Source organism: Caretta caretta, chromosome 13, assembly GCF_965140235.1.
Source record: "Caretta caretta isolate rCarCar2 chromosome 13, rCarCar1.hap1, whole genome shotgun sequence".
Taxonomy (NCBI): Eukaryota; Metazoa; Chordata; order Testudines; family Cheloniidae; genus Caretta; species Caretta caretta.
The window spans coordinates 28292644-28424018 of record NC_134218.1 but is presented as its reverse complement, the minus strand read 5'-3'; the positions used below and the strand labels follow the sequence as shown (position 1 = coordinate 28424018).

General features: G+C 46.9%; 4 protein-coding genes and 1 non-coding gene across 8 annotated transcripts; 3 read left to right on the top strand and 2 right to left on the bottom strand.

Moving 5' to 3' along the window:
* The first annotated feature begins 4786 nt into the window (after nucleotides 1-4786).
* TRNAW-CCA (transfer RNA tryptophan (anticodon CCA)) lies at nucleotides 4787-4858 on the top strand. The gene has a single exon. It is a non-coding gene; the product is annotated as a tRNA-Trp (tRNA).
* Nucleotides 4859-7749: 2891 nt separating this feature from the next.
* Nucleotides 7750-27728, bottom strand: E2F1 (E2F transcription factor 1). The gene is made up of 7 exons (XM_048820197.2): nucleotides 27055-27728; nucleotides 21116-21206; nucleotides 19710-19929; nucleotides 17410-17562; nucleotides 15418-15532; nucleotides 14750-14954; nucleotides 7750-11950 (listed from the first exon to the last, which is right to left on the bottom strand). The coding sequence occupies exons 1-7, from the start codon at nucleotides 27283-27285 to the stop codon at nucleotides 11700-11702; spliced, it is 1266 nt and encodes a 421-aa protein (XP_048676154.1). The 5' UTR covers nucleotides 27286-27728; the 3' UTR covers nucleotides 7750-11699.
* Nucleotides 27729-42542: 14814 nt separating this feature from the next.
* PXMP4 (peroxisomal membrane protein 4) lies at nucleotides 42543-52397 on the bottom strand. Its single transcript, XM_048820193.2, has 4 exons — nucleotides 52112-52397; nucleotides 49082-49144; nucleotides 48140-48338; nucleotides 42543-47275 (listed from the first exon to the last, which is right to left on the bottom strand). Exons 1-4 carry the CDS (start codon nucleotides 52348-52350, stop codon nucleotides 47012-47014), a joined length of 765 nt encoding a protein of 254 aa, XP_048676150.2. The 5' UTR covers nucleotides 52351-52397; the 3' UTR covers nucleotides 42543-47011.
* A 7007-nt stretch (nucleotides 52398-59404) lies between these two features.
* ZNF341 (zinc finger protein 341) lies at nucleotides 59405-87060 on the top strand. Of its 4 annotated transcripts, none has more exons than XR_012664733.1 (15): nucleotides 59405-59481; nucleotides 67511-67621; nucleotides 68413-68600; nucleotides 71999-72151; nucleotides 72937-73176; nucleotides 74314-74509; nucleotides 74800-74884; nucleotides 75766-75956; nucleotides 76869-77062; nucleotides 77901-78109; nucleotides 79166-79262; nucleotides 81260-81392; nucleotides 82809-82920; nucleotides 84201-84370; nucleotides 84469-84540. XR_012664733.1 is itself a non-coding variant. In XM_048820183.2 (15 exons), the coding sequence occupies exons 1-15, from the start codon at nucleotides 59451-59453 to the stop codon at nucleotides 86530-86532; spliced, it is 2523 nt and encodes an 840-aa protein (XP_048676140.1). In that variant the 5' UTR covers nucleotides 59405-59450; the 3' UTR covers nucleotides 86533-87060. The 4 variants fall into 4 exon arrangements, 2 of the variants coding, with proteins under 2 accessions (XP_048676140.1, XP_048676141.1); XR_012664732.1 differs by having other exon boundaries at nucleotides 84201-84396; nucleotides 84469-84537; XM_048820183.2 differs by lacking the exon at nucleotides 84201-84370 and adding an exon at nucleotides 86021-87060 and having other exon boundaries at nucleotides 84469-84539.
* Nucleotides 87061-93848: 6788 nt separating this feature from the next.
* Nucleotides 93849-129020, top strand: CHMP4B (charged multivesicular body protein 4B). The gene is made up of 5 exons (XM_048820194.2): nucleotides 93849-94263; nucleotides 119814-119991; nucleotides 122342-122456; nucleotides 122868-122994; nucleotides 128201-129020. Exons 1-5 carry the CDS (start codon nucleotides 94074-94076, stop codon nucleotides 128266-128268), a joined length of 678 nt encoding a protein of 225 aa, XP_048676151.1. The 5' UTR covers nucleotides 93849-94073; the 3' UTR covers nucleotides 128269-129020.
* Nucleotides 129021-131375: the final 2355 nt, after the last annotated feature.

Sequence of the window (131375 nt, the reverse complement as noted above, 5' to 3'; positions counted from 1 at the left end):
AAAGAAAAGGAGTACTTGTGGCACCTTAGAGACTAACCAATTTATTTGAGCATGAGCTTTCGTGAGCTACAGCTCACTTCATTGGATGCATACCGTGGAAACTGCAGCAGACTTTATATATACACAGAGAATATGAAACAATACCTCCTCCCACCCCACTGTCCTGCTGGTAATAGCTTATCTAAAGTGATCATCAAGTTGGGCCATTTCCAGCACAAATCCAGGTTTTCTCACCCTCCACCCCCCCACACAAATTCACTCTCCTGCTGGTGATAGCCCATCCAAAGTGACAACTCTTTACACAATGTGCATGATAATCAAGTTGGGCCATTTCCTGCACAAATCCAGGTTCTCTCACCCCCTCACCCCCCTCCCAAAAACCACACACACAAACTCACTCTCCTGCTGGTAATAGCTCATCCAAACTGACCACTCTCCAAGTTTAAATCCAAGTTAAACCAGAACAAAGCTGTTACTCTGAAACCAGAGGTTTGTTGATGTAGTCGTTCTTGTTATCAAACCGGGAACTATGCCGGCAATTACATCCCACGGTGACGGACACCTTACAAACGCCTAGCCAGATAGGAGCTCCTCTGAGGACTGCCATGCCATGGTGCCACCTCCAGCACCATGCCAAGCAGAGCTGATGGACTGGTTCAGTCTGTAACAAGGCATGTGCCAGTTGGGGCCAGGAATCCTCCAGCCACATGTTCCAAACACTGATGGCAAAGGGACTCTTTGGAATGCATCAAAGGGCTGTGTCTTATAGCCATTGTGCCACTTCTCTCTCCACACTCTCCATCAGATATGGTGGGGGAGAGGGGAAGTGGGCCTGACCTCTATCCACAAAGATCAGACGTCGGACCAGAAGGCTGTGTGCTCAGATCATGCTCGAGTCCTAGGCTGCTGCTTTGTTAATTTCCCTGCCTCCCAGCCCAGGAGGTTTGTGCTCCCTTCTCACAATGTGTGTGTGTGCGGGAGGGATGCTGGGGGCGAAGGAACCAATTTTCACACAGCTGGTCCATGCCAGGGTGACGTCATCCTCTTTCGTTGCTCCATTGAGCCAAAAGCGAGAGGGTTTGCTCCACTGGTGTCCCTTAGCGCTTGTATCAACTGGGTGGGAAACACACTGATGAATGAATAACTACATCTGTCAGTCAGTAGACAACAGGCTAACCCCAAAGGCAGGCTGAGAGGGCAGGAATGAGGGGAAAGAAAAATGGCCAGATAGGAATTGCACCTGCAGCATGGTCAGGTGCTTTACACACTGAGTCACTAGCCTACCACAAAACCAGCCTCTCCTCCACCAGATGGGCTCATAGGATAGGAAGCCAGACTTTCCTTGCTCTCCCTGAATACAGTTCTTCAGTCAGCTAGGGCATTAGCTGCTTTGTGCAGGGGGTTGGACTAGATGATCTCCTGAGGTCCCTTCCAACCCTGATATTCTATGATTCTATGATTAGGTGCCAAAAGCCAAGGTCTTCGTCACTGTTCCCTGCCGACAAGGTGACCACGGCTATTTTCCCAATCAAGAGATGGGACAGTTTTGTGGGGACAGCTTTAGGGCCTGAACTAGTTGCTGACCAGTAGGGTTACCAGATAGCAACTGTGAAAAAAAGGGACGGGGGTGGTGGGTAATAGGTGCCTATATAAGTCCCCAAAAATGGGACTGTCCCTTTAAAAACGGAACATCCGGTCACGCTACTGACCAGATAACATTACACTCAATTGAAGTGTGTGTCACTAGCAGGAATTCCAACTGCACAGGGAGTGGAAGAGTGGAAGCTGGTTTCCAGGAAAAAGTTTCTCCTGTCGCCCTCACCAGCGGTGGTTAGCGTTACTGGGGTCAACCAAGCACCTCTGCTAGCACGGTCTCAAGAGAATTTTTTAATTTTCTCCAAACACTGTTCAGCTGACTGAGCCCTCATTCCCCTGGACTGTTTGCTCCTGGTGAAGATGCAGCAAATGCAACTGGTTCCAGAATGTATGTAGGAGACCCATGTGAACAGCTGTGAAGGTTTGGATTACTGACATGACAACGCATCAGGCATCCCAAATTCAGCTGCTGTGTCAATGGGACATGATCTGACTAGCTGTGAGTTTCGGTGAAGAAGCAGGACTTATAGTGAGTTTGCCCTCATAAGGCATTGCAAACCCTTCCCAAAACACCCTGCACTAGACGGTGGCAAGTTGCACAGTGAGATAGCTACTCCTGGCGCGCTGCTCTCTGCATCGATGCAAGCGCTGCTAGTGAGGACGCACGCTGACGACACAAGGAGTGGAGGGTGGACAGGCAAAAGCAATTTAATTACCGTGGAGGCCGTACATCGACGTAACTTAGGTTGATTTAGTTTTGTAGTGTAGACTTGCCCCAAGTAGTCTGCCAAAAGGCTGTACTTTCCCGCCTGCATGTAGCTGGAGCTAAGAGTCTCCCTCAGGGGCTATTGATGGGGTGTTGTTGAACTGCAATGGTCTAGTTGTTTCTTCCTCCTCCCTTTGCCTGTGGGATGAAGGAGGCTGAGGCTGGGTAAAGGTTTAGTGCAGTTTGGATGCTGTATTAACTCCTTTCCCCACAGATCAGTGTGCAATGGGGGATTTGGTTGAAGGCGCCAGGAATCCTCTAGTCATGGGCACCAAGCATGACCCTCTTTGCAGTGGAGAAGTGGGTACAAAGGGCTGCTTCTAATGCAGTCAGTGACTCTTCACACCCTCTCATTTTCCTGTGATTGGGAAAGTGCTTTGCCTGACTTCTAGCCACAAAGGCTAATGGGGTCAGAGAGGGAGAGTACTTGTTGGAGATTCTCTCCAAGAGGCCAGAGGCAAACTGGCAACATCAATGACCTTGTGACACAATGTAACATGTCTCACTCCAGATCAGAAAGTTGTGTGTCCAAATCACACCAAGGTAGTGTGTTTTCTTCTGCTGCTTTGTTCTTTCGTTTTTAAAATTTCCCTGCCTCCCATGCCACCTTGGTGGTTGATACAGTCTCATAAGAATATAAGAATGGCCATACTGGCTCAGACCAAAGGTCCATCTAGCCCCGTATCCTGTCTTCCAACAGTGGCTAATGCCAGGTGCCCCAGAGGAAATGAACAAAACAGGTAATCATCAAGTGATCCATCCCCTGCCCCCCATTCCCAGCTTCTGGTAAATAGAGGCGAGGGACACCATCCCTGCTCACAGTGTTCATGAGGTGGGCAGGGGCACAAGGGGTGGGGTGAAGGTACCAGTCTTCCAGGCTGTGAGCTGGGAAGCGATGTCATCCTATCCATCACCCCACTGAGCCGAAAGCAAGCACTTGCTAACTGGGAAATAATTCATAAATGAATAACTGCATATGTCCATCAGTAAATCCTAGGCTAACTCAAAAGGTGGGCTGCTAGGGCAGGAGTGAAAGGGAAGGAAAGCCCTCACAGGCATTTGGGATTCCAACCAACACTCTTCAGAGCTAAGGAAGATCTCTGTGAAGCTCAAAACCTTCTCCCACCCACCAGTCGATGATGGCCCAATGAAAGAGACGTTGCCTCTCTCCACATTTACAGTCAGACAGCTTCCCAGGCAGGCTGTTCGCTCAGTTGCATTAGCACAAACGAAGAAACATATTGCAGATGTAAAAAGCCCTGAGAGCTTTAACTGCTGAAATGAAAGCACCTGAGCGTTCAGGGATCTTGACAGCAGTTCCTGGGTCACCAGAATGTGATCTGAGAGGCTGCGACTTTCCATTAAGAAGCAGCAAATGGTGCATTTAGCTTAAGACAGAAGCAGGAGAGCTTTTCCCTGGTCTCAAACCAGGAACCTTTGGCATGCAAGGTAAAAGTGATAGTCACAGCAGTACAACCACAGGGCAGCTGCTGTGGGCTCAGAGATGCACTCTGCTGGAGGGGAACACATGCTGTTGTTTTGGTCTATTCCACCCTCTCCTACCCCTAGATCCCCTTATGATTCCACTAACCCACCAGCCTCCCCTGCCAAACAAAGCTGGCAGTGTTAAGACCCAGCATTAACAGAAGCACCTCGTTATGTGCCCAGCCTGCACTGACAAGCAGCAGGAGTCGGGAATGAAGTTGGTGTGAGGAGCTGAAATTGTGTGAGGGAGGGACACTCACTCCTTGGCCTCCTTCAGGTGATGGCTGAAGGGTCCTGTGTAGAGCATTGGTGGCTCAGGGGTAGAAATCTCGCCCACCCAGCATCAGGCCAGCTCTGGTTCCTGGCCAGCACACTGGGCACTCCCAGCTCAGTGTTGATGCCTCCAGTTGTCTCCAAGCTGTGGTGGTCTGGAGAAGCGTTTGTATTCTCCTCTTTGCTTCTCCAGCTCTTCTCTCTCTGGACTGTGGCTTAGGCTTTGGGCAAAAAAAAGCTGTACTTCCCTGGCAGGCGGCCGGGGCAAATATTGTCATGCAGGGGCTGGTAGCTGTGGTGTCTGGCTGCTTCTTCCTCCCTTTGTCTGTGGAGTTCAGAATAGCCAGGGAGGCTTCAGGTGGATAAAAGTTTGTTGCAGTGTTAAGCTCCAGCCCACCCTGTTGTTCAGTGCGTAATATGGCATTTGCCAGCAGGGCCAGGAATCCTCTGGCCATGGGCACCCAGCGTCCATGGCAAAGACCAGCTTTGGAATGAAGAGGGCACAAAGGGCTGCCTCCCGTGGCTCTTGGGGCTGTGTCCCTCTTTGTATGCGCCATTGTATATGGTGATGGGGGAACAGGCTGTGCTTGATTCCAGTTACAAAAGCAAAGCGGGGAGGGAGAATAAGTTGCAGTAGTTTGCTCCAAGAAAGGCATGTTAATCAGTGACCTTGTGGCGCAATGGTAGCGCGTCTGACTCCAGATCAGAAGGTTGTGTGTTCAAATCACATCAGGGTCAGGTGTTTCCCTCTTTGATTTTTTTTTTTTAAATGTCTCCCCGCCCAATCTCTGGAGGTTTGCGATGCTTTCTTGCAGCCTGGGGGGGTGTAGTAGGAGCAGAAAGCTTGTGGTGAAGGAACAGCTTTAGTATCTCTCTCCACTAATTAAAGCTGCAATATTTGTATGTTTGACTTTCCTCCCCCAAAAGTTCTTCAGGAATTACCAAAATCCGTCTCCCTATTTTTGCATTTTAAGAGTAACTTTAATCTCCCCTTCATGTCTCTAAAGCATTGCCTATTTTAAATAAACATTCTTCACCCGTGTCATCTCCCACACTGACACCATGTCCTATTATTTAAACATTTTATTAAAACCAGTGTCTAAAAAATTATATAATACATGGGTTGGGAAAAGTGTTTCTGTACATCTGGGTATAGTGCTTAGATTATCCAAAGTTTGTTTTTAAAGTCATAGGATACATAGAGTACATAATCAGCAATAACCCAAATTTCGGTGAATAGATTTAACAATACAGTTTAGATATTAGAATCCGAATACTCGGGGTACATCACTCATGAAAAGTTATATAGAGATTTGATTGTGGAAAGCAAAATATATCAATGAGTGGAGATTGTCCCTCAGTACTTGAGCATTAGGTTGGTTGTCCATTTAGAAAATACCATCCATGAGGAAAGTATTTGTTACTTTTCTGATCGCACTTCTCACTGGCACTCCAGCTCATCCCTCCTGGTACTGCCGATGTCAAGTGATGTGTTCTATGTAGATGTCCCTCGACCACCTGATGGCATCCGACATCATGAGTTTCTGCATCAGCTGAGCGTAGCTTTGACTGATTCCACATTCTCTCAGCACTTGCTCGTTACTAGGGTCCCATACGCCTAAAGCTCCAACGATCAGTATGTGTGTCTGGACCTGGTAACCACCCTTAGCTCTCAAGGTTTCGGCCAGAAGGGCATGTTTCCCTACCTTTTGAGCTTGGGCATTGTGAAAGGCTGGGATCCTGTTCTCGAATGGCACTGTGACGTCCACCATGATTATCTTCTTCTGGTCCTCATTGGTGATGATGATGTCCGGTCGCAGTTGGTTGTAGGTTCCAGGGATGGTAGAGTTTACGGCAACCTTCCCCACGGGTGTCGGGGATGGCTCTGGCCAGGCAACCTTGGATGGCAGTGTGTTGCAGCTGCCAACCTCTTGAATGGGGCTTATAGCTACCCAGGACGTGGGGTAGCATCCTGTTTTTACACAGCATGGGCCTCTGATTGGGAAGACTTTTAGCTGGAAAAATAAAGAGGGTCTTGTTAGGGCAAGTATGCTTCCTCACTGTTCCCAAAACTCCCAGATTCCTACTTTTTTTTTTTTTTTGGGGGGGGGGGGGGGGCATTCACATTTATTTCTTCAGGCTTTTTCTGTTCTTTTGCCTGCTAAGTTACAGCTTATCTAAGATCAGGAAAAAAACAAAAACAAAAAACCCTACCTTATCTTGGGCTTTGATGATGCTCGGGAATCTTTAACTTCTTTGATGCCTCTTAGGGGAGTGTAGAGTTGAGCTACAGAGCAAAATACCCTAATTCCTTGTGAGCAGCATTTCAGGTGAGGCCTCATGTTGAATTATTTGGTTTGCTAACTAAAACTAAGTGAATGTTTGCAAAAAGAAAAGGAGTACTTGTGGCACCTTAGAGACTAACCAATTTATTTGAGCATGAGCTTTCGTGAGCTACAGCTCACTTCATGAAGTGAGCTGTAGCTCACGAAAGCTCATGCTCAAATAAATTGGTTAGTCTCTAAAGGTGCCACAAGTACTCCTTTTCTTTTTGCGAATACAGACTAACACGGCTGTTCCTCTGAAACCTGTCTTTAAGTGAATGTTTGTAACTCCATGACTGTGTGTGCCTGTGTGCAAACACAAAAACTTTTTTCTTTTACAATTCCCATGACACTTGGATTTTTGTTTATTTTGTTAAGGCTTAGCCCTAACGGTTAGAATTGTTTGCCTATAGTGAGTTCTGCATTTCAGGTCTCTGTATAAACCATTCACTGATGAATGCCTTTGAAAATAATCAGTAAGAGGAAAATCTTTTCAGCAATAGGTATTTGCCCAGAGTTAATGCAAAGAGCAGATCAGGGTGCCTGCCTGCAATGGACATAGTAGTGCTTAGGTTTCCTCATCATTGTACAGAACCTAGCATGAGGGGGTCCGGAGCAAGCACAGAATGAAGACTGTTCATCTCCAAAGCATCTATTTACTCATCCTTGCTACCCGACAGCACGTGTGCTGCAGAAGATCAGGTACAGGACAGGGCTTTAGGAGACCTGGTTCTGCTCCCGTGTGACTATGGGCTGGTCACCTCATCGGTGTACCTATAGTGTACGCAGCTATATGATGGAGATAATGAATCTGAATCTCCTTTGTAAAGCACTGGGAGGTCTACAGCTGAGAAGCACCAGGGTTACTGCAGAGGGGGCACGGCAGCATTCTAGAACAGTAGCCCAAGATCAAGTGCATGACTGCAGGCAAGGCATAGCCTAGCTGTGCTGAAGTCCCTGGGACTGAACGGAGCTGCCTGCATCCCCATATGTACAATAGTTTTTCAGCAGGAGACAGGATGCCTCAGGCTGGTAAGTGCAGAGAGCTTGAGGCTCTCACAAGACACAGCAAGAGTGCCAAAGGGCCATCCACCACTCCGTGTGGACTGCTGCTCCCCCGGCTCAGACCCACAGGGGCTGGGCACTAGAAGTGTAGAAGCTGGGAAGTGCTCAGAGAAATGCTACAGCACTTTGGTGAGCCAGCCCAGCCAGGGCCCTCTCCAGCCCTCTGGCTTCTCAGCAGATGAGGATTTAGTCCAGTGACCTGCCATGCCCCCCAACAGACGAACAGACACTGGCCAGGAGTTCAGAGACTCAGTAGAAATGTTTATTAAAACACAAAGCACAACAGTACACAAAGCTAGTTAAAAGGCAGTAGATGAAAATGCGTTTCCACCTGTGGATTCAATTGTTCAAAGACCAGGAACTGCAACATAGGAGTCCAGGGATGCAACAGGAAAATCAACTGCCCAAGCAGGAGAGGCAGTGCTGCCCAGGCACTTGAGACAGGAGGGGGGGGGGGGTGAGAACCCACTTCTGTCCTTTCTTCTCCCCACAAACATACATTTGGGTGTTTTCCCTCACCCTGGACCTCTTCTTCCCTGGTACCCCAACCTGCAACACTGAGATCTGTTCCAGCCCGATAATCCCCTTCAGCAGAGAGGCCTGTGCCACCTCCCCCTTTGGCTGGGCACTGGAGCTGGAGGAACCCTTGTTCTGTTGTGCTTTCAGTTTTATTTAACACCACAACAAACTGTTCCCTGGCTAAGCCTGGATAACTCCCTGATAAGAGGGCAGCCAGGGCACCAGCACAAGTCTCCAGACATTTAGGCCAAAACAACACCATAGATTCTATCCTCTTCCCCCCACCCACCCACACCCCAAAAAATCATCCTCTACAAGGTTTGGTCAGTTTCTGTTCCAGTGCATGTCAGGAATGTCAAAGCTAATTGCATTAGGTTTGCATTGGGATGGGGACCTGGCTGGTCCTCCAGCCCTCCACAACATCCAGGAAGGGGATAGGCTACTGGTGACAGTTCTGGCAGGATGAGATTTACCCAAGACCCACATGGAAGCAGCCTGGAGACGCCAGCGCACCCATTTTTCTGAGCCTCTGTTCGTGCTTTGGCCTTGATCCCCAGCTGGAATCCTGCGGGCGGCTCTGCTCACAGCACTCTAGGGAGCAGAAAGCACCTGGGAATCTCATGAGAGCCCCAAACCGTGCATGCTCATCTGACCCGCCAAGGATCACCCATCCCTACACTAAATAGCCAGCGAATCAGCGTTACCCTTCTGCCAACCCCATGAAAGCTTTGGTTCATGGCCTGTCCAACTCTGTCAGCAAAGGAGCTGCCCCAGAACAGCCTTTGCATTGGCCCTACCTGCTCTCAGAATCCACTCCATACACAGGATCCCACTTTTGAAGCAAGGGGGGGAAACCCCACCACAACAGTTACTTCAGCCAACAGAACGTGCTGCTCACTCGAGCTACTGGCAGGGTCAGCTGCAGCTCCCTGTGCTGGGAAGTAGATTATCTATCTTCCCGAGTCTGGAATGGCTCCGGGACTCATGCAGCCAGCAGGGGTCATACCCAACGGTTAGTTGCTTAAGCTTTGGTGCAGCAGCCTCACAGCCCTACTAGAGTTTATACCAGGAGAACCTATCTCCTCTGCTCTACTCAGCTGCAGCTGATAGCAGCGTAGTTAAGGTACAGGAGAGAACGGGTAGAATGCTCTACATGGTAGAACCAGGTACAGTTACAGCACTTCCAGCCTGCCTTCCTCATGCAGCTAGGCCTAGCGAGAGTTTTGGGTGCTCATGACCAGCCAACAAATCAACCACTCCCTCCAACTCTGCCAGGAGAGCAGGTGTGGGCCCTCCAATGGAAAGGGCCAGGTCTGTGCAGCTTCTCATCTGTATGAGATGTTAGGAGAACGAGCCCATGGCCTGGGTACGTTGACATCAGCACACAGTGTGAGGAAACTGAGGCAGATCAGAGCTCCCCCTACCCAAAGGATCCCTATTTCTTCATAAGTGAGAAAACCCCTGCCAGGCCAGGGCCTCATCTGCCAGATTTCTCTGGCAAGAGAAGCACAGAGCCACACAGGAGCTGCACTGGCTGCCATCCCGTCTATGCCCAATGGATGGCTGGGCGTGGAAGGGTCCGATTTGGTCACCACCACTCGACATGGAACACAAAACCCTCTAAGGTTTCCCTGGAGCCTGCTTCACTTTTCCTTTTTATTACTTCTTCGCCCACTTCCCTTCCGTGACTAAGCTGCTTCCGCTGCACATCCCTGGCATCTCCAGGCAGAGAGTCCCTCCTGCCTCAGATTCGCCTCCCCACCCTTCCCCTCTATCAGACACGTCTGCTACTCATTTCCTGTCTACAATAAATAGCCCATTCAGCCCACCAGCTTCCCTTCCCACCAGTTGCATATTCTACCTCACAGAGACACTACAGTGCCCCCTGTTCCAGTCCAGTACCCCAGCTAGTGAGCTCCCACACTGTCCCTTCACCTACCAGCCGGCTTTGCAAGTGGTTTGTATGAAAGGAGCTCTGCGACTCTGTATTTAACAGCTGGCACTCTCTAGCCTAACAGAACACAAAATGGCCTCCTTCCCTCCCACAGTTCCTACTTCTGGCAGTCGCCGCTTGGGGGGGACACACGCACACACACACACGCAAGCACACAGAGACCCCTTCCAGAAGCCTCACATGGACCTTCTAGACCATATAAATAATAAATAACAAACTGCACTTGCCATCTGGACATCCTGGAGCACTTTGCCACAGGCAGGGCAGTCTCCCAGGCTCTGTTTGGCAGGGGAGACAGAGGCACCGGGAGGTTAAGTGACATGCCCCAGCACATCTGTGGCAGAGCTGGGAATTGACTCCTAGCTTTGTGTCAGGATCTCTAGACCACAGCTGCCTCCCACTCCGAAACAAAATCCCCTCAGTACTAACAGCTCCGCCCTGGGAAAGCATCACCCTATTTAACTCCTACCAGAGCGCTAATTCCTACAGAACACAGCTCAGCCGCACACATTCCACCTGGGAAATCAGAGCTGTCCCCATGGGAACAAAACCACACAAAATAAATAAAGTCAATCTACACAGGACTCTCCTTAAAGCTCTAACAAGGAACCTTTTAGAACCAAGAACCAGTGTCATGCTGTATCTGGCCTTCGCACGCCCCTCCAGGAGCCCCCAAGGCCGATCTGGGAATTTCAGTTCTGCACGTTTCCCTTTTACATGGGGAGCCAGAAAGTGGGGCTCTGCCACAGCCAGCTGGCTGTTAAACAGACCCCACCCTTTTTTTCGAAGCATAAGCCAGAACCTGGTCACAGGCACTACCCAATGGGCAGACATACACACAGCGGTTCCCCTGTACTCCACACCAGACTGGCACTCCTCAGCAGGCCACCCTGTCACTACTATTTACATTCCTGAATGAGGGCACGCCTTGCCAGGAGAGGCCAAGAGACAGCTTACCACCATGGAGGCAGCTCTGGCCTACAGGGAATCGGCGCTATGTTGCAGCTAAGCCTGGAGACACGTCTCCTGCTGCCGATTCCACAGCCAAGTTAGGAGACTAGCAGAGCAAAGCCTCATTGACGCTGGTGCTCTAGAGGGGCTGCACCCGCAGGGCCAGGTAGTCGCTTCTCAGCGGAAAGATCAACGTCACTCACAATCGTTAAGGCGAGAGGGGGAAAAATGGCTCCTGCAGCAGGAGAGACGTATCTGGCTCTGCAGCTCGAGAGAGGGGCCTGCCCACAACAACAGAAGCTCCAAGGCAAGAGTCTGAGGTGGTTAGGGGAGAATAAGTTAAGCGGCCTTTGTTACTATGGCAGCGGCCGCCCAGACTATCCCCGCAGGGGCATGGACCACAAAGCAGAGCTCCCCGCAGGGGAACGGGCTTGTGGAGGAAAGGCACATGCGTGAGGTGGGAGGAGACGGTGACAGCACCTCACGTTCCCAGGAGGGCTTGGAGCACAGCAGGGAGAGGTGGTGAGGTTTCCCACACCTTCCCCCCTTCCAGCAAACCTCACCCATGCAGCCATTTACCATAACGTTCACTACCTACAAACCCCACTTGCTTCAGCCCATCTCCAGCGTGTCTGCTTCCGAGTCCCAAGCCTCCTCCAGCCACAGAGCCGGAGTCAGCTGCAGCATCACATTCAGGCATCAGCACCCAGGAGGAGTGGCCCCGCCCGGCTGTGCGCTCATGGCACAGCGGCTCCACGGGAGGCAGTCAGAAGTCCAAGGGCGCAAAGTCCACGAAGTCACAGTCGAAGAGCTCGCTGATGCCTTCGCCCTCCTCCAGGCCAAAGTGGTAATCCTGGGGCTGGGGCGGAGATAGGTTGATGAACTCGTCCGGGAGGAAGCTGGAGAAGTCGTCCTTGCTCTGCTCCAGCAGAGCATCCACGGAGGCCAGCGGCGAGAGACTCACCTCATCGGCCGCGCACTTCAGTGGCAGCACGCTCTCCCCAGGCAGGAGGGGCTCTGCAGAGACAGGCAATGGGTCACTGAGACGGGGTGTGCAGAGCTGAAGGACCTCACTTTAGGGTAGCCCACCAGGCTACCAACCCCTCTGCAGAGGGCTGCTGCATTGTCCCAACCCATGGGGGCTACAGCATCTTCCTACTGGACCATCAACCTCCCCATCAGCTCTGCCCAGAAAGGTCTGATCACTAGTTAGAGCCCCAGTGTGATCAGTGCTGTATGGACACACAGACAGCTCTGCCTCCAAGAGCTCACTACCTACAAGCAGGTCCAGAAGAGACACGATGGCAAGCAGCAGCCAGACCACCGGAGACTTGTGAGTTTGTTGGCTCCCTGCACATGAGACTGCAGCTTGTTCCTGGGGGAATAAGCTGGCCCAGGGGCCATGTTTGTGGGGTCTTCCAGGAACACAGGTTTGGTTTAAAATATATCAGGGAAGAACTAGTCTTCCACTGGCTGGAGTGAAAGGCTACGGTAGAAGTCTGGGGATCTTGACAGGTCCTATTCACTAGAAGGGTTAAAGAGTTGCATTCCTCAATTAATATGCAGACCTAACCCCAGCCAGGCGCCTGCTATGTAATTAATAGCAAGTGTCTAATATCAGCACCTGTCAATGCTCCAGCAGAGTCAGCAGTTCATTTGCACCAAGGTGATGGCTTTAATTAGAGAGGGGCCGGATGGGGCTTTGGGAGCTCAGCCATGAGTTATCATTCCACAGATAAGGCCCACTCCTAGTTTGAATTCTAGCAGCTCTGAAGCAGGACAGGTTACTGCTCTTCACATTGGATGTGCCAGTCCTCGCGAGGTAGCTTCCCTCTGCTGGGGGAAGGTTACAGAGAAACCTTTTGCACATGCTGCTTTGCCATTACCTGGAGCAGTAGGTGGAACTGCTTAAGCAGAGGTGCTGCCTCAGGGCTGGGCAGCTGCTCTTCTGCCCCTCAGCCGCCCTGGTGTGGGGTGTCACAAGGATCCTCCCCTGCTCCATGTGTGTGCAAAGCCCCAGGGGGTGGTCTGGGCTGTGGGTGGGGCAGTTCCTTGGCTCTCCTAATAACCAGCTGAGACTGGGGCCCAGGCAAGGCTCCATTGAGGTAAGATGGAGGAGCTGCCAGTGGCCTTGGGTGGCATCCGGAACAGACATCAGCTCTGGCATTTGCCCCACCGACGTAGGAGGTTTCCACACCTTTGGATGGGAAGGAGTTAAGTGTGGGGCCCATGACTACTTTGAGAATACTGGTTGAAAATGCCCTTTCCCGAAGCTGGCTGGGCAATCAGCAGCCTTCCTTTCTGCGTGCCAACCCCTGGCAGTGACCCGGCACAGCCATCTCCATGCTGGGCCATGGCCACCCACCCAGCAGAGAGCAGGCAGATGCTGCAGGGCCCTGCCCTTGGAACATGTTACAGCGCTGACTCCAGATCTGCACTGCCTGCTCCTGTTTGCGGGGACAGCTCGAGGTGTTCCTTCAGATCTCATGTCCTGAATGGTCCCCCTCCCCCCATCCCAAGCCACTGGGGATAATCAGAGCCCCCGTCATTGGAATGGGGAGTAAACATCCTCCCGCTGCACATGGTTAAACAGCTTCACTAACAGGGAGGAAGCACACCTACCACTCCGCAGAGGAGCAGCACAAGCGCTCAGCCAGGGTGGGGTGACAGCTGGACTAAGGAACCAAGCCTTCCCAGAGAGCAGTCTGGGGCCTTGCTCTCAGGGAGAAGCACACACGCTGCCTGCACCTTGAAACCCAGGGCAGCGGACAAAGTTAGGCTGGGGAGAGGGATGCTGAGGCAGGGAGAGGGAATCTCCCCATCCCTAAAATACCATCAGTGTTCTTAGCTAGTCTGGCTATGCTCCTCACTGCAGCCTGGCTCAGAGCACGGGGAGGCACGTACTCAGCAAGGCACGCCTCAGCCACGAGCACAGTTCTGGGGCCCAGCCCTCCACCAGTCTGTACCTGCGATAAGCATAGCTGTGATTTAGAGGGCAAGGCAGGTGAACCCCACCCAGGAGTGACTGTGGCCGAGGGCAAACCTGGCCAAACATACACACAAGGGGTTGCTCAGGCAGAGCCAAGCTGGGGAGCAGCTCCATCGCTACATACACAGGCCTTGGGAAAGAGCAGCATCCTCAAGGGGGCTGGGTTTCCCCTCTGGGATCCCAATGTGTGAGCCGTGCTACGGCTAAGGCGTCACTTCCATTCCCAGCCCCTAGCTTCCAGCCCAACGGGGAGTTTTCAGAGCGGACTTAGAAACCAGTCTCTTCCCAAGTCTCAGCTGAGCAGCCATGATTTATAGTCCTGACTAAACTTGTTTGTCCATTTGAGTCATCCAAGTGGGTGGCTGGGGGTCGGGCCACTTGCCAGGTCCTCTCCCTGAGCCGTCATCAGCTATGCTTTGGCCCGCCAGACACAGCCTACCAGTCATCAGAGTCAGTCAGACCCTCCCTGCCCCTGCAGCGTCACTACAGATACAGTACGCAATACCCATCTGCGGCTGTCACCCACGCTGTGCAACGGAGACAGTATTTCCCCCCCATCCCCATTAATTCCTTACATATTTACTACGCTGCGTTGCTGGTCTGAGACACACTCTGTGAAGCTGAGCATTGTTTTGCCTGGCTGGCAGAAGCGCAATTGGATTGTTCCAACCCTGCAGCTCCATCAGCACCCAGAACCCACTAACCACAGGTCCCTTTGAGCCGTGTCTAGTGCTGAACCTGCCAGACCCCTCCACGCTCACAATGTACTTCCCCAACTGCGAAGCAGGCTCTGAAAACCGGGGAAGATGCCCTGTGCCCATACACACCTTGCTCACCAGGCAGCAATGGCAAGTTCACATCCTGGGTGGGATGCAGGAGCGGGGATGCTGCTGCCTCAGAAGAGCCAGGGGATGATTCCTCAGCAGTCGCTTTGAAAGGACTCTTGACTGGGCTACAGACCCCAGAGCTGTCTTCTGGGCACAGGAACACGTCGATGGGGCCCTGGGTGCTTTTCAAGGAAACCTGGAAAGCCTGGAAGAGAAGAGCAAAAAGAACCACTAATAGCAAGGGCTTGCCAAGGGCAGAATGCTTATGTGGCCTGCATGCCCCACAGTCACGCCAGCTCACCGTAGATCCAGAGAGCAGGGCAAGGCATGCCAGGAAGCATAGACCTGCCAGCTGCCACCAGCCCCCCAAAGGGGGAGTGAGCCACCAAGCAACACCCGTGGATAATGGCCTGCTAAGCTCAGGAGACCAGGCCCTTGTAGGGGATTCGGGCCCCTGCCGGGAGTAGCAGCACAAACGCAGGCAGCGTGAAGTGACCCAGGCTGCCAAGGTTGAGGGGTTAGCGTCAGATGAGCAGTTCATGGGGCAGGAGGCATCTACAAACAGGGAGCCCTGCCCATAGCAATGCGACAAGGTAGGATAGCCAGTTGCAGAAGGACGGCTCCGGGCACTGCTGCAATGGGAAGGGGTGTGGGGGGGGAGGGGTTACCTCCGCTGGGTCTGAAACTTGCAGCTGGGTCTCTGGAGGGGCTTTTATCACCATCACCATTTGCTCAGAGGGGTCCGCGATGCTGCGGAGATCTTGGCAGGTCACGTAAGCAGAGGTGCACTCAGTCAAGGAGTATTCACTGGAAGGCTGTTTGGTGGCTGTTCCCTTCCATCCGGACCAGAGACAGCTTTACAAGTTGGATACAATAGCTAGTGGGACTCAGGAGCTGGGGAACTGTCAGACCCTAACCACAAGCAGCTGCCTAAGCATTCAACTCACCAACACGCAGGCAGTGACTTACGCCATGGCGTGCAGTGATTGGGACAGAGGTGCACTTCTGATGCTCAAAGCACTTTGCGTTTGACAGTGCACTCAAGGCAGGAACATACTAACCTCTCCAGTGTTAGAGGTGTTCATACATGTCTGTCCCACGCTCTACCTGATACCCTGGTAGTCATCACTGCTTACAGTGTAACTATAGCATCTCCACATACACACATACGCTCACACACACACGCTCACAAAGTATCTGAGCTATAAGGGAACCTAGCCCCATCCCCGTGACCACGTCCAAAGCCTACAACCCCTTTCCACAGCCCTGCAAGAGACAGAAGTTGTCTGAATTATTTGTGCTGCGTGACAGTGGCAGATGCCTGATGTACGTGGTTGAGAAGCCACTCAAATCCTGAGCCCCCAGCCCCAACTTAGGGCAGGAGATTAGTGATTTAAGAATACTGGCATCCGCAAAGGCCTAGATGCAGCATTCGTGCATTGCAATTCCCAGCTGCAGTCGTGAACTTCTGGCAGCAGCAGCACTTGGGTGGGCACAGTAGAGGAGAAATCAGGTAGCAGAAGGGGATGGGGAATTAATGCAGGTCTGCATGCTCACTGCTGGTTGCCTACAAAGGTTGAACTGAAGTGATCTTCCATGCGATGCTGAATAGCTGCTGCCTGCCAAGGACCTGGAGCAATGGCTTCTCCCTTCCTCCCACCCTTCACTAACAAGCATGACTCCACTGCGTAGAAAAGGCAGCCCACGGACCGCTTACGACAAAAAAGTCCTGTAGGACACGTAACAGTTGTGAGCCGTTAAAGAGAAGACCAGAAGTGATATGTGGTTTGCAAAGGAACATGCAAACACACCAGCGGAGCCACAAGCTTAAAGGAACGGCACCCTGGCTGCAGACCGGCCAGCACAGGGCAGGAATCCAGCCCCAGATGTTTTGGTTTACTACAAGTTTTACAAAACCTCAACATGAACAGAAACGTTTCCACGACACTAGAGATTCAGATATAATCAGTTCTGGCTTGAGCCAAACAACCTGCCTCCCCCACCAGCGTTCACAGCCCAGAGCTTGCTGAACCAGAAAGCAAAGCTGAAAGGATTTGCCCATGCTAAGCAAAATGCCCAAGAACGAATCAATGGAATGAACCATGAGGAGTCCAAATTCTAAAGCCCTTCTCCACGTTAGGCACCGGGGTGGGGTGTCACAGTTAACAGATGCAGACACAGACTTTTTAGCTTGCCCCCTTTAAGGATAGATAAAGTTACCCAATCCCCCCATTAGGTTGGGAACCGGCTGGTATCACCTGAACTGTGACAATAGGCAGCTCTCTATGGTTTGAACAAGATGGTCAGTGGAGACTATGCTACAGCCAAAGCAACCACCTCACTCGCACTAGGGTGCATGCTCCCAGCCACATGGAGCAAGGAACTCAACACTGCTGCTCCTTAAGGCGATGGGCCCTGAGCCCAGCCTGAGATCAACTGTCAAAACTATCTTCCAGGCACAGGGCTTTCCATCAGCTCAGAGGGGAGGAAGCACAGACAAGACACCACCCCTTGGCCAGGCATGTTTAGCTCCTTGAGGCTACCCTGTAGATTGGTCGCTGGGAAGCTATTAGAACAGAGCCACACAGAACAGGCATTGCAGCTCCCAGATCTCACTACACAGTAAAGCGGCTCCCGTAGCCCCACACAGACAAGGATATTGCTGATTCTCAGGGTCCTCAGTGAGGAGCTTGAGCTGGACAGTGCACATCTGGAGGAGGTCATCCAGCTGCTGCTCAGCCACCTGAAGGTCATGGATTTCCTTCTCCAGCACCTGGTACTTACTGGTGTTCCCCATAGCTGACTGGCTGCCCCTAGGAAACAGAACACTCGGGTCAGTCGTGTTCTGGTCCAGGTTGCCATTGTTCTGCAGAGTGACCGAAGGTGTGGGGATTACATTCATCCATAGCCCCCTTACCACACCCATGATGTGTCTGCTCTCACACATAGACACATGAGGCTGTGCTCTCTGGCAACAACCCCTTTGTCAGCTGGCAAGCCAGGAAATGAAGTCATGCAACAGGGAAAGGTGAGGCAGGGAATTCCACCTCCACCATGGCCATCTGGTGCCAGTCAGATAGGCCACAGCAGAGGACTGGGGAAGGGGCTCTAGCTAGTTTGACCCTAAGGGCCACGGCCACTATTTGTTTCCGGTAGCAACCAAGGTGCTAAACACCACTCAACACAAAGGGAAGTGCAGCCCTGCCCTAAAGCACAGGTCCACACCCCCTCCTGTATCAGTGCCCCCCCTCCATGCACCCAAGTGCAGGGTCTCCCACGCCCACCATTGCGAGCGCCTGCCTTCCCAAGGGGCAGCGGCTTTGCATACTGAGGGGCTGCACCACAGTCTCTTGGGTGATTTGCTCCTTTCCTGCCCAGCCCCATGGTGGGGCACTAGAGGCTATCCTCAATACAGCATTCACTCCTGGGGAGGGGGGAGAGAGAGCACAGGCGCAGCCTCCTCTCCTGCATGGCCAGCCACTAGGGGACGTTCACCATGAACACTACGCTGCCAGTCTTGTAGGCCTGACACCCGCCGACCACATTAGCCTGAGAGGGGACGGGCTGGAGCTATCCTTGAAACTCAGATGCTGCAGGTGCAAATACAACAGCCACACATGACGTAGGCCAGTCGGTGCTCAGAACTGGGAACGGCTCACAGAGCTTCACCCAGGGCATTATTCAGGCAGATGCTCGGACACAGGTTCAATAGAGCCATTCTCCAGTGTTCTGGACTGAGGGCTCAAGCCCCTGCACCCACTATTGTAAGCAACAGACTTGCCATTACTTTAAAATACAGACCAATGTGCTTCCCTGCAACATTTTTAGCAAGGTGGGGTAAGTTTATTTTGATTTTAGCCATTGGCTCATTGAGCTGATGCGGTTGAAGCGTGTCAGAGCCAATGGTACACAAGGGAGTAATGCGATGCGGCCAGCTTCATGTCTGACCCCCTTTGACTGCCCTAACCCGATGGATCAGGCTCCTGTTCAGCAGTTGGGTAAACCTCAGTGTGGGACTGAGCGAGCCTCGAACACAGGACCTTCACAATCATAATCAAGTGCCTTAACCACTCTGCCATTGCACTTGAATTTCTGATTTCATGCAAATTAGGATTCTTTTTTAAAGAGCATTTTATGTAGTAAACATTAGGGTTAAGGCACTGGACTAAAACTCAGAACTGGGTTTAATTCCAGGTCTGGTCACAGACTCCCTGTGTGACCCTAGACAACTCACTTCCCCATGCCTCGGTTTCCCCATCTGTAACATGGGAATGATGCTGGCTCAGCTCCCAAGGAAGTTGCAAGGCTTGTTTGTGAAGCTCTTTGAGACTTCAGGCAGAAGGCACCTGAGGACAGTAAAGGGTTGTTCATGGATCAACAAACTGTAGAGTTATGTACAAAACTGGCCCCTTCTGAAGTCCAAATCCCCAGGGGGGAGTTCCCAGAGAACTCACTGGAGGAAAGGGGAAAAACAGACACTTTAGTATCTTAGTGGAAGCACTTTAACCCAGTAAGGGCAATACACTTGGGGCATTTAAATGTACAGCCAAAAAATGCAGCTCTCTAGCCTCTGACTCAGCTCTGGAGGACTGCACCAGTTGAGCTCACATACTGACCAGTGCCTGGGAATATGGAGCATGAAGGGGAATCTAAGGATACGTCTACATGGCAAGCAGAATCCTGCGGCAACGAGCCTCAGAGCCCAGGACTATAGCGTGAGTCCAAGTCTGCAGTGCTAAAAATAGCTGTGTAGACGTTCGGGCTGGAGCTCGGGCTCTGAAGCCAAGCCCACCCTGCTCCGTAGGCTACAGAGTCTGAGCTCCAGCCCGAGCCCAAATATCTACACATTTTAGTGCCATAGCTGCCATTGGTTCTGCTTGCCATGTAGACATGCTCAGAAAGTCCCAACCAGTTACACCCACGCTGGCCACACAACAAAGAGCTTGGTGCTCATACATACAGCCACTGGATGTTGTTCTTGGATTTCTTGGTGATTAGCTGAATGCCCTCCAGGACATTGGTGATGTCATAGATCCGCCTCTTCTGCACTTTCAGGACCTCCGCTGCCCAGTTGAGATCCACCACCCCATCTGGTGACTGGCTGAGCAGCTCTAGGAAACGCTTGGTGGTCAGGTTCAGAGAGGTTTCATAGCGGGACTTCTCCCCAGGAGATTTCACACCTGCGAGCAATTGAAGTTGCTTGTTACAGATTTATACAGAAGCGACAACACAAAAACCTCAGTGAGTGGAGTCTTCCTTCAGCACACCTGCCTGGCCCCCACTGGAAAGGAGCTCAGCACCCAGCCTTCCCATGTTTACTCTAACATCAGGATCCACTGTGATCCGTTTACACAGCGTTTTGTTTTTTAGTTTTTTTTGCCAGCATCTGCAGGTTTAACCCCTTTACTCCCTTTCATCTAGATTAATGAGGATCATTTCCACTTGATATCTGGGCACTGACCCCACTTTACTGTAATCTCATTGCCATTGTAATCCTTCGCTTACAGTCCTTCAACTAGTTTTCAATCCTTGTGACAACGCCCACAGGCAAATCAGTTACTGCTTTAACAACCAAAGCCCAGACCTGTTCCATTCGCAACGTTCCCTTCACACCACTTAAGATGAAGCGTTGCATCTCTCCACGTGCTGCACATCCACTGCTGAAGTCCAGCCCCTCTGCAGGACAGCCTGGCACAGACCTGGGTAGTTTGTCTGTCCAGGCGAGACTTGAGATCCCAAGCTCTGCATACAGCGTGTTAATTCTGGTGCCAGTGGGATAACATGATGGCATGAAACAAATGCTCCCATGAGGTTCCCAAGTGCTCTAGCCTCAAGGGGCAGGCCAGAATGCATGAAACAGTCTGTCATCACCACCAGACACAACTCAAGAGCCCAAGCCCAATTCCAGAGATACGTGAAGTGCCACTAAAAACCTGCAGCTTGATTCCCAGATGGGTTACTGGAAAGCACAAGCCAGAACAGACTGCACAGGGACTCAGCTGCTGGGGGCATGCCTACTTATGCCCAAACCAGTGAGAACAGGGCAGGCAGAGCAGGACTTAACACCCAAGAGACTTGAGTTTACACCCACCACCCTTTAGTAGAGTTGGGCCAGCTGAGGCAGTCCCAGAGCTGGCTCTGCACAGAGTGACGGGGCAGGTGAGAGGCTGCAGTGGGTGACGGGGTAGGTGCTGCAACATTGAAGGACCTGATCTCCTCCAGAGGGCAATGGACTCCATGACCCCCAGTCCCAACCACCATAGCTCAGCTTGGCTGGGGTTCAGCCCCGTTAGGCCATTTGGAAAGAGATGCAGTGGCTGCTAAGGACTCTGAGCAAGTAGGGGCAGCAGAAAGTGGTACCTGTACCTTTGACAGGGTTTTTCGCTTTGCCCCGGGATGTCTGGATGCTCTCTGCTGTGTACTGGTGATCGGTTTCCAGATCTAACTTCCTCTTCACCTGCAAGAGAAGGAGGCTTGTGAAGGAACAGCATGCCACAGATCACCTCCCCTGCAGGTTACCCCTGGAGCAGAGATCCAACAGCTCCAGCCACATTACTTCCAACTGAAAGTCATGGCCACCGGTCAGCTATTGGGCCTATGCAATATGAGTTTGGTCTCAGCCTAGTTCCCAGCAAGCGTCTCCTGCAGAAGCCACCATCATGATCAGCAGCCGGACTGGTGGGCTCAGCCTAGACCAACACGGCTTTGCTGGTATTTAATGGTAAATGTTAACTGCAGAGTGTCACCAGACTTTGCATTATGGAGCCAAACCACCAACCCAGTAGCAGTTAAAACATAAGAAACATAAGAACAGCCATACTGAGTCAGACCAAAGGTCCATCCAGCCCAGTAAACGGTCTTCCGACAGTGGGCAATGCCAGGTGCCCCAGAGGGATAAACAGAACAGGTAATCATCAAGTGATCCATCCCCTGGAGCAGGACCAAAAGTTTTTAGATAAAGAACCTTGAACCGCAGGCATTTAACCTTTCAGACAGGCAAAGCCAATGGAAGGGAAATCCCACCAACTGGGCAAAAAAGAGTGGGGCAGGTGCAACACCTATGGGGGTAGGGAGAGTACTTGAATCAATGCGGCCTCGGGGCGTTAAGAGATTCTGCCCCCCCATGTAATGGTTTGTTAATACTGTATAGGTTTGTGCTGGAACAGTGTTCTAGCACTTCCGTTAGGAGCCAGAACGGCATTCCTGTACATCTACTGGTGCCGGGCTAGGCAGCTCCTTTCCCTCCCTGGCTGCAGAACGTCCTCCAAGCTAGCAGGAGCTAGGTCAGCACAGAGGGAGACACTGCAGGTGGGACTGGGGGGAGAAGCGGGGGAGCACGGGGCCAGAGACTCAGAGTCCAGAGCAGAGATGAAGCTGAGCAATACTGGGAGTCGGTCAGCGGGGCCGACTGAACAGCTGGGCTACCCCATGGGGAACCGAAGCCAAGCAAGTAAGGATGGGACGGATCCTGAGGGGATCATTCCCTGCTCCCTCAGGCCTCCCCTACTGCCCTCCCATCTACCTCCCAGATCCTCCCTTTCCCTCTCAGGGCCTCCCCCTGCCCAGGTTCCGGCACTCCTTTGGCAGGGAGCCAGCACTGTTTCTTAACTGTGTGGCGCAGGCCTCCTTGCTGTAAGCTTCCACAACTCACTCCACGCTCAAAAACTTAAGGCATCACGTACACACAGGGGCCACCTGACTCAGCAGCCTGTCTCTCTGGTGCTCAGTGCTGAGACGTGAAAACCCCACAGAGCGGCTGCAAGGATGTTTTTCTGACTCCATGTGATCACCATACGACTACTGATATCAGCCCTTAGAACTGCATGCTGGTTACGCACCTGGTAACAGGTATTTCTACAGCACCCATCACCACAGCATCCATATGCGAACTGGGCATTCAGCAAACCCTCACACCATCATCTCGACCATTCCTGGACTCTTTCCCCTTCGTCTGACACTTTGGTGATGGGCACTATTCAGTGCTTAATTTGTGCCAGGGCTTGCCAAGGCTGAGCCCTGGCACCTCTAGGCTTGGCAATTCATAGCCCCAGCATCTCTGGGCTCCCAGCCAGCAGCCTCCCAGCTTTGAAGGCGGCACCACTGTCAGCAGCAGGGCAGAAGTAAGTTGGCAATACCACACCATGCCACCCTTACTTCTGCACTGCTGGCAGCACTGCCTTCAGAGCCGGGTGCCTGGCCAGCAGCTGCTGCTGCTCTCCGGCTGCCCAGCTTGAGCCCCAGCAACTCTTTAATTACAAATTAAGCACTGGCACTATTAAAATGCTTCATCATAAATCCGTCCTCCAGGTCAGTCTCAGGTTGCCTCTGATGAAAGTTTGATGTGGAACTGACAGGGGGTTTGGGGTGAGGAGCTGCCCTTCTCCCTTGCCCTGGTTTTACATTTTCAGTGATGTGGGGGCAACAGCAAGCTAGAGACCAAAAGCATTTTCCATGTGCTAGAGTTCAGCGGGATCCAATTAGAGAAGACATGATGCTGTCTTCTAAGTGCATCTGAAGGTTGCACTATTCCTCCAATGCCTCAGGAAGCTGCTGAAGGATTCCTGCCATCAGCCATTTGGGAACACTTCAAAGCCAAGGAGTCCTTGCTAAGCAGATGTGCCCCAGAAGAGGAGAAACCAAAATAGGACTGGGAGACATTCACCCACTTGCTTCATGTGAACAGCATTTATAAGAGCAAGCTATCACGAGTGCTTGATGTTTTATAACTCATCATGCTGCAAACGCCCAGTCTGAGTCACCCACCTTGCAGCCGACACTTTCTGCTGTTCTCTCATAACACAATCCCTTTCCTTTCACACAATTCACAAAGGTACAGACGCAAGACAGCATTATCTATGGGCCCCATCTACAAGTATTTCATTGGGTGTCTTATTGGGACCCTGCACCCAGTTACTAATGGGATGGGATTTGTTAGCGTGATTAGGGAGCTTGGTTCTTTAACTGGTACCCAGCTCATGTGCCACACACAAGGATATAAGCTATAAACCAACTAGAGAAAAGGACCTGGGGATTACAGTGGTGAGAAGCTGGATATGAGACAATAGTGTGCCCTTGTTGCCAAGAAGGCTAACAGCATACTGGGCTGCATTAGTAATAGCATTGCCAGCAGATTGAGGGATGTGATTATTCCCCTCTATTCAGCACAGGTGAGGCCACATATGGAGCACTGCATCAAGTTTTGCGCCCCCCACTACAGAAAGGATGTGGACAAATTGGAAAGAGTCCAGCGGAGGGCAACAAAAACGATTAGGGGGCTGGGGCACACGATTTATGAGAAGAGGCTGAGGGAACTGGGTTTATTTAGTCTGCAGAAGAGAAGAGTGAGGGGGGATTTGATAGCAGCTTTCAACTATCTGAAGAGGAGTTCCAAAGAGGATAGAGCTCAGCTGTTCTTAGTGGTGGCAGATAACAGAACAAGGAGCAGCGGTCTCAAGTTGCAGTGGGGAAGGTCTAGGTTGAATATTAGGAAAAACTATTTCACTAGGAGTGTGATGAAGCACTGGAATAGGTTACCTAGGGAGGTGGTGGAATATTCATCCTTAGAGGTTTTTAAGGCCCAGCTTGACAAAGCCCGGGCTGGGATGATTTAGTTGGGGTTGGTCCTGCTTTGAGCAGGGGGTTGGACTAGATGACCTCCTGAGGTCTCTTCCATCCCTAATCTTCTATGATTCTATGAGATCAAAGCTTTCCAGGGTAACAAGAGGAGCACCTGACTTGATCATCCAATGGTGCCAACAGGCAAAGCTCCAGCTCAGACCAGCGCTCCAGCTAACTGCCTGGGACCACATGGGCGGTCAGGAGAAGTTGAAGGTTCAAGAGAACTTTAAGACTTTGTACATTGTGACTGTACCCCCCTCTAGCCTCATTTAGCGCAATATGATCTAGTTCACGAAGGACACATTTGGGAAGGAGGAGACTCGGTAATTGGGCCCTATTTTATTACTAGAGGGGACAGCCTGACAATACAGAAAGAGATAGATTAGACAACTCCCTCCTACTCAAAGCATCTCAACTTAAGCGATCAGGGAGTGAGTGAGCGGATACTCTCACTACCTTAGACATCTGATGGTCAGTTTAAGATACCTAGATCCCAGTGCACTACTGGGAAGCACCCAGGGGAGCAGAAAACAAGAGTTCTGCCCCCTTTGCTCATGCACACTAGGGTGTTTAGAGCTTCACCGCCCGCAGTCAGCAGCCCCGCCAGAGCTGTTGGTGCAGAACAGCCTATGGGCACTGGGCTGCTGATTGCTTATTAAAGAATCAGAGACAGATTGTTTCAGAGGAAGCTCCCATGCACTTTGCAAAGAGCTAGGAGAAAAGCAGCTCACTTTTGTGGCTTCACAAACAAGGATCTTCCTTGAAACGTCAGTCCAACTACACAAACCAGCAGCGCTTCCAGCGCAACAGCACCGAGGACAAATCACGCCTTTCCATCCCAACCACCCACCCACTTCCCACCACAAGCAGGGACACACCAGACAGGGAAAACTCATTATGGATTCCTGACCCAAACAGTTAAAAAAAACAAATGATCAGCTGTAAGGTCCCTCAAACTACAGTGAGAGGCCCCTGGAAGATAGCATGTTTAACTAGCAAAGCATGTTGTGGTCTTTTCCTCTTCCACTCCTCTGTGCCCTGCCCCCATCTCTACTGAACTAAAAGCGTGGGGATTTTATTCCGGGACAGATCCACTCACTGACCATCGCCAATGCCAGATGATGGCTTAAAACCCCATCTTAAAAGTGCACAAGTAAAGAAGGATCCCACACAATGATCTGCTTATGCCCTGATGGAGGAGAACTGCAAGCCCTTGTTGCTTTAGCCTCAGTCTAATTGCAGGTGCTAGTCTGAACCATTTAAGCGTCTAAATCAACCTTATGAAAACAATTCAGGAAACCAAAAGAAAGGAAAGGCTCTGCTGGTTCAGCCTTGCAGTTCTTGGTGCAAAATCAGGGTCTAACAAGGCAAGGGCAGACTTCTGCTTGGAGCCCATTGAAGACAATGGGTGTCTGCATGGGTGCAAGGGTCAGCCCTGCATATTTCACAGCACAGTCTGAATTTGTTACATTACAGTAGCATCCAGTGGCTCCAACAACAATGAAGACCCTCTTGTGCTGATACTGGAGAAGACAATGCCTGCTCACCATAGCTTATCCTAATGATTATTTAGAAGTTACATGCCTGACTGTGTATGCCTACACTCCCACACTAGACAAGCAGAATTTTTCAAGACTCTGGCTTTCATATCCTGAAGCATTTATAACACTGCAGACAGTGGTCATGGACATTAAAGGGTCATCACAACAAACAGAGCTCCGAGAACAATCTGAGAAGTGTGTAGAGATAGAATCCACTCAATGGATTTAGTTCTGAAGTGGAGCTTTAAGACATTTTGATGACTGGTGTATGTCCACTCTCAGAACACCCCCTCCCCGCCATTAATAATTTACATATTTTCAAAAGCAATCATCATTCCTCTCCACTGTACCACAGTATGTCACTCCTATATGTTGCCTAACAGCTATTTCAGAACCAGAATTTACATGTCCCATTTGAACCTGTTCCGCCTCACTACTTAGCCCTGTAAACGATTAACAGCAGAAATGCTGAATCAGGAACAGACTCAGAAAACTGTACAAGCAACCAATCTCATGTCAGGCCTCACTCACATAGTACTGCCTGTTCCTCCCTTACTCGGGAGCTTTATCACATGAAGCCCGAAGACCAAGAGCTGCAGCCACACCAAGGCCAGCTACTTGCCTTATCTAGCACCAGAGAGAACTGTATCTAGGACAGCTAAATGCAAGAAGCGCCCTCTCTTTCCATGATCTGTAAAAGTGAGGCCCTAGCCACAGGTGGCCCTTTAAAGATTCCAGAGCACTTTATTTTCATGAGGGTTGAGCCAATGACCACAGTATGGGGGAAATTGGGCTATTACATCTCCCTCCTTGGATTACCCTGCACTGACGCAAAGTTTCTCTCAATTTCCTTTCTTTGTTTTATTTCCGGGGCTCTGTAGAGCACCATCAGGGGATCCTCTGGCCATACAGCATTACCCCGTGCTGTGACAAAGCTGCCACGTTTCGCCCCACACAGTTTTAGCAGTGACAAGGGGGGAAAGGGGCGGGGGCAATACACGCGCAGAAAGAACCCGCGTGCTCTCCAGGTAGCAAAGGGCCTGATTTTCAGCCGGCCAAGCCCGCCCAGCTCCGGGCGCCTGGAGATCCCCTGGGGGAAGCCGTGCTGCTCCCGAGCTGCAAACCAGAGAGCTAACGTGGCGTTACCGGTGGGCGTCCCAGCGCCGGTCTCTGCGCCGCCGGGCCCGGCCGGGGGGCCTGCGGGGTGGCGAAGAGCAGCAGCTCGGCCTCGCTCTCCGCTTCAGGCGTGGGGAGCGCGTCCGGCGTGGAGATGATCACAATCTGCTGCTCCATCACGTGGAGGCCCCCGGCGCCCCCCAGCAGAGCCTCCAAGTCGGCCACGCAGGCGCTGCCGTCCGGGGCCACCCCCAGAGACATGGTCCGGGCGGCGGGCGCTCACATCCCCGGCGCTCGGGGGAGAGTGGAGGGACGCGCCCGGCCCTGCTCCCCTCCCCGCGCCGGCTCAGAGGGCCATGGCCCTGGGCCGCGGGGCGGCGGCGGCGGCCCGCGGCAGGAGACGGGGCTGGCCCCGGGACACGCGTCCCATGCTCAGGGAGGGCCGAGGCCCGAGGACGCGCCGCCACCACCCGGGGCGGCGGCGGCGGCGGGGCCCGGAGCGAAGGGCGCCGAGGCAGCACCCCGGAGCCTCAGCGCTGGGCTGGGGCCGCCGCAGGGCACAGAGCGGGGCTGGCCGCCGGGCCCGCTGCTCGCCCTGCTGGGGGTCCCTCGGCTGCCCGCGCGTCCCGGCCCGGCCCGGCCCCGGGTATTGTCCCCAGCTGGTCCAGCCCCGCACGCCTTTGCGCGCCAAATCCTTTTTGCCGCGAAAGCGACCGGAGCGGCGCATCCGCGCTCCCATTGGTTACGCTGGCGGGGAGCCGCCTCTCCATTGGCCACAGCTCCCGGATTGAGGCGCAGCGCCGCCTTCCCATTGGCTACGACCCGGAGGGCCGTGAGGCGGTGCGGTGACGAGCGAAACGTTCTGACAGCCGCCCAATCGCAGCGGCTGCGCGGACGGGAGGGGGCGGAGCGCGGCCAATCAGCGCGGAGCTGGGGGACGCCGCGCTGGGCGAGGAGCGCTGGCGGGGCACGGCCGGGCCCGGCTTGGAGCGGCGCCGCTGCGGGCTGGTGTCTCAACCCCGCTCCCCCGCGCCCGCTCCCAGCTCCTCGGGCCTGCTCCGCCCCGCCTCCCCCTCTGTTCCCGTGGCGCGGGCGGGGCAGGAGAGCGGGATCCAGCGGGGAGAGGCAGCCCCAGACGCGAAGTGCAGGCGTCCGCTCGGTACATTGGTCGGCACGTATTGACAGGGAGCTTTTCCCTTGCAAGAAGCTGAACAGTCTGGGCGGCCAAAGAACTTTTGTGAACCATAGTAAAAACTGAAAAATTTCATGACCATTGTATTAGATTTAACTCATGTTTTAAAATCATCACCCAAATTAAAGTTGGCTACTCAAGCCTGCTATGAAGCACTACATCTACATCCTTCTTGGTTTCTTGTTATAATTTTGCACAACTGTGTTAATGAACTTCTTGAATGCAGTGCGTCATCGTTGGTGGCTTCTCGTGTGTCTGGTACTTCCATTTCTTCAATTGATTTACTCATTAGTTCACATGATCAGGCAGATTTTCAGAACACAAAATTCTATTCAATGATGAAAAAGAACGCTCAACTGTAGCTGTTGTGACTGGGAGCAGCAAGAGATGAATTCCTACTTCTTTCATCCCAGGAAACAGAACACAAAGATCAGGTCGAGCCACTAGTGATGATAAAAAAGAAGTTGAAGTCAAATCTTTATTCATTCGTCGTGTGATATTCCACTCTGTGTTCAAATTCTCTATTCTGTCCTGATCAAATGGCAGCCCCATTGCTGATAGTGCCTCACTCCACTCAACTGTCGGTATTTTAAAGGACAGGGATCTGTAAAAGCTACGTAGAGGTTGAGTAGAATCTAGAAGTTGCTGTTGTAGATTTTTAAGAATCAAGTCTGTGTACTTTTTCAGTTGCCTTAACAAACACTTCTTGTCCTCTTCACTTAAGGATTCAATACAAATGCCTTCATTAGTCAACTTCTGGACTGAAGTCTTTGCTTCTTCCTGTACTTTTTCAATGGATAGCTCTCTGATTGATCCAAATGTAGCTTCTATTGCTGGACAAAGATCTACTATTGTAGCAGATGCCTGGATGGCATTGTTTAATGACCCAAGTGGTTTCAACAGTAGACTTACAAGAGAGAGAATGGCAATAGTCTTCTCTGAACATAGTAGCAAAAAGTAGTCCACCAACCTCACTGCTTGGATCCATCCCATCTTGGTAAATACTTTCCAAAGTCAGTAATAACGGCTGGAGTAATTTTAAGAGAACAGCCAAGGATCTCTCATGAGAAAGCCAGAGGGTTTCCCCAGGTTGGACTAATTTGAACTTCAGTCCCAGTGTATCTTCTATATTTTCCAAGATATTCAGTCTTTTTGGACTCTTGCTGAAAAATAATATCATGAAGACATTACATGTATAGCTTTTTAAAATGTCTTTTGAAGATTCTGCAGCTCGTTCTAATGCTAGTTGGAGTAGATGGCCTCTGTAGTGTGTATAGGAAAGATTAGGGTTACGCTTTTCTGTGAGCAGAGCTTGTACTCCACCATGTCTTCCAGAGAAGTTTGCAGCTCCATCAAATGCACAAGCAGCCATCTGTTTGGGGTCCAGCTGACAAGCATTTATCTCTTCTAAGATGTGGGTTGTCACAGATGCAGCCAATGTGTCTTCTATAACTTGAACATCTAGAATTGCATCTACTGGCCTACCCCTGACATCAAGATAACGTATACAATGACTTACTACTTGATGCCTATTTGCAGTGGTGCATTCATCAGCCATGTATGCACATTTTTTGATTGTGGTGAGAGAGTTCTTCACTTTTTCAACTGTTGAGTCTTTCACTGTTGCACCGCATGCTTCTAGCCAGTTGAGTTTCTTGCAGAAAGATAGTGAACATTTGCTGGTCGTGTTCGGAACCAGTGTTCAACTTCAGGATGAACAAGTGACAATGCACTTAACATTGGCCTCCAGTTTGTAGTGTGCGGTATCTCTTGCTTAAATAGCAAGTATGATGCCATGGCCATGTGTGTTTGCATGAACTGTGTTGTGTCCCCAGCATTCCTAACAGCCTCATTAAGTGCTTCTAAAATTGGTTTGAAAGTGGGTTTATAAGGTTTTCTGCATGTTGATGCACTCTAGAGGCCTGGTGTTTTGCAGCCTTTTCACGTAGTTTGTCAGCATTGGCTTTGCTGATCACAGTTTGACAAAACAAGCTCCTTCACTTTTACCAATTAGAGCATTGGGAAGCTTTCCTTCTTCGTAAGCTTTTTTGCAAGAGGTGCACCAGTAGCCATCTTTTGTAACTTCAATAAATGGGACACTTTGACTGACAAACATCAGGAAATGCCTTTAGGTTTTGGAGACACTCTTTCTTCACTAGGTGGCTGTATTTGCATTTCGGGCTGGTCGGATGTAGATACACCACTTGAATCTTCAGATGACATGTTGATATATTCTTGGTTCTTGATGTGTTCTTCACCTTGGTTAGTTTTTGAGGCCTTTGAGTGGAAAAATTGTTGTATTGGTTTTTGTCTTTTCATTTTCACTTTGACCTGCAACATATAAGAGAGATATGAATAAAGTAAATGTTTTGTTAGAATAATGCAAATTTAACATAAGGATAATGCAAATTACACCAAAACACATAACAGGTCTAGATTTCTAAAAAAATATAATTTTTAAAAAAATATATAATTTAAATTGACTTTTGAAAAGTAAGCCATCATGGGATAAGAGGGAAGTCCTCTCATGGATCAGTAACTGGTTAAAAGATGGGAAACAAAGGATAGGAATAAATTATCAGTTTTCAGAATGGAGAGAGATAAATAGTGGTATCCCTGAGGGTTCGGTACTGGGACCATTACTGTTCAACATATTCAGAAAGTGATCTGGAAAAGTGGGTAAACAGTGAGGTGGCAAAAGTTGCCGATGATACAAAACTATTCAAGATAGTTAAATCCCAGGCAGACTGCGAAGAGTTACAAAGGGATCTCACAAAACTGGGTGACTGGGCAACAAAATGGCAGATGAAATTCAATGTTGATAAATGCAAAGTAATGCACATTGGAAAACAATCTCAACTATACATACAAAATGATGGAGCTTTTAACACTCAAGAAAGAGATCTTGGAGTGATTGTGGATAGTTCTCTGAAAACATCTGCTCAATCTGCAGCGGTAGTCAAAAAAGCAAACAGAATGTTGGAAATCATTAAGACAGGGATAGATAATAAGACAGAAAATATCATATTGCCTCTATATAAATCCATGGTACATGCACACCTTGAATACTTGGTGCAGATCTGGTCACCCCATCCCAAAAAAAAAAGATATATTGGAATTGGAAAAGGTACAGAGATGGGCACCTAAAAGGATTAGGGATATGAAACAGGAGGAGAGATTAAAATGATGGGGAATTTTCAGCTTAGAAAAGAGGCGACTAAGGCAGGATATGATAAAGGTCTATAAAATCTTGACTGCTGTGAAGAAAGTGAATAAGGAAACATTATTTAATCCTTCACATAACACAAGAACTAGCAGTTACCCAATGAAATTAATAGGCAGCAGGTTTTAAAAAAACAAAAGGAAGTACTTCTTCACACAACATAAAGTCAACCCATGGAACTCTTTGCCAGGAGATGCTGTGAAGACCAAAACTATAACAGGATTAAAAAAAAGAACTAGATAAATTCCTGGAGAATAGGTCCATCAGTGGCTATTAGCCAGAATGGGGAGGGATGCAACACCATGTTCTGAGTGTCCTTAGCCTGTTTGCCAGAAGCTGGGAATGGGCAACAGGGGATGGATCACTTGATGATTACCTGTTCTGTTCATTTCCTTTGAAGCACCTGGCCTAGACCACTGTTGGAAGACAGGATACTGGGCTATATAGACCATTGGTCTGACCCAGTATGACTATTATTATAATTAATTTTTACATAAGAATGAAAATGTTTAGTACAGAAACTCCCCAACATAATGACTTCTCAAGATAGCAATAATGTGAGATAACAACCGTGGCAAATAATACATTTTAAAAATCTTGGCCTACTAGGAAACATATTTATATAAGTTTCCATTCCCAGTCACAAATCTAGCATTCTGGAGCAAATATAACTAAAATATAGTCCAACAAACAAATGTTTATTTAACGTGCCCCTCACTTTTCCCTCCACCGCACCCCACTCACTGGTATTGTCCTTGGTCAGTGGAGACTCAGAGTTCAGAGGCGCTTTCACATGAGTTCACCTCCCAGGTGGGGGGCAAGAAGGCACCTTGCTCGTTCCTCCAGCTGCTTATTGTTCGCTCTGGCCACTGTTGTTTGTTGTGCCGCCCTTCACTCCACCACTCTGTTGCCAATGGCCCTGCGCTGTCACCTTCTGCTGCCACCTGCCGCTGTGACCTCTGCGAGTTGGTCTCTTGAGGTTCCACCCAGCTCTCAGTGATTTCAGCTGTGCTCTCAGTGGGGGAACCTCGCTGCTAGTGCAGACTGGGCCGTCTCTTCCACAGAAACACTGTCCCCACAGCAGGACTAAACACTTAGACCTGATTATCAGTGATTTCAGCTGCAGTGGTCACTTAACAGAACAAAAGACTATCTATGGAGCCTAATCAGCTCTGTCTTTAAAAAGTGGAGAGGGACAGGTCCCCACCCTCTCGATGCCCTCAATCAGCACAGGCTAAGTACAGTTCTACTGCCCTTTACTCATACAATAAGAACAACATTTCATTCCCCCCCCCCCCCCCCGGCCCGCATTCAAGTGATTTGTAACCCAATCCCAGCCAAAATCTATCAAATCTATCACTTGGGCAACACGGCTCTGTTTGCTGGATACCTAGGTAGATTAGGTGTGAATGTAAATACAATCTGGTCATGAAGCCTTTCCCTGCAGCCCCAGCTCATCACTAGCTGTCAGGGAGAGCTCATTTAGACTTTGCTTACAAATCATCATTTGAAATTATTAGGTTGGCCCACATCACCGAAATAAATGCACTGATATTGTCATAAAAAACAACAGCTGTATAAGGAAGCTAATCTATTTTCATAATTTTCAAATCTATTATACTTTTTCAGATACACATATTTTATCATACACTATATATGCTTGTAAAGTGTGTATTAATGTTTCAATTTCAATTCAAATGTCCAAACAGTCACTAAATTGGCATGTAACTAGTTCACAAAACTGGGGGGTGAGGGTGTAGGGAACATTGTGTCTCCACTCTGTGCCCAACTCAGAGAGAACATGGGTCTTAGATAGCATTCAACTTCAGAGCGTGGCTCTTCAGCTCAAGCTTTCAGCACTGGCAGTCCCTGGCTTAATCCATGGTGTTGGCCGAGACAGAGCCTAGCACATAATCACGAGGCCACACTCTGGAATCTCCTTTCCCAAGGATTAAGTGGTAAGAAAATCAGAGATATGTTGACTATTCTGTGCTTGTGCCTCTATGAAATATGTATTATACAGCAGGTGACGTGCCAGAGTTGAAAAGGCAGAGTAGGAGAAAGATAACAGCAGACTCCTTTAATATCTGTAAATATGCACTGGGCTCTGGTAATACACCCACAAAACATGGCATAGATAGTAACTTTCCCTCCATGTGCATCCCAATGTGTAGGAAGCTGATAAGCTGTTTAGCGAGAAGGCTAAATTAGAAAAGAAATTAACTGGAAAGCATATTTATGAATTGTGGCTTCCCTGGAATTGTAATAACTTACAGAGATGTAAAGGCTTATACATGAAAGAATCCCAAAGTGTTTTATAAAATGCAGGCCAGACTCACTTTAACCACTACTGGAACACAGTTGCCTCTGGTATGGAACGTGGCAGCTGTTTGATAGTGCACTACATGAGAATTTAGGAGGAAAAGTGAAAAAATATTGTCTCTAACAGACTGCAAATGCGATTTTAAGGAGACAAAACGTGATAATCAGGATTGGAGTATGACTAAGATAGGAGGGTTCACCCCCACGCCTGAAAAAAGTGCCATGGGATCTTTACTGACCATCAGTGGTCAAAATCCCCATCTTCTCTCTCATCTGAAAGAGGGACCCACCCACCACCAGCGTAATGAGCCTCTATCATCAGCTATCACTGGTTCAGGAGGAGGAGGACAAAGGAAGCCATAAAACCAGCTTGCCTAGTAGACAGGGATCTTAACTACAGGCTGAGCAAGATTGTACTGGAAACCTTAGGAGTGCACTGAAGTGGGCTCTTGGCAGAGAGGCCTGTCCATTGCTGGAGGTCCGAGTGCATTACAGAGCCCTGACAGCACTTTGGGAGGGCAGTGCCCTAGTTAATACAGGTTTCAGAGTAGCAGCCGTGTTAGTCTGTATTCGCAAAAAGAAAAGGAGGACTTGTGGCACCTTAGAGACTAACAAGTGACACCTGCACTAAAGACCACTCAGGACCAAGAACATGGGGTTGAAAAATGCAGAGGTAAGCAGGTTTCTAAACTGCAGAACTCACAGGCTTGTAAGGGCTGTGCTGTCACACACAGCAAACAGTCAAGAGCACCTGCTGCCTGATTGCAAACAAGGAAGGGTTTTGATGCAAACACAGGAAAAGCCAGTTGGGTTAAAACAAAACCAGCCTTACTGCTGTGTGCTGGAACCGTGCCCCATCTGCACAGAGAAGGGAGCTGTGTTTGAAATCTGACTCCTAACAAATCAGCTGGCCAGGGTGGAGTCCAATCTAGGCTCAGACAGGCATGACAGCACTTCAAGCCATGTCACAATGTGCTTCAGGACTAGGAGCTGTATTTTAACGCTGCAGGCAGAGCGGCTTGCCACTTGCCCACTCACTGACTACCAAGAAGGGCTTCGGTCTTGGCCCTTCGCTCCTGCCTGAGCCCTTAGGCTGGAGCCCTGCCTCTTTAACTCCAACCTTTTCCATGGCTGGGATGTGGGAGGCAGGAGACTTCACCGGGAGATGAGTTAATTCCTGGACTGCTGGGTCTAGAATAGAGCCTGGTATGCAGTTTCACTGTACTTGCGTAACAGGCTTCATGCTTTAGGACTCTGTGCTCAGCACTTCTGTGGTGGGAATAATGCAACAGAAGGAGAGCTGGTGTGGTCTAGTGGACTGAGCACAGAGCTGGGTCCTAGAGGGATTCTTAACTTCTTAATCCAAGCCATATCAGTGACTTACTCTGTGGCCTTTGACAAGTCACTTAACCTCCCTTTGTCTCAATTTCCTCAGCAATAAAGGGGGCATAGCAACCCTTCCCTACCTCAAGGGGTGTGAGGCAGTTGAATTACAGTTTGCAATGAGCTATGTAAATGCTACAGGACAAATTCTCTGCAGATCTCAGCACAGGATTTGGCTACAGCAAAGAACAAGCAACGGTTAGACCAGATGTATGCACGTTAATTAATGTTTTTTTTCATATGGGAAAAACTAGGGCAAAGTGGAATGGCAAGAGTGCATCTCTTTTCCTGCAGGAGGCTCTGTAACTTTCTTACAGTGATCTGAACATGCAGTTTTGGGGAACAGCTGGTGCACCAGCTGTTGCTGCTAGTGCCCCAAAAGATGTCATTTTCCCAGCCAGGCAGATCCAGCAGCAGGAAGCTCAGAAACGCCAAGTGGAATTAAAAAGTTTATTTTCAAATCCATGTGGCAGTTTATTCAGGGTGAGCAGAGCCTCTTAACCTCTGAGACAGACAGAACGGCAGACCCAGGAAAATGGGGGCAGTGTCTTTTAAACTACGCACTGCCTTGTCGTTTCACAAGGAGACTATAATTGTACATGAGAGGCGGCTGGGCAAGTTATCTGGGATTTTTATGAATTATAACATTGCAAAGAAAATCCACACTAACGAGTGAATAGAAAAGGAGTATTGGTTAGTCTCTAAGGTGCCACAAGTACTCCTTTTCTTTTTGCGAATACAGACTAACACGGCTGTTACTCTGTAACAAGTGAATGAATCCCAAACTGCAACTGCAGAAAACTCAGGCATGAAAACAGGGAGGGAGGAAGGAATAATTGTATATTCCTGTCCTCAGTCTTTAAGATCACAGAGGGAAGATGAACCTGCCCCTTTCCTGTCTTCCTTGCACCATTTTGATGGATGGAAATTAATCCCATCCCTGCACCTCCTTTGTGTCTGTATCAAGGCAAAATGAACCTCCCTTTCCACACCATGGGGAGAAGATGAACTTGCCCCTTGATTCTGCAACATTCATAACATTTGTAGCTTTGCAGTGTAAAATAAAATGATTAAATCTCATCTGTGGGGCCACAGCAGATCAGGGCCAGGGCCAAGAAGGAATGTTCCCACCCCCTTTTGCACCACAATTAGCTTTATGCACTATCAGTTGTTGAGCTTTGTTTTGTTTGTCTGTGGGTTTTTTGTTTGCCTTTCCTTTGACGCATCTGGCATTGGCCACTACTGGAAGCAGACACTGGGCTAGATGCATGATCTGAAATGATACAGCTACTCTTGTGTTCCTAGATACTTAGCTGGAGGGATGCAAACCTACACACTCCAAAGAGCTCTGCTCACCGAAGCAATCCATGGTACTAACCTGGCCCCGTTACCCAGTACTGGAGCATCTCTCAATCTTTAATGCATTCATTTCCCCAGCACCCCTGCAAGATAGGGCGCAGCTATTATGCCCATTTTATACATGTGCAATTTGAGGCCCAGATCCACAAAGGGACTTCGGTGTCATTGGGGCAGAGAGGGAGAATGACTCTGTAGCCTGGGGATTAGGGTGCCCCCAGGAGGAAGGTGGGAGACCCAGGGCCCAGTCACTCTGCGCCTACCATTAGTTAATTCTTTATTCGAAGTGGAATAGCTTCAACAGGAGAGACTGAGGAAGCCCGAGCCCAGAGTCTCCCACAGCCCACTTGTCCAAGCACTCTCCTAAGAGGTGGGAAACCCCTGTTCAAATCCTTTCTCCCCATCAGACAGAGGGGGGATCGGACCAGCCTCCCCGTCCCAGCTCAGCACTCTAACCACTAGACTGAAAGCTATAAGGGAAACCCCATGACCACCTCCTCCTCTGTCCACATTTTGAGCTGGGCTTGATTCAGTTGGTGGGTATGGATCAGGCCCTGCAGACAAGATAGGCAGGGGAATGCCTGTCTTCCCCTGGCTTGTGGATCACACTGGGGCTTAGATGGGAGATGGACCTCTGGTTTCCTACAGTAAGGCAATGCGCATGCTCAGAGGCCAGAACATAAGCGCCAAGGGCACTTATAGACCACAAATGTAGGCACCGGGTGAGTTTAGCTGCCTGCAGGGTTAGACGGCAGCCGAGTGGGGATTTTGTGGATTGTTGTGGCACCTCAATCTGGGGTTTAGGTGCCTCAGGACCTTTGCTGATATTGACCAGAGACACTAAGTGACTTGATTTGCCAAAGGTCCTAGAGTCTAAGTGGGATGGGAAAATGCCCAGTACTGTTACCAACATTTCAGACATCTCCAATAAGAGCAGATTTCTAAACTACGCTGCCCTGGCTACCTGCCAGGAAATGCATCATCTTACAGGACCTCCCGTTAACACTCAAAACTCCTAATGGGCTGGGTCCCACAGCTGTTTCCAGGAGCTTTGAACCTTGCATACCATCAGCCAGCCCAGGGCTGTTAGGTTTGTAGATTTTAAGGCCAGAAGGGACCATTATGATCATCTCTGTGACTTCCTGGATAACACAGGCCAGAGGAGTTCACCCAGTTATGCCTGCATCAAGTTCAGTTACTAGGCATCAAAATGGAGCATAACTGTATTTTTTTAAGACATTCAAACTTGAATTAACTATTTCAAGAACTGGAGAATCCATCATATTCCTAGGTAAGTTGTTCCAATGGTTAATTATCCTCATTGTTCAAATGTGCACTTTGAAGAAAGACAGAATCCTGGTTTAGCAGGCTATTCTCAGTGCTCCCAGCTGAGCCCCCTTTAAACTGGGCTTTATAATGCTATTTACCAAAGCTCTTGCCACAACATCACTAATACAGGGAAAAAAAACCAAACAAAAAAACCCAAGCAGGTTCACTTATGTTCCAGGCTGGGGTTTCTTTGTGCGGAGTGTCTCAAAGGCATTGGAGTACAAAAGTCCTACAAACACAATTATTATTTAGGTTGCTGCTCTACGTTCTGGTTTCAGTGGCTTGTTAACATGATCTCTGGCTAACTGGATTATCCTATGGATTGTGCGGAGCTGTCACAGTCCTAGTTTGCTGGAACTACTAGATCAGTTTGGGAGGTTGCTTTCCCAGCTGCTTCCCCTGGCAGAACTTGTATTTACCACCTTCTATAGGAGATTGTCAGAGGCTGACCAATATTACACTCTGGGTCATTTAGGGCACATCTACACGGCAAAGACCCCAGTGAGTCTCAGTGCCTAGGTCAACTGACTCGGGCATGTGCTACAGGGTTAAAAATAGCAGTGGGGACGTTCCAGCTCAGGCTGGAGCCCCGCCTCTGAGAGCCACCCCTATCACCAGTTTTCAGAGCTCAGGCTCCAGCCCGCTATGTGGCTAGTTTTAGCCTTGTGAGCCAGAATCAGTTGACCCAGGCTCTGAGACTCACGGCCACAGGGTTTTTTGTAGCGTACAGATATTCTTGGACAACTTGCTGAGCTCTAAGAGAATGAGCCCGGAACTATGAGGCAGGCAGGCCCCTGCTCTAACCATACAACTGCCACCAACTCCCTGATTATGTTGGATCATATTAAAGAAGTTCTGTATTAAAATCACAAATGAGTTTGATTCCCCATAGTTTAAATTCCAGGGTATTACTAATTAAGAGGTCTCTTGGTTTTTGGTACTGTTTCTCTCCCTCTCTGTGTGAAACTTGCAAGCTGCTAATTGTGTTAGTACATTCTAAGACAGAGTCTGTTCTCAAAACAATTCTTTGTAACAACAACTACTCACACAGAGAGAGACTCAAAGCAATACTCTGTAACAAGAGAAACAGCACCCAGAGACTCCCCACCCTTTTGTTGTATTCATCTCGCTTTGTTAACAATTGTGATTAAAATAGAGATAGAAGATGTATGTGGATGGACGCTTGGTGTGGATAATAACTGAATGATCAGGGAGATGCCAGCCTAAGAATCCACTGTCCATCAGCTGAAGAAGGCATCAAGTAGAAATAACCAGAGGACCCCCGGAGGGCAGACTGGAATCCACCCAACAGCCTCAAGGATGGGAGAACCAAAGAACAAGATAACATCTGGCAGCACAGAGCCGTCAGGACTGTGCCATCTGCTGATTGATTCAGCAACAGCATGATGAAGCAATTCTCATAGACTGGCATAGGAAAAAATTCCTATACAAATGGACTCTAGAAAGTGAGAACTTTGGGGTCTGATTCTGCAAACCAACTTCCAGGAGCATCAGATGAGCATCTGACAAGGCCCTGCTCCCTCCTCATGTCCAGGCCACCTGGCCAGTGGCTTGGCATGAGCAACTCTAAGGCTGGTAACTATGATAACAACCTTGCAGAACCTCTGTGTGTGTGTGTGAATGAATGAATGTGTGAATAAATATGAAATTGAATGGAATGTTATAGCTATAACTAACTGCTTACTAGGATTCTTTCTGTATTCACAATAAATGTGGCATTTTGCCTTTTCCCCTTTAATAAGATCCTGCTGGTTTTTATTTTATTGGTATAACAGGTAGTCTTTGACTAGCCGTGTCTCTTCTTTGCCCCAACTGCAGCCCTTGTTTTAGGGAAGCAGATGAGATTTTTCTGGAGGCTAGAGTGGTTATGAGGATCAATTCAGGTTTGTATGGCACTTTGTCCAAAGAAAGCACTAGGCCAGGGGGTGGGCAAATTCCAGCCTGTCTAACATTTCTGTCTGGCCTCCTCTGCCCCCTTGCGATCTCCGAGTCCAGGCTGCTAAAAGTCCCATGGTGCAGTGGGTCGCTCAGGCAGGCTGCCTGCCTGCCATGGCCCCATGCTGCTCCCAGAAGTGGCCAGTTACTGCTGGCACATCTCTGCGTGCCCCTGGCATGGGGGGGGGGAAGCGGCTCCGCGTGCTGCCCCCGCCCCCAGGACCATCCTCACAGAAACCTGCCAATGGGTGCTGCGGGGAGAGTGCATGCGTGCATGCATGGGCAGCGCACGGAGACCCGCTGCCCCCTTTTCCCCAAGGGGCGCACAGAGATGTGCCAGCAGCAGCTGTCCGCAGGTGTTTCTGGGGGCAGCGTGGGGCCACAGCATGCAGGCAGCCTGCCTGAGCCCTGCTGCGCCGCCGGCTGGGAGCTGCCTGTGGTAAGTGCCTTCTGGTCGGAACCTGCACCTCGCACCCCCTCCCACACCCTAACCCCCTGCCCCAGGTCAGAACCGCCTCCTGCACTCAAACTTCCTCCCAGACCCTGCACCCCCATCCCCTGCCCCAGCCCGGAGCCACCTCCTACACCAAACTCCCTCCCAGACCCCACACCCCTTCCATTAATGTAGTAGAAATGTGCAGCCCATGACAATTTACCAAAATTCGTGGAGTGGCCCCCCTGCAAAAATTATTGCCGAACCTCGCACTAGCCCCATGCTAGCTCTCATCACTTCTAGATCCTGTTTTCCAGTGGGACTTTTACAGAGTCCCACTCCCTGCACTTCTTTGTGGATCAGCATAGAAAGGCCTATTTTTCTACAGACAAATGAGGGCCAGACCCTCACTCAAGTTCTCTAGGTGGTAAAACTGATGGCTGTACTGTGCCCTGTCCCACTGTATATTGCAGCATCTTTCATCTCTAGTGCTGGTGGATTCTGCCCAGCCCAGCCTCACTTTCAGAATATGGTCTTCCCTACATTTCTATTCATTATGGGCTTGTCTACACAAACCCCTCCAGTGGCCCAGGAGGGGGGGGTCTCCTGTTGGCACAGGTAATCCACCTCCCCAAGAGGCCGTAGCTAGAAATCTCCTGGCGACTGAGTGCTGTCTACATCGGGGATTAGGGCGGTTTAACTGTGTTGCTCAGGGGGGTGTATTTTTCACCCCCCCCGGGCAATGTAGTTATACTGACCTAATTTCCTAGTATAGACCAGGCCTAAGGGCTGGCCTACGCTGGGAACTTACATCAGCATAGCTCAAGGATGGATGAAAAATCCATAGCCGAGAGATGTAGCTATGCCATCCTAACTCTCCCTACAGACAGTGCTAGGCTGATGAAAGAATTCTTCTGTCAATCTAGCTACTGCCTCTTGGGGAGGTGGATTACCTGTGCCAAAGGGAGAACCCCTCCCATTGGCGTGGGTTGTGTCTACACTGAAGTGCAGCAGCTGTGCCACTGTAGCGTTTCAAATGTAGACAAGCCCTAAAACAATATCCACAATCTCTATCCTATCAGCTGGACAGCCTGCCATAGCAAAACAGAATATCACCTAATCAAAGCTTCAGGATCAGGTTGGTAACAGCCTTTGGTGTTTTAACCTGAGAAGGGAAAGAAGGCCCCGGAATGCTATGTGCAATTTCACAGGGAGATCACATTGAAATAGGACTGGAAACAACCCAAAAAGTAAAAATCCTTTATCTTGAACCCACTTTATGAAGTGGCACTGTTACAGTAGCAAACAAGTCTGGGTCTTATCCTTAGAGGTGCTATGCACCCACACCTCTTTGCCTTCCTTCCTTCTGAGATCAGGGCTTTAGTTTACTAGTAAGCATCACTTTTTTAAGTCAATTAGCGTCCTGCTAACAGCTGCAGTTGCTGAGATAGTTGGCATCTAAACAGCACTTCTCCACTGTAGATCTCAAGTTGAAATAGGCACCAAGATCGCTCTCTTACTTCTGGAGAAAATGAGTCACATGCTCAAGATCACACCGCAGGTCAGTGGCAGGAACAGAATCCAAGTCTCCAGTCTGGTGCCTTACCTACTGGACCATGCTACCTCCATACGTCTGCCGTTGCCAAGGGGAAATATTTGTGCGGGGACCGGGTATAGCACTCCAGGAAGGGACCAAGACTGAGAGACCCACTCCTCCCTCTATGTGCTTCTGTGGCAATTTTAGGTGAATGGCTCACTCCACGGGCAGGGCTGACTTAGGCCACAGCTGATCTCTGGCAATTGCTCCTGGCTGCAGCCTACTGAAGACCAGGCCTGGCCATCTTCAAGATGCAGTACAAGACTGATTGAAAGCAGGTCTTTCAGAGCTCCTCTTTGTTACTGTTTCCAAAGCTAAGATCTACTGGACAGTTACACTTCCAAGTCTGTACTGATCATATGTAGCCCAGGAGAGCTCACCTCCTTCCCTAATATTAGGCAGAGATGAATCACAGCAGCAGCTGGGCATGTTGCTGCCAGCATTCACAGCTGCTAAAACGTGAGAAGGTTCATGTTACCAAAGATACAGGTAAATTTTAACCCCAGCTCATCTCTGCAGCCAATGTCCTCCCCCACCCAGCCAACAATACCATTGTTATGAGTCAGGGAGGCTAACCTCTCTGACCATGTTGTCTAAGTGGCACTGACTACAGGACTGGGTAATGTGCAACACAAATGGCTCCAGGATTACACTTTTTTCGCACAGTATCTCTTTACATGGCATTAAGGATACTCAGTAATTAAACTTCAATCACTGAACACAAGAATTTAAAACAGATGGTCAATCATTTATTTATTAAAGAGTGCAAACCATTATACTATCCAAAGATGCATTATACAGAAACCGTGCTCAAAAGAGGCAAACGGGATATCTGCATAGGACTGACACATTGTCCATAGGATGGAAAAGATGTTTTATGGCTGTTGAGGCAGATACGTCCACTAGCTGCCATCTCTTTCTTTACCGCAATGTTGTTGTTTTACAAGCAAGCAAGACTTCCCCCTTACCACTCTAACCAGTATAATTACAATAAATCGCCTGAGATGATGTGTTTAATGCATTCTATATTACCAAAAAATTAGCTAGGGTTTCAATATGAGACAGTTTCCCATGCAGTAATTGTAAATAAAAATACACACAGCTAGACTGAAAAGCATAGAAACAATTCTCTAGTTATAGCATCTGTTGCACTTAGAGACCCCCCTTTGCCCATGTTACAAGTCAGCCATACAAATGTAGAAAATTGACAGCAAAAGGCCCTCAAGCTACAGAACACTCATTTTAATTATAAAACCCACATAATTGTGCGTACTGAAAATTCACAGCAAGTTCTGCTTTCTCCTGCTGGCTGTATTTCAAAGTCAATATTAGAAATAGCACAGACTCCACTGACATCAAGGTCAGCTTGACCCCGGAAAAGAGTTTTTCAGATGGCAAATAATATCAATCAGTAAACTGTTTCCTAAGAGACCACATTTGTATTGAGTCAGTACAAATGGGTTTGGAGAACAGACATTTCTTCTAACGGGCGGGAATTTCCACTAAGGGAGCTGACAGTATGTGGGCTTAACATGTGGGCTTAACAAACAAACAAAGCCATGAGGGTGGCTTACTTGGCCCAGAAGGATCACTTGAGCGTAGGGATGATTCTGAGGTAGTGTAGTGTTGATGGAGGGCTGTGGCCGGAGAAAAGGGAATATGGCTGATGATTCTGGGCTTGGTTTTTGGTCTCTTGTGGACACTGCAACAAGGCTCAAGTTTGTTAGAGCAGTTTGAGGTCTGCTCTAACACAGAGGGCTAGGGGATAGAAAGTCATACAGCACTACGATCAGGCCTCCTTTCCACACCAACCTCTGACCTGTGCGCTTTGGCCATTTCAGTAGATCCGGCCCCCATGTATATATTTAGTATTTGGATAGATATGCTGGTTAGTAGATCAACATGCTATGCACACAGCATGTTATAACAATTGCAATGTTTGTAAGCACTTCTCAGAATTCTCTCCTGCCTCTAAAGTGGCAAGCTCTAAAGTGACAACTGACAAGCATAGATCTTCCCCTTCAGAAAGGCCCTTCTGCCCTAGGCACTGTACTATCCAAGGACCAGATAAGTTGTCAGGGTATCAATATATCCTGAATCCATTTAGATTGCTCCCCTACTTGCATATACAACCCCTGAAGACATTCCTCTGCAATATTAAGGCCATGTCTACACTATGGGGCTATATTGGTACAACCCCAGGACTGTAATTATTCCGGTATAACCTTGTAGTGTAGACACAGCCTAAACTAATGTGGAAGGGTTTTTTCCCCCATCGGTGTAGGAACACTACCTCCCTCCGCAACAGTAACTAGGTCGATGGAAGCATTCTTCACAGAAAGCTTGGTCTGTGAAAACATTGTTAAATCATGTAATGTTAGGATATTTGGCTTTCCTGAGCATTTAAATGGTTCAGATGTTTAGTTTCCTTCACAGTTTGAATCAAGTTGGGGAAGAAGATTTGAGCCAACTTTGAAAAGTGGGCAAGTATCATATTTAAAGTGTTCTCTAGCTTCTGTCTCTTTGTTCTGCCCACTGATATCCCAGAGGTACACCGACCTGCTACTGCACAGCTTTGTTTACAAGGGAGTCCTGGCAAGCCAAGGTCTCATCCCACACAGTGCTGAACCTTCCCTGACATTGGGGTGAGTGAGGCGGTGTTAAGTTCCTCTCAGAATTTTTCCCCCTGGTTAGAAGCAACAATCCAACTTTGGGTTGTGATAAACGTGAATTGTTTAAATCATGTCTGTTTTGATTTACAGAGATCAGGACTGGAAAAACAGTGTCTCCCTTTCTCATTCTTGGGGGCTGGCTGTTTTGCAGATGGTTTCACAACTATCTCCTTATTTCTGTTTGGTTTTAATGCTAATAAAAGAAACAGAAGACTGAATTCCCCAGACAATACAGTGGGGGGTGGGGAGAGATGAATGTAACGTATGTATTCAGAAGTCTGCAACAGACAGAAATTACTTCTAGTTCACTTCCCTATTACACACTGGTATTGTTCTGTCACTTCAGGGGCATAAGGGCTTCATCGCCATCTATCTGGCTTTAGTAAGAGTGATGTGTGCTGGTACCAATGAAGAATTGTTCCAATTACTTCCTTGGAAAAGGGAGTAACTTGCAGCCTAACGTCCTACCCACACAGAGCAGGAAAACAACCATCTTTAAAAAGCACAGCTAATGGCCCCTGATATGTAGAACTTGCTACTGTGGTGAAATTCCAGTTTGGCTTCTGATGGCAGCAGCTGGCTCTGTGAATCAGAGCTGCAGATGGTTTGAGACTCATATTGATTTACCATGAAAGTGAAGCTAGCAATCGATTCCTAGAGAGAAGGGATTTTTGCAGGTACTGCTGAGATGATGCTAGAACTCTAGCAGACAGAAGTTTGGTTATACAGTCATGAAAGAGATGGAGATGATAATGCCAGAGCATAAAAATCACCAGGTGAACAGCAATAAGCAGTTCTCTGAACAGCCGAACACGCAATTACAAGTGTTTGGCAGGTAACTATAGAGCTTCAGATCTGATATAATTATCACCAACAGAAATTTTAGTTCACGTTTTTTAGGGGAAATAAGCATGGCTTTTACACTGAGAAGTTAGTGTCTTACACAATCAAGAAGTTATCGACTTCTAATGACACAGCTCACAGAGGTGGCGGTCTTCGTGTCTTGTTCTACAAGTGTATGTAATTAATGAGGCAACCCAATGGTAATTTATAAACCTGAGAATTTTTTTCTGAAGATTTTGGTCAATTATACCATAGCTGTCAGGTCATAGATTTGGAAGAGATTTTCTGAAATCTTGTCAAAAATATCATCACACAATGAGTCAGCAAAAGACGCAATCTTTTTTTCTACACTGAGAACTTTGAACATTATCAAAGACACTTTAATTCCAATTAAAGTGCAGCATTCAAAACATAAGCAATGCAAAGATATCAGCCAACTATGTAGATAAAGACAGTGATTTTAAAGAAGCAAGAATTTGCCTGTAATTTGAGAAATTTAAAAAAAAACCATGAAACTGTGATTTTTAATTGAGTGATAGATTTTATATAGTAACTAGTTCTGTTATTTTTCTAATTCTTGCAAACCAAGGATCATATGAAACACTGATCACTGGTCCAACTCAAGTATTCAGTATATGATCTAGTAGTTTGAACAATTAAAGGAGTGGTCTTAATTAGGTCCAGTGTAAAATATTAACCTTTTGGCTAAGATCCAAAGATAGCTTCAATTTACACAGATATATCCTCCTTCCAGGGGACAGAAGGGAAAAGTAACACCAGGGGCTCAACCTCTTTTTAATCCCTCGCTTGTAAAATCTTCTTACAATGGATTTGGTTAGTTCTCTCTACTGTATGGAATTCATAGTCCAGGCACAGAAATAAAAAGGGGCTGTAATTAAATAGGGGGAATAATTAGTGAAACATCCTGCACTAGATAATCCAAAGGAATGACAAAGACTGAGCATAAATGGTGATTCAAAGCACGAGGTACCATGTCTGTCCCAAAGAAGCCAAATGCTTTTAAATGCAAACATCCTATTATCTACATGGGGGCAAAATGCACAGAAAACTCACTGAAGAAACACAGCTTGTTTAGTCTGGATCTCCAATGCTTCACAGAAATCAGGACCTTCTGACATGACACAGCAGATGACAGATAAATATATCAGCTCAGAAAAGACCCAACATATAGAGAGGTATGGCTGGAAATCACTGCATTCCTTCCACTGCTAACACAGTGGTTGTGAGAGGCATTTCTAGCACGTGAGCATTCCATTAGTCCCCTACTGCATATTTTGTTTCAGTATCATATAAACTATAGTCACAGTTTACTTTCGAGCCGTCAAGGTTTAAAATCAGTGCATTCTTTAAAAGAATTAACTATTACAATGTGGGGAACATAATGTCTCTTGTAGAAAAGAATTTTTGAAATCAAATTAATCCAGGAACATTTTGCTCTTGTTGTGGCACTGGGACAGGTTTCTGTGGAGTCCCGGTGTGGCCAATAGAGAGCCAAGAAAAGATCATTAGGTTATTCACAACATTTTGGCCAAGACACAAGAGGGAAATTTGTTGGACAGATCCTAATAATAAAAAGTGCGTTAATCAAGGGCAGCAGAAAATCCTTTCCTCATTGTTGCTGGAATGTGCCATTATTCAAAGATCGCTGGGGATTAGCAAATTACTTTTGAGCGTTGCTTTTGTTATAAATAAGGAAGTCAGAAATGTCGTGCCATACGTTACTGTCGTCATACAGGTAAGTCATGGAAGATTGCAGAGAGGGTTGGAGAGTGTGCCGATGATATTCAAAGAGCCACAGAACAATCCCCCAAGTCACAGCAGCAAAGATCGGGAAAGGGTCCTGCTTGGGTTCTGGGATATAACCCTTCTCCACTGCCAGTCGGGACAAGCCAAACAGAATACGAGACAGCAGGTACATGTTTATCTACATAAAGAGAAAACCCAAGGAATATTAGCCTAGTTACATGGCTAGCAAATCTGACCAAATCAAGCAACTTGGAAATTAAAGACATAGAAAAAGTTAATATCTGACCATAGTTTACTATATAATTGCCTTCAACATTGTAGTGTGTGTTTGTATCCTCCTAACATGATTACTGTCCTGCTTTGTTCATTGGCACTCTAGTTCTGCTGAGCAATAGGTTTCATCTGGTACCACATGCTATCACTTGGAAGATCAGTTGTATTGGCAGTAGATGCTGCGTTGCCAATACACTTCACAAGGTGGAGTGAAATCAACTTTCCAAGAGCTCAGTCAATTGGCTCTGCATCTTCATTTTAAAATCCAATTTAGATAAACTGCATGGGCACACTTATATCAGTTTCATATCATTTATATTGGTATAACCTGAAACTGTACATTTTACTACGTCAGTTAAACAAATATAAGCCAAGTTTAAATCAAATTAAGTGTGTCCAAAGAGAGTTCTGTGGCAGTTCAACTATATCAGTTTCAAATCACAACTTCAGTTAAACCAGTGCAAGTCTATGCGTGGAACAGGCCGGCGTGGCTTTCCCAAGGCTATCCCACGAGTCAGTGGCAGAACTAGAAATACAAGGCAGGTCACAAGGCTCCCAATGCTGTGTGCACTACCCACTGATGCAAACTATTTTCCTCTAGGCTTTGACAGTAAACAAGCTAAATATGAAAGGTGGCCATATCACATTAGAGCATCACTTACAGCATCAGTCCTTTTTTGTTTTTTAAATCCTAGTCAAACCAGCTGGTACACAACATGTTTTTTGGGCAAGGTCAGAAAGATAAAACTCCACAAATACATTTGTTTACCTGGCTGTTGATATGATTGTTTTCACCAAACACTAACCAGCCTCCAACACAGGCTGCTACGAAGGAGTGCAACTGAAAGTTCTTTCCCTGTAGTCGGGATTGCAGCGCCATCAGCCCCTTGTAAGTGAACACAAAATACGCCAGGTTTCGGGAATGAGTATAAGTGGCCTGAGCAATCGCTTTCAGTTTCTCTCTTAAACTGAGCAAAGGAACAAACAAACGTTAGTAAAGCAATAACGTGGCCATCACACTGTTCACTCTGCTGGTACCTTGTCTACTTAGACTAAGGTTTTTGGGTCAAGAACATTCTACCTCTGTGCGTACAGCACCTGGCACAATGGGGCCTATTCTTGGTTAGGCCGTAGACACTACTGCAATACTTTTCTTTTCTGAATAGGCTCAACAAAAACAAAGCTGTGAGGATGGCTCATTTCACTGCTAGGTCACTGATCAGAATCCAGTCGAGGTCTGTGTGTACACTGATGATTTATCATCGTTCCAGAAATTGCCAGCCAGCCACTGGAGCAGCTGCATCAGCAAAACCACCCGGGGGCTTTCCTTGTCTACACAATTTGCACTGGTGCAGTTTAACCCTGCTTGAAACAAGGTAAGTCCCACTGGGACTAACGGCAGTTCTCCTTGTCTGCCCTAGTTGTACTGGTGGCTGGCCCTCTGGGAAAAATCCCCAATACTGTATAACCAAGGCCTAGCTCAGAGGTGAGATATCAGCTTCCTGAATCTCTGAAACAACAGGCTGCATTCTGCTTGTCATCTGCATTTTTAAAAAGTCACATTGTGAGATTTTCCCATTTAGTTAGGAAAACAAGCATTTGATCTGAACAGGTCTGGTGTTTTCAAAGAGTTCACTTTTAAAAAATGGATGACTGTAGCATGCTCTCATCCTTACAGAGAATGCCAGAAAGGAAGAGCTAATGTCTGTACCTTCCACTCTTGAAGAGAAAGGTCATCACCAGAGCATGGGGGGCACGGATCTTTGCTCCATAGCTGCAAGAGAAAAATTATTATATGCATACACACAATGTTTTCAGAGGGCTTTTTATTACTGTAAGCCAACTATTGATCTTTTAATCCTTATATTATAGTGGAAATAAACCACAAGTCATTGGTTGATCAGCTTAAGTCAATTTCAATACATGGCCTGATAATTCAATCAATGGGTTGGTAGCTTTATTTTTTATTTATATGGTATTTACAGCCAAATAGCCACAGGCTAATAGACTGTAACTTAAAAATAATGAAGGCAATTAAACCTAACACATTCCAAATGGGAATAAAACCAAACAACCTCAGCTGAAGTAAATAAAGAAATGCTAGCTCTGAGCACTTGAAAGGGCATTAGCACCTTTACAAAAAAAATAGGCCATGAATGCATCAATAGAGCCCTGCACAGATACAAAATTTGTATCTGATCTGCAAAAATGATCCACGGATATCTGCAGGGCTTGAGATGTAAACTCTGGATCCAAATCCATCAGCGATCCGCAAAAATGGTCCATGAATATCTGCAGATATAAAGCGGATATCCGTGGATTTTCAGGGCTCTGTTCATCATTCATAGTGCTAGTTATCTTTATTAAGTGCTCAGAGCTATACAGCTAAGTATTCAGTTTATCCTATTCCAAATGATGCAATTCAAAAGTGGATCAATGGGCCTTCTACACATCCATGTTTTAACCAAAATGTAACTTCATTTCACAATCCTACACAGCTCTCTGCTTGTTGATTTTGGAATACTAAACCTCAAACCTGCAGAGAGAAAACATTCATCAGGCCACAGAATTCATCTCATATTTTTCTTCTCCTCCTATTATTCTCGAGCTCCAAGTTTAAATCTTGGCAGATGATGGAGTTGGGCTTTATGGTCTAAGATTTGAACAATTTTAAATTATTGCAGCAAAAACATGAGTCACGAAATAAACTTCTTTCAGTCCTCTCTGCAGTTTCTTACAGCTTCTAGGATTGCACTGTTTTCCCCCTTAATTTGAATTTATTTCCCCCAGATTAAAAAATCCTCCAAAGTGTCTGCGTATGGGGGTGTGGACAAAGATTTTAAACTCTGCAGCCTAAAATTAACTACCTGAACATGTAGCCTGATTTTCAGAAACGATGATCACCCAGAGCGCCTTCTGAAACCAATGGGAGCTATGAGTGCTCAACACCTCAGAAACTCAGGTGCTTTAATATGGTTTTAATTGCCTAACTTTAGGCATTCATGTTTGAAAACATTGTTTTTTATTTAGATAGACTTAAAACAGGGAAAGTATCAGTAACTTAAAGGGAGAAAATTAAAAACAGTATGTTAGTATACGTTTAAATCTCCCCCACACCCACCTCCTCTTCACTGCTTTAATAACTAGCTTGCCATACTCTGACAAGTTTGGACTGAATCTCTGGCTACCTGACCATGACTCCCCCACCCACTCAGTTACTACAGACAAGTGGGAGCTGGCAACTAGGGCTTGCCTACATGGCCCGGCAAAACACACCAGGGTGGTGTGATTTGTAAAGTGCACCAACAGGTCATTAAAGCAACCAAAGTACTTTTTAGAGTGCACCAGCAGGTTCACACAGGGCCCTTAGAGCACAACACATTAGTGCACTTCACAAATCACAGCCTTTGGGTGCATTTTGCCAGCACCATGCCAACAAGACCAAAGTTTATGTTTTCTTCCCTCAATATAGATAAAAGGCCTAATTCTACTTCCACTGAAGTCAACAGAAGCAGGTACGACCCTGCTTTTAGAAATTAAGCCCTTCTTTGGAGTATTTTTTAAACATCTGTACAATGTATGGTCTTTATTCACAGCTCAAGTGAATGCAACTAGAACGCCTCTGAAAGGTATCAGCTAAGAAACAAACAGATTATAAATGCTTTTCCAAGGGGCAAAAAGAATTGCCCTACTGTTAGTCTGTATTCGCAAAAAGAAAAAGGAGTACTTGTGGCACCTTAGAGAGCTTATGCTCAAATAAATGTGTTGTGGCACCTTAGAGACTAACACATTTATTTGAACATAAGCTCTCTAAGGTGCCACAAGTACTCCTTTTCTTTTAACATATCAGAATACAGTTCTTAAAATTATCCAAAAAATGTGTGAGTGGGTCTGTCATAACCTGGGAGCAGCAATTTTGATAGGACTGTGCTTAAAGTGCACCCCACAAGGACAGCTTGACTTTATTTTATTTTTTGCTAGGTCTGTGACCCTTTGTAATCCACCTTTCTTGAAGCACTGCTGGAATAAGCTGTAAAGAGCTCCTCAAATTAAGTTACAGAAGCTGCTCCCTGAAATGCATGCTTCCTCCGAGGGAGGTCGCCTGTACCGCAGTGGACTCTGGTGGGGCAAGGGACAATCCTAGGGAACCCTGGGTATGGGCCTGGGGAGAAAACCCCCTCCCACCTCACAAGTACAGCGTGTGTGCGCACGCACACACATGTGCGCGGCCTGAGAAGACAGTCGAGGAGAGCCTGGAGGAGAGCCTCCTCCCCACCAGGCACAGCTGGGCACGGGTTAGCAAAGCCTGGAGAGGAGAGCCCCGCACAGGCACAGCCCAGGGGGGAGGGCCTGGAGAAAAGAAGGACCCCCACAGCACGGGGGGGGGGGAAGGGAAGAGACTGGAGGAGAGAGCCCCCCCGCCCCACAGGCACAGCCCGGGGGAGGGGAGCAGGGCCTGGAGGGGAGAGTCCCCCCCCCCCCCACACACAGGCGCAGCCCGGGGGAGGGGAGCAGGGCCTGGAGGGAAGAGTCCCCCCCACACATACACACGCACAGCCCGGGGGAGGGGAGCAGGGCCTGGATGGGAGAGTCCGTCCCCCCCCCCACACACACAGCCCGGGGGAGGGGAGCAGGGCCTGGAGGGGAGAGTCCCCCCCCCACACACACAGGCACAGCCGGGGGAGGGGAGCTGGGCCCCGCACCATGGGACGGCACTAGGTACAAGGGTGACCCCGCTTACACCGCTCCGTTCCGGAAGCCCTTGAGCACGGCCAGCGCCGCGCGGTATCTGCGCCGCTGCAGCAGGGAGTTGACGGTGTAAAGCAGGGTCTTGAGCATCGCCTGGGCCCCCATGGCCGCGACGCTCCGACCGGGGGAGGGGAGGGGAGGGGGCCCGCTTCGGCAGCGCACAGAGCCAATGGGAACGCTGCTAAACAGGTCCGGGCGGGCAGCAGACACCACGAAGATGAGGTTCCGCATCTGCGCGGAGCGAGCTCAGCCCATCACACGCGTATGAGCTCCCTCAACCACCCATCAAACCTCTGACAAATGGAAGACGCTGCCCTGCCCCTTTAAGGCGGGGATATCGAAAGTGATCTTGCTATTGGGGAAAGGTCCCAATACTGCAGCCAATCACAAACTTTCCCCATCTCCAGGTCTGTTGCAATTGGCCAGAACAGAAGCGACTCTCTTCCAATGAGGGTTGGCCCTCTGGCTGGCCGGTTGTGGGGCTGGAGGTGGGGGCTTGGAGCGCCATGCCTGGCCCCTAAGGCGTGTTACAGCCACTGCGGGTCCCCGGCCCATCCCACCAGCAGCCCGGGCGGGGCCACAGGCATGGCTGGGGAGGTTCGGGCTGCGGCGCCCGGGCTCGTGCCCTGCGTCTGACGGGCCACGTACCGGTCGCCCAGGGGAGGGCACAGAAACCCTGTGCTGGGCACGAAGGGAAATCTCTTCCTAACCTCTGCCACTTAGTGATGGGTTTAGTTTAGCAGCCTTCTAAAAGAAAAGTATTCTCTCCGCTATAACCACTGATGGTCTCATTACCTCTGGTCTTTTTTTGAATTCTGTGAAACACATTAGCTCAGTGTTGCCCAGTGACAGTGAGTTCCACAGGTTAATTGTGTATTGTGTGACACTCCCCTGGCCGACACCCTGAGAGCGAAGGGCTAGGAGGTGCAGATGGATGCCCTGATTGTCAGAGCCCTTGGCGCCTGGGACCCCTGCAACGAGCATGTGCTGTAGACCTGCAGGATTGGTCGACGCTATGCCCTGCTCATGTGGCGCCTCATGGTCTCTGACACCATATGATGGCCCAGGGACATCTACACCGCACACATCACCGGCCACCGACAGTACCAGGAGATGTGAGCCAGAGCGACGTCATGCATCGACTATGAGAAAGGGACTGAGAGACTTTGTTTGTTGGACCATATGAACTGGAACCGTAAACTCACTAAACATTAAATCTCACCAAATGAGGGTCAATCCAGTCTCATCATCGTATCCCCTTATTATACTCCACACCTGAACATAGCCATTATATGAACAACATACCCTCATATCTCAATGTCTGTACTTTGACCCTTTAAGCTTTTACCCCCAATCAGGGATATTGCAGATTATGTATTCCTTATGCCATCCAATCTTAAACTGAATTTCGCACCCCTTCATAATCTGTACTTTATTCCCTGATAACCAGACACTCCTACACTTAAACTCTGCACTGTTTACTTTTTTTTTTACACATCATCTTAATACAAATTTTTAAACCTGAAAAGGTCGTCTTTTTGCCAGGTTTAAATGTATTCTTTCTCTCTAGGCTTGGCAGAATCTGATTTTTATTTTAATTTTGACAGATAATATCAATGTTTATTTTTAAGCATATTTAAAGCATATTTTTAGATTAATTTTTTGTGTTGTGTAGAATTATTGGTTTTAAGCTTTTTTATTTTTATCTATTTACATTTTCACAGTTGTAGGAAATCATGGAAGGGGCAGACAATAATTAATGACAGTAAATGCTGAGATTCAAAAAGTTAAAAGTTTTATAAACTCTTAAAACAAATTGTCAATATCATATGGCAAAATGTAGAAAGTAAATATCTTTAAATGAGCCCTGATAACGTTGACATTAAAACATGTTTTATACACATGAAGGTCTGACTCTACTAAGTTCTCAAGCAGGATTTTTCTTATTTTGCCTAACTGTAAATTTCTATCATCGATAAGAATATTTTTTCATAAATTTATGTGTGTACAGTGAAATCAGTGTTTACCAACATTCACCAATAAAACTCTAATCCTAAAAGCGTAGTTTTATTGAATAACCCCTTATTCTTGTTTAGAGAAAAGTTTAATAGAAGCACTTCATTTACCTTCTTTATGCCCTTCGTTAGTGTGTATACTTTTTGTCATATTCCCTCTTATTCATCTCTTCTCTAAACAGTTCAGTCTTTTCAGTCTCTCTTCATATGGAAGTCTTTCCGTACATCTAATAATTTTTGTTGCTCATCTCTTTACCCCTTCAGGTAAATCTACTGACAAAGCCCTGTTTAGAATTAGCCAATTTCCTCATTACGACCCTTACCAGCTCTACCAATTTTAATGGCATAAGTCTGGGATCCGTCTATTCTACCAAGAAGCCCCTACGATTGGTCAGTTACTATGTTGTTGTTATGTGTATTACCATAGCACCCACTCATGGACCAGGACCATATTGTGCCAGGTGCTGTACAAACACAGAAGAAGAATAAAACAATAATACCTAACTAAGTATATGGTTTCAGAGGAACAGCCGTGTTAGTCTGTATTCGCAAAAAGAAAAGGAGTACTTGTGGCACCTTAGAGACTAACCAATTTATTTGAGCATGAGCTTTCGTGAGCCACAGCTCACTTCATCAGATGTGTACCGTGGAAACTGCAGCAGACTTTATATACACACAGAGAATATGAAACAATACCTCCTGTGTGTATATAAAGTCTGCTGCAGTTTCCACGGTACACATCTGATGAAGTGAGCTGTGGCTCACGAAAGCTCATGCTCAAATAAATTGGTTAGTCTCTAAGGTGCCACAAGTACTCCTTTTCTTTTTAAGTATATGGTGATAGTCAATTTCATCACTCTGGCTGTCTAGGTTTGGCTCGATTCTACCTCTAGCCAATTTCATGGTGGGATCAACTAATTTCATTATCATCCTGAACTGTGGAATCAGCCAGTTTCACTGTTGCAGCACTCAACAGGCTTAGTGGATTTCACCAGTGTGTTCCCTCTATTGTATGAGAAATTTTACATCATCATCTCATTGATTTATGTTGTGCTGTTACAACGTAATCAGTGGTGAGCTGGAGCCGGTTCACACCGGTTCACTAGAACCGGTTGTTAAATTTAGAAGCCCTTTTAGAACTAGTTGTTCTGCGAGGGAGAACCAAATCTAAAAGGGCTTCTAAATTTAACCAGCCAAAAATGGTGCCTTAGGCGCCAACTCCATGGGTGCTCTATGGTGCGGCAGCTCCCCGCCCCAGCCCCAGCTCACCTCCGCTCCGCCTCCTCCCCTTCTCTGCCCCACCCCCGGCATCCTGCAAATCAGTTGTTCGCGCGGGAAGGTGGGGCAGACTGAGAACCAGGCTGCAGCTTCGCACTCAGGCCCAGGGAGGTGGAGGTGAACTGGGGCACGGAGGGGGTCACGAGGAGGGCCGCCCGTGCCGCAGCCGGTAACCCAGGAGGCGCAAAGGGGAACCGCTCCCTGCCCCAGCTCACCTCCGCCACCCTCAGCCTGAGCGGGAAACCGCCACCTGCTTCTCAGCCCTCCCAGGCTTCCCGCTGAACAGCTGATTCGTGGGAAGCCGGGTGGGGGGGAGGACGTGGAGAAGCAGAGCGGGGCAGTGCATTCAGGGGCAGAGGCGGAGTGGAGGTGAGGTGAGCTGGGGCCAGGCACAGGGCAGGGAGCTGCCGGTGGGTGCTCTGCACCCACCAAATTTTCCCCATGGGTACTCCAGCCCCAGAGCACCCATGGAATCGGCGCCTAAGGCGCCACTTTTGATGTGATCAGTGGGGGGAGCAGCTGATCCCCCTGCTCCCCCCCAGTTATGCTCCCCTACCCCATGAGCCAGACGGACCTGCCGGATGCTTCCTGGGAGCTGCCGCAGGTGAGCACCACCAGGACTCCCCACCTTGTCCCCCGGCAGGGTCCCACGAGACCCTCCTGCCCGGTTCTGGGGGCAGTCAGGGGACAGGGGAGAGGGGTGGATGGGGCAGGGGTCCTGGGGGGGGCATCAAGAAATGTGGGGGGGGTTGGATGGGGCAGGAGTCCCGGGGTGTCGGGGCGGGCAACGACCCCCTCATGGGGTGAGGAGGGAACCCGTTGTTAAGATTTTGGCAGCTCATCACTGGACATAATGATCCCAGAACAACTATGTTTGGGAATGCAAACCCCCAAAAGGTGGCAAACCCAACAGCAGAGGTCATGACAGCACAAGCTTCCCTTCTCATTACAATGTGTCTCCCCTGGGTTAAGGAAAATAATCCAGCATCTCTCCCCGCATCAGGTACAGTAATGCTGCCAGCATTCCCCCACTGGTTTCAAGTTCCTTTTTTCTGAGAGAACTCAAAAGGTGATACTGGCCAACTGCTGTTCTGCCCTGAGGGCTCTCTCATGCAAGGCTCTGAAGCTTTCTGTCCTCTTATTACATGTGTGTATGAGGCAGTTAGGAGGGTTGGGAAAGAGTTATGGCCTGCAGTGTCTTTAGAAGGACTTTTCTGATGCTGCTGAGGGATGGAGATAAAGTTGATTGCAGCAGTTCACAGAGGAATACCAGCACCTGTCACAATGGGAGATCAGACAAAGGGCAGGGTTATAACTGATTATAACTTGTTTTGGTCTTATCAACACAGGCAAGATCAAAATGTGTTATAACATGGTCAGGGCAATACCACGTGTTTAGCAGTGATTAAAAGTGGTAATATCTACCATGTAAATGGGCCCTAAACCAGGAACACCCAAAGTGCAGCCAGAGGGCCAAATATAATCATTTCAAGATTCTTAAAGGGATCATATTTAGCTGTCAGTTTGAACATTTGTCATCCTCTCTCTGTAACTGCCGGTTTTTACTGCTTGAATTGAACCAACAAGAAATTTCTGTTCAACAGGGAAAATGCATGCATCAGCAAGTATTCTAGTCCTGGGTATCTATTTTTACTAACAGTAAATGTAGCTGATACTATTCTTGAGTTCCTTAGAAGCCGTCACTACATCACTTTTTGGTGCTTTGTTGGACATCCCTCCACTAAGGGCCAAATGCTGGTCCTATTGAGGCTGCTGGGACTTTTACCAGTGACTTCAACAGGACCAGCACTTGACTCTAAATGGTCAAGCTGTAGCCTGAAGGGTCCTTCCTGGTGGCCAGCACACTGAAATATTTTGAGAAAGAAACAGTGGGGGACAGGTGGTGGGAGGGAAGCTGGGTTTTTCACAAAGTGGTCTGCAAAATGAAGCAGTTTGAGATCTCCTATATCATTCACAGACAAAAAACTATGTTAAAATAGAATCAAGGTTGAGAATGTATCTATTAGTTAAGGGTAAATAACATTGCAGAGATGCTGTAATTATCCCAAAACCAAGCATTATAAATCTTAGCATTATTCACAATTAAGGTTAAACTTAAAAGAAACCCAAAAGTACTAAGATAAGAAATGCACAGTTAAGACACCCAAACAACCTTAGCTCTGCCCTGTAGTGATATGACGCAGTAACCACAATTATGATTAATGCTCTTTGGTGGTTGTAGTTCCCTTTGTGCTATCACTAGAGGGCACAGTAGTTATTATTTCAAGCACTGACACCCAAGCTAGTTTGCAGCCATAGAAGCTGAGTCTTAATCTACCAATGAGAACTTTTGATACACATGTCCAGTCTAACTCGACTGAGTCATTACAACCAATAGACTTGTTGAATGTCAACTGCCTGTAGAGGAGGGGAGGTTGAACTATATAGGCTATCACAGTGACTTCAATTAAAAATTACCTGAGTTATTGTCTCCAGCTTGTCTGTAGCCAATACAATTATAGTAATTAGATACAATTGCTAATCACTTAGGATGGGATCTCTAGAATGGGGCTGCAGTGGGCATGCTCAGAGGCTGAAACATCTGTATCTAGGGATTTTTACTGCAAAAACAGAGGCGCTGAGCAAATTTAAGTACCTACAGGGTTAGAGAATAATGAATGGGAGTTCGGTGGATTGTAGTGGTGCCTAAAAGCAGGACTCGGGCATTTAAATACATTTGTGGATCCCACCCTTAGCCTATTTATATCCTAATTTCCTCAAATATAGCCCATGCACAAGATCTGTTACGTTTAACCATATGGAACCTTTGAAGTCTGTTATTCCATTTTTAAGATCGTTCAAGACAAAGGGCCTTTTTTAAAAGGTATTTAGGTGCCTAAAGATGCAGATAGGCACCTAGTGGGATTTTCAAAGGTACCTAGGGGTCTAACTCCCATTGATTTTTGGGAGTTCGATCTCTGGGTGCTTTTGAAAAAATCCCACTAAATGCCTATCTGCATTTTTAGGCACCTAAATACCTTTAAAATTCTGACCCAAAGAAAATACTGATGAGATGTTAGATTTCTTAAAGGACCAAGTTTCTAATGAATTATAACTCAAACGAGTTCACAGACTCATATGTACATTCTCAGCAAATTCATTCTTAAAGAGTGCCGTGAGCCTGGGGAGGAGAGATTCTTTGTTTTTACACACACAACAAAGAATGTGAATCCCTTACTTTACTCAGCTTTAACTATGGAGTTGTAACCCGGGCCTCCACAGTTAGAACGGGACACCAGCTATTGGCAAGATGAATAAACCAATTTCAACGCGTCAGGTTAGGATTCAGGCCTGCGTTGCTGGCATCGTATACTTTGTCAAGAAATCTTAAACCAACTTTGGGGGATGAGGAAATGGCCACAAGGTTATTTGCACCCCTGTGGGTGTATCTGGCTCCAATTCCTACCAAGGTACCATTCTCAGCATGAACCACTGGGTTTTCATTCTGCCAAGCAACTGTCTTTTACAGGGCTACGATTCTGGAGCCTTTCAGCGCTCTGCTGCGGATGTTCCCTCTTGGAACCACCGCTGCGTGCTCGGCGGTCTGACTCAATGGTGCTGCAGGGTCCAGGCCGGTCACGTCTCGGGCAGTTCTGTGGCCGTCCTCAGGTGAAATGCCAACGCCTCGCCCTTGCACCTGGCCGGCTCAGCGGCCCTGTGGGCAGTGACTTCCCTCCACGGGGTGTTTACTCGCATACGGATACTCTCGTACCCCCACAAGGGCTTTATTCCCGACAGGCATCCCCCTCCCCGTAAGGCCTTTGCTCCACATCTAGGCACCCCATTCCCATAGGCGCTTCACCCCCGCACAGGGGCACCCCTGTTCCCCCGCAGGGGTTTTACCCCCCATTTCATGCTCCACCGCCCACCCCCAGCAGACCCCGGCGCGAGGCTCCCCCTGGCGGCCGGCCCGGCGCCTCCAATCCCTTCCCACAATGCCCGTTCAGGCGGCTCGGGCCCGGCCGCCGCGGCTCCAAGATGGCGCAGGCGATATTCGAGGCGCTGGAAGGTAGCGGGCTGCAAGGCCGGGTCGGGCGGGGCGCGGGGCCCATACGGCACCTCCCGGGGGCGCCGCAGCGTCAGGCAGGGCCGCGGCTCTTCCGCGCCGGGTGCCTCCCCTCCCTCCGCTGCACAGGGGCTCGGCGGCCGCGGGGCCGCCCCAGGCAGCCCGGCCGCCCGGGGGAGGGTTCCTGGAACAGCCGCGCACAGAAGCAGGAGGCTGCGCCACCCTCCCGCTGCAGCCGCCCGGAGCAGTGTCACCCTCATCCCCGGGGGAACCGCCCGGAGCAGTGCCCCCCCCCCCCGTGGGGACCCCCTCGCCATAGACCCGGCCAGCCGGGAGCAGTGCCCCCCCCATCTCCCCCGGGGGAGCCTCCCGGAGCAGTGCCCCCCCCATCTCCCCCGGGGGAGCCTCCCGGAGCAGTGGCCCCCCCACCTCTGTGGGGACCCCCTCGCCATAGACCCGGCCAGCCGGGAGCAGTGCGCCCCCCATCTCCCCCGGGGGAGCCTCCCGGAGCAGTGCGCCCCCCATCTCCCCCGGGGGAGCCTCCCGGAGCAGTGCGCCCCCCATCTCCCCCGGGGGAGCCTCCCGGAGCAGTGCCCCCCCATCTCCCCCGGGGGAGCCTCCCGGAGCAGTGCCCCCCCATCGCCCCCGGGGGAGCCTCCCGGAGCAGTGCCCCCCCATCGCCCCCGGGGGAGCCTCCCGGAGCAGTGCCCCCCCATCTCCCCCGGGGGAGCCTCCCGGAGCAGTGCCCCCCCACCTCTGTGGGGACCCCCTTGCCATAGATCCGGCCAGCCGGGAGCAGTGCCCCCCCCCATCTCCCCACGGGAGCCGTCCGGAGCAGTGCCCCCCCCATCTCCCCCGGGGGAGCCTCCCGGAGCAGTGCCTCCCCATCTCCCCGGGGGAGCCGTCCAGAACAGTGTCCCTGCCCCACTCCTGTGGAACTCCTCCATAGATCTGGCCTGCCTGGAGCAGTGCCCCCCCATCCTAGGGGAACCCCCCCAAGACCTGGGCCACCTGGGAGAACCCCCCCATCTCCTGCAAACCCCCCTAGAGATCTGGCTTTGTACAGTGCCCACACTCTGGGGAACCCCCTCCAGAGACCCAGACTGTGTGGTGCAATGCCCCCAGACCCTCTCAGGAGACCCAGCCTGCCTGGAGCAGTGCTCCCCAGGGAGCCCCCCACCCTGGGAAACCCCCCAAAGAGACCTCGCCCACCTGGGGCAATGCCCCTCTGGGTACCCGCACAGAGACCCGGCCCACCAAGAGCAGTGCCTCCCTGGGAACTCCCGCCCCCCATGTCCCTTCCTGGGAGACTCCAGGGCTAGGAATACCCTTTCCTCTCCTGGGATAGCCCAGCCCCAAGGGCCAGGGAGACCCTTTTCCCTTCTGGGAGACCCAGCCCCCAGAGAGATCCTGCTCCTGTATGTCCTAAGGAGATCCCCCACACACACCCCGAAGTCCCCCTTCCTGAGCCTGCAGGACCCAGGGGACTCCTCCTGCCCCTCTTACTGATTGACCCAGCCCCTTCCTCTGGGGAGTTGCTGTCTCCAATGAGACCTCACCCCACCCTCTCTTCCTAAGAGAACCCCCAGGGCTCAGAGAGCAGGCCTTACCCCCTGGAGATGCACTTCCCCTTTCCCTGTAGGGCTGGTAGCCAATTCCTTTTCAGCGCCTCAGTAATAAATGTGGATCTTTCAATAAGCACTCTGTGACATTGGTTCATTATGTGCTGTAAGTGGCAGTGTGGATCAGGTTGGTAACGGATGGATGCGGTAGTTAATAGATTCAAGGCCAGAAGGACCATTCTGATAATCTAGTCCAGTAGTTCTCAGCCAAGGGTACACGTAGCCCTGGGGGTACACAGCGGTCTTCCGCGGGTACATCAGCTTGTTTAGATATTTGCCTAGTTTTACAACAGGCTACATAAAAAGCACAAGAGCAGTGAGTACAAACTAAAATTTCATACGACTTGTTTTTACTGTTCCATGACCTATACACTGAAATGTAAGTACAGCCCAATATTTGTATTCCAATTGATTTATTTTTTAATTATCTGGTAAACATGAGAAAGTAAGCCTTTTTTCTGTAATAGCGTGCTGTGACACTTCTGCATGATGTCTGATTTTGTAAGCAAGTAGTTTTTAAAGTGAGGTAAAACTTGGGGTATGCAAGACAAATCAGACTCCTAAAAGGGGTACAGTAGTCTAGAACAGTGGCTTTCAACCTTGGGGCAAAGATGTACCTTCACAGCTGTTAGGAAAGCACTTAGCTCAGTGCTGGCATTACACACAAAATGAATAGTCCATGAGACTCAGAACGTGAAACTGGCAAGTCAAAAGAGAAATAGACCAGTCCTGTTTCAATGTCCAAGCCAAGAGAAATCCAAGAGGTAAACAAAAATCATAAATCAGTGGTCTCCCACTGGGCTCAGGATCCAATTCAGTTACTGCATTTATCTGGCCCTAATGACAGATTCAGATTCTGCAGAAAGCAAATTTTCATTAAAGAAAAAATGGGGCTTTTAGTGCTTATGATTGTGAAGAAAATCTTCCAAATCTGACTATCATTTATGCAAAATGGATGCAATGTTGTCTTCCTCAGTCAGCAGATAGCCTGAAACAACTCTGATATGTGAACTGCCCCAACCATCTCAAATGGGTATTAATTCTTAAGATTATTGATTAAATTTTCAGATAATTTAGGCAATTGTGTACCTAATTTGTGAAATTACAGCAATTATATTTGCGTAACTAGTAACTCCATGGGCAAAAGATCAGATTAATGAGGAGCAAAATGGTGGGGGTCCTAAAATTGTCTTGCATCACTTTTCCCACTGAATGATGCTAATTGCAACTTTAACATTATTGTAGTCAATATTCTACTCTTGATTTCTGCTCAAGCCTCCTCCTGTTTTCTCTGGGATCAAGGGTACTATGTGGCTGTAACCCAGAAGATCCGGCCACAGACTATCATTAAAAATTAGGTCTGTCAAGCAATTAAAAAAATTAATCACGCACACTGTTAAACAATAATAGAATACCATTTATTTAAATATATTTAAATATATTTTCAAATACGTTAATTTCAATTACAACACAATACAAAGTGATCAGTTTATATTTTTGTTACAAATATTTGCACGGTAAAAAACAAAAGAAATAATATTTTTCAATTCGCCTAGTACAAGTACGGTAGTGCAATCTCTTGATCATGAAAGTTGAACTTACAAATGTAGAATTATGTACAAAAAAACCTGCACTCAAAAATAAAACAGTGTAAAACTTTAGAATCTACAGGTCCACTCAGTCCTACTTCTTGTTCAGCCAATCGCTCGGACAAACAAATTTGTTCACATTTGCAGGAGAATAATGTTGCTCTCTTCTGATTGACGTCACCTGAAAGTAAGAACAGGTATTCGCATGGCACTGTTTTAGCCAGTGTTGCAAGATATTTACGTGCCAGATGCGCTAAAGATTCATATGTCCCTTCATGCTTCAATGCGTCTGTGCTGATGACAGGTTCTGGTTGATAACGATCCAAAGCAGTGCAGACTGATGCATGTTCATTTTCATCATCTGAGTCAGACGCCACCAGCAGAAGATTGATTCTCTTTTTGGTGGTTCGGGTTCTATAGTTTCCACATCAGAGTGTTGCTCTTTTAAGCTTTCTGAAAGCACGCTCCACACCTCATCCCTCTCAGATTTTGGAAGGCACTTCATATTCTTAAACCTTGGGTCGAGTGCTGTAGCTATCTTCAGAAATCTCACATTGGTACCTTTTTTGCATTTTGTCAAATCTGCAATGAAAATGTTCTTAAAATGAACAACATGTGCTGGGTCATCTCCGAGACTGCTATAACATGAAATATATGGCAGAATGCCAGTAAAACACAGAGGAGGAGACATACAATTCTCCCCCAAAGAATTGTCACACATTTAATTAACGCATTATTTATTTAATAAGCATCATCAGCATGGAAGCATGTCCTCTGGAACTGTGGCTGGAGCATGAAGGGGCATACAAATGTTTAGTATATCTGGCATGTAAATAACTAGCAATGCTGGCTACAGAACTGCCATGCGAACACCTGTTCTTGCTTTCAGGTGACGTAAATCAGGAGCGGGCAGCATTATCTCCTGTAAATGTAAACAAACTTGTTTGTCTTAGCGATTGGCTGAACAAGAAGTAGGACTGACTGGACTTGTAGGCTCTAAAGTTTTACACTGTTTTGTTTTTGAGTGCAGTTATGTAACAAAAAAAAATCTACATTTGTAAGTTGCACTTTCACAATAAAGAGATCGCACTACTGTACTTGCATGAGGTGAATTGAAAAATATTTTTATCATTTTTACAGTGCAAATAGTTGTAATAAAATAATATAAAGTGTGCAATGTACACTTTTATTCTGCCTTGTAATTGAAATTAATATAATTGAAAATGTAGAAAAACATCCACAAATATTTAATAAATTTCAATTGGTATTCTATTGTTTGACAGTGCGATTAAAACTGTGATTTATTTTTTAAATCACTATTAATTTTTTTGAGTTAATCGTGTGAGTTAACTGCGATTAATCGACAACCCTATTAAAAATGTAATCTGGCCCCCCTCACAGCCTGATCTTGGCATTTCTGGCATGAATATTAAGACAGGAATTAGGTTTTTAAAATTTTTGAGCTTCAGTAATTTAAGGTGTTTTAATTATCAACATAAACTATTAAAATAGAATTCTAGGTGTCCAATTCTCTTCTCACTATTCCTGCTGCTTGCTTATTTCCACTTGGACATTGCAATAGACTTGTAAGTTTCACACTCTGCTTCTGATGCACTAGCAGGAGTTTGCAGTGTTGCCCTTGCAAATGCTGCAGGGGAATAACTGTAAATGTATGCGTGTATTTTAAAATATTGGTTTCTCGTGAAATAAAACAAAACAAAACTTGCATTCTCCTGCAATATTCAGTTCCCTACAGTATGGAAAAGAACGCATGGTGGGTTTGTAAAGGAGCATGAATTGCATAACAGCTGCTCTCCCCTCCCTTCCCTGGAGTTGCAGAGCCATGCTGTTCTCATAGTCTTCCCTCCTATGTGAATCTGATAAGAGGAGGAGAGTATGCAGCATCTGCCACTGATGAGAAGAGGTGCAGCTGACAGATGACTTATAGATAAGGCTAAAATTTTGTCACAGATATTTTTAGTAAAAGTCACGGCCAGGTCACGGGCAAAAAAAGTCTGTGACTTTTACTAAAAATGTCTGGGACAATATTGGGATCTGCGGAGTTCCACACTGCCTGAAGCAGGGCAGCTGCAGGGAGGCTAGGAGCCGCCTGCAGCAGCTGCGGGCTGCGGGGTACCCCCACCACCTGCAGCTTGCAGCTCCAAGGGCCCATGGCGTCCATGCACCTCTTGGCCCCCTGGGTGGCGGGGAACCCTGCAGCTTCCCACTGCTGATGTCACGGATTCCGTGACTTCCGCTTCCTCTGTGACTAAATCATAGGCTTACTTACAGATATGCTTCTCAATTGAGGAGTGAGGGAGGGGAAGGCGCTGCACCCACCCTTCTCACCTTTATTCATAGGGGTACTTCTGAAGCAAATTGCCCGGCCTCCAGCTGTGCTGTCTGCCCAGCAGGTGTAGGAGATTCTTCACCCTACATTCCGCCTACCCACATACAGCAACAGTACTGGGATTCTGGGGTTGCCATGCTTCTCCCTACAAGCTGGCTTTTTAGAAGGGGAAATGAGGAAGAGAGACCGTATCTCATTACACATACAGAATGGTGGCAGAACTTCTGGGACTCCTATCTGCTTCCTGATGGGAATGTGATGAATAAAACAGACCATGCCTCAAAATCAGTTTCTGGGACAAGGGCTACAAAATGGATGATCTCATCTCCTATTTAACAGTTAAAATAATTGTTTAGAAAAAACACCCCCAAGCTTCCATTAGGGGTTGTTATTAGATATATTGTTATTTGTTGCAGAGCTATGAAGTGTGATGGGTACTTTACAGACACAAGTAAAGAAACAGCCCCTCCTCTGCAGAGCTTATGATATACGGTCCCAGTCCTGCACGTGTCACTGAGTGTAGTGCTTGGGACTGTGAGTGATCCCATTGATGTCAATGGAGCTACCCCCAAGAGTGAGTCCTATGCTTGGCAGTAAATGTGTGTAAGATGGAGCCATAGGTTCAAATGAGACACAACAAGGAAGGTTAATAAAAGGAAAGGAAGGGGAGAAATCGAATGGGTCACAGGCAGACTGATCAGGTTACTCAGTTAAGGCATCTTGAGGGTTCTGTTACTTGAGTATATTAACTAGGTCCATGTGGGTGATACAGGAGTAGTGAGTTCTTAGCTAATCTTTAAAGTGCTGTGTATGTGTGCAGTTGGTGAGAGTCCCTCTCTCTCCCTTGTGGAGGCCCCTTGGCACCTGGGATGTCACTGCGGCAGTCCTGGAGAAGTTATATCGTGCAGATCTAAATACTCCCCTTGCAGCTTCTGTTGCACATGATATTCTTCTCTTCCTGCCCTAAACCCTGGCGTGGAGAGGATCTGTAGGAGGAAAGCAGCGCAGCTTCTCTCTGATGATTCCTTATGTCTTTGCAATCAGTTGCAGGATTTTCAAGCCTCTCCTCATGCTATTTACTAATTGGCTTCTCATCAGGATCTTCCCGTTAGCTGTACTGCTTGAAAATGATTTTACCTTGTAAGATTATTTGCTCTTTTTTATTGTGGTGCAGCAGTAGCATCACCGTGGTTAAGACTGCGTTAGGATTCAGTATTAACAGGAGCTTTAAACCTTTAGTTTGTAAAAATCTCATGGAAATGGCAAAAAGCCAAAACACAGAATATAAACTGAGTACTGTTTGAATTTTTCATGGTTTGATGAAAAATGAATTGAATCACACCCTTTTGGGCAGTGACTTCACCCCTTTTACAAGAAATCTAAACCATTCTGGGAGCTGTCCTTTGGCTGCTTTTTGTTCCTAGAGTATCAGTTATACATCATTAGTGGTTATCTACAGAGTTTTTAGATAACATTATAGCTGCAATGGAAAAAAATATTTGTGCTAAGGTGAACCTGCCAATTTTTAATTGAATGGCAAATCTGCCTCAGTGTGAATGCCGTCACTGGCTTATGGGGAGCGCTAAAATGAGAAAGACCCTAACTGAGGGATTCTTTATAAATGTTGCTGTAGCTTAAGGGAAAGTTCCTTGAGCTGGCAAAGCAGAGACCACAAGTTCAAATCTTACCTCTTCTAAGTGCTGTTTCAATTCCCTACCCTTATTATTGACTCGAGCCATGAACCTTGACCCAGAAGACAGGGAAGAACTGCTGCACATTCCTTCCCTTTTTAAAAATTTGTTAGCAGAGTTTGGGGACAACAGTGAATGCAAGCTCACTGCAGGGCCAGAGCTCAGGTCTCTTAATAAAACAAACCCCAAGTCGCAGCCACTGCACCACATGGGCTTGTGAGTAACTGTACCAGCCTGAGTTACCCTCTGTGTGACATAGTGACCTTAAACTAGTCTGAGCTTAAAATCTATGAAATTCCAAATGTTCCTGCACCTCCAAGTGGCACGTGCCACTGATCAGACCCCCTTCTGCAGCTAAAACTCTTTGCCCTCCCTGGGAATAGCTTCCCCAAAAACCAGCTCTCTCCTTCAGCTGTCAGATCTTCTTTTGCCTCTTCTTACCCACTCCTCCCATGACCATATAAAGAAAGATGAACTGGCTTTCTGCTCTTAGGATCTGGTTTCTCTCTTAGGATAACTAGCACATAGAATAGGTGGCGGGGTAGGGGGGAGCGGGAGCTCACTGAAGGAAGAAGAGCTAAGCGGGAGACATGGGGCCCCTGAGAGGGAGCCACTTTTCAGTGTTACTCGTTTAAGTTGTGTTTACTGTAGGATACGTTCAGATGGTGCAGAGTGAGATTTCAGACTCAGTGAACCAGTTCTTGTCCCAGAGGGCCTGCTTGGATGTCCCAAGGTAGGGCTGTGCTTTCCTTCTAACGCTTGCTTCTGTTTCTCTTTTAGGAATGGATAATCAGACAGTGCTGGCTGTTCAGTCCCTGCTAGATGGTCAAGGAGCAGTGACAGATCCATCCGGTCAAAATGTCAACACCTCCACCACCATCCAGTCCATGGGTGAGCCCCTCTCTTCCTTGCATGTGCAAGCAGAAAGAGACTCTTGTGGGCTGCCTTTCCTGCTGTGCCCTCTCTCCCAGTGGCCGTTTGATCTCAGCAGCACGTCCAGGCCATGCACCTCAGTAAAGGCATGAAGGGAGGGGCACTTTCTGTATGTCACAAACCCCTTGCTGCAATGAACACTCAGGTTGCTCAATTATTTGGGGACAAATCATTGTGTAGCTAATTTAGGTGAGCAAGCAGGGTGGTTGCTGGCTTAAATGCCTATGAAAGTCTGGCTTTTCACTTCAGCCCTTTATCAGCAACACCGGGATCCAGAGCTGCTTTCCCCAAAACCGGAAGGCGTAGGCCAGACAGCATTTTATCAGGGCTCACTTGGAAGATGCAGAATTATTCTGTGACCTTTCCCCAAACACACACAAGTGAACGCTGTGTAATCAGTCTCTCCCGCCTGCATGCACTGCGGCTGATTGTTCTGTCTAAAGACAGCCCAGGCTGATCCATGTGAGCCTTTTGGACGTACTTGGAAGGAGCTAGAGGAATGCAAAGTTCAGTTACCTGTTTCTCATCCTCAGTAGGACATTCTGCACCAAGAGCTCAGCTGACAAAATAGCTGAAGCTGACAAGGCAAAACAGAATTCAGCTCACCCCTCCCCTAGCTGTGACAGCAGGAAGGCACCAAATTGTATCATCCCTTTTCCGACCCTAACCGTAGTTGAAGGTAGCTCCATAGTCTGAGGAGGAGAAGGATCCTGAAGCCAGATCAATGATCCGTTCCCTTCTGATTGCAGATGACGAGGACGTGTTCCTGTGTGGGAAGTGTAAGAAGCAATTCAACTCACTGCCGGCGTTCATGACCCACAAGAGGGAGCAATGCCAAGGAAACACCCCTTCACTGGCCACTGTCTCGTTGGCTACCAACAGCGTGTACACTCCGTCCGTCACATCCGTGCAGCAGGCTCAGAGTGCCAATCGGCAGGTAGCTACACGGCATGCTTGGGGGTCTCTGCGCCACTGACTTTGGAGGGCAAGAGAACCCAGGGTGAACGTTTACTGAATCCAGTTACACCTGGCTAGTGATCTCACCCTAGGGAGGCCGGGTTCGACCCACCTTGTTCTTATCTCTTGGAATCTATTCGAAAAGTCCATATAATCCCTTTACTATGGGCTTTCCTTCAGAACAGACGTGTCACTGCTCTTGAACAGCGGGTCAATAAAGAGTTTAATCTTTTATTATAGAATCACAGAAAGGTACGGCTGGAAGGGTCCTTGAGAGGTCACCAAGTGCAGCCCGCTGCACTAAGGCTGGACCAAGGAAACCTAGAACATCCCTGACAGGTGTTTGTCCCACCTGTTCTTAAAAACCTCCAACAATGGGGATTTCACAACCTCCCTCAGAAGCCTATTCCAGAGCTTAACTGCCCTTCTAGTTAGACCGTTGTTTCTATTATCTAGCTTAAAGCTCCCTTGCTGCAGATTAAGCCTATTACTTCTTGTCCTACCTTCAGTGCACATGGAGAACAATTGAGCACAGTCCTATTTATATCTTCCCTTAACATATTTGAGGACTGTTATCAAGTCATAGAATATCAGGGTTGGAAGGGACCTCAGGAGGTCATCTAGTCCAACCCCTCCAAGTCCCCACCTCTGTCTTCTTTTCTCAAGACTAAAAATGCCCAATTTTTTTAACCTTTCCTCGTAGGTCAGGTTTTCTAAACCTTTTATGGGTCTCATTGCTCTCCTCTGGACTCTCTCCAATTTGTCCACATCTTCCTAAAGTGTGGCACCCAGAATTTGACACAGTACTCCAGATGAGGTCTCACCAGAGCCAAGTAGAGCCAGACAGTTACCTCCCAAGCCTTACATACCCCAGAATATTAGCCTTTTTAGCAACTTTATCACATTGTTGACTCATATTGAATGTGTGATCCACCATAACCGCCAGACCCTTTTCAGAATTATGACCACCAAGTCAGTTACTCCCCATTTTGTAACTGTGTATTTGATTTTTCCTTCCTAAGTGTAGTACTTTGCATGTGTCTTTATTTAATTTCATCTTTCTGATTTTCAGACCAATTCTCTGATTTATCCAACTCCTTTTGAATTCTCATCCTGTTCTCCAAAGTACTTGCAGCCCCTCCCAGCTGGGTGTCATCCACAAATTTTATAAGCAGACTCTCCACTCCAATGTCCAAGTCATTAATGAAAATATTGAATAGTACTGGACCCAAGACTGATCCCAGTGGGGACCCCACCAGATATGCCCTCCAGTTTGACAGCAAACCATTGATAACTGCTCTTTCAGCCAGTTTTGCACCTACCTTATAGTAAATTCATCTAGATCACATTTCCCTAGTTGCTTATGCGAATGTCACGTGGAGCTTGTCAAAAGCCTTACTAAAATTAAGATATATCACGTCTACTGCTTCCCTCCTATCCACTAGGCCAGTAACCCTGTCAAAGAAGGGAATTACATTGGTTGGTATGATTTGTTCTTGATGACTCCATGCTGGCTATTTCTTATAACCCTATTATCCTCTCGGTGCCTACAAACTGATTGTTTAATCATTTGTTCCAGTAGCTTTCCTGGTATTGAAGTTAGGTTGACTGGTCTATAACTTCCAGGGTCCTCTTTGTTCCCCTTTTTAAAGATAGCTACTATGCTTGTCCTTTTCCAGACCTTTGAGACCTCACCCATCCTCCCAGAGTTCTCAAAGAATATTGTGAATGGTTCTGAGATTGCTTCAGCGAGTTTCTTAAGTACCCTATAATGAATTTAATCAGGCCTTGCTGACTTGAATAAATCTAACTTATCTAAATATTCTTTAAACTGTTCTTTCCCTATTTTGGCTTGTATTCCTTCTCCCTTGTTTTTATTATTAATTGTGTATCTGGTCACCATTAACCTTTTTAATGAAGACTGAAGCAAAATGACATTAAAAACCTCAGCCTTCTTGACCTCATTAGTTTTAGCTCTCCTTCCTCATAAGTAAAGGACTTACACTTTCCTTCATCTTTCTCTTGCTCCTAATATATTTAAAGAACCTCTTTTTATTCCTTTCATGTCCCTTATGCCTTAGCCTTTCTGATTTTTTTCCCTGCCATTCCTTTGTTCTCCTCATTAGCCATTCATCCATGTTTCCACTTTTTCTAGGATTCCTTTTTCTAGAATTCCTTTTGTTGTAGGACTGTAGTTCTAACTCGGGGTGCTGGTATTGTGGGTCTGTCTGGCCTGCTGCTTCCTACATGACTGGCTGCCGCTTTCCATATCTGGGGGTGGGCCTCACTCCCACCCTTTAGCTGCATCTAGCTCACATACATAGAGAGAGGGTGCTGGATGTGGCATCCTCATCCCTGGATCTGCCTCCTAGTTCCTTCAGCGCCCAGTCTCCACGCACGACTCCGTATATCCCAGTGTGCCATGTGTGGGGAGAATTAAAAAAAACAAAAATTGCTGGAATTAAAAAAACCAAACATCTTCCCCCTACCCCAAACCTACCTTTCGCCAGAATTGAATCCATGCAGCTGTTCTTCTGCCACAGTGCTCCTGTATCCCCTCATACATACGGCATACTTTCTGCTCCTCAAATCAACCAAAAAGATGGAATTCTCCAGTAGTAAAAAAAAATGTGTTTTTTCCACCCTTAAAGTGAATCTAGCCCTGGGGAAAGGTGCTGTCGACTCTGGAGGCATCAGTTCTCACCGTAACCACAGAACAGGGACAGTGTGAGCAAAATCTCCCCCCATGCTGTCGCCCCCAATGTACCTCAATTGTGACCTGGTGGGACCACCTCTAGGGGTGAGAAGGAAGTACAGTCTTCCTGGCCATCTAGTCCCTGGCCTTTCTGATTTCACCACGTCACCTGGTTAGTCAGAGCATTCCGCTGAAGGTCTTAATGCAATTTGTTCCTCAGGTCACCTTTAATAACCATCATGGTTTGAACTGTAAACCCATAGCCAGCTCCCTATCCCATCTCCAATCCCCTGAGCCATTAGGTCTCCCAGGATTGATTCGTTCGTAGATTCTGAGGCCTGAAGGTACCACTGTGATCATCTAGTCTGATCTCCTGTATAGCACAGGCCAGAGAACTGCCCCAAAATAGTTCCTTTTGAACTAGAGTATTGGAAGGTCTAGCTCTCATTTTTCTGAACAGTGCCAGTGTGGTTCCAGAATGGCAGGATAGACCCATAGGTGAAGAGACAAACAGTAGCAACCAGTAGATCTCTAGTGTGGCCAGTCGACTGAGGAGAGCTGGAGGTAGCAGAGACTCATCGGTTTAGTAAAGAGCACATCCTCGTTCCTTTCCTGGGCATTTCAGAGATTATTTCTCTTGTTCTAATGTTGAGCCCCACCACTTTTTTTTCCCATTCTTTCAGCAAATTTCCACATACATCACGGTTCCTCCATCTCCGCTGATCCAGACACTCGTGCAGGGGAATATCTTAGTCAGTGACGAGGTACTGATGTCCGCCATGTCCGCTTTTACATCCCTGGACCAACCAATGCCCACGGTGCAGCCCTCCGTGCAGGTAAGGGGAGTGCGTTTTCCAAACAGACTGAGTCCCTGGCTGAATAGCAGATGGAGTTCTGGCTAGCAGCACCACTTGCACGGTTCAAAGAGCTGCTTTGATGTTGGTGCCTGGGCACCTTCTCAAAAACAACAGCAGAGGTCAGGTTGGAAAGCAACAAGTGATGGGCCTATGCCAAGATCTGCTCACTCACACTGCCTCTCGCAGCAGACTGTGCTGCTCTTCATAATACAGTCATCCCTGCTTCTTTCTTGTGTGCTATGATCCCCCATGAAATAATGTGCATGTTACCGTGTAATCATCAGGGACCATCCTGACTAACGACTAAGGAGATCAATGGGACGCCTCCCTCGGAGCTGTTGTTTAATGCTGTCTGCCGACTTGGGCAGGTGTCCCTGCACTGGTTACCCTCTTCGCATTCTGAGGGGTTTCCTTGTACCCAGAAGGACTACAAAGAAAATGAAGCCAATGCTTGGATTCTAGAGCACAAGATGACCATCAACAGGGAAAAGTGGCAGAACACTGAGCTGCTGCATACCCTCTCAGTCTGACCCCTGCACGGTATATAGGTGGTTGTTGGATTGCTCATTCCTTCCTTAGAAACTAGATACTGTATTCAGTAAGGTGCCCACATCTGTGTCAAAAAGGGCATTTTGCCCAGAGTTCGCTTTGTCTGCTGATCTGACAGTGAATTATGAATGATGTCATGAGTGAGGCTTCTGCAACTCCGGACCTGTGCTGCATTTTCAATGTCTTCTCTGTCTGTCTCTTGTTCCGGTTTTCAGAGCAGCTTGAGTATGCACACTGGAGCTGGGTACCTTTCCCAGCCCCCTCCTCCACCGCCACCCCCACCTCCTCCTCCACCTCAGCCCCCACCTCCTCCCGCTCAGACCCTGGGAGCACCGGGACAGCCCAGCACTGGCGGCAGCCGGGTGGTGGAAGTGTACAGCGCACCTGCTCCTCTGGCAGGAAACGGCACAGTGGAGATACAGACGCTGGGGATGCAGCCCTATCCGCCCATAGAGGTAAAGCCATGTCCCTGGCCTCATATTGAGAGCATAGCCATGGGTCATCCCTCAGATGCCGCTCTACCTTCTGACCAATACACGACACTTAAGGCTCCTGCAAGCTCATTTCACAAGCTGGGGAGAAGATGCTGCTCATGAGTCAGCTGGATTAGAAAGGCAATTTGTCATAAAATTAGTCAGGGAAAGATGTGTTAGGTTGTCTGGTAATCAATGAGTATTTCCTCTGCGGGAAAGTCATGATCAGAAAGATGTCAACAAGCTGAAGGGAATCGGGAGAACACGAGAACGATTAAGGGACCGGAGGGATTGACTTATGAGGAGAGATTAAAAGAGCTGAACACATGTAGACGTGTTTAAGGGGAGGATTTCCTATAACTGCCTGTGAGTATTGGAAAGGGTATCTGCTGGGAAGACAGAGACTTTGCAAAGGGATTGAACTAGGAGTAGTGGGCCGAAACTCAGCACAGGAAAGATTAGTCTGAATATCAGAAAAAATACCCTGATAGTGAGATTCCTCAGGCAGTTAAATAGTGTCCCAGGGGAAGTGGTGGCAGCCATGTTACTTGAGACCTTGAAACGGGACTGGGGAGTATGCGGTAGGAGACGACATGCCAAACTTCTCCAGATGCCTTTTCAGAAAGGCCCTCAAACTGTGTTACTCCAGATTGATGACTCGGTCTGCTTTGCTAACTAAACCCTTCGCCTTCCCAATAATATTGTCAGTTTGTTTAACTGGAATCTGCACAGCGGAACTTCCTTCAGAAATCTTCATGGGGTTGGTAACAGGAGCTTGAGCTTTCCACCTTCAGGGTCACAGGTTTGAGTCCAGATCCAGGTGATCAGCTCTGGAGAGCAGAGAGACAGTTCCAAGGGCTAATCAGGAATAGCTAGCTCTTTGTTTTGAGAGATTATACTTTGGTGTCCAAGTCTTGCTAATAACTCCTGAATACTTGGCAAGGTTCAGTCTGAGAGCTGCCCTTTGTGCATTGGTTTAGCCTCCCTTTGGTTAGAGAAACAGATTACCGGTTTGATCCAGTTAGGCAGGACCCTGGACTAGACAGACTAATGATCTAGTATGGCAACTTCTCCACAGATTTAGCAAATGTATTTTCACTCGTGATTGCATTATTCCAGGTGCCAAGCCAGTGTGTGGAAAGTCCTGTGTATCCCTCCCCTCCTGTGTACAGCCCAGGGAAGCAGGGCTTCAAATCCAAAAGCACTAATATTCCTGCTCCTTTGACCAATGCATCTGGAGGAAACGTGGCCGGTTTTGATTCCACCTCAACCGCCAAAAATAGGCGTTCCAAAAATGACAGTGGGCTGCAAGAAGGTATGTCTCCTTATGGCCAGCTCCTGCTCTAACCCCTAGACCATCATGTCTCCATTGCATTTCGCTTTTAGACTGGAAGCTCTTGAGACTCTGTTAGCAAATGTACAACACAGTGTACTCTTGCTATGCTATACAAAAAATCCTATACAAAAAGTAGAATTGGCACCTATTATTGCCCCATGGGACGAACTCTTGTGTTGTGGCCAGTCATATCCAATCAAATGTTCTTTGGTCCTGAATGCAATTGAATTGGGGTAGCGAATTCCCATTATGCACTCTTTCTGTTTCAGGGAAACCTAAGTCCCCCAAACTGAAGTGCACTTATTGTGACAAGGCCTTCACCAAGAACTTTGACTTGCAGCAGCACATCAGAAGGTAACAGTGAGATGCTAACCCAGATGCGGCAGGGATGGCCGAGTGGGGCGGGCTGTTGATTGCACAGGAGGCGTGAGCTGTAATTGCATCTTTTACTTTTTGAGTATGAGCTGGTTTTGGAGTCCTCTTTGCTCACTAGCTGATGAGAACGTCCACGGTTCCTGTTCCCTGGATATCCAACCACCTTCACCTCCAGAGCTGCCCCTTGGGAGTGAAAATTCAGAGTGATGCCTGAAGAGGAAGGATAAAAGCTCTAGTCTCAGCCCCGAGCAAAGATTTAAAAGCTTGATGGGCAGCTAGCAAGAGTCATTTAAACTCCAAGCCCATCCTGGGGCCCCTCACATGTTGAACACCAAGCATCAGAAGTGGCTTCTGGGCTGGAACAGGAAGAGAGAGCAGAAAGATCTCCCTCCCTGTAATTTGGGGTGGGGGGAAGAGAGAGAGAAGAGGACAGGGTTCCCCTCTTCCTAGTCTGGAAGCAGAGTGGGAGGAAAAGAAGGGATCCCCTGATGCTGGAGCAGAAGAAAGGGGTTTTATTCTAAGCCAAGCAATGACGGTCAAGTGCCTTATTGGGGCAGTGCAGAAAAACGTGATGATAAGCGTTCCGACTTCATTGCAGAGGTCCTCCCCACCCCCAAACTACTCCTGGGCCGTAACTCTGTGTTCTGTATATAAGGCCTGTTTTTCCCGCTCCACCCACAAAATCCATTGACGCCAGTTGATCAGGTTCCCAGCCCTTTGCTGGGGATGCCCAGGGGCTAATCTGCCAAGCAGCGAGGTTCTCAGTTCACTCCTGGGACAGCTGCCCCCTGTGATCCATGCTTACAGGCCACCACCTCCTGTCATGCATCTTCACTGATGTGCTGCGGTCTGCCCTGCAGCCACACAGGTGAGAAGCCATTCCAGTGCATCGTGTGCGGCCGAGCCTTTGCGCAGAAGTCCAACGTGAAGAAGCACATGCAGACCCATAAGGTGTGGCCGCCGGGGCTCGGGTGCACCATCTCCCGCAACTCCATCACGGTGCAGGTCATGGCGCTGAACCCCAACCAGCAGGAGGACGAGGAAAACCCAGGTGTGCTACTCTTGGAAATTGCCTACTAGGAAGCAGAGCGACACTCCCAGGATCTCTGAACACTCCTCATTCCCAAAGCTCCTCCAACCCATGTATCCCTCATGTTAGCTTCCTCTGGAGTTAATGCCAGTGCTGCCACTATCTGGAGACCGAGCATTTAGCAGCATCTATTAGACTATTGCACAGATCAGACATGTGGGCTAATGCAACCCTGTGTGCTCTGGCTTGCCGTTCTGCACTGCTCAGGGTGGTGAAGTCTCGTCTAACTGGCCAGTCCAGAATTCTCTTGGTGTGGAGGAGTTCCCAGCTGGCATCCAGTGGTGTAACCAATGTTTACACCAACCTTCCCCGAACACTGGCATGGAGGGTGGGGCAGACCATGACTCAGCTCTGCTAGTTCTCAACGGGTATGTGGTCCTATAGGGCCATAACCAGCTGGCATAAGTTACAGAAGTGTAGGGGCTGCTCTAATGTACACTGAAGCTAGGCAGCTAGTGAATCAGGGATGCGTAACTGGCTAGCTGATGCCTCTCGTCTCCTGCACTGAGTAAATCTTGATGGAGGAATGAATATGGCCTTAGATCGTCAGGGACCCGTTGAGTTCTCTTTTCAATGAGACAGCTGGAACACAGCTGGGAGCATGACAGGTAAGAATAGTGAGTCACAGAAGGGTAGCCAGAATAATCAGGGCCCTTGCTAGTCTGTTGTAAAGGGAAGGCTAGGGGAATTGAATTGTCTAGCCAGAAGAATTGGCACTTAAGAAGGGAGCTGGAGGCTGGCCCAGAGACCAAAAGTAAGTGTCACATGGCAATGGAGGGCTGGGGCCTTAGTCAGTTTTCAAAGCTGTTCAAAAACTGACCTCAGGAATGCTTCAATTTGTCTTTCTCTCTGTGCCTCTGCCCGTTTCTCCAGGCTTAAGCCAGGCCTCCAGGAACTCTCCCCAGCAGCCTCAGGCCATGGCCCCCGCAGAAGAGAGTGAGGTTGGCAAACTGGAAGCCAAGCAGGTTGTCCTGATTGATAGCTCTTACCAGTGCCAGTTCTGCCCCAGCAAGTTTAACACCTATTTCCAGCTCAAATCGCACATGACGCAGCACAAGAACGAGCAGGTGGGTGACACAGTGTGGACACTCGTGTTTGTGGGGCCCGCATCGGTAATCAGACTGAGACGTTAGTTTGGCTCCAAGTGGCCTTGGTCTAATTATCAGTGAGGATCAGGTAGAAGTGGAATGAACATGGCAGGTTCTCCCCAGCACAAGGAGAGGCTTGTCTTTGTAGAGTGCTTGTGGCTCTGTTATAATCAAGTGCATTCACATCATAAAACCGGCTGCTGCAGTGCTGCATTGTGCTTCTTGGCTCTTCTTGTGTGGGTCTGGATTGGAAAAGAGCAGCTTCAAGCAGAGCCCCAGCCCTGCTGTGTTGCTTGGAAGAAATCAGCCAAGGGGTGGGCTAGTTGGCAGCTGTGGAAAGCTGGAAAAACCAAATCCAGAACGCTTTAAAATGGTCAGCAACCATCGAGTTGTGGAGTAGTTGCCTATGGAATCATGTGATCTCATTTCTGTTACTCTTATCCTCCATCTTCTGGCCTGTTCCACTCATTTGCTGTGTGTCTTTGGCAAAGACTGCAGCTTTTGGTGTTTACAACGCCCAGCATGCAGGGTCCCCGATCCTGACGAGGGCGGTTGTAATGTTGAGGCTGCATGTTCCCAGAGTCTTGTTAAATCCTAAATCACTTAGATGCTTTGGAAAATTGCCCACTCAATGACTTGCTGAAGGAGGCAGTATCAGAGCCTGCAAGAGCATACAGGAGTCCTGAGTCCGAGTCTTACGCCCTCACGCTTGAGTACACCACATCTGTTGGCAGGGGAATCGCACTGTTTTTATCGCCAATGTGCGCCACTCTCGTAGCTCTCCCTTCCTCCCATAAACTCCTGCCTCTTCCTCCAGGTGTACAAGTGCGTGGTGAAGAGCTGCGCTCAGACGTTCCAGAAGCTGGAGTCCTTTCTGGAGCACATCAAGAACCACCAGGAGGAGCTGAGCTATCGCTGCCATCTATGCAGCAAGGACTTCCCCTCCCTGTATGAACTGAGCGTCCACCAGTACTCCCACAGCCTGCTGCCCCAGCACAGCCCCAAGAAGGACGTGGCCGTGTACAAGTACGGTAGCAATCCGAACGGTGGTTACCGGGCGCAGCAGGAGAGAGTGACAGCCTCGCGCTTCAGGCGGAGTGCGTGTGCTCTCAGACCCAAGCGCTGAAGGGACACGAGGGGAAGCATGTGGGACCTTGTTTTCAGCTGCTGGGATTATATTGGGTTCACGTGGGGCATAGCTGAGTGCCCCGCTGCCTGGCGACTGTGGCCAAACACTGTGTGCACAGAATGTGAGTCTGAGGGCTTAGGTGCCACGGGTGCTGTTGGTGCTCACTGCATTTACATATGGAGAGTGAGCGGGCTACCCGGGTGAATTAATCACAACCAATATCTACAGTAAAAGGTGTCACTTATGTACCAGTGCGGTGGGCGTGGGAGCTGTGTCCAGGCAAACGTAGCCGTTCCACAACAGTCTCATTCTCTTTTTAAAGCATAGCGAGCTTTGTTGACCTGGAAAGCTGATAGATGGTTGATGGAGGGAGCAAGTGAGACTCTGGTGCCTTGCTCTGTGTTCTGGGAACAGCACTTACAGTGCTATGGAAATGCTGAGGGGAAGATTGCAAGTAGATTGAGGAGCACAGTGACTTCTTGGAATGCATCTGGGAGCCTTGTCTGGATTATATACCATTATATTATGTGACTGCTGCTCCTTAGAAAGGCTTGTAATTTCTAGTTGTCCTTGCACCTGTAGAGAGGCCGGGGTTCATCTTGCAATGAGTTAAGAGATGAGTGATTTTCTCTGAGGGCTTGGCTCTGTTTAGGTTTGATATTTCCCCTTGCCCCTCCATTCTGTATTTCTTATAATGGGGTAGAGGAAGGATTCTTAAATTAGCAGAAGCCTTGAAGTGGAAATCTGGGTTTGCAAACTCATGGGGTTAGGATGGGGGAGGGGGTTATTGCTGCTCTCCAAACACTTTGTGTTCTGTTCCTGTTTTTAACCAAACATTGGGAAAACTGAATAGAGAATGTACAGGGTGGATAACTGTCTGCAGAGATAGAGTATGGTATGGCTGCTGTGGCTGGTCCTTGCTCACATGCTCTCTTCTGTCTCTCCTCATTCAGGTGTGTCAAGTGTGTCAATAAATACTCCACCCCAGAAGCGCTGGAGCACCATCTGCAGACGGCAACACACAACTTCCCCTGCCCTCATTGCCAGAAGGTGGGTGGGGCTTTTTGCACGAGATGACCCTGGAGAGATGTTTGGGTTTCTGAGGGGGATGGGGAATTTGTCTCCCTTTCCTCTCCCTTTCTACCTCAGTACAGACTGGCAGGTCCTCTAGGACTTCTCAAGAGAGGGAGGAGTGTTCTGGCCCCCTTGTCTCTCTAGAGCAGAGTCCATTCCTCCCCACAGTGCCAGCTCTTCTGCTGCACCCCATTCACTGATCAATACACTTTTCTCCAATTTCCTGCCATCCCCTCAACCCTGCATCATATTGAGCCCCAATCCTGCAAAGGGTTGAGTGCCCTGAGCCCCAAATACTCTATTGACAGCGAAGGACACTCAGCACCTGACAGGATCTGTCCCTTTTACAGTACAGGAATGCTGGATGTTATGCTGGCCTGCCTCACCTCCCAGAGTCAGGGATGGCTACAGGAGCGAGGCTGGCTTTAGTGTGGTTTCTGTGGTTTCTTGGCTTCTCCTTCAGCCCCCACTGTGACCATTAGCCTGTTCCCTCCTTGAACCATTAGGCACATCCTGCCTACAGGAAGAAGAATGTAGAGCCCCAGCCTTGCTAACCCATCGCTTGTCTCCCATCCAAATAAACCTCTATGTGCCCCTCCCACTGTTGTCCTCTCCTCTTTTGGATGAATGCTGTGTGTCCTTGGAAAGGACAAGCTTGTCCTGATAGCGTGTCTGGAGCTGGACGCCCAGGCAGCCTTTGGCTGTGGACGTTCTGATCACGTCACCCCCGGGGGTTGAGGGGCAGAATTGCGGGCGCTGAATTCTAATACACTTTGTTTGAAAATCTAGACTAAAATGTGGACCCTTGCTCCTCTGTTTATAGCTAAGGAGGTGAAAATCCTGCAGTGGGGGCAGGAACAATCTCAGAGGAAAGACCACTTTGTACTGAGGTAGCTCGGGAAGGGGAAACGCACACCTGCCATGGTTAGTAACCCATCTTTCTTTATGTGTCGTCCTTTGTCTCCGAAAGAGACAGGTGCTCTCTGTGCAAGGCTGTGGCCATGTTAGGGTTAGCTTGCTGCTTTTCACATCTGCATGTAGGGCAGTCCATTCCCCCTCTCCCATTGATCCTTGGGGGACTTCCCAACACACAGGGGCAGCAGCCTGTGACTCCTGCTGTTGGAAAGCCCTTTCGCTGGGCAGCTTTTTTTTGCTTCTGAGTTTGTGAGTTACTAAGATTGCTTCTGTGCGGAGGGAGTGTAGCGTAGTGGTGAGCATGCAGCACTGGGAGCTAGGAGTGCTGGGTTCTCTGCCTAGCCCTTGTGCGGACTGGTGGCATTATCGTCAGCAAATCATTGGACTGGTGTGTTTAGTTTTCCCGTGTGTGAAATGAACTGTTAATAATGTCGGCATGGCAAATGTCACCCATTAATGGATAAACGCTTTGGAACCCTGTGATGGAAGATGATTGGGGGATGCACAATACTGTTAGTACGAAGTGCAACGGGCCCCTGCCACAGTTGGTCTCAGTACTACCCCCAGGAAGTGGGCAGAGAGGGTGCTTCTCAAATATTCCCTTCTTGTTATAAAAGCTATTTCCAGGGGTTGCAGCCTGCACAGCTTTAGCATCTGACGCTGTTTTAAAGCTGTATTTGTGTTTTCCTCATGGGGTTCTGCAGGCCTCCCCTTGGGTTTTATCTAGGTAAAAATCCCTCACCCCTTGCACGTGCTCCCTCAGAGAGTGCTCCAGCCCCGTATGGGGAGCAGGCTTTGAGTCTGTGGGAGCTGCTGGGCCGGCCCCGCAGCCCAGGAGGGATTAATGCTATGCCCAGTCTGGTCAGGCCTTTTCTTCAGGGCACCATTGATTGGTTGCACTGACAATCTTCAGCAAACCCCAATATCTGACCCCTGACAAACTACCAGCCCCAACGCATTCTTAATGGGGCTCTGCTGAAGAACAGGGCTGTCTGGGTCCCTGGATCTGACAGGGGCAGACCATCCTGTTACAGTCCCCTCCTTTTCTGTGCTCACAGGTGTTCCCCTGTGAGAGGTACCTGCGACGGCACCTCCCCACGCATGGAGGAGGGGGCAAATTCAAGTGCCAGATCTGTAAGAAGTTCTTCCGCCGGGAGCACTACCTCAAGCTGCACGCCCACATCCATTCAGGTACGTGCTTCCTCGTGTATCCTTTCCGCTGCGTCGGGCTTCCTTTCTCTCTCTGGGGAACCCCCAAGGGGCAGAGCTGTCTGGATGGTATTTAGTGAGGATCAGTATTCAGTGCTCTTTTGATTCTGTTCCAGGCTAGCCAGAGTAAGTAGTGTATTACACAACCTTTGGTGCCGACTGCTTTTCAGAGTAATACCGTGCTGCTGAGACAGGGTTAGCTGTTGAACCAGCTTGGCGATCTCACATCAGCACCAGCTGGGTGATGGGAGTGCAGCACACAGCCAGCCTCCTCCCTTCTCAGGCTTGCTGGGGCTAGCAGCGCTGTCCTGGAGGAGGAGCACTCAATGGGAGGTGTAGCCATCCACCCATTGGCCAGAGGGAGCATTGCTGACAGGGGTCCTTTCAGGGAGGAACTACAGCAGGGGTTCTCAAACTGGGGGTTGTGACCCCTCAGAGGTTATCACGTGGGGGGTCGCGAGCTGTCAGCCTCCACCCCAAACTCCACTTCACTGTCATCATTTATAATAATGTTAAATATAAAAAAGTGTTTTTAATTTACAAGGGGTGGGGGTGGAGGGGTCACAATCAGAGGCTTGCTGTGTGATGGGGTCACGAGTACAAAAGTTTGAGAACCACTGAACTACAGAGATAGGTGTTGGAGTGGGAAGGAGTCACTTCTTTCTGTACTCATGATTCGGGCCTTCCTGTCCTGCTTTGGAATCCGAGCACACCCAAAGGCGCTTGGGCCTGATGGCGTGTGGGGGGTTCTCTCTCTGAGGCACAGTGCTTCACGAGGGCGGGCTGGAGGTGATTCGCCTCTGGAGTCTTATCTCTGTTTTTTATTGGGCTGGAAGATGATGCTTTCCTGTGACTCTTCTGCCTGCCCTGTCACAGCATGGGGAGCAAGTGACACTGGCAGTTTGGAGAAGCTATGCGGTCTTCAGAAAGTGGCAAAGGGACCTGCCGTTTGGGGAGGGAAGTGGAGATTTGCCATAGTGTCCTGTGCCCCCTACCTTGAGTGTTGTCGCTTCATCACCTTTGGGCTTTCCACACAGCTATCTCCCTGGAACCTGCTGTTAACACGCTAGGGACTGGCCATTCCCCTCGTCTGGGGCTGAGCACACTTGTCAGCCCAAGGGGTGAGGAAATACACTTGACTCCATAACCAGCAGGGAATCCTTCTGCTCCTTCGGCTCTGGGCCAGATGTAACTAGAGGAGAGGCCTTCGCACAGCGTGGCTATCAAGTCTCCATGCTGAAGTGGGTGACCCAGCTTGCAGGGAATATCACAGAGCAGGAAAGCGGAGACTGACGCTGCTGCCCAAGTGGAGGGACTAAAGGGTTATTAGAACAATGATAAGCCCTGAGGCCCAGTGCAGCCTGTATGTCCCTGACAGTGTGTCTCTGTCCTTCGCAGGTGAAAAGCCCTTTAAGTGCTCTGTGTGCGACGCAGCCTTCAACCGGAAAGATAAACTGAAGCGACACATGCTGATCCATGAGCCTTTCAAGAAGTACAAATGTCCCTTCTCGTATGTACCAAGTGACCCCTGGCAGCCAGGAGCAGAGCTGGCTTTGTTGTTCCTGAGATCCCACTGGTCTTTGGGAAGGAAGGTCTCCCTCAGTCTGCACAATGAAAGGGCTTCAGAGTAACAGCCGTGTTAGTCTGTATTCGCAAAAAGAAAAGGAGTACTTGTGGCAACTTAGAGACTAACCAATTTATTTGAACATAAGCTTTTGTGAGCTACAGCTCACTTCATCGGATGCAGTGAGCTGTAGCTCACGAAAGCTTATGCTCAAATAAATTGGTTAGTCTCTAAGGTGCCACAAGTACTCCTTTTCTTTTTTTAATGAAAGGGCTGTTATAGGCTCTCAGAGTGTGTGGATAGCCCATATTGAGTGGCACCAAACAACCCACTCTTCTTGGGGAGGCTCCATGCTCTAGCGATTTTGAGCAGGGAGCTGGGAACCAGCAAGTTCTAACCCCAGCTCCTACCACTTGCTTGTCGCAATCCCTTCATCTCTGCCTCATTTTCTCCCTGTGTAAGATGGGGCTGATCCTACTGCCTCCTGGCGAGGTTGTGAGGTTTATCACATCGCACTGGTAGAGCACTTAAAAGTGCTATATATTAGCGAGGGGTTGCCTGAATGTGTATAAATACCATGCGCTCCGCCCTCAAAGGCAGTGTTGCCTAATGCATGAGGCACATGGGAAGGTTTCTTAGTTCCACTTCAAAATGTCTTTAAAGCTTTGACTGAGATATGCCCGTCCCTCTCAGGGTTACATTGTGTTGGCAGGACAGGGTGGGGAAGATGCCCCTTGCTCTCTGCATGGATAGAGATCTTGGGGCACAGTCTGGTGCCTTTCACTGGCACTGTGTCCACTGAATGCATCTTCTGTTTAAAAAATGTGGAGCCTTTCAATAACTGTCCGTGGTCCCCAGGGGTGGGGGGCGTCTGGCTTGGAACGTGGGAAATGGTTGCCCTCATTGCTTGGGCTGGAGGAGTCCCCTACCCTGAAGGGTAATTGAGAAGACATCAGTTACTATGACAAGAGGCTGTACACAGAGATACATCCTATCTCCCAGTTAATGCGGAGTGAGATGGCTTCAGAGCCTTGGTAATGCTGGGGCCAGAACTCTAGCCATAGGCCCTTGTACATCCCAGCACCAATGGGTACGTTTCAGATACAAGAGAGAGACCCCTGGCATAACATTGTCTTTCTTCAGTGGCCTCAATTCACTTGGCTTCTCCCCACTCCTCTCCCATCCCAGTCAGTTTGCAACACCTTTGCCCCTGCTTCTGCCTGCAGCTGCTTTGAAGCACTGTTAATACCGCTCTGTGAGGGGACCCGTGACAGGCACCGCATGACTTTCCAGTGGAAGCCATGTGCATCCACATCGCAGCACTCATCTTGAAATTGTGGGGCCCCTGTCGTAACACCCGGTGGATACACCCTGAGCTCTCCGCGGCACATGGGTGGTGAGCGATGATGTCTGAGAGCTAATGTATGTACCTCTTTCTGTCCTCACCACCCCCAACCCGATTCAAGCTGGTTACTGGGATTTTTATTCTTACAGAAGCCACACGGGCTGTAATAAAGAGTTCAACAGGCCAGACAAGCTGAAAGCTCATATACTCTCCCATTCCGGTAAGTGGGACTGTAGCTCTCCCCTTGCTGCCCATAGCTGTGAATGAAAATGCTGCTTGAATTCAACCTAAGTGCTTAGAGAGCCTCTTAGGCAGGAGGCCAGTGTGCATATCTCCTGGCTTTATTTTTCAACCAGAGCAGTAGTAGGGGTAAGATGCCTACGAACTGTCAAGCGAGTGGATTACTAGTACCCTTTATAGCAGTGAATAGTAGGACTCTTACCCTTCTCAGCACCATTGCTGGATAACACTAGTCTACATTGATTCCACCCACTAAATACATTGTCCTAGAATCCACAGAAGCAAGAGATGCCAAATCCCTTATGAAATCAGTCCGCTCCATTCCCTGACAATGCAGGATTCTTCCCTGAAGGATACTCTCCTGCTTTGTCCAGCTATGACTTGGGTGATGAGACATCCACCACCACTTCCCGCGGGAGATTTTCCACAGTCCAATATAAGGAGTTTCCCATGCAGTAAAACTAATAGTGTCACTCACTGGTTCTGCAAGCAGCCCCTGGCTTTGGGATTTCTACCTCTGCTCCTGCAGGCCTACTGGAAGAGCCCACTTTCCATTTGCAGCTGTGTCTAAGATCCATGCACATTTGAGGCTATACAAATAATAAACAATGTGGCCAGCTTGGGATATAGGAATTCTGAAGCAGAGTCAGGATATTAGGTGTGCTTATTTGCATATTAATACCAAGAATGCTCTTTCTGCCCCATACCCAATAATGTCCCCATGTCAAAAGTAATCTCTTGGAATTCAGATGAGCGTTTGTCTGAGTTCCACATCCACAGCCACACCCCTAGAAACAAGCTCCCAGGGAGCCCCGCAATTCTTGCCTGACAAGTAGTACAACTGTAGATCTCTCCCTCTCCTGTCTCTGTCACGTCCAGAGCCCTGGACAGAGCAGCTGGATGGAGTATGCACTGAAGATGCAACTGATGGGGGGCATCAGTTTGTTCCTCCAGTGAAATTAAGGAGTTTCAAAAAATCAGTTCATTTTCTTTACGGTTCCTAAACCAAGCAAATCTTAAGTTTAAGAGCATGTGTTTCACTTTTGACTGTGCTCTTGTGAAATTGCTTTCATGGTATATTGCTCAACTCCCTTTAGGGACAGGAGCAATGCTGTCCTTATGATAAACCCTGAAATTAGGGTTCCAGATCACTTCAGGCTCCAACCTGCCGTACACATTCTCTGCTTATGTGCATTTTTTTAAAAATAGAAAACGAAAAAATCTGATCTCTTTGCGGGAGGGGGTGATTGTTTTAAGCAGTAAAAGCACCAAATAAAAGTATTTTGGGGAGCTTTGGGTGGGGATTTTTGTCTTGTTTTTGCCAAGCAATAGTTAAAAAATTACTCGGCTTTGAAGAGCAGACACAACTATTGAGCCCCGTTGCAGTGCGATTAATGGGTCCATCCACCCTGTAAGGAGGGTTCTGTAACTAAGCTCTTTCTCGTATTGTGCTTGGCTTAGGAATGAAGATCCACAAGTGCCAGTACTGTAACAAGTCCTTCAGTCGACGGGCCCACATGGTGGAACATCAGCGCTCACACACTGGAAACTACAAGTACCGCTGCCCCACTTGCAGCAAGGGCTTCACGCGCCAGAAGTATATGAAGGACCACAAGTGCCGGCTGAACTCACCCAAGGACAAAGAGCTTCAGATCAGGAAGGCCCAGAAGAAGCGGGGAGCTCGGCGGAAGGTGGGCCTTCCTCTTCCCGGCCAGCTGGCCCTGGCAGAGCTGAAGGACAGTGCAGAGGGGGAGAACCCCCGGGAGAGTAGCCCCAACAAAGAACAATTTCGGGAATCAGACGCAGTCCTGTCCATTGTGGTTGGTGGGTCGGCAGCTGCAGATTCGGACCTGGTAGTCCCCGGCCAGCCCAGCAGCATTGCTTCCAGTCTTGCCCTGGCAGAGTTGCAGACTGGCACAGATGTGCCGTGCGCCATGCTGGCTGTCCCCGTTTACATTCAGACTACGGACTGATAAAACTGTGACCTGTGTGTGCTTGGTGAGCGGTAGGGGATCCGCATTTTCTTCACCCACTGGTGGGGTGGCCAGACTCATGGTGAGATGGGCTGAAGTGTCTGGATCACAGTGATACAGAGACCAAAACTCTTAGGGATGGAGATGGGTAGGGGAGATAATGACTTTCATCTCCACCTACCAAGGTACATGACTCCATAGAAGCCAGTGATGGCCAGCAGGTCTGGAGGGGAATGGTTACATTTTCTTGTCCCCGTTCAGCACTTGTCAATGCGGGGTGGGGTGACGAGGAGCCCTGAATCAGGATGGGAAGAATGGTAGAGACCATGAGCAGAAAGCTTTGCAAATCACCATCTGCCCCATTTATGTTTTCATTGTAAAATCCATATATATGGGGATATATATCCATATATATATGCCTATATATGGGGAGGGGCATGTCCAAGTGCAAATACATGATCCTTCCTCTGGAAGCAAGTGCATCCTCATATCCTTTGGGAACACTGTTCATAAATACCCTAATAGACACTGCCAGTGTCTCTCTCATCTGTGTGTGTTAGCAGAAAGGCTGTATTATCTGTACTGGGTGTGTATAAACACGATGGCCCTGATGCTGCAGCTGCTCTGCATGAAGTCAGGGGATGGCCAGCAGCTGCGGCATTGTGCCCACAGTTGTGTGCCTGAGTGCATGTACGTGTGTGTTCTTTTCTTCTGTTTGAAGTTCTCGCCACAATTGTCACTGTATTTTAGCTCTTCTATGTCACTCTTTAGCCAAGGATCTCAAAATGCCTTAGACACAAATGAGTTAATCTTCACAACAGCTAAATATTCCTCTCATTGTCCAGCAGGGAACCACAGCACGGCAGGTAAGTGAACTATCCCAGCTGACACAGGAAGTGCAGAGCTAGGGCTTGAAGCCAGATTGCCTGACTCCAAGTCTGCTGGTCTACGTGCTACCCAGTGCTTCTCCACGCTTTCCCTCAGAGGTGCTGGAACTAGGGATGCTGGGGGTGCTGCTGCACCCCGTGACTTGAAGTGGTTTCCATTGTATACAGAGTTTACAGTTTGGTTCAATGGTTCTCAGCACCTCCACTGTACAAATTGTTCCAGCATCGCTGCTAGCTGTTAGAATTGCAAGATTTGCTGCTGCTATCAGACTGGCCACCTCCACAATCAGCTCCAAGTCATGGGCAGCTTGTTGGAAGCTCAGTGTGGCAGCCAGCGAAACCCTGGAGCAGGTGTGTTGTCTCAGTGCCTTATGTTACTGTGATTCAGCCTTCAGTCCAGCACTTGGTCATTGACTGCATGAACAGTGGTTCCTTCCCCACGCCCCTTCTTCCTCACCCCCCTGCATGTGACTGGAATAATCCTGACTTGGCAAATATCTTTCTCCCCCAAACCCCTACCCTCTGCAAAAAGTCAAGTGGTTGTTGGAGGAAAACATCTATCCAAAATGAGAGGAAAGTAGGAGCCATGGAACACGTGGTGAATGAATGAATGCCCAGAAATCTTCCTCTTCCTGCTAGGACCTTGTAAGGGAAGGGGAGATGTGGTTGTGGGCTGCTGTGTTTTGCATTAGTTTCACTGCTTTGAGCAGATGTGACAATGTGTTGATGGGGATAGCACGGCTATGGCAGAACGTGTAAACTTCTGAGTAACGTGAGGCCAGCCCTGTAGTTAGTGCTCTGTATAGCTATGGGAGAGACCACGTTCAGTTGCCCGCGCTGACTCCTGCTCCTTGCACCAGTGGAGCCCTTCACTCCATGGGGCAAGAGAGCTTCTCCCAACCCTCTGTCAGCTGCTCTGATTATGGATTTGGATTGATGAGCACCAGAGGGACTCCCCTGTCGATCCTTCTCTGACCCAGAGAAGCTCAATGCAGGCAGGTGGAAAATTAATTTAAAATGAACTTAATTTAGTGCTGGTGAAGGGCCACATGGAGAGCACAGGAGACCAAAGTTCCGCCTCCACAGAGCAGGTAGGACATGGGCAGCAAGAGCTGCAACTCCTTCCCTCCCCGACCTGCTGGGATCCCCTCTGCAGATGAGTTTCCATTGCCCAGCCAGTCTTCAGCCTCCTTGTTGTTCTGACAACAGCAGAGCATGCCTGAAAGAGATACTTCACTTGTCACAGACAAGGCCCTGATCATTAGGAAGGGGAGCTTGAACGAGAGCTCCCTCTCACCTCTTACCCCGTCCTCTTTGGGATTAGCTCGTACACTAGATTCTCCATTGCTTTGTCTAATGCCATTTTAGATTACTCCGGTGCTGGCACTTCCTTCTTGGATATCTTTCTGTGCTGGGCCCTGGATTCAGAGTAAAAGTCAATTGGACAACAGTCAGCATTTCCAGCAGTAAGGCTTGGCCTTGTTAGCATGCAGAATGCCCAAGAGCCTGTAGGAAGGCTGTGGTGTTGCAGGCTCTCATTTTGGAGATGTCCAGTGTTCAGAAAAGCTCCTGGCAATGACGTTTCCTTCCCGAGCCTCCTTCTTGTCTTATACATGAGAAGAGCTTGTAGAAAATCTGCTGAAATGGTGCATAAGTTTCTGACAACCAGAGCAGTAATAATAATGTTACTGTGCAATGGTCTTCTGGACCTCACTGACCACAAGCATCCTGTCCTGTGTGCAGCAGCTCGCTCACAGCGAGTCGTTCAGGGATGTCCTTCCTGTCTCCTTGTGATGTATTATGCTAAACTAGAGGCAGTAATGCACAGACATTATAGATAGAACATAGCTGTCTTCTGCATCCCAGGGCAGCCTGTGTAAGATTGTTCTCTCACAGCACATGCTCCAGGGCTGAGTAACGGGATGATGCAGCCTCTACCCCTTCCCTTGGGAGACTATTGCACAGTCTAATGCATCTCCTGTCAGGTTGTTTCCTGCTTCCCATCCTACAGGTTCCCTTTGCCCAGTTTCATCCTCCTGAAGTAGTCCCAGTGCCCACACCACCTTTTCGGTATTTCCTGCTGCTTTTGTCCCGCTGCCTTCAAGCATTTTGTATGAAAACTTTTCATCTGTTTCAGAGGCAAGATTTTATTTGCCTAAAAGTTTGTTTGAAATACCCAGCTTTCCAGACAGAAGAACCACCACCAGGAAATGGTTTGCTAAATATACCTCTCTTGCTTTCCCTCTCTATCTGTCCACATTGTAAGGCGTAATTATGTGGCCGCTAGCACCTATTGCAGCATTACAATCATCCCTGGTTTGAGACTGGTATGTGGGTGTCTCATTCTTCCTGTGTGTATTATGGCAGCCCAGGGATGGCCTTCCATTCTATCCTCTGTTTTCAATCAGTTGTGATCGTAGGGTAGCCAGTCAAATGTTCAGCAAGATGCTAAAAGCAATTTTGCCCAATCTGCCTGTATTGAAAGTAATCCAGGTCTTAGAGAGACAATACAAATAGAACTTCAAGTAACATAATTTTGAAAAGTCAGAGGCTGAGGGATTCTTCATTGTTTTTCACTCGTCTGTGTCTTGGAAAGCTGCCTTATTTTATTACCCTTACATCCAAAAACTAGCACTGACTTCCAAGTACCAGCTCTCCACCCAGCTTGGCTGGTATGCTTGCTCTTCAAGAGGGAAAATCTAAATGCTGAAATAGAGAACGGGGTTTATAGAGGTCTTGGAACAAGAGAGAAAACGATCTGTATTTATAGTGGAGCTTCTGTCTCGGAAGCTCTGAGCATGTGAGTATCTTGCATGGCTGGTGGAGGCTGCGAAATCCAATTACATCTGAGGAGAGACAATGTGTGACTGTGTGTCAGAGCAGCAGGCTGTGCCATCTCTCAGGCTGCACAGTAGCAATCTGGAGCTGTGACAGCTGGTTCCACAAGCTGCTGTAATGTCCTGTTGAGAATCCCTCAAGAAATAGGTAGATATAGGTGAATCCTATTTTCTTCTGCTGGACAGAGATAGAAAGATGATTGATTTGTAATTTTTTTTAAAGACATTCTCATGTGCCTGCAGCTCTGCTGCCTGAAATTTAAACTCAGATGTTGAAAGAGATCTGCCAGGAAGAGACCAGGGTTTACTTTAGAAAAAAGTCCTCTAAAACACGCGATCTTTAATTGTCTTTATTTTTAATAATATTCTGCATATATACAGAGGAGCAGTGAAGAGGGCACAGTGTAGTGTATTATAGGATTTTAAAGCCCTAGTCATGGCCAGGAACCCATTGTGCTAGGTGCTGTACAAACAGAACAAAAAGCTGGTCCATGTTATACCAATAAAATAAAAACCAGTAGGATCTTATTAAAGAGGAAAAGGCAAAATGTCACATTTATTGTGAATACAGAAGGAATCCTAGTAAGCAGTTAGTTATAGCTATAACATTCCATTCAATTTCATATTTATTCATACATTCATTCACACACACACACACACACACAAGTTCTGCAAGGTTGTTATCATAGTTACCAGCCTTAGAGTTGCTCATGCCAAGCCACTGGCCAGGTGGCCTGGACATGAGGAGGGAGCAGGGCCTTGTCAGATGCTCATCTGATGCTCCTGGAAGTTGGTTTGCAGAATCAGACCCCAAAGTTCTCACTTTCTAGAGTCCATTTTTATAGGAATTTCTTCCTATGCCAATCTATGGGAATTGCTTCATCATGCTGTTGCTGAATCAATCAGCAGATGTCACATTCCTGACGGCTCCGTGCTGCCAGATGTTATCTTGTTTTTTGGTTCTCCCATCCTTGAGGCTGTTGGGTGGATTCCAGCCTGCCCTCCGGGGGTCCTCTGGTTATTTCCACTTGACGCCTTCTTCAGCCGATGGACACTGGATTCTTAGGCTGGCATCTCCCTGATCATTCAGTTATTATCCACACCAAGCATCCATCCACATACATCTTCTATCTCTATTTTAATCACAATTGTTAACAAAGCGAGATGAATACAACAAAAGGGCGGGGAGTCTCTGGGTGCTGTTTCTGTTGTTACAGAGTATTGCTTTGAGTCTCTCTGTGAGTAGTTGTTGTTACAAAGAATTGCTTTGAGAACAGACTCTGTCTTAGAATGTACTAACACAATTAGCAGCTTGCAAGTTTCACACACAGAGGGAGAGAAACAGTACCAAAACCCAAGAGACCTCTTAATTAGTAATACCCTGGAATTTAAACTATGGGGAATCAAATTCATTTGTGATTTTAATACAGAACTTCTTTAATGTGATCCAACATCCCTGTCTCCAGGAGCTTACAGTCTAAGTATAAGATGAGATAACAGATGGCTACACACGGAATGAGGGGGGAATACAAGAAAACAAAGAGACAGTATTGGTCAACATGCTACGCAGGGGTCTCCGTTCCTGTTCCCTCTTATTTGGTGTGACCTTGCTCAAGTTAATTACTTAAACTGAGCTTTCACACTTCACTGGAGTTAACAGGGATGAATATGAACCATTCTGTTAACTTCCCATCTGCAAAATGGGTCTAATACTTACCTCACAGGCATAACATGAGGATCTGATTAATGTCTTTATTGTGTGTAAGAACCAGGCAATTGTTAGTATTATTATTTACATTGTGCCTTTTGTCCCACACTAAACAAAGTGCAATGTTAATTCTACACAAGAATTGTGTCCTGTCACTGAAATGCAGCTGCCTCTAGTGTGGAACATGACCACTTTTTAGCATTATAGTATCATTTAGGTAAGGCACTAAAAAGTATATACAATGAATGTGTCAGGGGAGTTGAAGGACCCAGCAAAATTGAAATTAGATCACAAAACCGGTGCTAGTGCCCCTCCAAGAAACAGGCACTGTAATGATTATACATCCTCAGGGTATCAGTGTTATGTCACACCTGAAGGATGGTCCCCTCCTATACCACCAACACTTCCTAGCACCATCCTTGGACATTAATTCAACAAGGACTCACAAAGAAGATCTTCCAGGACCACTGTCTGTAGCACCTGCATTTTTCTGTGAAGTTTCTCATGGTATTATTGACTTGGCCCCAATCCGTCGGGACAGCCAACCTGACAGTTGTAGGTGGTCTAACTCTTGTATGTTTCCTATTACTATGGCAGTATTAGAATAAAAGCTGGGATCTTTTATGTCCTGCTTCCTTCCCACCTGAAAGATGAATTAATAACTAGGGGGTGAACTCCCAGAGGTGGTGTGGTTTACCTCTCTCTCTCCTACCATTCAGTCTTTTCTGTTCTGCAGGGATGGGCTCCAAGCCTCTTTAGAGATAACTCTGTGCCATAATGATGTTGCAAGATCAAGTCTATCCTTTCCTAATTCTCCTAGATTGGCAACTATGAAACAGTCTGGCATGGGTTGTCTAAGCATAATCCTCTGCTTGTTTTTCTCCAGCCACCAGTTATGAGGTCCTAGGCAAAGTGTGGTGATGAGTGAAGAGATGCTATGACAACTGGAGCTCTAGGAATCTTTGTCATAGATGAGATCAGAGGGGAGAAGAGAAACAGAAGTAGGAGGGAGTGAATTAAACCACCAAGAAGTGGCTCTTATTCAAAGTGTTACTAAACCCACAAAGTTTAGTGCTATTCTGATTTACGGTTTGTCTAACCATAGCTGCCAGGAGTCTGCGGCGCGCCCCAGGCAAAGAAGGGGAGTGACAGGATGAGGGCAGAAGAAATTTTAGAGACGTCCAGTTAGTGGTTTGGAGAGGAGACCCCTGGAGTTACAGCATAGCCAGGGCCTGGTGGTCTGGGAGCCCCCTGGGCCCGAGCAGCTCTGCCAGGGAGCTTCTCCGCGCTGTAACACGTGTTAATCAGCCGCAGCCCGTGTAGACAGGTGAACAGGCTGCAGCCCAAGCCGGGGGTGTCCGAGCGGGCTCCGGTTGTTATGGATTCAGCGCCCCGACCCGCCGCAAGGGACCGAGGCTGGAGGTACCCGGCCCCTCCGTTCCCTGCCCTGGGCTGCTCCCTCCTGCCGCCCGACAAGCTGCGGAAGGGCCGGAAGTCTCAGTGCGGTCGCTATGGCTCTACCTCTTACGTCACGAAGTTTACTACGATATGTTCATCACATGATGATGATGTAATGGTGGGTGACGGGGCGGGGGGGTCAATGTGAAATTCAGCTCCCTCAGGGTAACGTGAGCATTTGAGACTACAGCTCCCAGCATGCACTGCTGCCCCAGGGCCAGAGCCGAGGTGGGGATTACCGCTCCCACCATGCATTGCTGCCCTGAAACGAGAGCAAAAGTGGGGACTACAGCTCCCAGCATGCAACGCTCTCCTCAAGGCGAGAGCGGAGCTGGGGACTACAGCTCCCAGCATCCCCTGCTCGGTTCGGGCTCCGGGCCCGGGGGCGGGGTGCCGCGGTGGGGGCTGGGAGACGTGGCGTGGGCGGGGAGCCGCCGTTGCCGTGGTGCGGAGTGACGGCTGCGGGCGAGGCGGTGAGTCAGGAGGGCGCAGCCGAGGCTGAGGCGCGGGGGTCAGTGTCTTCCGCGCGGCGCCGGGCGGGGAGCGGCTGTTGCGAGGTCTCGGCCCAGGGCCTCTCCGCCGTCCGTCTCCTTGCCCCCGCCGGGCCTGCCCCGCTCTCTTCTCCTGCTCGCTGCCCGCCGCGGCCCGGCCATGTCGGGGATGCTGGGGAAGCTGTTCGGGACGGGCGGCAAGGGCGCCGGGAAGGGCCCGACGCCGCAGGAGGCCATCCAGCGGCTCCGCGACACCGAGGAGATGCTCAGCAAGAAGCAGGAGTTCCTGGAGAAGAAGATCGAGCAGGAGCTGGTGGCGGCCCGCAAGCACGGCACCAAGAACAAGCGGGGTGAGGGGCCGGGCCGGGCCGGGGAGGGGAAACCCGCAGGGGCGGATGGCGGCCCGCCGCCCAGCGGGGTGGAGCCACCGGTCCGTGCTGGCGGGGCGCTGGGCTCTCCGGCGGTCCCTGCTCTGGGCCTTCAGCCCCGAGCCGTGGCTGTGCCCTCCTTCAGCACCCAGGCTGGAGTGCCCGTAGGGACGGGCCTTGGAGCAGGCTGGGCATACCTGGGGGGCCCAAGGCCCTGGGCATGGCGTGAGAACCTGCCCAGAATATCACTTCCTTCTGGCCGAGGCTCAGCCCTCTGCTCTCACAGCCCTGGGCACGGGTGGGACTGTTCTCTGATCTGCGGTGGGGAGGGGCGGTGGCCACCAAAGTAGCTTTGTGTCTGTTCTACTGATCTCTAGTCTTAATATGAATCTTGATTCCTTGAACAGTCCATCTTGTTGCTGGGTTATAGGATTAAGTTCCACACGCTATTGGCATTGGCTGCCCTGTCAGGTGAACTCTAGGATCATTTCTTTTTAGATACACTGGAAAGCGATCCTATCAAATGGTGACTTGTAGGGGCTACTTTCCCAGGCCTTTGTTTTATAAAGTTTCAATTTAAGTTCCATTTATATTCGTTGACTTACCTGCTACCAATGCCTGGAGACAGAACAAAACATACCACGGTCTACCCTCAGTTCATTGGACCTATTCTCTATACACTGTATGATGGAGTATGTTATTATACGTTCTTTACAGCAGAAACTCTATATAAGTCTTTCTGTACAACACCAAACACTGTGTGCATTTAGTAAATTTTAACCAGCATTCTGTATGTGCATGAACATTAGGGAACTATTTAGACTTGTACTCTGACAGTGGACCTATTGCTGACAGTGGGTCTCCCTGCACTTGATTGTGCAAATGTTCCACTAGTGTGGATGAGACAAAATTGTCTTCAGCTTCAGTGCAGTGGGACTTAACCGCTGATCTTCTAAAACTGGTCCATTTGAAAATGTAAGCATTCCTTTTTGATATGGTAGGTGTAAAACCCATTGGCGGTAGCCTGATCTAGTGGTTCCACTGTGGGATTGGTTGTCAGGTCTAGATTCTAGTCCTGATTCTGATTGTATCTTGCTGTGTGATCCTGGGCAAGTAACTTCTCCTCTTTTTGCTTTGGTTTCCTGCCTGGAAAATTGGGATAAAACCTAATAGCACTGTGAAACTTAATTAACACTTGTGATTTGAGATCCTGTGATAGAAGGCACTGTGTTTGTCCTTGAGTATTTATTGATCACTTTGTTTTAATAACTGGGTAACTAGGAGCTTATAAAGCTGTAGTAGACAAATAAAGCTGTAGAAGATCCCCAAAATGATTTTATGGGAGGGGGAGGTAAGTGGGGCTGCCATGGTTGTGTCTGAGGGGGCGGGAATGTGAAAGTGTAAAACTTACGCTATATTAACAAATTTTCATCTATAATGGCAATTAGGGAAGGGCAGGTTTTTAGCTTAGGAAGTTGTTCTAAAGTATACACTTTATCACATGATTATGTCATGATGGGTGAGTGTGTCTGGTATAATGCTGACTTCTATTTCCGTGTAGAAGATAGCCTATTGGAATGTCAGAAAGATAATAAAGAGTTTGAGCTTGGGTGCATTACTGGCAGTGTCTTACAGCTGGGAAACTTAACTTCAAGTAACCAGAAAAGTACAAAAGCTACCTAGTATGCAGGTCCCTGCTGGTTTAGAGCAGACTTAAAAAAAATAACAGGTTAAATCAAAGAATTTGAAGATATCTGTTCCAGGGTGGATTTGATTTAAATCAAATTGATATAAATCATGATTTAAATCACTAGTCAGAAAGACGCGATTTAATCATGGATTTCTACATAAAAGTGCATTCTTGTCGGTTGTTATAACCTTAATACATATTCTTCACAATTCAGAGATAGATGTAGGTTTCATTTTTAGAAGGTACACACTATACATTTTTAAAGTGATTTATTTTGAAAACTTTTCAGATTAGTTTTACAGCTATATCAGAAAATGAATGATTGTTTGGTTATTTCATTTACCAAAGGTAATTGCAGCAGATACTTATGAAGTCATTGGGAGGTGAACTATCTCCAATTCAACAGGTTAATCATTTAATATTTGGAGGATTTTCTTGCCATGCTGTATTAGGAGGAGAACATTACCAGACAGACATTTAAATTGTTTTAGTTAACTAAATCAATAACGTTATGTATTCTGGATTTTTTTCTTCAACAGCAAACATATAATATTTTAACAAAAGCATATGCATTTTTGAATCTAGTTAAACATTCAAGTTTTTTCAAATCAGGTTTGGTTTTGTTAAAATTGTTTTTAACTAAAATAGTTAAATGAAATATATTTAAAAAAAAAACAAATTAAATCTACTGTCAGCCAAGTCAACATGAGAAACTTAAAATATTAGCTTCTGTGTGTATGGGGGTGGGGGGGATGTGAGAAAACCTGGATCTATGCAGGAAATAGCCCGACTTGATTATGTAAAGAGTTGTCACTTTGGATGGGCTAGCACCAGCAGGAGAGTGAATTTGTGTGGGGGGGTGGAGGGTGAGAAAACCTGGATTTGTGCTGGAAATGGCCCACCTGTTGATCACTTTAGATAAGCTATTACCAGCAGGACAGTGGGGTGGGAGGAGGTATTGTTTCATATTCTCTGTGTGTATATAAAGTCTGCTGCAGTTTCCACGGTATGCATCTGATGAAGTGAGCTGTAGCTTACGAAAGCTCATGCTCAAATAAATTGGTTAGTCTCTAAGGTGCCACAAGTACTCCTTTTCTTTTTGCAGATAACTCAGTCATTTTCACCTTCATTTTCCTGTTTGCTCATAAACTGAAAAAGAAAAACAAGCTTTCCTGCTTTTTCAGGTCCCAAACGATTTCTCAGTTTGGAATGAATTAGTCCGAAGTGAGAAAATATTCTTTCTATACCAGCAGAAGCTACAGCTGTTAAAAGTGAGATTATCACTTCAACAGTCTCTGAATCCAAGTGCTTAAGTGACTTCCACCAGTTCACTGGTGTGACTTCCTTTAAAACATCATCAGCAAACATATATTTCTTGAATGGTTCGTATTCCCAAACTGGGTCTCTCTTGTGTCCTGCTGCCATTATAGGTATTCCCTTCTAGTGAGAGAATGGTATCTCAAATCAACGAAGGGTACACTCAGAAAGACCTCAAGACTTCTGGAATATACTGCTCAAACAGTTTCACTTCTGCCTGTCCCTCCCGTCTCACATTTATCTCCAGACTTCTTCTCCTTGTCCAGATCTATTCTGCTCCCAACAATCTTCTATTTATTGAACTTTTTGAAACTTTGCACTTTTAGAGAGAGGTAAGGGATTGACTCTCTCTACGCACATTTGCAGAGGGACAATAGGGTTGATGTCTGTTATTTCTCATGTCTTTATTTTATTTATTTATTTTAAAAATATTTTTGCTGTTAACAAGCATGATCTCTGGAGACACAAACCCACAGTCTGAGAACTGCAGAACTAAGCATCTCTGATGATATCTTCTAGACTGAGCACTGAGTCCCATTGGGTAGATAGAAAGATTAGCCCCTGGAACCCCTTAAAAACCCCATAAGATTGAGTCCCTAATCCATGAACTATTGGAACTCATTTACAAAACCTTTCTTAAAAATTACATGAATATATTCTATATTGAATATACAAGCTTCTGAGCTACACAGAGCTGCTCTTCAAGTTTGGGAAAGGTACTCGGAATCACAGCTAAATACAAGGGGGACATTGTTGAGCATAAGTAAACACATATTTTAAGGGACCCTTCAAGATGAAGAGGCCCGTTAGTCCTGTTGCAGTCATAGGACAAAAAGGGGGGGTTAGTGGATTCCAGAGTGTTATAAGAAGTCATAAATCCAGTATTTTTATTAAAACCATGATTTTTAGTGTCCAGCAAAGTTATGAATTTAAGCTCCCAGGCTCATCTTTTGAAGATGGTGTTCAGATTTCCTTTGAGGATGAGGACTGAGAGTCAGATATGGAGTGGTCATTTTGTGAAGTTTTCCCCTATGGGTGGTAGGGTGTTTTTGTTTTGTCATTTTTCTGTGTGAATTCCTTCAAAAACATGGTGGTAGTCTGGTTTCACACACACCCCCGTCCCCACTCCTGGATTGCCTGCCAGCTCCTTGCCCGCACTGCCCAGGGTTGCTAGGTGTCCTTATTTCCCTAAACTGAAAACAGGATACATAGGGCTGGCCTGAGCCGGCTGGCCTGAGCCGCCTGGCGTTGCTGCTCACCTCTTCCAAATGTTCCTCCATGCCCCATATTGAGCCAAGTAGCAGAGATGGGGCGGGGGGAAGAGGAATGAGTATGGGCTGGGATCTGGGTAGCAAAATGGTGTGAATGTGTGTGAGTACTTTTGAGCTTGGAGTCAGGCAGTGAAACTATTGGACTATGATCCAGCTAGCAGTGAGATGCCCCTTTCAGGGCTGGTATAGCAGAGGGGCAGGAAGGAGGCGCCAGGTAGTCGGAGGGCCCAGGGAGACTCCAGATAGCTGCCTGGGGAGATGGTGGGAGGCTGGGATGTAGCAGAAGCAGGTGCCTGGAGATGGACAGGGAAGGAAAAGAGGCTGGTTGAGGTGGGGACTGGAGAGGGCTCTGGGAACTGGCCCCAAAGGACGGGGGATAGGGAGGACATGAGGCCAGGGTCGGGGGCTCTGGGGTCCGCTCGGGGGCAGGGGACATGAGACCGGGTTGGGTGGGCTCTGGGGACCGCTTGGGAGTGGGGGGTATGAGGCCAGGGTGGGGAGCACGGGATGGGGACTGCTCGGACCAGAAACATGGCTCTGCATGGCTCCAGCTCAGCTTCAGCCCACACGCAGAGGCGACACGTAGCTGTGGCTAGTAGGGGGGCACGTGTCCCCCTGTTTCTTGGGACACCCGGAAGCCAGCGGCCCTTCTCCCTCCTTGGGACAGGGAGAGCACTGCTGCCAGGTGGAGTGCCCCTCCTCGCTTCCCCTTCAGAGGTAACTGGAGAAGTGGTGGGGGGAGCATGTGACCTATGGATGTCCCGCCCACGCATCCCCTCTGCCCCATTGGTCCACTGAAAAGTGTCTGGCAGTCTGGATTCAGACCGGAGTCTGCCTATTGACTACACTGGTATAGACATTGGGTTGCTTGCATTGGCTGTCAGCCTGGTGCTGGGCTTACGGCTGGGGCATCCCCTTACCCCGGCGCTGACAGCCTGAGCTTTCAGCTGGTTAGTGGGTGAAAATCCACAGAAAACCAGTTTTTCATGGTGCAAACTGAGGACTTGATCTTATGAGGTGCTGAACACCTCTGTCTCTGGTTGAAGTCAGAAGCTGAGGGTGTTCAGCACCTTGACAGGCTTAAGCAGTGTGTGAACTTCACTCTTGAACATGTGCATGGTTTTTGTTGTTTAAGTGGATTTGTAGATCTGTATAGAATTCTGTTTTGTACACATGTAAAAGCAATATGTTAGCCAAGCCATGTGGGTGGTTTTAGTTCAGTTATTTGACATCATTCATCAAAAGTAAAGCAGCTTAAATGTATGTATAGGAATTGAACCAGCCATTTGAGAGAGGACGTGATCCTATGGATAATTAGTGCTGTGACTGGTTTAGAGAATGCCAAAATGTCAACATTTTGCTAGAATTATATTCCAACCATATCTGATGCATTAACAAGTATTACTGATTTTTATTTTTTTGTATTGCTAAATATGCTTCTAATACTGATATTTACTAGATTTTTCCATCCTCGCCCGGAATCCTCTTTTAGGCATGTACACCAGAAGTCTGTTATGGAAAGGGCAAAACTGTTCTGTGGCTTAAATTTTTGTTATAGCAGGCAATCCGTTTTAGGATGTGTTATGTTTTAATGCAAGACTTAAAATATCAATACATACAACTTAAAGAGTGTTTCATAGAGCCAGCATTTTCAGAGCATGGAACTGGAACCTAGGAAGTCCTGATTTCTGAACCCAGCGGTAACTGACATACTCGATGACCTGGTCAAGACACTTAACATCTGCCTCTGTGTCTCCATTTTCCTTATCTGTATAATGGGGATAATGCTCACTTTACTTCATAAGGATGTGAGGAGATTTAGTAAATTAATATTGGTATAGCACAGACTCAGTGCTACACTTAGATTATTTTTGTCACAGATCCAATATGAATACTTTTGTTATCATTTTTTTCCAATGTGGGAAAATAATTAAAATTTCTATTGGCCCACTCACCAAACGTAAGTACAAATTCTCCAGGCTGGAGGTGAGTATGAGACATAGGTTAGCTTTAACTCTTGTGTACAGACTTCCTCAAAACACAGTAATCAAATGTTTGTGTAATTACGTTCTCTTCTTGTCTGTTTTTTTTCTTTGTGCATAAGAACTTTCACTATATTCGACTTTCGTCTGTTCATTTCTCAAACAAAACTTTCACGGGTTTGATCTGGAGATGTTCCAATGGCAGACTGGATGAGAGGACTGACTTTGTTTTAGAGCGAACAAGAGCTGAATTTTGATGCTGAAAGCTTTCCTCTGGTGAAAACTTCACATCTAGTGCCCTATAGGCAGCTAGCCATAGTGGAAAAGGTGATTCAATTTACTAATTTTAGGTTTTTGATTATATTACACTTCAGGCTGCAAAATGGCCTGGGTGGGCTAGTCACCAAATGTGTCAGGAATGAATAATAGCTGAATAATCATAATTTGTAGCCTTCAGGAATAACCTTACTGTGCTTGCTATGGAAATTGGTGGTTCAGTGCTTAACGGGGTGTGATAAGGAGATACAGTGTGATTGTGTTTACAGCTGCCTTGAAGCTAAGCTGGGAGCTATAAGCACCTGTTGAGCTGATGTCAGACAGCTGAGGATTTAACACTTCTTCATACAGGAAGTCCAGGGAATATTTATTGATTGTCTGAAATGATGTCTGCTTAGCTTAGAGCAGGGGTGGGCAAACTTTTTGGCGGGAGGGCCACACTGGGGTGCAAAACTGTATGGAGGGCCAGGTAGGGAAGGCTGTGCCTCCCAAAACAGCCTGGCCCCTGCCCCCTATCTGTCCCCTCCCACTTTCCATCCCCCTCAGAACCTGTCACCTATTCTCCCCCCACCCCCCCCAGCTCCTTGTCCCCTGACTGCCCCTTCCCAGGACCCATGGGACTCCACCTCCTATCTAACCCCCCTCCCTGTCCAGACTCCCCCCCCATCCCCCGAACCTCTGCCCTATCCAACCGCCCCCTGGTCCCTGACTGCCCCCAGGACCCCCTGCCCCTTATCCAACCCCCCGTCTTCTTACCATGCTGCTCAGAGCAGCATATCTGGGAGCCACGCCAGAGCCAGACACGCTGCTGCGCTGCCCTGCATGAGCGCACGGCCAGGTCGCCCAGAGCACTGCCCATGCGGTGGCATGGCTGCGGGGAAGGGGGGACAGCAGGGGAGGGGCCAGGGGCCAACCTCCTGGGCCAGGAGCTAGTTTGCCCACCTTTGCCTGTAGTTTGCCCACTTCTGGCTTTGAGGCAATTCTTGTTTTAGTCCTAACTGGAGCACAGGATCTGGTCCTAGAGGTGAATATAGCTGCATCACTTGGTAATAGTGACCATAACCTAATAAAATGCAACATCCCTGGGGAAGCGGGGGATGAGACACCACAGCAGCACCCCATGGTAGCATTTAATTTCAGAAAGGGGAACTACACAAAAATGAGGAAGTTTTTTGTTTGACAGCATTTCTGTCCACCCATGTGTCCAAGCTTTGATTCCTGTCACGGTACTTCATACATATATTTTTATACTGCTTTGCAGTTTTTCCATAGATTCATAGACATTAAGGCCAAAAGGGACCTTCTGCATAATGCAGACCAAAGAATCTCACCCAGTAATTTCTGCATTAAGCCCATAACTTCTGTTTGGGCTATAGCATATTTAATTTGCCTAAGTAGTATCTAGTAGTCATAATCAGGATTAGAACCCAGCTCTCCATTTCCCCATATCTGTTCTAATAGCCTCACTGTTTAGTTATGGGCAAGTTACTTAACTTTGAAATGAGGACATTGCCTACCTTACAAGGAAAGGTCTGTGGAAAATCTTACTAGGTTCTTATTAGATGGAGGCAGAAGTGAAAGATAAGTTGGAGCCCCATCACCGAATGCCATTAGCAGTTCCCTGGTGAAAGCTTTGAACCTACCCACAGCTGCAAGGCGGAGAAGGATTGGTGCTTGGATTCTTACCAAAATGCTTTCCCAGGGCCCTGCGGGGTGGAGGGGGGAGACTTTATCTCATGTATTAGCCTCTGCCTAGGGGTGATAGATAAATAGAAGCCCCTGCTGTTGGGAGGGAGGAGCTTTTTTCTCTCCCAGCCCTGATCCACTTGGCTGCTGTAAGGGAGTCTGGGCATCTACTGTTCTACTCCCACCCAGCCTCTTAGGTGGTGGTCCCCTCTGAATAGCCTCAATGACAACCTCTGCTGTTTTCCTCTGGCAGGCTGCGAAATTGACATGATTCTAGTCAGTAGCACTGTTACCCATGGGAATCTCAAATGCAGTAGGGAACTGACCAGACCTCTGTTAATTTCACACTCCAGCTGTATCCCAAGACTGGGAGCAACAGATGATGCTGGCTTGTCTTCTGCATACTTAGGAAAACACCACTTTATCAGGTCACTTTTGGAATGGTTTCACACCTCTTTGAGCAATTGTTGATGTCACCCCCTCAAAATTGCCAGGGACAACTAGTAGATGAGTTTTTCAAGCCTTACACAAGAGCAGTGTTAGGTTTAATTAAATCAGTGGTTTGAAATGCTTTGCAGACCTCAGATGGAAGGTATACAAATGTGAAGTATTAAAATTGTTGGTTTCAGTTTATGTTGCCGTTCTGATAAGTTTTTATAGGACTCATTTCAAAAAATTCTTTAACCATATACAAGGACTTCTCTTTAATTTGTACAGTAATTAACAGTCCACTTTGAGTTGGCAGTGAGGAAAGGAATATTTGTGTCTTGTATCATAGTTGAACAACCTGTTAATGTGGCTTTTTGGTGCTAGAGTTGTCTTCTATATTAGGATTCATAGCTTTTTTTCTAATTGGAAACTGAAAGTTGATCAGTCTGTATACTGTTTAATTCAAATATCTGTATAGTAGTGTTAAACATGTTTGGTAGTTTTTAAAATGGAAACAGTCCTACCTGTGCACTAGTTACAGTATGAAGCTTTTGAGCTAGGAAAATCACTTACTATACATAGTTTAGCTTGGTGAATGATGCTTCAGAACTTCATCTGTTTGTCATTCTGAAACATTGGGGCTTGTATGTACGTATCCGGAGCTCTGCACCTTGGTAAAGTTTTCATTTTTAAAGGAAAATTTTAGAGATTCTGTGTGTCCAGTATAAAGCTTTTAGGCATTCAGCTTTATTTCTAAACCAGACTCTGCAACTTTAGATGCTTAAAGCTGACTGTTGTTCCTCCTCACGCTGGAATTTAAGTTCCAGTCAGTGACCAATGGGGAATCATATTGTCATTGTCTTCTCTGACTCCTTCCTGGATTGTGTGCCGTCCCTTTCCTTCTCCTCCTCCTGCCAGCGTGCGAATGGTCGTGTGCTCTTTCTCTTCTGTGCAGGAAGCGATCGCAACAGCATTTCCTGAAAGCTTGGTTTTTATTCTTTACAATGTGGAAAACCACACAGTTAAAATGGAAGGTAAGTACTCTGTCTGCAGAAATGTCCTTCAGCCTACTGTGCTAGGCTCCAGGTGTTCAAGGATAACATTTCAGTTACAAGTGCCCGAAAAGGAAAGTCTGCCTCCGTTAAACTATAATATAGCTGCTATTGTGCCATAATCCACGGAAGAGATATGGCACTGATGTTGCAAGGTTCCTCCTACGTCCCAGAGGGACCACCTCACCTCTGGGACTGAGTGGGGAGTTGAGGTGCTGGCTCTTGTATCATGTAAGCAGACACTTGTCTAATAGAAACTGGACTTGGACTGAGATAAGCACTGTTTGGTACATGCCACAGAATGACCAGTTATGCAGAGGTGAATGTTCTGTATCTCTGTTACTAATCCCCTGAGCCATCTGGTGCCCTATAAAATCATATTTAAACAAGGATTGTGCTCAGTGGGTGAGATTAAAATCAACCATCTTATCCGATTACTTTGTATATAAGTTGTTGCTGTTGGGCTCTTATACTATTTTAGGGAAGTTCTATGGCCTGTGTTGAACAGGAGGTCAGGCTACATGATTACAGTGGTCCCCTCTGGCCTTGAAATCTATGCTTTGTTTTTAATGTATACATGTAGTGTTGGAGAGCATGTCAAGATTTGTTTTAATTAGAATCTCGTCTCAGGAGTTTCTTGACATGTTGAAGATAAATTGCTGCGTCTTGCTAGACTGAGAGAGCCAGAATAGTTATCTGAGATTTTAAAATATGCTCTAACGCTGCCAAACCGCGAGTCTGAGACACCCGCTGTTTGTCCTTGCTGCCTTTGAAATGGGATTCTGTTGATGATTCAGACTCTTGTCTGTGATGTGGGCACCAGGAGTATGGACTCATATGTATACAGAACAGCTAAATTAATGCATGCTTTTGTTTCAGTTGCCTAAGTTTTTATGTTAAGTATCTGTGTAGAAGACAGTTATATGGTAGTAATCTACATCTTTTAGATATTTTTCAAGTATTCATTACTCTGGTGTTTAGGGTTATTATGTGGATGATAGAAAACAGTGGGATCTGTCCAGAAGAGAGAGGCAAATGGGATAGATGGGTTTAATAAATTAGTCCATTTTATATTCTTTCTGTATGGTTGACAGTTGGTATACCCTTATTTTGAGGTTGCTTTTAGAGGTTTTTTTCCTTCCAAATATATACATTTGCCTCCTTTGTTTGTTTTAGTGAGATGTGTGTTTCTGATAAGATACTGCCTCAAGTTGTCATACTTTCTAGAGTGAAGCAATGAGTAGGTTTAAGTCTAAATTTCTCCTCAGTCTTACTGACCAGAGATGTTATACCTTGAGTTTCCGCTGGGCGAGGTGTCTTTCAGTATTTTTCTATCAAGTATGTGATCCTGTTTTCTGTGGTAAAGAATGGTAGCTGCAGGACAACAGCGATAGATAAAATCATGAAGGTCAGGCTCGGGACGGGGGGAATCCGGTAAGTTCACTTACCTGCAGATCTTTACAGCGTGTCTGTTTCTATATTAAGTAAAATAACAGAACTTCAGATTCTTCACAGTACTTTTTAATGCAGACAGTTCTTCTGTTTTCCCCAAACGCAACACATTTTTCGCTTCAGATATCAAAATTGGATTTGTGGGTATATGAAACCCTATATATTCTTAGGTTCTTCAGGTGGTTTTTTTTTGTAAATTCTAATATACTGCCGATAGCGGCGTTTCATAAAATTCAAATAAGGTACTTTAAAACTGCTATAAACGAAAAATAAAATGTAAAATGCTAAGGCCCTGAGTCAACAAGCACTAAAGCAGGTCCCTAACTTCACGCACAATGAGACTATTCAATCATGTAAAGGTAAGCTTTGTGGATAAGAGTTTGCAGCATCTGGGGCTAAAATAGTATTTTTATTAAAATCTTTTCTTTTTCACTTTAAAAATTGTGGAGGTGTTACATTAATAAAAAGCTATTGTGAACTTTTTTTATATACAGGCCAAAATTTTCAAACATGAATCTAAAATTCTATTCTTAAAGTGGGATTTTCAAAAATACCTACATGACTTGTTGCGTTGACTTCAGATTGCAAACCATGGTAGAGGAGGATAGCCTGACTGAAGCATTTCCCGTTTTCTTCCCTTGTGGAAGTTCCTGAATTGAAAGGTGGTGGTGGCTGCAGAGATAGAACGACTATTTGGTTATCAACCTTGTCTTTTGAATCTGTGGTGTTATCACTGTAAGGTTGTTAATGAGGCTCTGGATTCATCTTTTTCATCATAGTGGAGCATTTAAGTGTGAGATTTTTGTAGAAAAAATTTCTCTGTAAAAACTGAAATTCTGCTAAAAAGTGGGAAAATAAAGAAACAAGAATGTACTATCCACTTTGCAACTGAAGACCTGAAAAAGGAAACAACTAGCAACATGTTAATAAGTCTGACTTTAAATTTAAAAATCTCCCTCTTTTAAAATGACTTTTATTTCAAGCAATTGAAGCTGACATTCCAAATCTAGCTGCCTCTAATCCAGCTGCTTTTTATTTGTCTTGCCTTCCCTCTGGGAGAGCAGTAAAGAGGCCCTTGGGAATGAAAATCAGGCCCTAGGTCTACTTAGTTTGGAATGGTAACAGGATGACAGATGTATTAGAATAATGATACCAAGAAGTTAGTGTTCCTGTTTAGTGTCACATAATAATAGGGTGACCAGATGTCCCAATTTTATAGGGTCAGTCCCGATTTTTGGGTCTTATTCTTATATAGGCTCCCCCACCCTTGTCCCGATTTTTCACACTTGCTGTCTGGTCACCCTACATAATAAGAGCCCGGGATCAGCCAATTAAATTAAAGGCAATACATTTAAAACTAATACAAGGAAATGCTTTCTTTTAGTGCATATTAACTGATGGCATTTGCTGTGATAAAGTTTTACTGAACCAAAGAACATAGTAAAATTCAAAATAATTAGATATGAATGACAAGAAGATTTAGTTGAATTCTGTCCACCATTACATTATATAGGATAACTTTATAATGGACAGAAATCCTCCTGCTTCAGGTCTAAAGCCAAACCACAAACTGCCAAAGGTTAGGAAGAAATATATCCTGTAAGCTTGTTGGTGCATAATTAATTGTGGAGGCTGTAAAACTTTTCTCTAGTATCTGCCACTATCTGAAATAGGATATTGATCTATGTATTGTTGGTATGGTCCTGAATGATCGTTCTTGTGTGATGGTGCATTAGAATATTTTTGCTGTTCTTTGGTTTAATTCTCTCAGTGAAGAGAGACCATCATGGTCTTGTGAATGCTCTAGTGATGAATCTTTGACTTCAGTTGATTTTTGTTGTTTTCTGTAAATGGCAAAATTCTAAATCCATTGGTAACTATCTCTTCTTGTATCAGCCCAGACCTGTTTTTAGGAGGTGGATATGGAAATCTCAGAGCTTTCTACATGATCCTGCTACAGTAAGCTAACAATCCTTTAAAATGACCACTGAACAAACTCGTGGTTTAGCATCTTTCTAAGCCTGTTCCCATGCACAGAGCTTCTGTTGAAGTCAAGGGGAGCTCTGTATGCAGAGGGACTGAAGGATTGGGCTATTAGTAAATGCAAATATCTATTTTCTTCAGAATTTTTTTTGCACAGAAGCAAAACCACTTTGGGTAATCCTGTAATAGACACACCCTCTGCCCCAATATCTGCTTCCCAAAACCAGCTGGATTTATAACCCTATTAAATATTGCAGTAATGTCTGCAGGCCCAGGTGCTGTACTAACAGTTACGCGCTCACAAGTATATACTGTGCATAACAATGTCTTTATTCCACATGCTCTAATCTCCAAAGGAAATGTTAGGTTCTGTAAAAATAGGTAATACTAGGTGTACTAAGCATTTCCCAGAAAACCCATCAGGTCCCTGCCCCAAAGACCTTATCAAATACAGCCTCTTAATCTAAAAGAGTGAGAATATTTGAAGAAATTGGTGCATTGACAAGAAAACTTAAATCTGTGTTCCCTTCAGGTAGCTGTACTGATGGTTACTTTAGCATCAAACAATTTTTTGTCTTGTGTGGAAATTTGTCTGGTTAGTCTAGAGAATAAATGTTTAAACATAATGTGTGGTTACAGTTGTTTCTGCTTGAGCAATTCCACAGTAAATTAAATTGGGTATTAGGTTATGTTGTCTGCTACTGTAATTACTATCCTGGAAATAGCAACGGCTTAATTAAATATGCAGATCCCAAGGGTGGTCTGCCTCTTTCATAGCTGCCTAATGTAATAGCAATCTTCGTAAAGAATAAAGATAGCTCTTATATTTTGACTTCAAACATGCTTCTTTATTTTGTGTGTGTGAAATAATGAGATGCTAGAGGGAAAAATTCAGAGGTGTCTGTTTTTTATGCACTTGTATGAAGTGATTATAGTGGATTTGGGGGGAAGAGGAGCTACTGTCATTACTTTCTGATAAAATATTTATAGTTTTGGCTTCACTGTGAATTTTTTAATACAATTATATTATCTACCATGACAACACATCACAGCTTAAAATGTATATATGCAGATAGCAAGGACTGTTCCACAGGCTTTAGAAAAAGATGGCAGAACTGTTCATCAGTTTTCAGAATTAAACACGGTAGTTAAGTTCATATATAGAATAGCTGTAGATCAGAACAAAAACATCTTGAATACACACCTCAGCATAAATCCTGTGGTGATCCTAAAGCATTGATTGCAATATATAAAAAGCCTGCTACCACAACAATAGCTGTAGTAAAGACTATAATTAGTTTCCTATATTAAGTTGAATTTTTCCCCCATGTTAAACAGTATTTCCATTCCCTTCAGGTTTCTTGGGTGTGGTGTTTGCCGGATAGGGTGACCAGATGTCCCGATTTTATAGGAACAGCCCCAATATTTGGGGCTTTCTCTTATATAGGCACTTATTACCCCCCACCCCGTCCCTATTTTTCACACTTGCTATCTGGTCACCCTGTTGCTAGAGGATATTTTTTTCACAATTTCTGGTTAGCCACCCAAGACGCTGGTAGATGTGAGAAATTAGGTTTTTCACTGTTGGACATTTCATAAATTAAAATACTCCATTCTAAGACAGCTTATTCTTTTGATTTGAAGTATTGTTTTGTTCTGTGCTCAAGTGAAATAGTGCATTAAAATATGAGAAAGTTGCTTTCCTAATTTGGTGTTTTTAACTGAAGTGGCAGCTCTCTGCAGAGTTCATGAATTAGGCCAAGCAGAATGCCTGGAGGACTTTTGGAAGTGTGTGAGAACAGCTTAGAATCAATTCTGCACACATCAAGTTAAATGTGGCCTGTAAAGAGGAAACACTTTTTGGCTTTGTACCGTTTTGTTTTGGATCATGTGTAAAGGAGGTCTGAAACATGGGCGCCAATTCCGTGCGTGCTCCGGGGCTGAAGCACCCACAGAAAGAAAGAAGTGAGTGCTTAGCACCCACTGGCAGCCCTGCCAATCAGCTCCTCCCCTCTCTCCCTCCCAGTGCCTTCTGCTGTGGATCAGCTGTTCAGTGGCATGCAGGAGGTGCTGGGGAAGGAGGAGGTGGAGTGGGGGCAGGAAGAGGTGGGACAAGGGTGGGGGCTTGGTGTGGAGTGGGGGAGGGGCCTTGGGCAGAGGAGGGCAGGAAGGGGTGGAGTGGGGGCAGGGCCTGGGGCGGAGTGGGGGTTGAACATCCCCCATGATCTGAGTAAGACGGCACCTATGGTCTGAAAGGCTCCATTTCTCCTCTCTCCCCTTCCTTCTCCATCCCAAACACAGAGAAATACACATGTTTATTTTTACAGTAGAAAGTCACTGCCCAAAATTTTGTTAACTCAGTTAAGGCTGCATGGCGGTGCCTCATACCCTTCCAAAACATTGAGTGTATCTACAGTAAAAGCCTCTAAGAACCTGTCCTTAATTGAATGGGTGGAGTGTGGCCTCATATAACTTTGTGTGGCATTTAGTGGTGGTTAAAAAAATAAGCTTTTAATCATCTAAATAAAAATCACTTACTCTCCCAATCAGGTTTCACTTCTTTCTATCTGATGTCATAAACCTTAAACAAGACTTGGATTTTTTGATATAAAGAGAAAGTGGGGGAATTAAAAACAAAACAACCTCCTCCCACTTTTCAGGCCTCCTTTGTATATCACAGAAATCTTTTCAATTTTCATCTTTCGATGGTCACCTTTAGCACAGCTGTCACCTCAGATCTAGTTTAGTCTATATATTTGGGTTCCAGTCCTGCAGTTGAATCGTTATGGTGGACCTTTGCTAATCCGTTATGCATCTGTTTGATAACCTTGAAGAAATACCGACCGTGTCATCATTATACACCAATTTACTTGTGGTTACAAGTGTATAAACTCATGGTGTGGTTTCTCCATTCTTTCAGAGAGTTACAAGTATGAAAATTGCCAGTGCTGCAGTTTCTGAACCATGTAAAAAGTGAAAAAGAGGAGGAATTGTGGGGTATCAGGGCTAGATCCACAATGGGATTTAGGTGCCAAGTCTAAAACTTAGATCCTCAAAACCCCTGCTCAGCTCCTGCTAAATTCCCTAGGCACCTAAGTTTCCAGTGGTAAAGTCTCCTAGTCACCAAAAAATCTGCCACTGGACATGCATGCAGCTGCTTCAGTCTGGTTACCTAGCTCATGCCTGAGCTCCAGTGGGATCCTCAAACTAGGCATTGCCCCATCTGTCTCACCAGCAGAGCCCATGTATGCTCAGAGGCTGCCTAACAGATCAGGCCCCATACAAAGCAGTGCTGTCAGAAGAAGAGGTGGTGGTGCCCCCTTACAGCTTTTAGCCAGTGGTTAGAGAACTTGCCTGGGATGTGGGAGACCTGGGTTCAGTTCCTCCATCTGCCTGATGTGGAGCAGGGATTTGAACCCACATCTCCTGAGAGTGCCCTGAACACTGGGTTCTGGGATATTCTGCAGTAGGGCGCTCAGTCCTTCCTTTGTAATTGTTCCACTTAGTATAATAGTCACTGGAATGGGCCTCCCACTTCCCAGGTGGGTACCATAATCACTGAGCTAGAGAGTCATGGTCACTCTTTCTCTGGCCCCACAAACTATTTATTCAGACAAAGTGGAGCAATTTCAACTGGAGGGACCGAGTCCTGCCCCAGAATACCCCATAGCTCAGCAGTTTGGGCTCTTTATCCCAACATGCCCTCAGAGTTAATAGCATTAACACGACTAACTGTCCAACATGAAACACACAACATGAAACACAGTTTGATATATGGAGACCTCAGACAGTTTAATACTATGACAATGCATCAGGAAATTTATGCCAAAAATGAGAAATTTATTGATTGAAATACACAAAAGGAAAAGAATACAAACAAGGCAAAAATACTGAAACAAACTGAGTGATTATGCAAAATAAACATAATCAAAACCTGTGAAACCAGAATCCTTTTTGGAGAGGGTGAATGTTGGTCTTTTATTCTGTCAAACAGCCTTCGTTGGTGGGGAAGAAAGGGTTAGTTCTGTTCAGTTTTTGAGTTGGGAACGCTATGTCTTTCTTCCTTTAGACAAGACAGACACAGAAGGGGGAGAAGAGGTAGAATAGTAAATGTGGGGGAAATGCAGCATTTGTTGATCTTCTCAGGATATAGGGCCGTTGGTCAGTCACAGACAGATAGTTTCGGCTGGGCAGGTCAGCTATGACCAGTGGTGAGCTGGAGCCGGTTCGCACTGGTTCCCCAGAACCAGTAGTTAAATTTAGAAGCCCTTTTAGAACCGGTTGTTCAGCGAGGGACAATTGGTTCTAAAAGGGCTTCTAAATTTAACCAGCCAAAAGTGGCGCCTTAGGCGCCGACTCCACGGGTACTCCAGCCCTGGAGCACCCAAGGGGAAAATTTGGTGGGTGCAGAGCACCCACCGGCAGCTCCCGCCCCGCCCCAGCTCGCCTCCACCTCCTCCCATGAACACGCTGCCCCGCTCGCCTCCGCCTCCTCCTATGAATGCGCTGCCCTGCTCTGCTTCTCCGTCCCCCCCACCCCCGGCTTCCTGCGAATCAGCTGTTCGCGTGGAAAGCTGGGGCAGGCTGAGAAGCAAGCGGCAGCTTCCTGCTCAGGCCCAGGGGGGTGGAGGTGAGTAGGGAACGCGCGAGGAGGGCTGCCCCGCGCTGCAACAGGTAACCGGGGGGGGGGTGGTGCACGTAGGGGAACCGCTCCCCACCCCAGGTCACCTCCGACACCCTCGGCCTGAGTGGGAAGCCACGGCCTGCTTCTCAGTCCTCCCCGGCTTCCTGCCGAACAGCTGATTCGTGGGAAGCCGGGGGGGGGGGGCAGAGCGGGGCAGTGCGTTCAGGGGTGGAGGTGAGGTGAGCTGGGGGCGGGGAGCTGCCGGTGGGTGCTCTGCACCCGCCAAATTTTCCCCGTGGGTGCTCCAGCCCTGGAGTACCCAGGGAGTCAGCGCCTAAGGCGCCACTTTTGATGTGATCAGTGGGGGGAGTGGCCACTCCCCTGCCCCTAGGAGCCAGAGGGACCTGCTGGATGCTTCCTGGGAACTGCCCTAGGTAAGAACCGCCGGGACTCCCCACGTCGCCCCCCGGCAGGTGCCTCTGGCTCTTAGGGGTGAGGTGGGCACCCACTACGGTGGCCCACGAGACCCTCCTGCCTGGTTCTGGGGGCAGTCAGGGGACAGGGGAAGGGGGTGGATGCGGCAGCGGTCCTGGGGGGTGTGTGTCAAGAAATGTGGGGGGGGGGTTGGATGGGGCAGGAGTCCCGGGGGGCGGGGGTGGGCAACGACCCCCTCATGGGGTGAGGACGGAACCCGTTGTTAAGATTTTGGCAGCTCATCACTGGCTATGACAGCTGTTTCTCTGGACCCTATCTTGCCTTTCTAATTAGGGACATTATCTGTTTGGTTTGGCCATGTCCCCCTCCATCATTGGTAGTACTTAGGCTTATCAGAGCTGGATGGGCCATTTCATCTTGTGCAGTTGATTTCAGGATCAGGTGAAAAGCCAACAGAGGGAGATAGGAGAGGAGGAAGACAGTGGGGGACAGAAAGGGACACATGAGACAGGAAGACTCAACAGGAGCTCATATGTACCTCCTTGGTTGTCTTAAGCAGCTCCCTGTTCAGCATGCTGGCTTTTGTGGATCCCTTTATTAGGTGCCTGTCTCTTCCATGCGTTGTATGGGGAGCCTGGGCTGAGTATTCCACTAGGCAGCAGGATGTGTAAAGTTAAGTGTTGCAACACTGAGTCTGAGTCTCCTTTGTGGGGTTCTAGCCTCTAAAGCCACAATATGCTGTAAAGATTGAATGAAGTAATTTTGGCTCTCTTGCATAGAGTGGAGTAGTGGCTTGGGAATGTATCTGACAGATCAGATTTGAAATGTTATGGAGTCTCACTCTGTGGTATGACAAGTGGAGGAGAGCTTGAGTTGTTTATGGTCAGTGGTAGTTCATAGACCCGTAGCTGCAGAAAGGGGGCTGCGGGTTAGTAGTCCCTATTAGAAATGAAGAAGAGGAACTGATACATCAGTGGATAGGTAGTGGACAGTCACTGATGAAGCAGAAAAGACCAGTTAAAACTGTTTAGTCCATTCCCTTACTGATGTAGGATTGTCTCTTACTGCACACTTTTCTGTATTTTATCTAATCTAGTTTTACGTCTCCCAAATGAAAGGACTTCTATTACTTCCCTTGGGAAGCTCCACCACAGGTCTGTAGACCTTAAGGTCAGGAAACTTTTCTGATATTCAGTCTGCTTTCTTATTACTCATGGTTATACCCTAATTTTACTAGTCTTAACAAGTCGTCTCCTTTCTTGGTGTTTCTATCCTTTAAATATATGTACGACATTACAGTGACATGACTTAGAGGCCACAATTGCTTGGCTTTGTTGCCATAATCATTTGCTGTCTATCACTTCTAAGTCAGGAAGTCCTGTTTACAATACACAGGCTTCCGAGTGGATTCAGGACACAGGCTAGTGGATTTGATTGCAGGGTAGAACTCTAGTGTGTCTGGGAATTAGACTTGAGTTTTGTCTGCCGCTGAGTCTGGTCTGTTAAAGCAGCCTGCAGACATCCTGGGAATGTACATTTTTCAAGGGCAAACAATCTCACTTGTATCTTGATGGTTATTTTATATGCTATAGATCAAAAGTAAAAAGATCTAGATATAGATTAGAGTTAATAAGGATATTTTAATTCCATCTGAGTTTTGGTTCAGTACCTAACATAAATACTGGTTGGGCATGTCTGTTTGGAAGACGTAATGTTCTCATGTGAAAGATCTGGTGGGGATATTCTTGTGTAGCACAGAATGTTCTCTTCACTTGTATTCACAGTCTGACTTCTGTGCCTTAGTTTATCTGTGAAAGCAAAGCCATGAAAAAGCAGAGCTGATTACTGCAAAAAAAGAAAAATCCTGGATGCGAAATGCATTGTATTGTAGGGGGATAAATGAATTAATAGAGCTCACAGGAGAAAATGAATGTGAAATGACCCAAATTAGCCTTTCAGAGTCTCATAATCTCTCCAATTTAATAAAAGATTCCGGTTGTAAATGGTATGAATTCTAAATTGGATTAAAGCATAGTTGTGGAAATGTGGCTGCTATTAAATGACCTCTAAATAAACTACAGTAAGGTGCATTCCTCTGAATTAGAGACATTTCAGTGTCTTGTTTGACCTTTTTAGTACACTTTTTTAATGCCAGGTGCACTGATACTTAATCAGTTGTATAATGTCTCTTTTCACTTCAAAAAAGTGCTTTGCATCTAGATGTTAATTGACTGGGTAAATATTACCCTAAATTGTCCAAGTGTTGAAAAGTGTGGTACATGTGTATATGAGTAAGACAGCACATATTTGCTCTTACATTCCTATTTGTGTTCCTTCCCACCTCAACATCATTGAAACATAGAAGTCTTTTCTACCATTTTCTCATAGCGTAATCCTGCAGCAGGCAAAATGGAAGGGACTATGGAAAACTTGAGTAGTGAGATTTTTAAATCAAGGTCATGACCACTACTGGGTATAAGGACATTCTTGTTGTTAGAAAAAATGTCAGGGGATAACATGGGAAAGTAGGGCTAATGCTGGGGCATGGACTGGCCCGGATCAGGACACTACAGATTGACCGGAGAACCAGGGTTGGAGAGAACTTAAGAGTCAACTAAAGCTTACCTGAGACATAGCACAGAGCTTTTCATATGCAGGAGCAGGAGCCTGATTTATTAAACCAGAGATTTACCACCAAACAAACAAAAAACCGAGGAAATTACAAAACAAAAAAATCTCTAATGGTTTAAGATTAGTAAATGCAATTAGAGTGAAATACGTTGAACAGACACTCCTGTGGTGGGAAGGGTGGGCAAGAGAAGAAAATAGAAATAAATGGAATGGAAATAGAAAGATATGGTTACAAAATTCTGGTTAGTACCCTGACATCTAGTTCATCCACACACACAATGAAAAACACATTCTCAGTGTTTAGTGCCCACATAGCCTGAGTTCTGCCCTTGTAACAAAATACTCCCAGTAAGTACAAAGTCTAAACGAAGCTTATGTATTTATCCCATAGCTTTCATTAAGAACTGTACATAAACTATAATACCGTACTTCTGTTTATACAACAGCTGTAAGAAGTCTGGCCTTGCAGTCTACATATTCCACAAAATCAACAGTTCTGAACTTCCTACCTTTGTTTCTCGGATTTCTTTCTAGTGCTATCACTACTGAATACAAGCACATCCAAATAGCAGGCTTTTCCTTCTGAGCAAGATAATGTTATCAGTCCCAAATTAAATTGTATTTAGTTTGTTTATTATCATCTCTAATATTTGTTTAATGTATTGCACATAATTTTATGATATGGCATAAAGCAGTCACCAATAGCATCCAGCATGATACTGCAGAACAAATACTTTTATTACTTGAAAGCCCAGTCAAACTCCCATTCATATCAAAGGAAAGACTACTGCTATTGTTAATGGAATTTGGATTGGTCCTAAAATAGGGACACCTGTCAAGTGGGGGAGCAGGTCACAGAAATATTTGTTTAGCAGTGTGTGCATGAATTGTGCAAAGCTGGACTCAAAATGGGCAATGTGACCTCTGTTTGATTTTCATACTGGCTGTTTAGATTGTTTCAATGGATGTGATCAATGGTACTTTTGATTTGTGCTTGGCAGCTTTAATTGTAACTGTACCTAGTTTTCTGTTTTGTAATGTGTTGCAGAGTAATGATAATATAACCCGAGGGTTACAAGACTAAAGGATTGTGTAGTGTGCAACCACCCAGAAGCCTTGTCTTGATGGGCTAAAAAGGTGTGTGTTTTCAACTGAACACAATTGGATAACTCTCCTTTTACCCATCAAGACAGGACCCAACAGTACATATGAGGCCCCTGTAAATTTACAGTCAGCTTCTAGGAGATCAGCCCTGTCACCTGTGTTGCAGCCACTCCATCATGTTGCTTGAAATTGTCAGTATTCTAGAAAAGGTGACAAGGGAGTGTAGTCTCTCTCTCTTTAGGAAAGCTATAATTTTCGGGTAGGGGAGGGGGAATCTCCCCCACAATTCAGTTCCAGCACTACAGTGAGGAAAGGCAAAATCTGAAATAGCATTTTTAGGGGATGGGTTTGAGAACTGGATTTTGGAAATTCTCTGTTTTTTCTTCACTTCTAATGAACATGTGTAACTGACAAGTTCGCTGTTACAAACTGGCCCTCAACCGGATATTGTGTGTGTGTATATGTCTGAGACTTCTCAATTATTCATTTCCTACACCTTTCCCCAGTAAACTTCTTTTGATCCGACTTTTACAGAGGCTAGAGACTTGAACAAAAAGGACATGCATGGAGTGAAATGCAACACAGGTCTGAATTCAAATGTTAAGCTGTATCTTGGAGCAAAGAACTGCAGTCATCGGGTTAGAGTCTGAGTAGATATCCAAGTTGATTCTATTTCTTAAGCAGATAAATGTTCTTATTAAGTTACCAAGTCTATTGTATATTGAAGAACTGGATTATTGATCTCTTTGGCAGAGGTAGCTGGAAATAACATTTAGGGTAATTAATTGTTTCATCCAAACAATGACTCTTTCAGAGAGGTTGTGTTGAATCTGTCAGCCGAAGCACAGGTTGGTTGGTTGGAAATAGCTAGAAAAGGACCTGGATGGAGGGAGATGTAATGCTTGGTCATGGAGGGGCAAAGGCATTTGTTTCTAATGTAGATTTCTTTTGTAATGTATATTTAAGGGGATAGGTATAGTAGGAATATGCCTATGCCTATGTGGTTGTGCCCAATATTTTACTGTGTGTGTTCCTTTTTTCTTCGTGTGATGATACCCAACCAATCTGTCCTTTGGTAGGCCCTTTTCACACTACAGCCTGTAGTCAAATTTGTAACTACTTACAGGCACTTTATATCCACACTACAGTTGGTCATAAGTTTTTTTTATTGTAATGATTTTCAACCAAAAAAGTCCTTTGCAAAACCAAAATTTTCTATGGGAAAAACTTTAGTTTTGCGTGCACACATAATTAGTTTTGAGCAGGGAATCAAAATGATGGTTTCCCAGTTGCCTGCTTGGAAGGTCTCTCATGACAAAAGCTTTACAGGTGGCTGCCATCACTGAACGCCTGATTCTCTGCCTCCCTGATGCTCAGCTTAGCTCCCCGGGTGCATGGGCACTCTGCCTGTCCTGCTGTTGGGCTGCAAGGCTCTTGTCAATGTCACTTTCTCAGAAAAATTAAAAATTCCGTGTTGGTTCACCTGAAACAGAGCTTTCCTAAAATCCCCTTTCTGGGAAAATGTCGCTTTTTTGCCATTTTGTCTCAGTTTGGGATTACATTTTTTTTTAAAGAACACATAATTTTTAACAGGGATTTTCCAGCCAGCTCTAATCCACGTACATCATGAATGATTGATCCGGAGCAGCTAGCTGAGTTTCACTTTTGCCAGTGATCTAATCGGGTGGTGGTATCTTCCTGTAACTGGTTGTGCGCACATGTGCGCAAGCACTGGGAGTGAGGAGTTGAGTGCTTAGTGTTAACTGAAAACCCTGATCTGGTTTGTGTATCCATTTTGACTGGTTCTCCTTCCTCCTAGCTCTCTGTACAACAGTACATTCCAGACTCCTCAGACCCATGTGTTGGTGTCACTCTGTGAATTTCGTGCAAAGGCATTGTGGGATAGCTCATCTGCCCTTACTTTCATTGACAGCACTTTGTGATGTCAGTTCATATTTGTGTAGATCTAGAAACAAACACTTACAGCAGGAAAGCTGCTGTGCAGGCTCAAACTGGACAGGGTTACAGATAAGGAGACAGCACCTCTATTGGTTACAAAAATCATGTTTAGAAGGTTCTGTGCGGGTGGGTCCTTACACCAGGGGAGATGTCAAGAGTGTTTATACAAGATGAGCTTTCCTTGACCGCTGCTCTTATTCAAACAGGAGCGGGACCAGGACGTGACGTACAGTGGAACCTCAGTTACGAACACCTCGGGAATGGAGGTTGTTCGTAACTCTGAAATGTTTGTAACTTTGAACAAAATGTTATGGTTGTTCTTTCAAAAGTTTACAACTGAACATGGACTTAATACGGCTTTGAAACTTTCTTATGCAGAGAAAAATGCTGCCTTCCCTTTATTTTTTTTTAGTAGTTTACATTTAACACAGTACTCTACTGTATTTGCCTTTTTTTGTGTCTGCTACTACCTGATTGCATGCTTCCCGTTTCAAATGAGAGGTGTAGTTGACTGGTCAATTTGTAACTTTGGTGTTTGTAACTCTGTATAGAATACTTTCTCCCAGTCACTCCTGCTTATCTGCAGCTGCTGCCTGAGCCTGCGGCATAGTTAAAACCATGTTTGGCAGTTACTGTACCATGGACTGCTGTGTGTTCCATGGGAAAAGATGGAGGAAGATGTTACTTTTAAAGCTTATGTTTTGAGACATGGTATTTGCTATAAAACACAGTACTCTGTAGCACAGAGGTGCGCAAACTATGGCCCACGGGCCACATCCAGCCTGTGGGACCGTCCTGCCCAGCCCCTGAGCTCCCAGTCGGGGAGGCTAGCCCCTGGCCCCTCCCCCGCTGTCTCCCTCCCCCGCAGCCTGAGCACACCGCGCTGCCAGGGGGCATGGCTGGTTCTGGCATGGTAAGGGGGTGGGGAGTGGGGGGTCCCAGGGTGGCAGTCAGGGGACAGGGAGCAGGGGGTGGTTGGATGGGTCGGGGGTTCTGCGGGGGGCAGTCAGGGGACAGGGAATGGGGGGGTTGGATAGGCGTGGGAATCCCAGGAGGCCTGTTGGGGGTGTGGATAGGGGTTGGGGCAGTCAGGGGACAGGGAGAAGGGGGGGTTGGATAGGGCGTGGGGTCCCGGGGGACAGTTAGGGGTGGGAGTCCCAGGAGGGGGCGGTCAGGGACAAGGAGTGGGGTGGGGGTTGGATGAGTCAGGGACTCTGAGGGGGGCAGTCGAGGGGTGGGAGGGGGTAGATGGGGGCAGGGGCCAGGCTGTTTGGGGAGGCACATTCTTCCCTACCCAGACCTCCGTATAGTTTTGCAACCCCGATGTGGCCCTTGGGCCAAAAAGTTTGCCTACTCCTGCTGTAGCATCATCCATGCTGAGCATCTAGACTACCAATGTTGTAATTGCTGGTTTATAGTCTGTATTTGACATGAAGTGGACATCAGAGGCTTGGCTACCATGACATTTGTTTAGGCAGGAACAACAACAGTAACAAATTTCAATTAAACTAGAAAGACGAGCAGATGAGCAATAGAATGAATTAAACATTGTTCTGTTTTGTGAATGGAATTTTGTACACATTTGAATGGCTATTTTGGACACAAATAACATACATCCTATTTTGGTTTTGTTTCGTCTAGCTGCTCTTCAAGCCCTAAAACGCAAGAAGAGGTACGAGAAGCAGCTTTCACAGATAGATGGCACGTTATCAACAATTGAATTCCAGAGGGAAGCCCTTGAAAATGCCAACACCAATACTGAAGTGCTCAAGAATATGGGCTTGGCTGCTAAAGCTATGAAAGCTGCTCATGACAACATGTAAGAAATTTCATATTGTATCCTTGAATGAATGTCCACTCTATCAAAATCAAACGAAAAATTATAGAAAGAGAATAATGAACCGGGTCCCACGCAATCTGCTAAAATGCTCTGCGTCATCTTGGCGTGAAATAACTGATTTTTGCAGAGGTTACAGACAAAGTAGTTATTATATTTTAAACTTTTTAAAAATACTTTCTGGATGCATTCGCTTATTGATCGAGCTACAAAAGACTGGGATTTTTCAACCCAGAAACATTTTGTGTGGTATGAGGCCATTAATAGCGCGCACACAATTTTTGTCTAGCTAAAGGATAGTGTCAATAATAGTCTGAAGTGGTTTCAGCGATGTACCGGTCACAGATCCATCTAATGCCTGAACACTTCTTAAAAGGGGTGTGTAGTCTGTTCCTTTTTTCCTCTACTCAGTATAATTTGCAGACAAAAATGACTTTGAGATGGAGTTATGGTTGAGAGTACATATTAGTAACTAAGGGTAAATTACATTACAGAGATGTTGTAATTAACACAAAGCCAATATTAGCAAACCCAGGAAACTCTCAACTAAGGTTAAATTTAAAAGAAATCCAAACCTGTTCAGATATAGGAATGTAAATAGTCTTTACTCAGCCATATAGTGACCTCATGTGATTAGGGCATTTTATTGTTTGTGGTCCTAGATTAAATTAAACTGATTTTTAAAGACATTAAATTGTTGAAGAGTGCCTCAGATTTCTCTTCTCTCCTTTACCCCCTACAATCTCCTGCATGCATACCCTCCATTTCCCCCCTCTCTTGAGTAACTCTGGTGCAACAGGGTAACTTTGTAAAATTTTTCGCTGTTTTTCACAACAGAAAAGCTTTCAGGTAGAAAAGGCTGGTGCGTAAAATATTCTCCAGAGAAACGTATGAAGAATTGTACTCTTTCAAAATGACCTGCATCCCCCATTTTTTGCAATGACAATGAGGCCAGGTGCTGAGCTCAGTTAATATGCCCTCTTTCCAAATGCCACCACATTCCATTGCTCTCAATGGGAGTGAAGGTAAACTGACCTCAGGAAAGATGATAGCCCTCTATGCTGTCAGGAGGCGGAGAAGAACACCGAGGAGTAGGTGAATAGATGCAATGGCTATTTTTGCTAAGAGCCATCTGTTGCTTCAGTTCCATTGAGAACAATGGGGAAAAGTGGCTATTTTGGAAGAGGGCAGTTCTTTGTGGAATTCTCTGAAGTGTATTGAGTTCCTGCCCCTGAATAAACTTGAATATGGAGAATGGGGGTGTGTGTGGAGAATGACAATTCTAAAAAACGAGAAAACCCTTTAAATGTAATCCATGCACAAGATTTCAGTGAGTTAAGTATATAGAAAGTTGTAAAAGTCTGCATTATTTCATTATGGTCGTTGGGGACATAAGTATGACAAAACAGGTGCCAGGTTTCTTAAAGGACCCATTTTTAATTTAATTAAAACTAATTAATGAATTTGTTTCTAAATTTTTAGAAGTCATTCTATGCTCGGAGACTAAGGAGTAGAATTTTGGGGAGGACATCTTATATTTTTCATACATAAGAGGTTGAATCCCAGTTTCAAGTGCAAAACTCAGCTCGCCCTTAACTGTGGACTTGACGCTGCTGCTGATAATTTTTTGTCCTGTGAAGGCACTTTTTTCTTCCAGCCTTGACTAAAGCAATTAGATCTGAGTTACACTAAGAATTAGAGTTCAAAACAAACTGATAATTGGCTCTTGATGGCTTAAAGGATTGATAATAGGGTAACGGAGCCTTTCACCCCAACAAGTTAAAGCTGACCTAGATCTGTAGTAGTAACCAAAAGTAGTTGCCAGCCAATGGGCTGCTTGGCTACCTATGTGAAAGGATTTTGTGGGATCAGTCCATCTTGCCATGTGTTTATATCTTTTCTGAGGGCAAATGGAAGCTTTTATCCTCCAGGGCTCTCAGTCCATCTTTCAGCACTAAATTTCTGCCAAAGAGAAAAATTTAAGAACAGCAAACCGGTGATTTCTAGAATCATTAGGGAGGTAATCTGCTGGGAATGAGCACCTCCTCCTGCCCAATCCACACAGCAGAAATGGCATGTGCTTTAGAGGAAGCTTCATACCTTTCTGCAATGGGTAAAAATGCCAAGATGTTGGCAGGGAGTAGGGACTGGAGATTGCTCAGGGTGGAGCAGTTGAGGGAGGAAGAGCTGCAGTGGCTGGAGATGTGAGGTCATGCACAGCTGAAATGCCATCACAGTGTGGAATTAGCATTGCCACAGAATTAGCAAATGTAGTCAGTGGGCAGTGCAAACCAGGCTAATGACCTAACATCATGTACTCTTCTCTTTACAGGGATATCGATAAAGTAGACGAATTGATGCAGGACATTGCAGAACAGCAGGAGCTGGCAGATGAAATTTCAACAGCTATTTCAAAGCCTGTAGGATTTGGGGAAGACTTTGATGAGGTAAAACAGCTCAAGAGTTACTGTTTTAAATTAAAACCCATCTCTTAGTGATCTGAGTTCTGCATGCATTCAGACAAGAATGTAAGTTCTAGAATGTAAAATTTCTCCTAGCAAGTGGTCTCTTCCACCTCTGGAAAATTGGGCGCATGGCAGCTACAAAACTTGGATGGGACTTCAACCCCCAACGTTTTGGAGGCTTTTGGATCAGATAATTCTGTGCCCAACAGAAAGTGAAGCCATAAATTCAGATCGGGGTGGAGACTCAGACCTGCCCTCACAGTTGGAGGGTCATGTGCTGGAGGGTCATTTAGGCCATCCCCTGTAATAATATACCTAGCTGAGTCTGTCTGTGTTTGTGTTACTTAGTGGCAAGTGTGATCTGAATCCTTCTTTTTCCCTTTACAATACTAGGATGAACTGATGGCAGAATTGGAGGAACTAGAACAGGAAGAATTAGACAAAAACCTGCTGGAGATCAGTGGTCCCGAGACAGTACCACTGCCAAACGTGCCCTCAATAGCAATACCATCAAAGCCAGGTAATTGTCTGCCTTTGCCAAAGTCAGCTTGGTTCATTAACATGTGCATTCATCAAATCAGCAGCTCTTAATAAGGATTTGAATTTTGAATTTTCTGGCTACAAGCAGCTTGTAGAGTTAATATGGGATTCATGAATTACATGATGTGTTATTCTCAAGGAATCCATCTCCTTTCATTAGAGCTATGAAAATTAATAGCTGTAACAGGAGCAGTTAGCATGTATTCCTGCACTTCCAGTTTATCCTATAATATGTTAAACAAGGTTCAAGGCAGAATGGAGATGTAGGAGGAGGAAATGGAAGCTGGGAGTCTTGTACTAATGGCAGCTAATTTAATGGGAAGCAATCCTGACAAGACCAAACACAGAGGTAAAATCAAGGGAGACTTGAGTGAGAAATAGTTCTTGGAATTTAGTCTTCCAAGTTGGTCTCAGGGCTCTGATTGAACCATGTTTGCAGGTCCTTGAGTCTGCCTCTCATCCCTGTACTGGGATGCTGTGGTTTTACATAGCTGGCCCTCTGTTTTCATAGCACCTGGTCTTGGGGGAATACTGCTGACTCCTGATTACCCAAGGTGCATGGGGTCCCTACCTTAGGGGTGGCACTCAAATCAGATGACACCAAACTGAGTCTTGTGCAAAACCTTGGAGCAAAAGCCTCTGGGGAGGCAAATTACAAGGACAAATCCTGGTTGGTGCAGGTGTATTACTAGTACATAGAGAAGCTCCACACTAACCTGATTCTGCTGTGGTGAGGTTCTTTGTTGGTTCTGCCATTGGGTCCAGCCCTCCATGGTTCTTGTCTATGAAGCGACCACTGTTGAATGGTGATGTGATGCATTTCTTGTTTATCAGGTGATTTTTTTTTTTTTTTTTAAAACCTGGGATTTGTGGCAAGCTGCATTTGGATGGCAATTAGGAGTCCATTAGAAGTACCAAAATAGCATTTTAAAATTTGTTTTATTTAACTAATAAAAACATCTTAATTATGCTGTAGACATAAAAAAAAAAGTTAATACTTTTTTTGCATTTAAAACTGACCTATTAAACAAAGGAAGTATTTACTGTAGTTAGTGAATTGATGGATTGTTTCTGGTCACCATGCGCCAGATTTTTCAAAGATATTTAAGTGCCTAGCAGTATTTCTGAAATTATCTAAGCAGGCTAAGTGGCTAACTCCCATTGAAATCAAGTCCCTTTGAAAATCTGGCCCTGTGTCCTTCAAATTTTTAGAATTAAAAGATCTAAATCAGAAGTTAGGAATTGTAGGAAATGGATAACAGAAGCAAAGTGACACAAGGAGAAATCTATGGCCAGCATTGTTAAGGACAATAAGGAGTTTTAACAATATGTTATAACAGGAAGAATCTTGACAATGGCATTGGTTTATTAGTAGATTGAAATAGTAGAATTAGCAATAATAATGCAGAAAAGGCAGAAGTGTTCAATAAATATTTCAGTTCTGTGTTTGGGTGAAAAAACATGTAGTCCCATCATATAGTGATAACGCTCTTTCCATTCCACTAATATCTCTGGAGAATGTTAAACAGAAGCTATTAAAGTTAATACTTTTAAATCAACAGGTCCAGTCAACGTGCATCGAGGTGTTTTAAAAGAGTTGGCTGAGGAGCTTGCTGGAGAGTTAATGTTGATTTTCAATTAGTCTCAGGGCACTGGAGAAGTTTCAGAAGACTAGAAGAAAATTAATGTGCTAATTTTAAAAAAGAGTAAACAGGATGACCCGGGTAATTCTAGGTCTGATATAGGTCCCAGGCAAGATAATGGAGTGGCTGATATGGGAATCAGTTAATAAAGAATTAAAGGAGGGTAATGTAATTAATGCCAATCAACATGGGTATATGGAAAATAGATCCTGTCAAATTAACTTGATAGCTTTTTAAATGAGATTATAAATTTAGTTGATAAAGTTGATTTCTGAAAGGCATTTGGCTTGGTGCCACACAACATTTTGATTAAAAAAAACTAGAATGATATAAAATGAACATGTCGCATGTTAAATGGATTAAAAACTGGCTAACTGATAAGTCTCAACATGTAGTTGTAAACGGGGAATGTTCATCAAGTGGGTGTGTTTCTAGTGGAGTCCTGCAGGGATGAGTCCTTGGCCCTATACTATTTAACATTTTTTTATCAGTTACCTGGGAAAAAACATAAAATCATCATTGATAAAGTTTGCAGATGATACTAAAATTGGGAGAGTGGTAAAAATTGAGGCAGACAGGTCACTAATACAGAGTGATCTGGATCACTTGGCTAACTGGGCGCAATCAAACAATATGTGTTTTAATACAGTTAAATATAAATGTATACATCCCAAAACAAAGAGTGTAGGCCATACTTACAGAATGGGGAACTCTATCCTGGGAAGCAGTGACTCTGAAAAAGACTGGAGGGGATCATGGTGGATTATCAGCTGAACATGAGCTTCCAATGGGACACTGTGGCCAAAAGAGGTAATGTGATCTAGGGATGCATAAAGACTGGAATCTCAAATAGAAGTAGAGAGGTTATTTGACCTGTATATTTGGCACTGGTGCGACCGCTGCTTGAATATTGTGTCTAGTTCTGCTTCCCGCAATTCAGGAAAGATGTTGTCTCAGAGAAGAGCCACAAGAATGATTAAAGGATTAGAAAACATTCCATATGGTGATAGACTCAAAGAACTCAACCTATTTAGTTTAACAGAGAGAAGGTTAAGGGTAACTTGATTACAGTCTACAAGTACCTATATATAGAGAACAAATATTTAATAATGGGATCTTCAGTCTAGGAGAGAAAGTTATGATACGATCCAGTGGCTGGAAGTTGAAGGTAGGACAAATTCAGGCTGGAAATAAGGCATAAATTTTTGACCGCGAGGATAATTAACCATTGGAACAATTTACCAAGGGTCGTGGTGGATTTTCCATCACTGATAATTTTTAAATCAAAAAAAATTTTTTTATAAAAGATCTGCTCTAGGAATTATTTTAGGGAAGCTCTCTGGCCTGTGTTATTCTGGAGGTCAGACTAGGTGATCACAATGGTCCCTTCTGGCTTTAGAATCTATAAATCCTCTTCCCACCTGGTGGTGGTTCATAGATTGAAAGAGGAAAATAAGCTTTTCTTCTTTTTCAGCTCAGTTAGCTTCTCCACTTTGAATGTATAAGTAGGGGCATAGCGAGCAGATTGAGGGACGTGATCGTTCCCCTCTATTCGACATTGGTGATGCCTCATCTGGAGTACTGTGTCCAGTTTTGGGCCCCACACTACAAGAAGGATGTGGATAAATTGGAGAGAGTCCAGCGAAGGGCAACAAAAATGATTAGGGGTCTGGAACACATGAGTTATGAGGAGAGGCTGAGGGAGCTGGGATTGTTTAGCCTGCAGAAGAGAAGAATGAGGGGGGATTTGATAGCTGCTTTCAACTACCTGAAAGGGGGTTCCAAAGAGGATGGCTCTAGACTGTTCTCAATGGTAGCAGATGACAGAACGAGGAGTAATGGTCTCAAGCTGCAGTGGGGGAGGTTTAGATTGGATATTAGGAAAAACTTTTTCACTAAGAGGGTGGTGAAACACTGGAATGCGTTACCTAGGGAGGTGGTAGAATCTCCTTCCTTAGAGGTTTTTAAGGTCAGGCTTGACAAAGCCCTGGCTGGGATGATTTAACTGGGAATTGGTCCTGCTTTGAGCAGGGGGTTGGACTAGATGACCTTCTGGGGTCCCTTCCAACCCTGATATTCTATTCTATGAATGAATTAGCCCAAATGAAAAAAATATTTTCTCTGCACCTTCTAGCTAACCTGAAACCAAAAGTAATTAAGGCAAAAGCTTTTCTGCACAACAGAAACTAAAAGTACTGACATCTGATAAATTTAAATACCAGCATTTGCTCCATTATCAAAACTGAAAATACAGATAGTTAATGCAATGTAAGACATTGTGCCATATTTATAAAGCTTCAGTTGATCTTAAAAGTTAGTTTCCCCCAGTTCTGTATATAATAAAAAAAAGCATCCGTAATTCATTAAAATTTGAGTGCTGACTGATGTAGCATTTTTCATTTAAATTATTTTAATAGATTATAATAAATGTAAGGCTCAGCATATTTTGTCATAATTTCACATTTAATGTTTACAGGCTTATTTTAAAAAGAAAATATTTAAATACAAAAATTCAATTTGATATTTTTAAAAATCAGTTTTTATTTATCCTGATTTCTACTCTTCCATGCCTGTTGAATTTGGGGGGCCCTGCCAAAGAAGAGAAACCTTCAAACAGACTCCTCCCCTTTCAAGGGTTGTACTTCAGGAATTTCCCATTTGTGCCAGCTTTGTATTACAAATTGCGTGCGCGCACACACACACACACACCCCCTCCCACCCCCCATACTGTAAGCTACTGTCTGGATTCATTACAGGGAGAGAATGGATATCTTTAAAATTAAAAATAATTCTCTATCTTGCTGCATTAGGAATTTCTTTGGGGAAAGTGTAGTATTTGGAAATTTTTAAGGTGAGACTTAGTGTTCTACATCTTCAAAGCACTGTACAGTTTTAACTAACCTTCCCAATATTTCTGTAAGGTAACTATTGCCTTCATTTTCAGAGAGGGAAACTGAGAGACAGAGGTGAAAACAGCACAGGAAATCTGAGAGATCCTAGGCCAGGACTTGGTATTTCCTGGCTCCCAACTCATCTGTTCTTCCAGCTAGTGCTGTGCTCAAATCAGTCTAAGACCAATAGCCCCAAATCCATAGTGGTTGGTTTAAGCATGCTGAGCAACAAGAAACCAAAAGGTATTGGCATCCATTGCCAAATGGCTACTGCTTAGCTAAATAAACTCTACATGGCTCCAAAGGAGTTCCTAAAATAAACAGGTCTACACCTTCCCATGCTTTGAGATTTGATGACTGTGACAAATATGGGCAATGCTTGTGTATCACTCTGATTAAAATGCACATTTTCATTCTTCTCACAAACCATTTTCTTTTCTCTTTTTGAAATATGGCCTCAGGAAGTTTAATCCTGGCTGGCTTTTAAAATGGCACATAAGTCTTGTAACTGAAAACCTCATGTGGCATATTTGCTCTTCTATGGGACCTAGTGCCTTGTGCAGTCCAGAGTCGCATGTCCAGGTGAAGCAGACATTATGGGGTTACATCAAGGTATCTGCTCCTCACTCTTCACACTCTCTTTATGCTACAGCCAAGAAGAAAGAAGAGGAGGATGATGATGACATGAAAGAGTTGGAAGCTTGGGCTGGAAACATGTAACTACAGCAGCAATGGCTTGGAAAAACAAAACAGACTTTGGCCACCTGTTCTAGGTGCACGTGAAGTGTGATGGGGACAAAACATTCAGCAAAATGTCTTTTATCTCTTTAATCTTAACCCAAAGCAGTGGGCACTGCATCGCTGTACTCTGCATAGCATGGTCTGCGCAAAGAAAACAAAGGGGGTCGGGGAAATTTGCCTGCAGTTGATGTTGAATTTCTGTAAAATAAAATGTATTTGCAAAATCCAACGTTCAGCTTCTGGACTATGCTAATGCCACTGCTGGATCTTCATCTTCTAGAGTTTTGGGGTGTATTGAATCTAAATGACCTGAAATGCAGCCTGTAATTTTAAGTCAGTTGAAAGTGTGTCTGGAAGTCTTGTAAGGCATTTAAAAAGGAAAAGTCATAAGCCACCATCGGCTTCTCATGTTTAGGTATAAGAATGCGTTAGGTTTTTAGTTCTTTGCACTCTGTATTTATTTCCTTTGACTGTGTGATCACCTTCTATCACTGCACTGACCTAGTCACTGTTCCCATTTTTAATTAGTGAAACTGATTTGAAATTGATAAACACTACCTTGGAAGTAAGGGAGATTTACACTTAAAATCCAGCTGTACATTTTTTCTATGTAGCAGTGCAGTGTTCATTGCTATTTGTGGTAACTGATAACCCATTCAGATACATGCATACATCTATTTTAATTAAGAAACTATGGTTTGCACTGTATTAAATATCTTAATTAATTTTCATTCTCGGCTAGTGTCGTCAATTATCTAATTTTATTAGATTTAAAGACATTTAATTTACATTAAATTTGGTTTCTGCTCTTGCCTGATAGAGGAATAAACAGACTCTTTGGCATCAGTTTATCTTTGAGTCCATAATTGTAGCTATGGCAGAATTGTGACAGATACAGAGTCAGGTCATTTATCATACAAACTCCAATCTTAGCTGAGCAAAATGGTTGGGCGTGTTTCTGTAACTCAGTTACTCTTGACTGTTTTAGTGTAATGATATGCTGGAACAACAGATTGAGACCCCAGTCAGAGGGCCCTAGGAGCTGCTGTATTCTAGGTAGAATCAACTGATTTAAAGGCTGAACACACAGTTTTGGCTTTTTCTCTGCCTACCCTGCTGTCAATTATCATAAGAATTTGACATTCATGATTTGTTGCATATTCTGTGCTTGTAAGAAGATCTTGTATTTTACAGCACTAATATTTCTATTAGGATTTATGCTTTGACCACTAAATGCAGTGAGACTTCTTGCTGGAAATTTGCACGCCTACCTGAAGGTAAGTAGTTACCTTAACATCAGTATTGTTACCTCCGTTACTGACACCCACGTCCAGAAATGCTGAATGGAAAGAAGGCAAAGAGGCACAGGTGGCAGAACCGCTAACTGCTCCCAAGGTTGTGGAGGGTGGAGCTGAGTCACTAATACGTGCCTATCTGTACCGTCACCCTGTTTCTTCAGACAAGAAGAGAATGAAACTCCTGCAATAAAAAATGACTGCCAGAATTGGAACTGAACACCATAACTCCTGTGTGGTGATGGTTTTTCTGTTGGTCAGGCAGCTGGAACAATTCAGTGTTCTCTCTTGCAGCTCTGCACTTTTACCTTCACCTTAAGAAGTCTCCTCTGAAGACTTACTTTGGTCAATACTGTGTGTCTGTCTAGCACATGTGAGGTTTTTTTAATTACTTGTCAGGAGCCTTACTTCTGCTTTGTATTCCTGACTCTTCGTCTCCCCTTCTCCTGCCTACATCAGCGAACAGCCAGAAATTATAAACAAGGCTCTTAAACCTGGTGGCGTGGGTGTAGCGGGGGGAGGGGGTTGGATAGAGGGCAGGGGAGTTGGGGGTGGTGGTCGGGGGCAGGGGTGTGGATTGGGGTTGGGGTGGTCAGAGGGTGGGGAACAGGGGGGTTGGATGGGGCAGAGGTCCCGGGGGGACAGTCAGGAAGGAGAGGGTAGTTGGATGGGGTGGCGGGGGCAGTCAGGGGACAGGGAGAAGGGGTGGTTGAATGGGGCAGGTGTCCTGGGGAGGGGGGGGCAGTCGGGGTTGGGGGTGGTCGGGGACAGGGAGCAGGGGGTGGTGAATGGGGAAGGAGTCCTGGGGGGGTTGGATGGGGCAGGAGTCCTGGGGGAGCCGTCAAGAGGCGAGAAGTGGGAGTGGGGGGGTGGTCAGATAGGAGGCGGGGGCTGGGCCACGACTGGCTGTTTCGGGGGAGACAGCCTCCCCTAACTGGCCCTCCATACAGTTTTGGAAACCCGATGTGGCCCTCAGGCCAAAAAGTTTGCCTGCACCTGCCTTAAAAGAATTAACAGTTTTAGCAGGGTTGTGCCAGCTTTGTCTTGCGTGTCCACTACTATATATTACAGTAGCCAAACAGGAGAATGCTAAATCCCTCAATTCACCTCTTAAAGATGCAATTAAGCCTTTATTTTTCCAGCATAAACAGTTGCACTAGTGAAAGCTTAGTTGTTTTATTGTATGTACGTGCAATACCAGCAAAGAACCTCCCAGCATTCACAGTAGGGGAAAAATGTGATCCAGCCTTGTGGATGTCTTTAATGCTTTCCTTCCCAGCGCTTTGAAAAACCTGAAGATGTTACTTACCACATTTTGAAAAGGGCTGAATTATCCCCACTGTACAGATGGGGAAACTGGGGCACAGAAGTTGTGGCTTGACCTTAAGGTCATTTAGCAAATTAATCAGGGAAAACTAGAATGACAGAGCGCGATAGGTCTCTGAAGCCCTTTTGTAGCTAAGTGCTGTCTAGTGTTCAGGAGAGCCTGTCATCCTATGATGAGTTCCCTAGACAGTTCTGTTCTTCAGTCACATGAAGTGCCTATTGTTTGGCTTCGGAGCACGAGAATAATGCAGAGTAGTACAGAAGGCTGGCCTAATCCACTGGAAGCTCCCTGGTTGAAATGGCTTCACATGCACGGCTGCCGCCTTCCCTGAATTGGCCTGTGTAGAGACTTCCTGCTTGGGTTTTGTCTGCAGAGAGCACCACCCCCTGCACGTGCCAGTTGCAGAAGAGGAGTGGTCAAACCTCAGCAATAACACATTCCCCGACTCTTGTAGTTGGACTTAG

What these genes read in the sequence shown, in the direction of transcription:
- E2F1 (XM_048820197.2), bottom strand. Translation starts at nt 27,285, where the DNA reads ATGTCTCTGGGGGTGGCCCCGGACGGCAGCGCCTGCGTGGCCGACTTG. An exon ending in CGGCGCTGGGACGCCCACCG is followed by an intron (nt 21,207 to 27,054) that starts GTAACGCCACGT and finishes CTTCTCTTGCAG; the next exon opens with GTGAAGAGGAAGTTAGATCT. An exon ending in AAGTTTCAGACCCAGCGGAG is followed by an intron (nt 14,955 to 15,417) that starts GTAACCCCTCCC and finishes CTTCTCTTCCAG; the next exon opens with GCTTTCCAGGTTTCCTTGAA.
- PXMP4 (XM_048820193.2), bottom strand. Translation starts at nt 52,350, where the DNA reads ATGCGGAACCTCATCTTCGTGGTGTCTGCTGCCCGCCCGGACCTGTTT. An exon ending in GGCTTCCGGAACGGAGCGGT is followed by an intron (nt 49,145 to 52,111) that starts GTAAGCGGGGTC and finishes TTTCTCTTGCAG; the next exon opens with CTATGGAGCAAAGATCCGTG. An exon ending in TTTCTCTTCAAGAGTGGAAG is followed by an intron (nt 48,339 to 49,081) that starts GTACAGACATTA and finishes TCCTTTGCTCAG; the next exon opens with TTTAAGAGAGAAACTGAAAG.
- ZNF341 (XM_048820183.2), top strand. Translation starts at nt 59,451, where the DNA reads ATGGCGCAGGCGATATTCGAGGCGCTGGAAG. An exon ending in CACCACCATCCAGTCCATGG is followed by an intron (nt 67,622 to 68,412) that starts GTGAGCCCCTCT and finishes TTCTGATTGCAG; the next exon opens with ATGACGAGGACGTGTTCCTG. An exon ending in CCTGCCCTCATTGCCAGAAG is followed by an intron (nt 79,263 to 81,259) that starts GTGGGTGGGGCT and finishes CTGTGCTCACAG; the next exon opens with GTGTTCCCCTGTGAGAGGTA.
- CHMP4B (XM_048820194.2), top strand. Translation starts at nt 94,074, where the DNA reads ATGTCGGGGATGCTGGGGAAGCTGTTCGGGACGGGCGGCAAGGGCGCC. An exon ending in CGGCACCAAGAACAAGCGGG is followed by an intron (nt 94,264 to 119,813) that starts GTGAGGGGCCGG and finishes TGTTTCGTCTAG; the next exon opens with CTGCTCTTCAAGCCCTAAAA. An exon ending in AGCAATACCATCAAAGCCAG is followed by an intron (nt 122,995 to 128,200) that starts GTAATTGTCTGC and finishes TTTATGCTACAG; the next exon opens with CCAAGAAGAAAGAAGAGGAG.